Here is a 119385-nt window from a genome sequence, read left to right as displayed (position 1 = left end):
TCTTGGGCAGCTTCAGCCTAACGAGGGGAAGAAGACGTTAGCAAAGAATGACCAGACTAGGAAGGGATGGGACTTTATCCTATAATTGACACAATGAGAAGATAATAGAGCCCGGGTTGACTCTGATTATGCTTGCATTTTACATAGGTTGTATGCTCCCATGGTGGCTTCCCTGATGGCTCAGTAATAAGGAATCCACCTGCAATGCAGGAGACTGCCTGCAATGCAGGAAACCTGGGTTGGGAAGGAAATGGAAACCCACTCCAGTATTCTTGCCCAGAAAATCTCATGGACAGAGGAACCTGGTAGGCTACAGTTCATAGGGTCACAAGCGTTGAACATGACTTAGTAACTAAACCACAACCACCATGCTCAAATGGCATGAAGGATTGTTTAGAGAGAGGAAAATCTGAAGGTAGAAAGACTCTTGCTTCATTGTTAGGGAGAGGACCCAAGCTGAATTAGACAAGTGGCAGTGGGAATGGAAAGAGGGGATAGGTGGCAAAGATATTCATGAAATGAAGTGGATTTATTAAATGATAAGGGGTTGAGGGCGAGAAGGGGATGTAAAATGACTGAGTTCTCACCCTCTCCCCTTCAACCCTTATCCAATACTTAAAACAAGACTTTTTTTAATATTATTTTATTTTTTTCTTTTATCATTTGGCTGCACTGGGTCTTAGTTGCTGGTGCGCAGGCTTCTCACTGTGGTGGCAGAGTGCAGGCTCTAGGGCAGGCAGGCTCAGTAGCTGCTGCTTGCAGGTTTTCTAGAGCACAGGGACTTCAGTAGCTGTGGCCTGTGAGATTCGCCACCCCACGGCATGTGGAATCTTCTCGGCCAGGGATCAAACCTGTGTCCCCTGCATTGGCAGGTGGATTCTTAACCACTGGACTACCAGAGAAGTCCTACTTTAGCACAGTTCTTAAGTATCTCTTTGTATGTACCCACTTCTTCCTATCTTCTCCACCTTAATCCCAACTCAGTTGTCCAAGCCATCAGTGAATCTGGTTACCCTTCACTTGCATTTTTTACACCCTGAATGATCTTTTAAGAATGTAATTCTAATCATGCCTCTCTCTTGTTTAAAACCATTAATGACTTCAACTTCAACTTCCTCCTCAATAAAGACCAAAATCCTTAACAAGGCTCTCCTAACCTGGCCCTGGCTTGCCCTTAGAGCTGCACTTCATGACCCTCTGGTATTTCCAGCTCCTCTTTCCCACCCCCACAGCCTCTTCCCCTGGCTAAATTTTCCTAATCCTTTGCAGCAGCTGAGATGTTTTCTGCCTTGCTCAAGGTCTCCGAGGCTTAAAGCCATGCCTTTCCCTATAAGCTTCCCTAGCATGACTTCCCCCCACAGATCAGCTCATCTTTTTCATCTTCCTGGTTCTTCTAGTCACCAGCTATATGGACTTGTAGAAGTCATCTGTGCCTTTGCTCACTTGTCTAGGAAAGGAAATCATAATAATACCTATTTCATAGATAAGTGAGCCGTCCATGTAAAACACTTCGCACAGTTCCTGGCACACAGTGAGTGCCCAGCAAATATTCCTGATTTTACCTACAAGACCATAAACTTCCAGAGAACAGAGATGGTACTCTCATTTACTGCTATAATCTCTTGCTTTTGCAGCTCCAATGTGAGGGAGCTGAGGTGCATTCAATAGGACAGTGGAAGCATTCCACCCCATCACCCAAACTCTGTGTCCCAAATGATGGATGAGAGTTGGTGATACTGACCCCCCCCCCCCCCATTCCTCCCTTCACCCAAAGCACCACCACACGCTTCCCATTCCACTCAACCCCCTTCCCTGCTACACCAGCCCTTGAGAATGTGTGTGGGGGGTAGGGGGGATTTTTAAACCCCTTTCTTATCAAACTGTAGTTCTCTGGGTAGGGAGGCATCCTGGAGCTGTGATGGGAAAAGCATGAGAACTGATGCCAGGAAGCGCGGATTCGATTCCCGGCCCTGCCACCTATTAGAGGCAAGATGTTGGCCTGGTTATTTAATCTCTCGCGTTGGGAGAGCCCCACGCACCGGGTGGTTCGGAGGAACCAGCGAGGTAATGGTTGTAAGAGGGCCTCTGCCTGCTGGACCGCGCCGTCGAAGGGTGCATTAGCTCCGTTACGCCCGCCCTCGCCGCTGCGCGAGGCAGAGCCCTCGTCTTACCCGCTCCCGCGGCCGCCGCGGCGCGCCGGAGCCGCTAATGGGATTTATGCTAATGGGAGGACGCGGATGGCCGGTCGAGCGCGCTGCCCCGCCGCCCCCCGCGCCACACCTCGCGTCAGGCGGGCCGCCTGCCCAGAAGTCGCGACCGGGGAACCGGCACCGTCGGTCGCTGGGCAGTAGGGGGGTGGGGGGATGGGAAGGCCTGGCTGGGCTGGAGGAGACGCGGCCCCGGCGGCGGGCCGTCTGGTTGCCGCCCGGTGTTTGTCTTCATCCTCTCTCCCCATTTCGGCTTTTATCTCCCAGTTCCTTCTCATTTGCTCTCCATCTCTACAGGTCTTACTCCCTACCTCCATTCGAGAATTACTGTTCCCTTTGTCAATTACACCAGCACGTGTGGAGCACTTCTGCGTTCCAGGCAGTGCGCTCGGCACGCGGGTGAGGTGGGGTGGGGTACACGCCGCGCAGAGTAGGGAGATGCGGAGTGTGTCCCCAGGGGTTCCGGGCGGGGGAGCAAGCCCTCTTCTGGCTGGGAATCAGGGAGGAAGAGGCATTTGAGTTGAACTGGAGGAATGGATAGGATCCCAACGGGGAGGGGAATGGGAAGTGAAGTAGTCAGAAGTGTTCAGAGAAGATGGAGAAATTAATCCAGCGTGGCGGAAGTGCAAGAATCTTGATAGGGGATGGTAAAGGCTGGAGGGAATTTTGGTATCACAGAATAAGAGACCTTGAATACGAAGCCGTATAAGGTAAGTTTAATTCTCCAGGTACTAGTGAGCCATTGAAGGTTTGTTTGTTTGTTTGTTTGTTTGTTTTTTAAGCAAATGGCAGGCGAGAACTTCTTCCTGTTCTCTAAGAGAGGCACCAAAGCTTATTGGTAAAATGCATGGGCTCAGGAGTTATACTGGCCCTGGTTTAAGGTCTACTTCTGTCACCTATGTGTTGTGTGATGAGCAGCTTGACTTGTCTGTGCCTCCATTTCCATATGTATTAAATGGGGGTGATAGTTATAGTCTAAAGGGCTGTTGGGAGGATTAAATGAGAGAGTGTTTGCAAAACTCTTAGCACAGTGCCTGGTATATAGTAAGGGCTCCACTTAAGTATTAGTTCTTATTTCTTTGTGTCTCCCTGTCTTCTTTTGTTTTTACTTTTTTCTGATGACCTCCCTCTCACTGAAAACAAAACACATCTTCCCAAACCCATGTTTTTCCTTCCCCATGCCTAGGAATCACCCTCTCACAAGGAATAATGTGTTGAATTAAATCAGGCTCTAACACAACCAAGTCCCCTTTTAGAAACACATCTGTGCCTCTCCCAGGTGTCCAGGTTCCTTAGACCCTTGCCTAGGGGAAGAGATGCAGTTATTGAGGTCCTGAACTTCTTTCTGCTAAATTCCAGCCTCCTTAAAAGCCAAGACCACAGTGCTTCCACGTGCCTGACCAGCAGTAGGTTCCTCCTCTAGACCTAGGGGTTCAAAATATGTGTCCAAGACCTAGAATCATGAAGAGTGAGACTAGGGAATTTTCTAAAAACTTCCCAAGTGATTCTGATATGCAAACAAGTTTGAGACCCACTGGAAAATCCCATGGAAGGAGGAGCCTGGTAGGCTACAGACCATAGGGTCACAAAGAGTCGAATAGGACTGAGCGACTTCACTTTCACTTTTACCTTTTACCTTGTACGGCCCCCCCATCCCCCCTCCCACCAACACTAGTACACTCCTCTTCTCACTGTGACCCATCAAGCACTACCGCTGCCCATACTTCACTCAGAGGATGCTCAGCTACTCTGAGTTCAAGGTGGCTGGAACTGTAGGGAGACAGGCTGAGAAAAGGAAGAGGAAAGTAGCTGGTTCTGAAAAATGACCAGAGATTTATGTAAATTGTAACAGGTAGCACCACTACTAATTCTTAACCCTGGAAGTTAAGTCAAGAGCCAGTTCTTGGAGTCAGGCCTGGAATCAGATCTGGGCTCTCTCTGTCTCTGTTCAACTTCTGCTATCTGTTGATTTGAGGTTTAAAAAGGAGATCATGGATTCAAAGTTCTCTTCCCCAGCTGTTGCTATTTATCCAGAACTTTCACCCACATTTCTTTAGATTCTCTCAACAGTCATATGGGACAAGCTAAGTATTATTCCCCCAGGGAGGGGAAGGTTCAACTGCTAGTTCCCTCCCATTTTACAGATGACAAAGGTGAGTCTCAGAGAAGTTAAATGACTTGTCTGAAGTCTGCGCAGTTTGGGTAAATAGGGCAAGTGCTGGAAGCAAAGCAGACTGTCATCTCTACTTATTCTCTGTCTGTTCCTTTGCCCTCACCTTCCCCTGGGTCCCTTTTGCAACCCCTCTAGGCTTGTTTTACCTGCTCTGAATTCAAGGAAGATGGGATGCACTCTCCACACTTCTTGGAGATGGTCTTGCTCTCCTGCCCATCACCCAACCCTCTGCCTGCAGCTTCCTGCCTAGTTAGGTCCCTATAGGACTGAAACTGGCAGTCCCTGGGGCAAATATCTACCCTGAATTCAAATTCTGGTGCAAACGCTTCGTGAGCCGTGTAAATTTAAACAGATCTCCTCTGCTCTCCAGGCCTGTCTCCGCATCAGTCACATAAGGAGTGGTTTGAGTCCATGGTTCCCAAATTTAGAGGCCTCGGAGTAATCACAGGAGATTTAGCCCCTGGCGCCATAAAGACTATGAGTAACCCATCTGTGTGTAACTGATTGACTATGTGTAACTGTATGATTGCTGGGGGATGAATAAAATGCAAATGAGTTTTAATGATGAGATCCAGAACTCAGTCATTATGGTGCTTTCTCAATCAACGGATATCAAAAATACAACTGCTGGAATTCCCTGTCAGTCCAATGTTTAGGACTCAGCACTTTCACTGCCAGGGAACTGGGTTCAGCCCCCATTGGCAATTAAAATCTCACAAGCCGTGCAGCGTGACCCCTCCCAAAAAGCAAAACAAAACAACACTAATAACATGCAGGGTCTTGGAAGTTTTTTGGCATGAAAAAGTTTGGAAATCCTTTGGAGGCCCTTTGAAGGGCCATCCTGCAAGGCTACGAAAGGGAAGGGATTTTAGGCCACTAGGGGGCACTGCACCCTGGTGCGATGTGGAAACGAGTGAGAGAGCTGTTCCAAACTGGGAGAGGATACCATCCAGGTTCCAGTCCTGGGTCTAGAAACAATAACGAAGACATGTTACACATAAGGCTCTGTAAGGGAGACGTACCTCCAGATCTGAGGGAGGTAAGAGACCCAGAGGGGACCCAGCATAGTGCATACACCTGAGTCAGTCCCTTCTGGTTAGACCTGGAGCTCCAGTTCCTGGCCTGGCTCATAGGAAAGTTCTCACATTCCACTTCAGCTATCTTCAGACAAGGAAGGGAGGAGGGAAGAAAAGGTACCAGCAAGGCACAGATGGCCGTCCCGAGGGAGTGGTCTTGGCATGAACCTCCGGAGTGCAGGGAACAGATGGAGATCTGGGGAGGCAGGGAATCCTTTCTGAAGGAGTTGGGGGGGCAGTCCGAGAGGAGCAGAAGGTCAGTTCAGGCAGAGATTCTGTCTGAAAAAGGAGTAATTATGAGAAGACCTTTGCTAAGATCTGGGCTGCCTCACAGCAGAGGCCGGCACCCTCCTCTACTTTCAGCCCTTCACCCACCCCACCCCAACCCTGCTGATCCCCAGGCAGAGCTCTGACCCAGCTCAGGTCTCCAATCAGAAGTTTCTCCCTGGCAAGGGCCAGAGAACTTTGAAGAGAGAAGTGGATTTCCACACAATATAGCCCCAAGGCTGAGGCCCTGTCACACTCATAGACTGTCAGGATCCAGAAAACTTTCCAGCTTAACCTGAAGGTGCACTCAGACAGACAGATGTGTACCATGACGTGACAGAGGAGCTCTGCCCTGCCCTGGGACAGACAGACAGACACACACAGACACACAAGCTCAGGCTTGATTTAAGCCGAGCAAATGAAAGACCCAGGGCCAGAGCATTGCCTCACTCCCCCAGCTTCTCCCTGCCAAGCTCCACTCACCAGCTGTTCCCTTCTCACGGCCCCCAAAGGCTCAGAGCAGCAGATTCCTTCCCATAGTCCCTCTGCCCTACCCTCCCCCTCCCCCTCTGCCTGGGCTCCAGACACCAGCCCTGACCCCCAGGTTGAGTGTCTCTCAAGAGCCACTCCTCCTGCCCTCCCACACCCCCAGGCCTCCCACGAAGCCTTTTTGAGGTTGCCAAGCATGGTTGGAGGGCATCACCGATTCAATGGACATGAACTTGGGCAAACCCCAGGAGATTATGAAGGACAGGGAGGTGTGCTGCAGTCCTTGGGGTTGCAAAGTGACAGACACGACTTGGCAACTGAACAACAACAATAGAACCTGAGTGCTCATCTAAGCAGGGAAGACCAGAAAGAGAGGCAGCCAGGTGAGCATGGGGGTTTCACACTGGCGAGGCTTCTTGGGCAGCGGAGTGGACAGAGGATGGACAGGGTGGGCCAGTCACTCTGGAGGGCGTGGGCAAACCCTGCCTTGCCCCATCTCGTCAGGACCATCCCCCAAGCTTACAATTTTGGCTCCAACACACACACAAACACACACGCCCAGGCTTGTCTGCTCTGCAGAAGTCTGTTTCCCTGGGGCTCCAGGCCCAGGTTCTTCATTGCCCACCAAGCCTTTCCCATCTGCTTTCACAGGGGACCCTCCATCATGGGTCCCCCACAGAGATCTCCAAATTTTCTAGCCTTTTTCGGCCTTCCAGAGACAAGGCATATCAAATCTGCAATCACTGCAACTGTTCCCTTACAGTCCAGCCCCAGCGCCTCCCATCTCAGTGCCTCCCTTCTGCCTCATGAAGGCTTCAAGGCTGGGAGGGAGGTCAGAATGGAGCCCATCCTGGCAAAATGAGAAAAGATTAGAGCAATACATTTGCTGTCAGTGGCAATAAGGCTGCCTGAACAGGGAAGGAGGAATATTTGATTTCAGGCTCTCCGGGGGTCTTGATGGAGAAACACTGGCAGACTGCAGCCCCAGGCCTGATGGAGTGGGGAAGGCTGGTCCCAGCCCCAGCCAACGAGGGCCCTGGGTGCCCCAGCCCTCCCATCTCAGTATTGACCCCATCCTCCACAGTCACCTGCTGAGTTCCAGCTCCCTCCTCTCTCCCCAACCATCATTTCTCCTTTTCCACTGCCAAACTTGCTTCTCCACAGCAGTTTTTCTACTGGTGCAGGGTGATGGAGTAGAAAGAACACTGCTCTGGGGGCTGGAGAGGAGGCCTGGGTTCTAACTCCCCTACTGCGTCCATCCAAACCGAAAGACTTCCTGCGAGTTGCTAAGCATCCCTGAGCCTGGGAGCAGGGTGGGGCTGGAGGACAACATGACCTTTGGCATCCTGAGGTCACTCAGCCATTCACTGCTTCAGGGGTGTTGGGCAACATCACTTAACCTCTTGGTGCATGTGTGCTAAGTCACTTCAGTCTGACTCTTTATGATCCCATGGATCGTAGCCCACCAGGCTCCTCTGTCCATGGGGATTTTCCAGGCAAGAATATTGGAGTGGATTGCCATGCCCTCCTCCAGAACATCTTCCCAACCCAGGGATTGACCTGCATCTCTTATGTCTCTTGCATTGGCAAGTGGGTTCTTTACCACTAGCGCCACCTAGGAAGCCCCTCACCTCTATGAGCTCCCATTTATTCATCTATAAAGTGAAAGTGAAGCAAATAACAAAACCTAGCTATGTCCTCAGAGAAGGCAATGGCACCCCACTCCAGTACTCTTGCCTGGAAAATCCCATGGATGGAGGAGCCTGGTGGGCTGCTGTCTATGGGGTCACATAGAGTCAGACACGACTGAAGTGACTTAGCAGCAGCAGTAGCAGCAGCTATGTCCTGGGCTTGCCTGGTGGCTCAGATGGTAAAGAATCCATCTATAATGCGGGAGACCTAGGTTCAATCCCTGGGTTGGGAAGACCCCCTGGAGGAGGGCATGGCAACCCACTCCAGTATTCTTGCCTGGAGAATCCCATGGACAGAGGAGCCTGGTGAGCTATGGTCCATGGGGTCACAAAGAGCTGGACATGACTGAGCGAATAAGCACAGCACAGCTATGTCCCAGGGCATTGGTGATATGAAACCTGTAAACAGTTGTGATGGTTGCATAATCTTGTTTACATGGAATTCGGGGTATGTTTCATGGCTGAAGAATGGACCTGAGCTTCATCCAGAAGCTCTAGATGTTTCCTTTCTGCCCTAGAATTCTGGCTCTGGACGCTGCCCTCCCCAGTGAGTAGAGCATGTAGTCTCTCTGGCAAGTGACAGTGACAGTGAAAGTCCCTCACTCATGTCCTACTCTTTTCGACCCCACAGTCTGTAGCCGGTCAGGCTCCTCTGTCCATGGAATTCTCCAGGCCAGAATACTGGAGTGGGTGGCTGTTCCCTTCTCCAGGGGATCTTCCCAACCCAGGGATCAAATCCAGGTCTCCCGCACTGCAGGCGGATTCTTTACTGTCTGAGCCTCCAGGGAAGCCCTCTGGCAAGGTGGATCAGGGGATTTCTTGGTCAGACAGGCCTGAGCTGAGGAGTTGACTGTCCTGGACCAGTCCTGAAAGACACTCAGGAGGGGGGAGATTTTATTTTATTTTAATTTTTTGGCTATGCCGTGCAGTATGCGGGATCTTAGTTTTCCAACTAGGGATCAAACCTGTGCCCCTGCAGTGGAGGCTCGGAGTCTTAACCACTGGACTACCAGGGAAGTCCCAGGAGGGAGAGATTTTAGGAGCAGTTGGTCAATTGTATCTACTCCCTAAATCCTCCTATCCTTGAGTCCACTTGCGAACAGTGCCCACTGAAGTTGTGCAGTGTGGCAGGTCTGCCTGGACAGGACTGACACAGCTGCTGTCCAATCTCCAGGTGATGGACATGGTGCATGGCAGGGAGACTAGGAGATGGACTCAAAATTTTATTTTTAGGCTGCCTGGAATCACATGCAGTGTTTTTCGTATGACATCTGGTCTACACAACAGCCTGAGAGGCAGGCATAATTGCAGAGAATAACTTGCCTGTTGTTATCCACTGGAAGGAACTGTGACTCAGGTATCACTCCACACTGCCTCCTGCTGGAGCAGAAGGCTGGAGGCTTCAGCCTCAGGCCTGCCTCCCCCTGGCTGAAGGTTGTTGGTTGTGTTGTGCTCAGTCGCAAGCCTATGGACTAACCCTAACCCTAACCCTAACCCCTAACCCTAACCCTAATTAGGTTAATAATCAGGCTACTCTGTCCATGGAATTCTCCAGGCAAGTATACTGGAGCAGGTTGTCATTTCCTCTTCCAGAGGATCTTTCCTACCCAGGGATCAAACCTGCATCTCTTACATCTCCTGCATTGACAGACAGATTCTTTACCACTGCACCACCTTGGAAGCCTGGAAACAGGGCACATTTTTAAGAGTATGGCTCTTCTAAACCAACTTAGCACAGAATGCTTTGGAAAGTATAGAGGCCTGCACAAATGCATTAGAAATCCATGTGCTTCTTTTCTGGTTGCAACCTCGTTCCCCCCACTCTTCCTTCTCTGCATGGTCTTCCCCTCTGACCAGATCTCCTCACTTCATTTTCCACCTGACACATCAAGCTGATTCCTGTCTCCTTCCCCTCTGCCTATCCAGATCTCACTAACCTTTGAAGCTTCACTTAAGGGCCTCCTGCTCTATGAAGGCTTTCCTACCACCCAAAGTGGCAATAAGCATAGACTTCCTCGACTTACTTGTCTCTTTTTATGAATGTGTCCTGATTCCCCAAGAGAGACTCCAACAGATCCTCCGAAGACACAGACTATGTCTCCTACTTCTTTGTAATCTTGGGGCTTGCCTAGAGTCTGGTACATAGTGGGTGTTAGAAAGACTGTTGTAGCTGAAGGTGATGATTGTGGTGAGAGTTCTTATGACAGAATTCACATTTGAGTTGAAAGTAGAAGTGGGAGAATTTCCCAGGAAGTCCACTGGTTAAGACTCTGTGCTTCCGCTTCAGGGAGCATGTGTTCGATCCCTGGTCAGGGAACTTAAGATACTGCATGCCATGCAGTGTGGCCAAAAATTTTAAAAATTAATTAATAAAAAAAAATAGAGGTGGGGATGATGGTGACAGGGGTTAAGACTGTGATGGCAGTCATCATGGTGAGTTTGAGAGCATGGTGGCGTTGGGTGGTGATATTGATGACATGAGTTTAATGATGATGGTAGTAATGATGGTTAATGATGGTGACAGTGGCTGTATTAATTATCACTGCATAACAGATTACTCACAAAACTTAACAACTCAAACAACACACAGTTATTATCTCATAGTTTCTGTGGGTCAGGAATCTGAGCATGGTTTAGCTCAGTGCCTCTGGCTCTAAGTCTCTCACTAGAACACAATCAAGGTGTCAGTATGGGTTGCGGTCTCATCTATGGTCTCCACCGGAGGAGAATCTACTTCCGAGCTCACTCAGAGGATTGTTGGCAGGGCCGTTCCTCTTGGGCTCTTGGATCTCACTGGGTGTTGGCCTGGCTGGGTGGTCCCTTGCCACGTGGGCCTCTCCAGAGGGTTGATGGCCTTCCTCAGTGCAAGAAGGAAGCCACATCTTTTTGTAGCCTCATGTTGAAATAACATCCCATCACCCCTGCCGAGTCCTGTCCACTAGAAGTGAGTCATTAAATACAGCCCACACTTGAGGGGTTAGGATTACACAAAGGCATGAACACCAGGATGGAGGGGTCACTGGGAGTCACCTTAGGGGCTGCCTGCTATGATGGCCATGACGTGGATGATGACAGTGGCGGACGAGTGGCTGTTCTGATGATGGAGAATGTGAATGGATTGGGGATGGTAGGGTATCTGAGAGCAAAATCAATGTCCAGTCCATATTAGAGTTGAAAAGAGGTTCCTCCAAACTACATCTGGGGCTTCCCAGGTGGTGCTAGTGTTTAGAACCCGCCTGCCAATGCAGGAGACATGAGAGACTCAGGTTCAATCCCTGGGTCAGAAAGATCCCCTGGAGGAGGGTATGGCAACCCACTCCAATATTCCTGCCTGGAGAATCCCATGGACAGAGGGGCCTGGTGGGCTACGGTCCATAGGGTTGCACAGAGTTGGACACGACTGAAGCAACTCAGGACGCATGCAAACTAGAGCTGAGCAGAGGAGTCCACTTGACTAGAGCCAGTTATACAAGACTGCTCTCCTCCACCACACTGCAGTCCATTCTCGGTCCAAGTCCAGGTCCATCCCCCTAGAGTCCTCCTTCCCCATTACTTTCTTTGCCAATTTCCCCACCCTAGGCTGATGCTCTTCTTTAGGCAATTAATGAACTAAGTAATCGCCAAATGGAGAGCAATTACCATCAGCAATCGAAGGGAGGAGGGAAAAGAGAGTGGTCAGAGGTCCAAAGGAGGCAGAGAGATTCTGCCAGTTTGGGGGCAGTTTGTGGTTCTTTAAAGCTGGGTAAAGCGCCCACCCCATCCTGTACAGAGTCCTCATGTCCTCAGTCTCCAGCTCCTCTTCCCTCTAGGACACAGCCCACCACCTCCACTACTACCGACCTCCCTTCTCGTGATCCCTCACATAGGCTTTCGCCCGCAGCTTCATTGAGCCCAGGGCAGCCCAGCTCCATGCCTCTATCACTTGCCTCTAATCTTCTCTCCCTACTTCTGACTACCTATTTCTTTCTTTTCTTTCTTTCTTTTAACCATGCTGTGCAGCGTGCAGGATTTTAGTTCCATGACTAGGGATCAAACCCGTGCCCCCTGCAGTGGAAGTACAGAGTCTCAACCACTGGATTGTCAGGGAATTCCTTTACCTGCTATTTCTTAAAATCCCCCCAACACCACTCCTGCTTCAAAAGGAGCTTACCTTTTCTGATGCTTCATACCTTCAACGACCACCACCAAGCCTCCTAATCCAATGCCATGGTTTTCAGGTCTGGCAAGCTCAATAAAGCCTACTTCTCTCTGCAAAAGTCTTCTTAGGCAGCCAGATGATATTGGGTGTCAAGGGGCCAAGTTCTCTTGCAGTACATTCGCCAGGTTGAATGACAGGGATAAAATATATTAGCTTGAGAGGCAGGAGGCCAGGGCTCTAATCTCAGCTTTGTCACTCATTAATTATGCCACTTATATTCTCTGGCTTCAGTGTCCTCATCTGTTAGATGGTGAGAGTTGAAGGTGGGGAGTAGATTAGGTGATCTCTAAAGACCCTGCCGGGGATTTCGCTGGTGGTCCGATGACTAAGACTTCCAACACCCAAGGCAGGGGGCCTGGGTTCAACCTCTTGTCAGGAAACTAGATCCCACATCCCAGGGTTTGATCCCTTGTCAGGGAACTAGATCTACATGCCACAGCTGAAAATTCAGTGTGCTACAACTGAAAGATCCCACATGCCACAACTAAGACCTGGTATAGCCAAATAAACAATAAAATGTTTTAAAAAGAAATATATAATTTTTTAAGCTGTCTTTAAAATTTTTTTTTTTTTAAATAAAATAAAGACCTTGCTGGGGGACTTCCCTGGTGGTCCAGTGGTTAAGACTCCATGCTTCCACTGCAGGGGGCGTGGGTTCCATCCGTGGTTGAGGACTTAAGATCCCACATACTGCACAGTGCAGCCAAAAAGTAAAATTAAAAAAAAAAGATCTTGCTGATTCTAAACTTTGATTCTGAGTCCCATGAGGAGGGCGGAGGGTGTGGGTGGAGGGTGCCAGCTATGCTGGAACGCCGAGGGCCACATGGCTAAGAGAACAGTTTCTGTTTGCAAAGGCTCATCAAACTTGGTCACCATGGGGAGACTTCAACCAGTGCATTGTTGCCCAGGGCCACTCCAGCCTTCCTTTTCTGCATCTTCCCAGGCCCCCCAACCCCAGGTGCATGCCCTCAGCATCACCAGCTTCCCCTGTGGACCCTCTGCAGTATGTCCAGGGAGTCATCATCTCCCAGCCCTGTCTCCATCACTCACTTCTTTTCCTTCCTTTCCCCCTCTTAGACACACCCATACTGTCCCCACCTTGCTCAGACCAGACCTTTACCTATTCTCTTCTGAGTGTGCTAAGTCACTTCAGTCATGTCCAACTCTTTGCCACCCCATGGACGGTAGCCCACCAGGCTCCTCTGTCCATGGGATTCTGCAGGCAACAATACTGGAGTGGGTTGCCAGTCCCTTCTCCAGAGGATCTTCCTGACCCAGGGATCAAACCCACACCTCCTGTGGCTCCTGCATTACAGGTGGATTCTTTACCACTGAACCACCGGGCTTCCCCAAAACACCCCTACCTGTTCTACCTCCCACCCCCTTAGTCTATGTGACCTCTCTCTCTCCTGGGTCTTCTCTTTGACAGCCTCAGTTCCCTTTGTCTTTCAGCCTCGTTTCCTGCCTTCGCTCCTCCTGTTCACCACTTAAACCTCTGTGAATTCCCCAAGGCTTTGTCCTTGGCCATCTTAAAATGACAACACAATAACAAAAGCAAAAACAACCACGATTTAATGGTGCTTATTCTGTACAAAAGAGCCTTCACATGTATTTTCATTTGATTCTTTGAGGTAAGCCATTCTCTCCTGTTTAATAGAAGTCAGTTCTGCCTTCATAGAGTCTCTGAAAACTGTCTTTTCTTTTTTATTTTCTTTGCCACTGCCCTAATTCAAGCCCTTAATGCCTCTTCTTAGACCCTTGCTTCAGCGCCTAGCTGACAATAGCGTGGGTCTTAGCAACTGCTGAGAAGGAAAAGAAGGTAGTTCCAGTTAACCAATTGACCAGGGGCTTTAGATTTAACTGAATCAGACCGGGCCCCACTCAGAACACAGTGGGCTGTACGGTAAAGATAAGGCCGTCAGAACCAGAATCATTCTAGGGAAGAGATTAGGGTCACACACGAAAATTCAGGATCTATGATTGGTCCAAGTGTCAAGAGGAGAGCTCCTGATGAAACAGGCCAAGGGCTGCATAATGAAGTCTCGGAGAATCTCCCTGGAAGCGCCACCTCACCAGGATCTTTGTGCCGGCCCCAAATCATCTCCAGTCAACCCAGTCTGCAGCCTTAGCCTGCTGAAAGCAGGTCAACTTTGACTCTATAGTGTAAGTCAGGAAAATCCTACCCCCGGAGGGGAAAAGAGTAAGAATAAAGAAAATAATCTTAGAAATAGTAAACAAAGAAATTTAAATGCAGGATTTTTTTTTTGTAATGGACTTTTGGGGGGCAATCATTGTAATACCATTTGTTTTGTCTGCTTTAAAAGATGTTTAAAGCTTTTAGGAGAACCTGATTTATCAAGAGTTTAATTGATTTCATTTGCAATCAAAGTTTAAATATTTGGGGGACTGTAATTTGCTAAATTCATAAGTTTTGGACATAGTGGTTGTATAAGTAGTATGAGAATATTTAGAGGGATGTTAATAATTGAATAAAGATTAATAAATCAGACATCAAAGTAGAAAAAATAATCAGTATTCCTCTCCATGCCCCAAAGTGCCCGAGACATTAAAGAACTTATCAGCCTAAACTTTCCATCAGTGATTTCTGCTGTCTTCAATTAATTTCCGTCTATAACTAACACCTCTGTGACCCCATTTCCTCATCTATAAAATGGGATGATATCATTACCTACTAAAAGGATAGTTGTGAGGATTTAATGAGAGAATTCCTTCCACTGCACTTAGAACAACACCCAATATACAAACACTCAGTAATGCTGGCTGTCTTTATCTTCCCCCAGTACCACTTTGATCATGTCACCTCCTGCTCAAAGGCCTTTTTTAAAAAGTAATTTTATTTGTTTACTTTTGGCTGTGCTGGGTCTTCATGCTGCATGGGCTTTTCTCTAGTTGCATTGAGTGGTGGATACTCTTTGTTGCAGTGCTCAGGCTTCGCACTGAAGTGGCTTCTCTTGTTGCAGAGCAAGGTTCTAAGGTGCATGGGCTTCAGTAGTTGTAGTGTTTGGGCTCAGTAGTTGTGGTTGCCAGACTCTAGAGCACAGACTCAGTAGTTATGGCACGTGGGCTTAGTTGCTCCACATCACAGGGAATCTTCCCAGATCAGGGATCAAACCTGTATCTCCTGCATTGGCAGGCCGATTTCTTTACCACTGAGCCACAGGGAAGCCCTCAAAACCCCTTAATTGCTCCCTAATCACCCCAGACAAATGCAAGCTCCTCCACATGATGTCAGGACCCTCTCTGTCCTTACCTCTCTCTGCTTCCCAGCCTTGGCCCTCACTATTCCCCCTCACCCACCAGACAAAGTTATTATCTCTTTGCTTCACTCTGGTCCCTATATCATCATTTCTCCCATACTCTTCCTCTTCCTGAAACACCATGCCTCCCTCCCTGCCATTAGGGCCAATTCCAACTCCTACCCATCCTTTAAAACCTGTCTCAAATGCTGCCTCCCATAAGATACCTTCCTGATTACCATCAACTCTCTCCCTCCATGGAGCACTTCATTAGTAGCTCTTTCCTGGCAAATAGCACAGTCAATCTCCTGCATTAGAGCCAAGACTCACTTCTAATTGATCTCAGGGAACACACATCTACCCTGCCCCGGGCCTGGTATGTAATAGGTGCTCAACTAAGAGGCAGTGGCTTCCTCTAGCTCTGGGTATTTGTGTCAGCTAAGCAGAAGCAGCAGGGGCCAGCAGGCTCCCCAGGCCAGTGTCCCTCTGCTCACTGGCCTCCCTGGACCATGAGGGCACATGGAAAAATGGCAGGCACACGGGGAGCTGTATCTGCTTAGCTCATCAGTGATTCCCCAGAGTTCAGCCCCTCAACAGCTTTTTAGACTTCTCTGTGCCAGGCCCTGTGGGCCTGGCAAGACCACTGCCACTTTCTGAAGAGGTATGCCCTTGTGCCTCCAGCTCCCGTGTGTGCACATACACGTGCCCTCGTGTGCACCCCACTCGGCCTGAGTCCCTCTCGCAACAGAGCGAGTGTTGTCTGCAAGCCCAGGCTGAGGGCCGGCTTTCCCCCAGTTTCCAAACAACTCCCCTGTCTGCGCCCGCGCCCACCGTCTGCTTGCCCCATGCCTCCTCCTCCTTCTGTTGGGGCTGACGCTGATGATGAAATTTGGCTTGCAACACCCTCTTCCTCCCTTTCCTGCAGGCCTGGGAGAGGATTAAGCCGCTGGAGTCTGAAATCGGAAAGATCCCAGCTTCTGCTCCCCAGCACCTCCCCACGCCCCCTCCCCTCCCCGCCCATGCAAAACCAGAAAATTAATCTCCCCTTCTGCCTGTGATATGGCGGGCTGCATTACAAGCTGGGCGTCGAGATAAAGCGAGGAGCCGCGGGACGGCGGCCCAGCACTGGGGCCCCGGGTGGGGCCGGCCTGGGAGATAAGGGCCTCCCAGCCCCATGAATTATTCACCCGCACGGCCTCCTCCGGCTCAGAGGCCGCCCGGGGCGCTGAGATTCCACCTTCCAGAGAGGCCTGGTGAAGGTGGGAGGAGGGTCCACGGGGAAGGTGTGGGCTGTAGAGGGGTCCCCAGTGGGAGCCAGAGGGGAGGACTGTCTTCAGCTGGGGAACAGCTCAGAGACACAAGCTCCTTGCAGGACCAACTGATGCAGAGGAAGGAAAGTGTCCCCAGCCTAGGGGACCCCAGATCCAGCCATGACCCCCAGGCTACACTGTTGAGCAGCTACAAGGGCCAGGCTTGGCCCAGGTGCTGGTATTCTAGAGCTGGAGATGAAGACCACCCCACCCCCAAGGTGCCCAGGATCCCATACACCTACTGATGTGGGCGGAGCACAGGCCACCCTCCCCTCCTCCGGAGGTCAAAATAGCCACTGCCCACTCTGGGGGAGCACCCTGCCTTGGGAAGGGGTTGTCAGGGGAGGACAGAGGACAGACCTACAGAACAATCAGACGGAGCTCACAAAACAGAGACTAGGGCAGCTGGAGCAGGAGGGAACTGGAAGTCAGGCTGCCAGCATGCTAAGTTGCTCAGTCGTGTCTGACTCTTAGCAACCCTGTGGACTGTAGCCCATCAGGATCCTCTGTCCACAGGATTCTCCAGGTCATTTCCTCCTCCAGGGGATCTTTCCTGCTGGATTGATGCCAGATTGAACCTGCATTTCTCATGTCTCCTGCATTGGCAGGCCGATTCTTTACCACTAGCACCACCTGTGAAGCCAAGGAGGCCAGGGTTGGGTAAGGGATTAACCAGGGAAGTTTTTTGGAAAAAGAAAAGCTCCAGGTCCTCTACGGCTCTTTTGTTTCTCCTTTATTCACTCCTCTCAAAGACCCAGAATTTTAAAGCAGTGAGGGACCTTAGTGGTCTCTTCCCTATTTCCAAGTCTCCATTGCTCCATCTCTAGTTACCCTCTCTCTCTGTCTGTCTCTCTCCTCTAGCTCCCTCCCCACATCTGCCCTTTCAATCTGCCTTGGCCCCAGTTTCTCCTCCTCTCTCTTGCTCTCTGTCTTTCTCTGTCTCCCAATTTATGTTTTCTCTTTAATCATCCCTTCCTTCTGAAGCTGTGACCCACCCCCGCCAAATGACAGGATGACACACAATCTGGGACTTGTGATGGGCCATCTGCCAGGCCCCCAGGGAGGAAAAGAGGGGAAAGAGGGGTCCAGTGTGATCCTGGAAGTGCAGATGAACTGCCAAGACCCCAGGGGAGGCAGAAGGGGCAGTATGGGGAGCCTCCCAAAGGTGTCTGGGTACAGGAAAGAGACTGAGTTACCTAGAGTGCCAGAAGAGAGAGGAGCTGGGAGCAGGTGAGAAGCAGAGGAGACTCCTTCCAGGCTGCAGTGCTGGGGACCCCACCCGGGAGGCAACCTTGAGCCCACTGATTCCTGTAGCAGATATGGTGCCCAGTGAACAAGGCTCTGTGTTCTGAGACCCACATTCATGTTGGAGGTGGAGGGGTGATGTGTGGAGAAGGGGAGGAGCAGGGAGTGAAAAGGGACCAGAATGAGAGGTGGCCATGGAAAGGAGAAAAGGGTGAGCTCTGCAAAGATGGAGAAAGCAGTGATTTGGGTGGGAAACAGAGGAAAAGCTAAGTGGGGCAAGGGAGAGATTAGAGAGAGAAAAGAGGAAGGAGAAAAGACAGGATAGGATTGGGGGGGGTGGTGGTGAGCAGGGAGGAGTGAAGGGCAAGGGTAGCAGAGAAATGAGAGAGGAGGTAAGAGGAGCATTTGGACCAGAAAAGAGAATGAAGGGGGAGAAGATGAAGGTCAAGGGACAAAGTGGAGTCTGGAGGGGTGGAGGAGAGGTGTGTTGATGGGGCTGGTCTGCCTCAGGTCCACATCCCCTTCCCACTGTCTGCTAATTAACTCCTTAATTGTCTCCACATTTGCTGAGCTGGCAGATGAAGTGGTTGCAGACAGATTGGGGCGCGTGTGATTTCACGCACTGGGGAGCGGAGAAGAGCTGCCGGGAGTCCCAGGAGGCCTTGCCCTCCCCCTTCTCCCCCATGTCTCCCTCTTCTCCCCCCTGTCTCCGAGAGCTGGAGGGTGCTTCTGCACCTAAAGCAGATGGGGCCATCTGCAAGGGAAGTGTCCGTGGGGAATTTGCCCCATCAACCTCTCAGGGATGAAAATAATACTTGCCGCTGTTGATGGAACACCTACTGTTTACCAGGCAGACATTTTTTTCATCCCTGTGGGCATTAGCCAGATTTTATGGTTTGTGGAGAAAAGGAGGCTCAGATGAGTTAAGGAACTTGTCCATGATCACACAGCACTGGTGTGACAGAGGTGGGATTTGAATTCAGGTCAGTATGATGCCAAAGCCCTGGGTGGGTCCTAGCCAGATGCCTTGTGCAGGGGAGAGAGGGATACCTACAGGCCTATTTCTCTCAGCCCCAGGAGAAAAAGGGTATTGAGGTCGAGGGACTGAAGGTGCCAGAAAGGAGGAAAGTATGGACAGGAAACCGGGAGAAAGCTAAAGGAGCTAGGATCTGTCAAGGTCTGAATAAGAGGTAGGTGGGCCCAGAGAAACAAAGAAGAAATGTGACACTAATCACAGTCCTCAGAGCCCTCAAATGTCATCTCTCCAAAGCCGGCTTCCCTTTTCTCTCATTCCTGTACCACAAGCCCTTGTCAGTAGGACTTGCCCTTCTGCCTCTTGATGCTGGTCCATCCTTCAATTTCACTCTTGGTTTTTGCTAGACTGGAGTCAGTCATCAGCCTGTTCATCTCTCCTTTGACACTGAGAGAATTTGGCCCATAACTCCAGGGCCAGTCCTGGGGCTGGACACAAGAAAAGTCACAGTGGAAGTTTGCCAAAATGTACAAGGATCCATTTCACCTCAGATGAAGAGGAAACAATAGCATAAGGGACTCAGGCTGTACATAAGAAAGAACTTCTAAAGCCGGGGTCTGATATACAGGAATAAGTAACCGAAGCTTTGATCCAGACCTGTGGATTCTGAAGATCTAGATTTCTCAAGACTGACTGCTATATATCACAGATCTTGAGAAGTTGGGAAATCTAGACCCCACCTCCAGAGCTTCTGATTTAATAGGTCTAAAGTGGGGCCACAGCAGCAGAATTTGAAAAAGCTACCCAGGTGACACAAATGTGCAGCCTGGGCTGAGAACCACTGTCAGATTCTGCCCTGATGTGGCTGCACTGGTGGTTTTATTACTGGATTCAAACAATAATGCTAATAATAAGTTATTACTTATAGAGAATTTACTGAGTACAAGCTAATGTGCTGAGCTGTTTCTATGCATTAGTTCATGTAATTCTCAGAATCTCCTGTGAAATAAACATTATCCCCATCTTACAGATGAGGAAACTGAGCTCAGAAAGGTCAAGGACCTGCTCATGCTAATGAATGGCAGAGCCAGGTCTGGGATGTGAGATTGCCCGATTCACACTCTTACCTTCCCCCAGACTCCTCCTGAGGCTGCTCCTCGGCCTCAATCAGTCCTTGCCTGCCTCCACCTCACCTCATCACCTTCCTTCCACCCCCGCTGCTCCCTCAGTAACATCCCAGGTGACTGAAGCAATTTGCAGCCATTTGAAGAAGCTCCGTGTGTCACTCAGCCTGCAAGGGTGGGGAGCTAGGGGAATTACAGATGCTTCAAAATGGTCCATCCCTCCTCCTGAAGTCATTTGGAATTCAGGAATCAGACTCTGCCCAAGATTTCCTCAGATCCCTGCTTGGGGCCCTCCCAGGCTGAAATCCCACTCCCAAATGCCCCCTTTCGTTGATTCTAAGTATCTGGGAGGGTGCTGCCACCCAGCGGCTGCCCGGGCACATGGCGGCTCTCTGGAACAGACTGGTGCTGCTGGACAGCTCCCCAATTCAAGAGGAGAATCTAAGATCCTCCGTTCCTCTTGACCAAGAATCTAGTAATTGGATCCCAGTCTCCCTCCTCCGCAGCCCTAAGTCTACACTCCCTCTTGGGATCTCCAGCTCCCTTCCCTGTCTTTTGTGCCCCCAGCCCCCAACCCCTCACAACTTCTCATCCAACTTCTTCCCTGTTTTTCCATGTGCCCCCGGCCCACAACCCCTCACAACTTCTCGTCCAACTTTTTTTCTCCGTGCCAGCCCCTTATCATTATAGGTTCTCATTCTGACTTAAAGCCCTGGGAACACACCCCTCACCTCCCTCTCCCAGAGCTGCACCAGCCCACAAGTGGAATGAAGGAGGGGCTAGAGATAGAATTCTTGTCCCCCACACCCCCCTCCCCATCATCTGACACCATCAGACCTCAACAGCCTTCGTGCTAAGAGCCCCTAATGAGAATCAGCAAATTAACAACTTCCCTTTGATTGCTCCTACTCTGTTAATTGGATAGGGAGGGCCCCCCAAGGCCTCTTAGAGAGGAGAAGGGAGGAAGAGAAGGAGAGAGATGAGAGCTACAGGAGAAGACACACACCCCCACCAGACCTGGTCTCTGTGGCTCAGAATTTAGCTCCAAACCTGAGTACAGCTTCCCCTTTCATCCCTTCCTCTCCTGTCCACCTCCCCCCAACCCCACAACCTCCCACCTCTCCCCCTTCCCTTCTCTTTCCCTGTTTCTTGACTTTTGTCCAAATTTCCTTGACCTCTGACTATTTCTCCTTCCTTCTCTGCTCCTTCTTTAGAGGTTTGGCAAGGAGACGCTGCGAACCTGCCGCCGCCCCACACCCCCAAGGCAAGGCCAGTGTTTCCAGGATGGGGTTTTGGTGGCCAAGGCTCTGCGTTTGTTTACATATGTACATGTGTGTACGTGTCACCTGTAGGTGGGGAGCCAGGATAAGAGCAGGTGAATACTTGCAAGCTCATGAGTTCCTGCCCTGTGGGCCAGGCCTCTGGGGTGTGTGGGTGTCTGTGGGGGGTGCATGTAGCTGTGAGTGGCGTAATGTGACTCTGGTCTGTATATGTGTCTATGTCTCCACACGGGCAAGTGCTTGAATCAGTCAAGTGTGACTCGGAGCTTGCGTGTGTGTGTGTGTGTGTGTGTGTGTGTGTACGCGCGCGCGCGCGCACGCGCTTGTGTGCCACCAGAGGAAGCAGCAGCAAGAGGCAGGAGCATCGATCCGAAGGAGACAGCGCGGGGAGGGGGACGCTGGGGGCAGACACCTTCCCTCCCGTGCGCGCGCGCGCGCACTCACTCACACACACACACACACACACACACACACACCACAGTCAGACACAAGCCACAGGGCCTCGCAAGCAGGGAGACGGCTCCGGGACCCGAGGGAGGCAGCGCCGCCGAGCGCGGCCAGGAGGAGGGGGCGAGGCAACGGGGGGAACCCTGGATCCCGCTCCCCGGTCCGGGGTCCCCGCGCACACACCGGCCCAGAGACACCCTCGCAGACACTCGTAGGCGCGCACGCGCACCCTCTCCCCTCCCCCGCCGCCTCCCCTCCCGCCGCCTCCCGGCCGGACGATGGATCCCTGCAGATCCCGGGGCTGAGAGCACCGCGCACCGCGCCGAGCCCAGGCGGACCGAGCCGAGGCGAGCGAGGGAGCGCGCGCGGCGGGCGGGCAGACGGAGCCGAGCCGAGCCGGGCCGGGCGGGCCGCTCCCTGCAGGGCTCTGCGCGGCGTGCCGCGGCGGCCGCCGGCTCCCGCTCCGGGCCATGAGCCCCTCCGCGGCTCGGCGCTGAGCCCGCGTCCGGCCCCGCGCCCCAGGACCCGCCGCCGGCTGCCGGGTTCCCGAAGCCCCCTCAGGTGGGTCTCCGATTCCCCCGCCTTTGGCTGCGGGACTCCCCAGCGCCCGGAAGCCGGGACTTTCCTCCCCTGTCGCTTTCCCCAGCTTCTGGGGCGCCTCAGTGGCTGGGGAGGGGGGCGGGGGCCGAGCAGGGCATCTGGCTGCGTCGAGAAGCTAGACTGGAGTGGGGGGGGGGGGTGCGTCCGGGGCGGGGACAGCTCGCTGTCATAGGGAACCGCGCCCCCCCATTTCTGTGCAGCCACCTCGGGCTGCCCTCTACCCCCCACCCCCCACCCCAAACATGCACACATACAGCCTGCGCCGTTCTGAGAACTGGAGACGCCTGCAGGTGTGGACACAGGCTGGGCCCCTCTCTGCCTCCCTGGGGGTTTCTGACCCAGGTTTAGCTCGTGGGGTCGGGATCGGGGGTGAAAACCCAGTCCTGGGGACACCCTTGACCAGGAACCCCTGAGGCCGGGTTCAGCCCATTTGGGGGAGTTTCCATCTCCAGGATGGGGTGGACATTCCTGTCCCAGAGTGACCCCGCATCTGGAGGGAACTCCTGTGCCTGCCTGTGAGAATATGGGGACTTCCCTCTCGTCTTCGGATGACCACATCTGGGGTCTCCCCTGGCCCAGGAGCCTTCCCTGGGAGGGCATTCTTTTGGCCTAAACTGACCCCCACGTCCCTGCATTGGCAGGAACCTTCTTCTGGTAGGGTATCCACGGGGCAGCCACCTTTGGGCTTGCCCACCAGAGAAGTCTTCTGCCCCCAGAGGCAGTGACCTCTGGAGGTGGGGACTCCGGATGGACCCAGTTGGAGGGACGCCATGTGTACTCTCAACCCAGGGCAGTGACTGACTCCCCACCCCTCTGCCCCCAGATCCCCTCGGCCAGGATGGAACTGAAGGCTGAGGAGGAGGAGGTGGGTGGCCTCCAGCCGGTGAGCATCCAGGCCTTCGCCAGCAGCTCCACCCTGCACGGCCTGGCCCACATCTTCTCCTACGAGCGGCTGTCTCTGAAGCGGGCGCTCTGGGCCCTCTGCTTCCTGGGCTCCCTGGCTGTGCTGCTGTGTGTGTGCACCGAGCGTGTGCAGTACTACTTCCACTACCACCACGTCACCAAGCTCGACGAGGTGGCTGCCTCCCAGCTCACCTTCCCTGCCGTCACGCTGTGCAACCTCAACGAGTTCCGCTTTAGCCAAGTCTCCAAGAATGACCTGTACCATGCCGGGGAGCTGCTGGCCCTGCTCAACAACAGGTGGGGGGCTCCCACCCATCCCCACTCCCAGACACCCCATCGGGGTGCTTCCTCCCTAGCCCACCATACAGCCTAGACAACCCTGCCCTCCAGCCACCCAAACCTGCCACTCACAGCAAAGGAATTGGGGTACTGCCAAGCACCCAGTTAAGGGCACCCAATCTCTGATCCCAGTGTGGTTCAAAACAGCTCCGCCCTTATCCAGCCTGAGCTGTGTGACATGGTCATACCCTCTGGAGTGACCTCTGCCCACCCTTTTGCTACTACGTCTCAATTTTCTCCTCTCTTGGGAGATCTGGGCATACTGTCTTTAAAGGGTAGAAACCACGGTATGGAAGCCATAGTTCCTGCCTTGAGCTCTCTGCCCACCCACCTTTACCCCTGTGCTCAGATGCCCGACCCCTGGGCAGCCAGTGCAGATCCTCTGTCTTCTCAGACCCCAGGGGGCAGATCCTCTAGACACGCCCAGCTCTTCTTTTGGGCCTCTGCCCAGGGCTGGATGCTGCCCTCCCCCCAGAGTTGGCCATGGGACACTGGAGGCAGAATGGAGGCAGGAACTGAAGATCCTGCCAATCCATGCACTGCTCACCCCTGGGCTCCAGGTATGAGATACCAGACACGCAGATGGCAGATGAGAAGCAGCTGGAGATACTGCAGGACAAGGCCAACTTTCGCAGCTTCAAGCCCAAGCCCTTCAACATGCGCGAGTTCTATGACCGCGCAGGGCACGACATCCGAGACATGCTGCTTTCCTGCCACTTCCGGGGGGAGGTCTGCAGCGCCGAGGACTTCAAGGTGGTGAGTGAGTCCCCTGGCTGGCGGGGGCGTGAGCCAGCCGGACCCCTGAGGAGGAGGAGACTAGGAGACAGGGGGCCTCTGGGGTGGGTGTTGTATGTTCCTAGGGTTCACTTCTGGCAGAAGGGGGACTTTGTTTAGTTCAGGGGGGGCATTTGCTGTTAGCGAGGGCCTCAGCCTTGTGTCTGTGATGGCAGGAAAGAGAGCCTACAGTGCATAGGTGTGTGTGTATGCGTGCACACACACACACACGCACACATACAGCTTAGCAGAGCCCCACCCCATTAAGCTTACCTTCTGGGTCACAGGTGTCAGAGCTGGGGGTGGCGGTGGGTAAGCTGCAGCCTTGTTACTCAAAATGAGGTCCAAGGACCACCACCTGGGAGCTTGAACAAAAGGTAGGATTTTGCCACTCCATTTCTCAGACCTACTGAGCCAGAATCTGCAGTTTAACAAAATCCTCAGGTGGTTTGAGTTAAAGTCTGAGCTGCAGCATGAAACATGGGAAGTAAGGGAAGCTTTCTCTTAAAAAATTGGACTGATAATTCTCTCTGTGCCACCCCTGCCCCTGGCCACTACACACACACATACACACACACAGTGTCTGGTTGGGTTCCCCCCTTGCCAGCCCATAGTCAGGGTCTGAGGAAGGAGAGATGATTTGGGGCTCATAGCATGGCTGAACTGGAGATTCCCTTTGCTTCTTGAAGTAGTGATGCCCCACAAATACTCATACCCCCCACCCACTGCCACAGATGGGGCTGCCTCAAAGCCATCACCCCTATAGAGAGGGGTAGGGGAACTGACTGGCATCTCATGTGCCAGATGATTGTGAGTAAGTCATACAGGTTGCTGGAGGGTTAAAATCAGGCAGAGTGTGGAAAGTGACCAGAGGAACTGGAGCCTTGTGTGAATAAGAGTACCAAATGTGAGGATGAAGCCTGGAACTCTTCCGAACACTCTCTAGGCTCTCCTTCAATCCCCTGGATGAATAGCCATATTTATCTCTATTGAACGAGTGCATAAGCTGAGACAGAGAGGTGGAATGAGTCACCCAGCTCACGGAGCTGGTTAGTGAGACTCAGGATTAGAACCTGTGTCTCATTCAGTCCTAATGCAGTGTGCTCTTTGCATTAACATTGCTGACCCTGGAATCACCATGTTCACTTCCAATTCTTGCCATTGCTCTTGAAAGCCCAGTCTCCTTAGGACTCTTTTTCTCTCTATGTGTATGTGTGTTAGCCACTCAGTCGTGTCCGACTCTTTGCGACCCCATGGACTGTAGCCCCGCCAGGCTCCTCTGTCTATGGGATTTCCCAGGCAAGAATTCTGGGGTGGGTTGCCAGGCCCTTCTCCAGTTTCCTCTCAATACCTGCCCCTAGTTCTCCACTCTCAGATCCTCCCCTTTTCTCCCTGCCCATTTTCTCCCATACTTGCTTGCTTCCTTCCTAGCGTTAGGGGAGCATGAACTGCATTTGTATAGAAAGGTTAGAACCATGGTCATGCTTGTTTTTTCCTCTGAAGTTATACAAGACTTCCCTCTTGTAAGCCTTGCCCTGAGACCAGTTTCATGGGCCTTTGTCAATCCTGCTGGACAAAGTTTACATGACCACAGTCCTTGCTGAGCCAAGCTCATAGGGAGCTTAGTGTGATGCAAGAACCATTTCCTTCCCACTTTTTCTTCCTCAAAGCAGGTGAGTGCTAGATTCCCCAGAGCCCAAGACCAAAGGGCTCCCAGACTCGCCAACTATATTTACAAGGGTAGTGGAACCGTAGATGAAGGTGGAAATGAAAGCCAGAGCCCTCCTCCTCTGCAGCATATCCAACACAAGCAAAAAGGACCATCAAGAAAGACAGAGGGATGACCCTGGGGATGGGATGGGGAGGGAGGTGGGAGGGGGTTTCTGGATGGGGAACACATGTGCACCCGTGGCTGATTCATGTCGATGTATGGCAGAAACCACTAAAATATTGTAGAGTAATTAGCCTCCAATTAAAATATATTAATTAACAAAAAAAGAAAAAGGGAACTTCTCTAGTGGTCCAGTGGTTAGGACTCCACACTTCCACTGGTGGGGGGTGCAGGTTCGGTCCCTGGTTGGGGAACTAAGATACCACATGCCACACAGCCAAAAAAAAAGAGAAAACCCATCAGATCGAATGGTTCGTAGTGTTTGGATAAGGACAGGGATTCGTTGGCTCAACCTGGGAAGGTGCTAAGGAAAAAGTGGGGTTACAGTTAGGTCATAGAAAGTATACAGTTGAGGCTTCATTTGTCCTTTATGTCCAGGAAGATTCCAAGTGGTGATGCTAAGATATATTTCTTTCATGGAAATTGAGATACTGAAATGTGATTGGTCCATGTTGTCTGAGGGGACAGCCCTACACAATCAGATGAAGATATGATTGGTCCACAGAGTTCCAGAGCAATGAAAGTTCTTCCTCTTGCTGGGGAGAGATACCTGGCTAGAATCCCACAGCCCCAACTCTGGCACTTCTTGGTCCTGGGTTGTCAGGGAAGATAGGTTTTTGCTGTGTCTAAGCCCACGTGAAAGACCTGACCCTGAATCTAGCTGTATCCAAACTTCTTAGACCTTCCTTCTACCCTCTCAGGTTGACCTCACTACAGTCCCTTTCTACTCTGCCCAAAGGGATGTCCCTACATGTGGGAGTCTGGTTGTGAGTCCATGTTTGACATCTCCTAGTGGAGAAGGGTGCTGGCATTCTCCTCCAGCTCTCTGGCCCAAAGGGGCACAAACACTCATGCCTGATACCCCACCTTCTTCCTTCTTAATTAACATCTGCCTCTCCGTCCTTGCTGGTCTCTGCTAGGCCAAGAGGCATGTATCCAGCCCCTGGACAGATGAAGCACTGACAGAAGACATCTGTCTGTCAGATCAGAGCTTAGGGAGACCATCCTGGCATCTTTTGCTGCCTTGAGAATAGAAGTTCTTAACCAGGCATCCAAGGCCAGCTCAACATGTTTGCAAAATAGAGCATGTGTGGACACATCTGAACTCTTTCGCAAGTTCCAAGGGCAACCTTCATCCAACAACAAGACCCTTGATTCTGGAGGTTGGTGCAGGGGGCATAGGAAGGGCATCCTCTGCTCCACCAGCTCCCCCGGTGGGGTCTGCCGTCACAAGCGTTTTCCCCAGATCTGCTTCTGAATCCTGCTCAACCTCAGGGGATGACCTGGTGATCGAAGAAGTGGCTTGGCCAGGTCTATCCCCCAGTGGTGGCAGAGTCAGCTCAGGAGAGTGAGGGGAACCTGGGCTAAATCTGGGAAAGGCTGGTTTGGAAACCTTTGGGGACTGAAAAGTCAGAGGCCCATGGGGAAGAGCTCCCCAGAGCAGCCCGGTTGGGTTGACCTCAATAGCTTTCTCCTGAGCTACCAAAGACCGACCCACAAACCCCGTCTTCCCTGGCCTCCTCTTCTCCTTCTTGATGGGGTGTTGGTTGCCAGGGCAACAGGGTCTGAGACTCCGCTCACCAACCCCACTCTGAGGCCAGCCAGGCCAAGGCAGGGCAGGGGTTCCATGGAGGGGCCGGGGGCGCAGCTGTCTGCTGGGGTCTGGGTGGGGGCCGGGGGAGCGAGCACAGTCGCAGCTGGTGCCAGCCTCCAGCTGCACCTTATCTGTCCCTGGCAGTGGGAGCGCCGATGTGGCTGGAATGCTGAACAGTTCCAAGGGGAGGGGGCTGGCAGATGGTGGCCTAGCGTGCCCTATGCCACCCCCCTTCTCCAGCTGAGACCCAGAGCCTTCGCCTGGGGGAGAGAGAAGTGGGAATTCATCTCTGAACCCTGCAAGAGATGGAAGGGGAGGGCAGAAAATGGAAATCCTGGGGTGGGTGTGCAGGGGGGATAGTTTTCTGTCAGGAGGGGTGGAATTGGAGACAAGGGATGGGGGACAAGAATCCCTGGGGGACCCTGGAGTGGCGGCAGAAGCCTCTCAGAGGAGAGGTAGAGTGAGGAGGTGGACAAATAAATCCCCCCAAGGCTCTGGACCGGGACAGGGAGCTTCTGGAGCACCTAGGGGAGGTGAGATGCTGATATGACAGGGGCGGTCCTGGGACCCAGCGCGTGGTGGCAGAGGCCATCTTAAAGCGAGCAAAGCCAGGCATGGTCGGTCCCAGGGAGAGCCAGGACTAGCAATGAGAGCTTCCTTATCTCCAGGGCTGGCTCTGCCAATTCACTGACACCCCTCAATCCACACAACCCCACAGCAGCTCAGACCTTGGGTCCCTGGGGAGGGCCTGACCTCACTCCCTGGGTCGGTTCCCTCCCGCTGGGCAGGGAGTGGAGGGGCTGCTGGTGGGGGGCTGCTCAGACTGCTACTCTCAGGGAGAGAAAGGAGGTCATTGGGCTACGGTGTCCAGAAGCCTGGTGGTCTTTGTTGGGGGAAGCGGGGGCAGATGGGGGAGCATGCAGGGATTGTGGAGGGACAGGAGGAGCTGATGGGTGGGGGTTAGCTTTGGGGAAGGGGCACCCCTCCCTCGGGCGTTCTTGGGTGCCTCCTTCAGCCTTACCCTTCCCATCTCTCCCTCCCGCTCTCAGAAGTGTCTGAGGTTGGAGGGGAGGTGACTGAATAGAGCCTATTGCAAAAATCCAGAGGACCCTGCATTGGGGTCTCTCTCATCACACACACACACACACACACACACACACACACATAACCCTTGGGTGACTCAGTTTCCTCTCTCACCTCCTCCCTCTCCTCCTCCCCCATCCCTTGCTGTTTCTGACTCCGCCCCTCTCCCAGACTGCTGTCAGCTAAGAGGTTACTCTAAGTTAATTGATCTCTGGCTGTTGGCTAAAGTAATAGGGAGTTGATGTAAGTAAGTGCCTCTGGGGGCAGAGCCGGACATGGAGGGGTGTGGAGGAGCCGCTTCCAAGCCTTGGGCTTTCTTCTGCCCCAGCCAGCGGAGAGCTATCTCCAAGGCAGGGCCACCTTGGCACCTGATGTGCGTCAAGTAAGCAAAGGTGAGGCCTGCTGAGAGGTGCGCATGTCTCTGCTGGCAAACTCTGGAGGTGGCTCGGAGCATTCTCCAGCTTCGCGGAAGGCAATCTGAATTCCTGGGGATGGTGAGGGAGACTGGATGTTAGGCACAAAGGCTGGAGTTGGGAGAGTCAAGCTTTGCTGAATTCCTTCCTGTGACCCTCTGAGCTCCTTAGAGGTGCCAGGCCCCATGCTGGGCACAAGGGGGCAGTGGTGAGCAGGCAGCCGGTGTCCCTGCCCTCAGGGAGCTTAGAGCCGCGCGCTGTAACCCCAGGAGGCACAGAGGGCAGGGAGGTGCTAAGGGAAGCCTAAGGGTTTCAGAGCAGAGAATCACGTGCCAGGCATGAGAGGCCCCTCATCGTCTGGGTGGGGTCCTTCCAATCTCCCCAGCCCAGCTCAGCTGTTCCGAAACTCCAGTTCTACGGAAAGTATGATGTCTCCCCACCCCAGCCTCCTCCCGCTGATGACCAGTCTAGTTCTCTCCCTCAAGGGTCCTTGTCTTTGGTCAGGCTCCGGAGGCAGGAGCTGTCCCTCACTGTCCATCTGAAGTGGCTCCAGGGGTCTGTGCCCTCCGGCTGAGAACCTTAGGGTCAGAGCTCTGGCGAGGGGTTCTGGGAGGCAGAGCAGGGAAGAAGACAGCTCGAAGAAGGGTGCTTGGTTTGGGTGGAGGGTGCAGCTGGGCACTGGCGCTCCTGGGATCTCTTTTGGGCATAGTTTCATCTGGCTTTGTTTCTCAATTTCCTGTGAGCCAAGGGGGCTTTGAATGGATTTTTAAATTTGCCAGGAGGCAGCTTCTCCTTCAGCTTCTGGGACTCGCTGGCTAGCCCCTGCTGGCCCACGGGTCGAATGGGCATGCAGTACGTTTCCCAGATATATGCATCAGACATCTTTGTGGAAAATTTTGAAATGAACATGAAACTGCAGTGTAGTTTCAGTCACCTTGAGGGGAGGTTCCCTTAAGAAACTCCTAAGGACAGAGACACTCACCCCAGGCTCTCCAACGCCACTCCTGAAGGAGAGGGAGGGCAAGCTGTGTCTTTTCTGAGCTCCTGTGAATTCTTGGAAAAATAACCCTTTCCCGCTCCTCTCATCTGTCCCCTCCATGTGGCTGACAGTCCTCGAAGCCTGGGAGGTTGGGCTGTACGCCTGAGTATCGAGTGTCTCTGGTATGTCGGCTCTTTTGTGCCTGGTTGGGAACATCCCTGGGGAGAGAAAATGCTGCAGTGGCCTTGACCCTGGACAGCAGCCAGCTCAGGCTTCCTCACCACACACCACACATGTGCCCTAGGTGTACGAGAACCCATGTGCACCTCTCTATGTATGTCTGAGAGTGCGAGTGTGTGGATGTGGATTAGGGTGTGATATGGACAGGGATGGATGTGCATGGGGACACATGCAGCTCACCTCACGTGGCCACAGGAGAGAGCGCGTGTGCCCGTGAACCTCGGCCCCATGCAGAGCACATACCAGCAAAATTAATCCTCTCTTTCATTCGCACTTTGCAGTTTACAATTTCTGTTTAAATCCTGTGATCCTTATAATTCTGGGAGGCAGGAAGATGTTAATATCTTCATTTGAAAGATGAAGAAACTGAGGTCCAGAAATGTTACATGACCTGCCTGAGGCCACAGAGCCAGTAAATGCCAGAGCGTAAGCTTGACTTCAGATCTTCTATGCCTGATTCTTCGTGGGTGACCACAGGAGTGGGGATGTGTGTAGTGGAAGAGGGTGCCCAGCTCCCCATCTGTAAAGAGACAGTGGGGTGAGACAGGAAGGGGGAAGAAAAGGATGTAAAAGGGAAGATCCCCAGCCTCAGGGTGACTGCACCGTCTTGTGACTCCTGCTTCTTCGCTGCACCATTTGGCCAAGTCCCAACCTTAGAGGGGGCTTCCCAGGGCCCTAGTGGTAAAGAATCTGCCTGCCAATGCAGGACACATGGGTTTGATCCCTGGGTCAGGAAGATCCCCTGGAGGAGGGCATGGCAACCCACTCCAGTATTCTTGCCTGGAGAATCCCATGGACAGAGGAGCCTGACAGGCTACAATCCATGGAGTTGCAGAGTCTGACACGACTGAAGCAACTTAGCATAGCATACACAGCACAGCCTTAGATGGACCCACTATTGGCTTCCTCAGCCACTCTCTACCAGAGGAAGTCACATGACAGGCAGGCTCAGAATCACATTGTGTTCATGATCAACATCCTTATATGGGCCTGCAGTGCTGCCCTGGCAACCCCACTGTGTTTTCCTGGTCAACTTGCTCTCCCTGTGATTACTGTAAATTTCTCCATGCTTCTCAAAGCACCACACTTCCTAGCCCTGCTCTCACCCTCAGTAGATGACCTCACCTCCTGCTTCCCAGGGAAGATAGAAGCCTCAGACAAGATCTCTCTGCTTCTCTGGGTTCCTGCCCCAGGAGCGGAACATCCATCTTATCTAAGCTGAAATCTCAACCTAATCTTACCATCTGATCTCCTTTGACTTTTGTGGGAATTTTTCCTTAAAGATTCTGCCTCTCCCTCCTTTATAGTCAGTCTCTCCCTCTCCAGTGGAACCTCCCCGTTGATAGTGAAACATACTTGAGGTTCTTCTGTCTTAAATGTATAGCTATAATGACAGCTAATATTTATTGAGCACTTACTATGTACCAGGCTTTAGGTTAAAATAAAAACAAAACAAAAGAAAAAAATCTCTCAACTCTACTCCCCACCCCCCAGCTCCCACAGTGTCTCTCTGCTTTCTTTCACAGACAATATCCTTACAATTGATGAATAGATCCCACTATCTCCATTTTCTCATCTCGATCTTTCTCTCTGATCCACTCAGGCTGCTTTCTTCCCCTGTCCTCAGCACTCCACCAAAATGGTTCTCGCTGAGGCCACTAGTGACCTCCATGTGTCCAAAATGCACAACCATTTTTTAATCTTTGATGTCTCAAGAATCATTCAAAATGGTTTACCACCACCTTTATTTTTTTTTTTAAAGCAGGTTTGCTTTATTTACTTACTGTTACTATTTTTGGCTGTCTTGGGTCTTCATTGCGGCATATAGACTCTTCATGGAGGTCTGCTGACTTCCTCTAGTTGCAATGCATGGGGGTTTCTGTCTAGTTGCGGCATGCAGGCTTAGTATTTCCCCAAAAGTGAAAGTGAAAGTCACTCAGTTGGGGCTGACTCTTTGTGAGTATAGTCCATGGAATTCTCCAGGCCAGAATACTGGAGTGGGTAGCCTTTCCCTTCTCCAGGGGATCTTCCCAACCCAGGAATTGAACCAGGGTCTCCTGTATTGCAGCTAGATTCTTTATCAACTGAGCTATCAGGGAAGCCCAGTATTTCCCCGACCAGGGATCAAACCCTCATCCCCTGCATTGGAAGGCAGATTCTTAACAACGAACCATCAGGGGAGTCCCCCACAACCTCTCTTTCACATGACTCTATTGCCTGATAACTGTATTCTCTTGTATTCTCTTTGTCTCAGTACTCCTGCGTCTTTGCCAGTTCATTCTCTTCCACTTGGCCATTAAATGTTGGCACTACCCAAGTCTCAATCTGAAGCTTTCCTCTTCTTCTAAATCATGATTTAATGGTACAGCTTGATGAATTTTTCATTCGTATATTTTTACACTGGTGTATTTATGTAATATTTTATATATTACATCAGTGTGTACTTATATTGATATAAAATTGTAAAACATGTCTAGAGTCCCAGAAAGTTCCTTCAGACCCTTTCCTAGTCAATCCTACCCCACAAGAGTTAACCACTGTTCTGGCTCCTGTCAGTAGAGGTAAGGTTCACCAGTTCTTTTTTTTTTTTAATTAGAGGATAATTACTTTACAATACTGTGATGGTTTCCCCAGTTCTTGAACTTCCTAGACCATGTAACCTTAATGCAATACATACATGTTTGTGTTGTTCTTTTTTTGCTCATGACTATGTCTGGAAGATTCAGTCTCTGAATTAATATATAGTTCTTTTTCAATGCTGTGTAGTACCTCATTATGTAAATAGCATAAAATTTATCCATTCTACTCTTGCTAGACATGTGGGTTGTTACTAGTTTTTGGCTATTATACATAAGTTTACTGTAAACATGTGTTCATGTCTTTAGGTTGCCATATGCACCCATTCCTCTTGGGTATGTGACTAGGAGGGCTTCCCTGGAGGCTCAGTCAGTAAAGAATCTGCTTGCAGTACAGGAGACTCAGGTTCAATCCCTGGGTTGAGAAGTTTCCCTGGAAAGGGACATGGCAACGCACTCCGGTCTTCTTGCCTGGAGAATCCCATGGACTGAGAAGCCCAGCGGGCTACACAGCCCATAGGGTTGCAAAGACACGACTGGAGTGACTGAGCATGCATGCACAGTGACTAGGAGCTGTGGTTAAATCAGAAGTTAAGATTCTGTTTAGCTTGAATGGATACTACCAAATCAGGCCATTTTTCTGTCTTGTCTAAAAAACTTTATATTCTATTCCTGAGCGGTCTCATCTTCACTCGTGACTTCAATTACCATGTACACACTGACAACTGCCAAATGTATGTCTCAGCCCAGCTCTCTCCTCTTAGCATCAGCTCCAGTGGCCAATTTTTCACTTAACATCTCCACTTGGATCTCCCCAAGGCTCCAAGAACCCAGCATATGCAAAGCCAAATTCATCATCTTAGCTCCCAAACTTGTCCTGTACTTGTGTTGCTGATCTAGTGAGCCATTCACCCACTTATGCAAACTAGAAACCATCCCGGGCACTCCGTCTCCCTCTCCTCCCTAACCAGGTCTCCTAGAGTTGCCTCCTGAACATCTCCACTGCATCCCCGTGTTCGAGGCCACCCATGGCTCCATGGCTCACCTAGACTGCTCCAGTGATTTCCTAACAGAACTTATAGAACCCCTCAGGCTCTTCCAGAGTGGTCTCTTTAAAACACTGCTCTGATTGCTTGAAATCCTTCCATGGGGAAATGGGACCAGAATCCTTACCCTGCCTTCAAGGCCCTGAGGAGTCTGGTCCTGTCTGCTCTCTGGCTACATCCTCCTCCTCTCAGCTCTCTCCTCTCGGGACTTTGCAGTGACTCTGTGCTCTGGAATTTCACCCCCACCCCCACCAACACATACATAGCAGACCTTTACCTAATTACTCCTCCTTATTCTGTAAGTATTCACCTGGCTGTGTTGGGTCTTAGTTGCAGCATTTGGGACCTTTCATGTGGCGCATGGATTCTCTAGTTGTGGCATGCAGACTCAGTAGTTGAGGTGTGTAGGTATAGTTGCTCTGTGGCATGTGAGATCTTAGTTCCCCAACCAGGGATCAAGCCCCTGTCTCCTGCATTACAAGGTGGATTCTTAACCACTGGACCACTAGGGAAGTCGTCCTCCTTAATCTTTTGATTTCAGTCCAAACATCACTTTCACAGAGAAACCTTCCTCAATTTCTAGTCTGGGTCAGATTCCCCTGTCATTCACTTCCATGGAACCATATTATTTTTTTCATAGCACCTATCATAGTTTTCAATTAAGTATTTATTTTTGCAATAAAAAAAAAAAACTGTCTCCCCCACTAGATGATAAGCTCCATAAGGGCTCAGTCCTTTATCTTTTTCCCATAGTGCTCAGCACATGAACACTCAGGAAAGAGTTGATGAGTAAATGCAAAAATGGAGAAGGAAGGGATTTAGTGAGGAATGACCTACTTATAGTGTCAAGCCCACTGCTTGCTCTCCATGAGACTTGAATGGGTCATTGTGCCTCAGTTTCCCCATTTATCAAATGGGGAGAAATTACTCAAACTTGCTTATTTTGCTGTGTTTTATATATGAATCCCCTGAGGCATCAACTGAAAAGCAGGAAATATTTCCATAGATGTGAGGGCTGGGTGGAGTTCAGAAAGAGATGTCGAGAAAGTCAGAGAGCCCTGGGTGGCCACACTTGGCTTGAAAGAGGTCCTGGGAAGGCAGTCATGTGGGGAGGAGTTGCGTCTTTGGACGGAGGGTGCGGAATTGAGTGTTGTTCCCAGAGTGTGTGCTGCTTGGGCACTTCTCCTGGGGTCCCCTGCGTATGCTGGCGGGGGAGTCTGTGTGTTCGGCTTAATCCTTTCCTCATCTCCCTGTTACTGTGACAAATGTGGATTATGTACCTACTGGAACAAGATGAGGAGGAGAGAATGCTAGAGGATGGAGGAGGGAGGAAGAGCAGTTGGGGTGTGTGTGTGTGTGTGTGTGTGTGTGTGTGTGTGTGTGTGTGTGTTCCTTGTCCACAAGAGGGCTGAGTGCAGGTGTGGGTGTGGGTCTTTGTGTTTGAGTAAGGGAAGAAGTGTCCAGCCACAGCAGATGTGCTGCTATCAGAAGCTGCTCCGTGTGGTGTGCGTTTGCCCTGCTCTCTGGGGAGGCCCAGCGCAGGGAACTTCCCTGCCTCAGTTTCTTCCCTCTGGAAGTCCAATCTACTTCCTCTTCCAGGGAGGCTGCAGGAGGGGAACGATGCCCTCTAGTGGGCCTGGGGCGCAAGGGCACCTGCAGCTTCCCCAGCCCAAGCCTCAATTTAGGCTGGCCCACCCCCACCCCGTCTGGAACTCACCTCTGAAAAAAAACGGCATCCTGGGCATGCACAAAAGACTCAAAGAGCTGAGGTCTGGTAAGCGGGAAGAAAACGCACATGGGACAGGAAACAGAAAAAGAACCCATAAATTCATACGGGAGAAGCCTGAGGACAACAGCTAAATGCGGGAGGTCTCGCCTCATCTCTACAGTGACTTAGCTCTGCTTGGCCGGGGTGTTCCTGGTCTTTTCCTTCCTGTTTCTCCACGTGGCCCCTGGGTCCTGCTCTTTCATTCTCACGGCCCCTTTCCTTAAGGAGCTACTGATAACTGTGCCTGCCCAAAGGGACTTGAACATCCCTGGGTCCTTCAGTCTGTTCTGAGTAGGTACTCACTATGCCCTGGAATCAGGGGAAGCTTCTCGGAGGAGGTAGCATGTGAGTAGGGTCTTGAAAACTGAGTAGAAAGTTTCCAGAGAGTCCAGGGGAGGCATGATACTGTGGATGAGCCTAGTGTGTCTGTGGAATGAAAGAGGACATGGTGGCTGGACGCTGGTTGCTGGTTTGGGTAGGGTGGGGAGGTGAGGCTGGAGGATAAATTGCCAAGGCCTTGTAGGTTTTGGGGTGTGGGGTAGGGGTTCAGGGGTGGGGGGTTGAATTTTACCAAGAGGCCCTGGGGAGTGAGAGAAGGTCTTGAAGCAGAAGAATGGTCAGAATTACATCGCGTGGACTAAAGGTGGGGAGAAACGGCAGGGAGGTGGGGTAGTGAGGGAGACCAGCTGGGAGGCATTTGTTTAGGGGAAAGAGGAGGTGGCCAGTCTGAGGGCAGTGGCTTAAGGAGAGGGACCAGATCTCCAAGGCTGCTCTTCTGGGGCCTCTGTGTCCCTGGCAGCAAAGCTGAGGCCACAGGTCCCACATTGGTCAGTTCTGCTGGAAGCTGGCACCCTGCCTCCCATCCTTGACACACTAGGGTCTCTACAGACAGCTGGAGGAGGACAGATGTCTGGGAGCAGGGAGGGGCAAGGAGGCAAAGGAGGGGAAGGGGCCTGGGGCTGTGGGATGGTTACGGACTAGAAAGGCCCAAGTAGACTTGCCTGACCCCCACTGTCCCTCCTCTGGCCCTGCGGAGGAAGGGTTAATTCGTTTCCCCTCCCTCCCCCCCTCCTCTCCTCAGGTCACCTTCTAGGCCCTGGAGACTTGGCTGGTGGCTCAAGTTCCTCAACCAGTGGCCCTGAGTAATCAGAGCACATTGAGGGGCCAGGGGCCTGGGAGTGGGGACTGATGAGCTGAGAGCAAGAGGAGCATCAGAGATGCAGGGGCTGGGGGTACCTGCGAGGCTGAGGATTTGCGGGTACCCCAGGTTGGTTCCCAGCACTCTCTACCTGACCCAAGACCCTGTGTCAGTGTCACAGAAGGGAAGTCCTGCAACAGCTCTCCTGGACTGTTGGGGGTGGGCAAGCTGGGAGGGGGAGTGGTGATCTGCCAGGAAGCTTTTCAGCTTCGAGAGACAGGGTCCCTCCCCCCAGTGCCGGGAAATAGTCATAAATGAGTCTGTGGTCAGTGAGAGACCTCTACTAATGGAACCTGGGCTGCCCCCCAAGCCACAGAAGGGAGCGCAGCTCAATGTGTGTGTGTGGGGGGGGATGCTGACTGAAGCAGAGCAGAGGTCAGGGGAGGGAGGGGAGGATCCATGGTGTCAAGGATGGCTAGAAGGGACTGGAGGTGGAGGGAGTGATTAGGGGTTCAGGGAGTAACCGATGGTAAACTGTGGTCAGCTCAGTGATGAGAAGGGAGCTGAGAGTCAGGGGAAAAATTAGAGGGGAGCTGGGGTGTACAAGTGTATGGGGAGAAGTGGGGGATAAATTAGTTAATTGGGGAGATTATAAATCAGGGGGAGTTAGAGAAGAATTAGAGCTTAATTAGAGGTACTGACTGAGTATGGGGGCTCATATAACTCAGAGGAAAGGCCAGATCAGGCCTTTGGTGAGGCTGAGGGTGAGAAGGCTGAGGGATGTCTGGAGGGTGAGAGGGTGCCTGAGGGGATGTGTGTGTCTTGGGGGAGGGGCAGAGACTGTTGCTGGCTGAAGTCAGGGCAGCGAGAGCAGAGGACTCCAGTAGGTTTCATCTCACCTGGAGAGGTAGGTACCAGGAGCCCCAGGACTTCTCCAGGGTTTCCACTCTGTCCTTGACCGTCAGTCCTGCTGGAGCTGGCGACAGGAAAGGGGCTCCAGCCCTGCTCCCCTCCGTCAGCCTCCCTTTCCCGCTTCCATCAATTATTCATGGGCTCAGACACCCGCCCTCTCTGGCAGGGCAGGCTGGTCCTTCTCTCCACGCCCCGCCCCACCTCAGCCACGCTGCCACGGAGGCCCTGGCGAGAGGGGGTCGGTCAGCTGGGCGGCAGAGACCGGGTCAGAGGACCGGAGGACCCTGCCTAGGGCCACAGCCCTGTCCCTACTCTCTCACCAACGTCCCTGGGCCAGGAAGCCCCCGGAGAAGATGCCTATCCAGATTTTCTGCTCCGTGTCGTTCTCCTCTGGAGAGGAGGCTCCCGGGCCCTTGGGAGATGTATGGGGTCCCTGTCAGCGCCAACAGCGGGACAGCTCAGACTCAGAAGAGGAGGAAGAAGAGAGGGAAAAGGAGGCAGAGAGGAAGGAGGCCAGAGCGGGGGACTCACCGATGGACCTGGTGGCCTTTGCCAACCGCTGTACCCTCCACGGCGCCAACCACATCTTCGTGGAGGGGGGTCCTGGGCCGCGGCAGGCCCTGTGGGCAGTGGCCTTTGTCCTGGCACTGGGCGCCTTCCTGTGCCAGGTGGGGGATCGAGTTGCCTATTACCTCAGCTACCCACATGTGACTCTGCTAGACGAAGTGGCCACCACGGAGCTGGCCTTCCCGGCGGTCACCCTCTGCAACACCAATGCAGTGAGGCTGTCCCAGCTCAGCTACCCCGACCTGCTGTACCTGGCCCCCATGCTGGGGCTGGACGAAAGCGACGACCCGGGGGTGCCGCTCGCACCCCCAGGGCCCGAGGCCTTCTCGGGGGAGCCCTTTAACCTGCACCGCTTCTACAATCGCTCCTGTCACCGGCTGGAAGACATGCTGCTCTACTGCTCCTACTGCGGGGGGCCCTGTGGCCCTCACAACTTCTCGGTGGTGAGTGGAGCCCACAGTGTCGGCCACGTTCACGCTGACTGTGAGCATGGCGACCATGCTGGTGACCGTCCTGCCCCTCCTCCCGGGCCACCCACCTTCTGTGAGATGGCTCAGAGAGGCCTCACCCGGGAGCCCCAGGGTCTGCAGCTGGGCTCTATTTCCAGGGCTGTGCCAGGACTGCCCTCCCTGTTAGAATCCTGAATACACAGTTAACTAGTTGCTGCCCCAAAGCCTCCAGCATGTGCAGCCCTTTCCCAAACCTCCCTGTGGTCCAGCCGGGATCACAGGACCTGACTCTCACTGAGGTCAGCCTTCGATCTGGTGGCTGGTGCCTATGTTTGGCCTTAACGATTTTGACTGCCACCCCCGGACTGGAGCTGGGACCAGTGCCAGCTGGTCTCTGGAGGTGCAGGAGAAGGGTGTGGAAGGGAGGCAGAGGGGTGGGGGTACCCCCTCCACCCAAGCACCCCCCGTCAGCAGCATCCTCACGTGGTCTTCCTGTGCTCCTCCTACCACATGTGCATGTGTGTGTGTGCGCATGCCTGTATGTGTGTGCGTGTGTGTGTGTACGTGTGTCTGAGGGAGAATAACAGGTCTCCTCCAAATCCTCCCCCTTTCCCCTTCCAGTTCAAAGTGGCCAGGGACCCGATTCCCAGGGGAAGCCTAGGAGTGTCTAGGGCCTTCCCTGGTGAGGGGCCAAGTGACACCGCATCCTCTTCCCCAGCTCAGCTTCCAGTTTCATCTGGCCTGACAGGTGCCCTCCTGTCCCCTACAAGTGCCAGATGCCAGGCCTCTCCTCCCCATACACCCATCTCTCAGCCCCCCACCTCTTCCCTAGTGCGGGGGCCGGTGGGTGCCATCGTGTCGGTGCATCGTGGACTGAATAGACAGACAGGGACCTGGAGGTTTCGGGCTCTGGACCTCAGACAGGCAGGGAGTTAGAGGAACGTGAGCCAAGGAAGGGGTCAACCCGGTTTCTGGGTGGGATCTGAGGGTAGAGGAGACACTTCTCATACAGAACCACCAGGTGGCAGCAGAGTCCACTGGTCCTCACCACAGCCCTGGAAGCCAGCGCTAGGGCTGCAGCTCCCAGCCCATCTCAGCCACCAGGAGTCCCTCACATCCCCGAGTGGAGGGTCGGCAGGGGTGCACGTCCAGCCTGGACTCTGTGGCTCAATGCCACAAAGCCTGGTAGCAGGGCTGGGGGATTAGGAGTTCCCTCCCTCATCTCTGGACCTCACCCGCAAAATGGGGGAGGGCTCTTGTTTTTTGTTTTTTTTTTTCCCAGAGGGGACAGGAGGAGGCTGTTCTAGGAAGGGGGCAAAGACTCTACTGCCTAGCAACCCGCACCCCCTCCCCACCCCAGTCCAGCCTGACACTGTGTCTCTCTTTCTCTGGGCTGTGCCTGCACTCACCTTGTGACTTGCTTTGTGGACTCTGTCACCATCTCACAGGAGTAAAAGCACGCTCGCCTCACATGTGGGAACTTGGGGGCATTCTGGGAGGCTGTGGGGAAAGGGCCATAAAGAACTGGTTTGATTTTCTCTCTGTGGCTGTGTAATCAGAGCTGCAGTAGGGGCTGCTCTGTGGCATGGAGTGGTGGCGGGGGGGGGGGGGGGGGGGGGGGGGTCCTGCCCCCAGGCCCAAGATCTCTTCTGCAGCCCTCACCATTCTGCACCAGCGTTAGCGAATATGCCAGGTCCTGGATAATTCTGGTGATAATGGGACACTGATGGACATGAGGGGCTAATGGCAGAGGAAAGGAATACGCTTAGTGTCTCCAGCAGAGCAGGGCTTCAAATGCCCGGGGTGAAATCTAGGAGAAGAGAAGATATGTCTCAGAAGGCCCTGGGCCTGGGGAGAAAGTCCCAGGAGGGACCAGAGGTGTGGCAGGGATGGGGTCAAATGATGGAGCTATACATGCAGGGGCCCTGCAGGAAAAGGGTCACCCCTTGGATGGTTTAGTTGAAAAGACTAACAAAGGGACTGTTTACAGAGCTGCAGGAGAGTAAAGAAAAACAATGAGGGGGCCTGAGGCACCAGAAATAGTGGGAAATTATCAGAGTCAAGCTAAAGGAACACAAAGAGGCAACAGTGCTAGGCAGGGAGCCGCCCCCCCCCCCCCCCCCCCCGCAGGATTTGTGGTCTGGAAGGGTCTAAGCCACCTTCAGAACCCTCACAGATAAATGGCCTGGTCTTCCCCTCCTGTCCTGGTAGACTACAGTCCATGGGGTGGCAAAGAGTCAGACACGACTGAGCATGCGTCACGCAGCAGCTCCCTCCTCCCATCCTCTGATTCCTCACTGATACCTCTCATCGGTGGAACCCAACCTGAAGCCAGTCTGCATGCATAGGTTCACAGGCAGTGCACCCTGTGGGGATCAGCCTTGCAGGGCACACAGCCAGCCAGAGAAGGATGGAGGGGGTGGGAAGGAGGACAGATGGGGAATAGGCTGCTCAGGAGGGGTCATTCCTGAAAGGCTGAGACTCCACTAGCTGGAGGGTCTGGAGACAGTCCCTGGTGGGCAGAGGGTATTGGCAGGACTCTCAGGCTCTCCACTCTGCCCCCGCCAGGTCTTCACACGGTATGGAAAGTGTTACACGTTCAACTCTGGCCGAGATGGGCGCCCGCGGCTGAAGACCATGAAGGGTGGGACGGGCAACGGGCTGGAGATCATGCTGGACATTCAGCAGGACGAGTACCTGCCCGTGTGGGGGGAAACCGGTATGTCGCCTCTCTCGGGGGAGCCCCCTCCCTGTGGCTCCAGGCCTCAGCCTCTGGCAGGGGCTCTGAGGCAGGGCGTGGGCTCTCTTCCCTTCCTCCCAGCATCTCCAGCTCCCACTCTACCTGACGGCCACACTCACATTTCCCTGGCTCCCCTTTCCTGGCTCAGTTACTCTCCAAGGTAACCAGCCATCACTTTCCACCCGTGGCCGCCACTCACTCTATAAATAACTCTGTCTCTTCTTGGGCTGCCTGCCGTCTGTCTGGTCTCAGGGGCCTTGGGACAGAGAGATATGGGGGAGAAGGGAGAAAAGGAGGGCGAGCAATGGAGAGACTCTGAGACAGTGAGAAATAATCTGAAACAATGAGATACATAACGGAAGCCAAGTAAGAGAAGAAGTGTGTAGGATGCAGGGGTCACCAGGGCAGAATGGGGCTGGTGAATCCAGAAGGAGACTGGGGAAGGGCCAGGGCTCCTTGGACTGACTATCTTCCCCTAGTCTCATCATGGTCATCTCAAGAGAGGGAGGAGGCCCCCAGCTCTGCAGAAGGTTAGGGAGGAAGAAGAAGCCCTCCCAACACACACCCCTCTCATTCCCATAGATGAGACGTCCTTCGAAGCCGGCATCAAAGTGCAGATTCACAGTCAGGATGAACCTCCCTTCATCGACCAGCTGGGCTTTGGCGTAGCCCCAGGGTTCCAGACCTTTGTGGCCTGCCAAGAGCAGCGGGTGAGAGGGCCACAGGAAGCTAATCCCAAGGGTGGGGCCTGGGGGCTCAAGATAGAGGTGGAGTGGTGGGCAATCAACAATGGGAAGGACAGGTGAGTTAGAGCCTGGGTAGCCATCTGACTAGTCAGGAGCATGAATGGTCTAATGAATGGGATGCTCCATAAACTCTGAGACCCTCAGAGGCTGCAGAGGGAGAGGGGGCAGGACTCCTGAGTTCTGCATCGTGTCAGAGGAGTCCATCAAGGTGACTCGGGGAGAAGTCCCCACACCCCCCAGCTCCCCGGCTCTCCCAGCAGCTCATCTACCTGCCCCCGCCCTGGGGCACCTGCAAAGCTGTTACCATGGACTTGGATTTCTTCGACTCCTACAGCATTACGGCCTGCCGCATCGACTGTGAGACACGCTACCTGGTGGAGAACTGTAACTGCCGCATGGTGCACATGCCAGGTCAGGCCCCAGACTTCCAAACTCAGTCCCAGGCCCCCCAGCCCACAGCACCCTGCACCAGCTCCCCGTGCACGTCAGCCTCCTGCCAACATGCAAACAAGACCAACTGGCTTCTCCTCACCCCAGTTCCAGCACCAGTCTATCCCATATGGTTCTTGCCTCTCTGACCTCAGTTCCTGACTGGACCCATAGGGGTTGGTGAGAAGGGTCCAGGAGAGATGGACTATAGGGTGGGTCACCTCCAGTACAGACTGCTGCTGCTGCTGCTAAGTCACTTCAGTCGTGTCCGACTCTGTGTGACTCCATAGACAGCAGCCTACCAGGCTCCTCCGTCCATGGGATTTTCCAGGCAAGAGTACTGGAATGGGTTGCCATTGCCTTCTCCGCCAGTACAGACTAGGCACCGACTATTCCTATCCTCCCACCCTCTTCCAGCTTCCAGCATTTAGGCCTCTGCTACCACCAGTCACAAGACCCCTTTCATCTCCATCCTGTACTGCTGTCTTTTCTCCTCTCCAGGGGATGCCCCATACTGCACTCCAGAGCAGTACAAGGAGTGTGCAGATCCTGCTCTGGGTGAGTGCCCCTGGCCCAAGGAAGTCAGGGGAGGGAAGGAGGTGCTGCCGGCTGTCTGCATAGGGGTTTCAGAGCAAGCTCTCAGAAGCTTCTAATAACTCCTGGATCAGGCTTCGCGTGCACCGTCCTGTGTCTGACTCTGGCAAGGCTGGGCATAGCATCTCTAGAGGCCTTGTGAAAAATGAACAGGAGTCACCTGGGAGGGGTGGCCCTCACCTGCTCTCATCAGCACCTCAGCTGATTGACCCCGGAGGGCCCTGAGAGAAGGAGATATGGGGATTAAGAAATATCCACGGGGAGCCGTTGGGCACAGGGCTGTAATGAAGGACAAGTCAGAAAAAGAGAAGGGGGCTCAGGCTTCCTTTGGGCAGAGCCAGACTGTGGGTGTTGGGAAGGTGCTAGCAGAAGGGCACCACTCAACTGGCACCTCTCACCTGGCTGGCACAGACTTCCTGGTGGAGAAGGACCAGGAGTACTGTGTGTGTGAAATGCCCTGCAACCTGACCCGCTATGGCAAGGAGCTGTCCATGGTCAAGATCCCCAGCAAAGCATCAGCCAAATACTTGGCCAAGAAGTTCAACAAGTCTGAGCAGTACATAGGGTAAGGGTTCTGGCTGTGAGGGGTAAGGGACGGGCCCTGCTGGGGTCGGCAGGCAGGAGGAAAGTGAGAACAGAGGGAAGGCCACCAAAGAGTCTCAGATGGGCATGGAGGGAAGATCAAGTCAGAACACGTTAAGGGGGCACCCCTTTCTCATTCCTCCACTTTCTTCATCCTCATGGCTGTAACTGGGATCGCCTCACAATTGCCCGTGTGTGGAGCGACTTTTCAATTACCCCATCATATTTAATCCTCACAACACCTCTAAAAGGCAGGCAGGTAGCCACATCAGCATCTAGTTTTATAGATACGGAGACTGAGATTCGGTGAGGATAGCTTGCTGAGGTCACCCAGCTAGTAGGGGACAGAAATGCAACTTGAACCGAGGTCTCCTCTCCCACCCCCTCTGCAGGGAGAACATCCTGGTGCTGGACATTTTCTTTGAAGTCCTCAACTATGAGACCATCGAGCAGAAGAAGGCCTATGAGATTGCAGGGCTCCTGGGTGAGCTGCTGGTAGCATCTGTCCCCTTCCCATGACACGGGCATGGTGTGACACCCTACCACCCGAAGCGGGCTGCTCGCCTCTGGCCCACAAGGCCTCCTCCCCGGCCCCAGGGCCCTTCTCCTGTCCCAGTGAACTCCGCCACTCCCACTGTGTCCTGACTCCCCTGACCTCCCTGTGGGCCCCGCTGCAGGTGACATTGGAGGCCAAATGGGTCTGTTCATCGGGGCCAGCATCCTCACGGTGCTGGAACTCTTTGACTACGCCTATGAGGTGAGTGGGGGTGAGGTGCTGGGGCGGGGCCATGGGAGGGGTGGGGTTCCAGACTGCCCACCCACCCGCCGCCCCACTTCCGTCCCAGGTCATAAAACACAAGCTGTGCAGAAGAGGGAAGTGCCAGAAGGAGGCCAAACGGAGCAGCGCGGACAAGGGCGTGGCCCTCAGCCTGGATGACGTCAAAAGACACGTGAGGGAGCGAGAGAGACGCGCCCTCCAGCCCCATCCCTTCCCCGACCACCCCAGGCCCACCCCCCTTGCCACCTCTTCTCCTTTGCCTCCCCCACGCCCCGGGGGCACCTGTGGCCCTTCCGATAACCGGTCCCTGTCCTGTGCCCTTCCCCAGAACCCGTGCGAGAGCCTCCGGGGCCATCCTGCCGGGATGACGTATGCGGCCAACATCCTACCTCACCATCCGGCCCGAGGCACTTTTGAGGACTTTACCTGCTGAGCCCCGAAGGCCACTGTACCAAAGGCCTAGATGGGGAGGGCTAGGAGAGCAAAGGGGCCCCCAGCTGCCCCCCACATCTGCCCTGGGGACTCACTCCCCTCTCCCAATGCATCCCCCCACTCCTGGGCGGTCCTTTCCTCTTGAATGTGGTGAGGAAGGAGTCTCGAACCACAGAGTCCTCTCCCCGCCTCCATCCCTTTCCTTTTCTTTTCTTTTTTTTTTTTTAACAAAACTAATCTAAAACAGAAACTAAAAAGAGAGATTGGGGCAAGTGACCTCAGGCTGCCCCTCTCTGCTCCATGCTGCCTCCCACAGCTCCCAGCCTGAATTCTGTCTGTCCAGCTGTCTGTCATCTGAGTGTCCACCTACATTTTGCTGCCACCAGTCACCAAAGCCCCCTTCCAGTGGGGGGCGGAGGGGATCCTCGGGGTCTGGAGTTTGGCCCCAAACCAGAGAATGTACCTTGAAGGGGAGGGCTACTTGGGGGGGGGGCTTCCCCAGCCTTAAGAGACCCTCTGAGCCCAGTGACCCCCCCCAACCCCAAGTCTCCAGGCAGGAACCCAAGTCATGTCTGTTCTCTCCCCACCACCTGGTAACCTGTGAAGTCTCTTGGAAGGTGGGGGTGGAGGATCCCCTGAAGAAGTGGAGCTGGGACACGATGTGGCCCTGGTGCTGTAGGCCACATCCTGATACCTGCAAGTTCATCCCCCACCCCAGAGCTGCTGGAGAGAAATCCCAAGAGGCAGCCCTCCTCTGCCATCCCATAAGAGATCCAGCTGGTTGGTTTCCAGCTCAGGGAGCCGGGCACTGGTGCCTAACCTCACTGGTCCCTCTCCCCCAGGCCCCTGCAGAGGGCCACATCCATAAATTTTCTTATGGAATTCTCCCAAGTCCTCTTCTGAAACATTTGCTTCTCTCAACAACTTCATCTGCATTTTCTATTTCTATACGATACAGACTCTATATTGCTATATCTCTGTATATACTTTCCCCCGACTGTCTCTATTTCATCCCCTTGTGTCTCTAAGAACAACCCTCTCCACCCCTTCTACAAGTTCCCCTTCTGTGTTTCCACCCCTTCCCTGGTCTCTGAATGCCTTCGCCTGTATAAAGAGTTGGACTCTCCCCTGGTGTCTGTACTGTGTACACACATCCCTCTAAGAAGCACAAGGAGACGACACGCGCATTGTAACCTTCGCACTGTCTCGGTGGCGACATAAAGGAAGCTGTGAATTACAAGCTCTGCCTCTTTCTGGCCTCACCCTGTCCCCCCAGCCTGGGTTTCCTTCGCCTTCCCTGCAGCCTTAAATTTCCCTCCCCTGCTCTACCCACCCCACTGTCCTTTGCCTGGCTGACTGCGGCCTCTCCAGGGAAGGGGTTGCTACAGTGAGAGCCCCCACCCATGGGATGGAGATCTGCTCTGCGCACTAAGGCAAGGGTGGCAGAGATTGAGGGAGCTGTGAGCTGATGACTGTGCAGCGGAAGCAGCAGGGTGTGGACCCGCAGAGGCTGAGGTCTTCAGTCAGTGGTCTTTGCCTCCTTCTGGATGCCCAGGCCTCTTTGCTCACCTAATACCCAAGCCCACCCCTTATAGCTTCTGGTGAGGTACCGTTTGATAGTGGGACGAAAGAGACAGGCCTAGAGGGGACGTTGAAAGCTCTGCTATTCTGTTCCTCCTTTCCTCCCTTAATGAGAAACCAGCGAGGTAGAGGACCTGCCATGCCCCTTCCACCAGGCACTCCTCCCAGGTCAGAGCCCTGCTCGTTCCCAGGCCTTCTCTGCCCAGCTGCCTCTCGGCCTCCAACCCCAGAACAAGACCTGTGGCAGGTCATCTGTGCATTGGCCTGTAGCTGGAGAGGCCATAGGATCTTTGGCAACTCTTGGTTCCCAGGAGTTCCTTAGAGATCAGACCTCTCCAGAGGGAAGCAGGAGCAAGGCCAAAGGGTGTGCAGTGGATGGGAACAGCAGGCAGGGCTATAGGTGACGCATGCCTCTGGTCTAATAAACTGGGTTTTAACCATCTCTTCAGTGTCGTTCATCTCTTATCTGATTAGTATTTAGGCCTTCCCACTAAGTGCCTAGAGCTGAGCTTGGCTTGGGGCCACACAATCAGGGGAGGAGTAAGGAGGCGGAAGCAGGGGTACTCTGGTCCTCCTGGGATGGGACAGGCTAACCATCATCAAACCAGGAATGGTTTGAACCACTGGGCAGGGAAAGAAGAAGAGGTCAAAGGCAACAAAGATCCCCAAAAGAAGTCCTAGCAGAAAGGATTCTTTGGCTAGGAGGAAGGGCCACACTTCGTGATAAACCTAAAATCTGGTAGCAGTTTAGGTTAAAGGTCAGGGGGAAAGTTGGGTTGAAGTTTCTGTAGTTATTGAGGCGCTTTATGGAATGAGCCCCGGACTATGAACCGGAAGATCTGGATTCTAGGTTTCGACTTTACTGCTAACTTGGTTGACTTCACCAAGTTATTTATTGAGTTCACCTCGCCTGTTTATAGTGGAATAAACAGTGCGTTCTCTTCAGTGTGCTGGGCTTAGAGCCGGAAGAGAAGGAAAGGAAAAACAAGAGCTTTGGAAAGTTAAACGCACTGCGCCAAGATGAAGCATTTACTCCATCACCCTCGCATAGGGATGGTGCAGTGGTCCCCCTTTCCAGGTCCTTGTCTCCCTCCGTCGGCCTGGGGGCGCCCTTTCGCATGGCCTCTCTATCCCAGAGCTCTTCTCGATGGTTTTCCCTCCTGGACCGTGAAGGCTGGAGGGAGTGGTCACAAGCCTTTTCCGCTAGTCTCCCCCCTCTAGCCCACAGTCTCGCTGCCCTGAGCCTCCCGTGCCGGCGGGCCGGCCGGGCGGACAGGAGAGCGCGCGGGGGGCGCGCGGGGGGGCGGGGGGAGTTCCGGTTCCGGTTCTTTGTGCAGCTGCAGCAGCGGCTCCGGGAAAGATGGCGGCCCGGGCGGGTTTCCAGTCCGTGGCTCCGAGCGGCGGCGCCGGAGCCTCAGGAGGGGCGGGCGCGGCGACTGCCCTGGGCCCGGGCGGGACACCGGGGCCTCCGGTGCGAATGGGCCCGGCGCCGGGTCAAGGGCTATACCGCTCCCCGATGCCTGGAGCGGCCTATCCGGTGAGTGGGGCAGGAGGAGGGGCGCGCGGGCCGGGGGCGGGGCCGAGCGGGGGCCTGGGAGTGACAGGGGTGGGGGGAGGAGGAGGAGGGACGTGCCTGGGAGGGATTCGGAGTTGGGGTCGGGGGAGACGGTGCGGGGAAGGGAAGGGAGGCTGTTAGCATCCCCACCCGCTCCTAGAGGCATTGTTTTCTTGGGGAGTCAGGATGTAAAACCGGGGTGGACGAAGTGAGGCCAAACGTGGGCCTGGGAGACCTTGAGTGCAAATGGCCTAGGCAGCTCCAGTGCCCAGAGGAACACAGGTGTAGCTGGCAAATTGAGGTCGGCTTCTGAGGAGATAGTGCCTGACAGTACTCTCTGAGTAAATGTGGGACTCGAAGAGATGTCCAGTGTGCCAGATACAAAATAGGGGAGAATTTGAGTTTAGTCTGGCTGTCTTTGCTTTGGGGCTATATTCTCCTGTGGAGTCAGGGCTGGAGCAGAGGAAGTTCCAATTACTTGGATGTCAGAGAGGTAGAGGGCTCTCCTCCCGCCCCACCATTGTGCTCCACCCCACCCCCCTGCCTTGTTTCATTCAAAGAACTCAGGCCTCCCCCACTTTCCCTTTCTTGGTGGGATTTGCAGGGGAAGCCATGACATCTCTAGGTCCTCTCCCCTCTATAGAGACCAGGTATGCTACCAGGCAGCCGAATGACACCTCAGGGACCTTCCATGGGACCCCCTGGCTATGGGGGGAACCCTTCAGTCCGACCTGGCCTGGCCCAGTCAGGGATGGACCAGTCCCGCAAGAGACCTGCGCCTCAGCAGATCCAGCAGGTCCAGCAGCAGGCGGTCCAAAATCGGAACCACAAGTAAGATGATCCCAGGATGGAGGGAGGGAGGGAGGAGGCCTGTGAGGACGCAGGTGCTGAGAGTACCTGAGCAGAGAAGTGGCAGTGCTGTGTCAGCAGACGCTGCTCATTCTTGAAATAATTGCTTCGTGTTTGTTAGGGGCGGGGGTGTCTTTGATTTGAGACAAGCTTTGCAGTTCCTTCACTTTACTATAAATGGAGGTGCTGACAGCCTGTCTTCATGTTCTGACTAGTTCCATCCCAACCTGATAACAGTATTTATTCCAAACAGTGCAAAAAAAAAGAAGATGGCTGACAAAATTCTACCTCAAAGGGTAAGTCCAGGCTATAGGCCTTCTTGAGGATGTGGTGAGTTTGAGAGTAGAGATGGTCAGCCTTAGATCCCAATGATATCTTTCTGTTCCTAAGATTCGTGAACTGGTACCAGAATCCCAGGCCTATATGGATCTCTTGGCTTTTGAAAGGAAACTGGACCAGACTATCATGAGGAAACGGCTAGATATCCAGGAGGCCTTGAAACGTCCCATCAAGGTAACACAGGAGAGTACTAGGCAGAGAGCCAAAGGAGAGGACTCAGGAAGCTTCAGCAGGCTCAGGATGAGAAAGCAAAGGCATAGCACAGCTTTCCTTGGCATTTAAATTACATCTCTTCCGCCTACGAACTGAGAACTACATTAGAAGCGAACTACATTAGAAGCGTAAGAACAGAACAGCAAAGGGGGAGGGGCTTTTGATATTTCTTGCACCAGAAATATACCCTCTTGGTGTTTTTGCTATAACTGCTCTGCCACCTTGGGAACCTGGCATCTTGCATGACTGTCTACCTGGCATCCTGGTGAATGCATTTGCACTCAGGCCAGTGGCTTGTGCTCCTCTTCTCATTGGACTCTCCATCCAACCACCCCAGGGACTGCGTAGACAGTAAGCCAGTCTGTTAGGAGTCATTGGGTTTGGGGAGACCCTTGTCTTCAACAGCAAACCACTAAAGCTCCACTGTCAATCCTGTTTCTGCCTTCCTCAGCAAAAACGGAAGCTGCGAATTTTCATTTCTAACACTTTCAATCCGGCTAAGTCAGATGCTGAGGATGGGGAAGGGACGGTGGCCTCCTGGGAACTTCGGGTAGAAGGACGGCTCCTGGAGGATGTGAGTTCAAGGTCCACTGTGGTTGGCCTCTAGGGTGGGAGCTTCTGGGAACAAGCAGTATTGTCTGGTTGGCAGGAAGCCTGACTGGTGCTTACGGCTCCTGTTGGGAACAGCGGGGAGAGGGTCACTGTGTTCCCCGCACTAACAGACAATGGATCTTTGTGTCTGGCTCCCACAGCTTGGCCCTCCCTGTGGTATCACGTCGAGAACCTTTTTGTCCTGGGATTTGATTTGTTGTTTACCTCTCTCCTGATGCTGCTAGCCATTGGACTTGGCAGTATCAGCAGATTTTTCAGTTATTTATTTTCTTTTAAACCAAGTGAATTTGCACTTAACATTTGGTCCATGCTTTCTTCCCTGAGTCCTTGAGGTCCTTGATTTCTGCTGTGGCCTCTCCGTCTTCCCAGCTCCTATTGGAAACAGCTCGCAGTTTATGTGGGATTGATTTCTCTGGCAGGCTCTTTGTTGCTTCATGGGGAACATCAGCTGCCATGTGATAGCCCCCAAACTTCCCACTCCAGAAGCTCCTTGGAGAAGCTCACCTGCCATTCCCTTATATTCTCTGGCTCTCTATTTTTAGCTGTTCACAGGCAAGCCAGTATGAAAGCATTTTTCAGGAGAACCAGGGGTCAATGTCAGAGCCTCCGTTTTCTCTATATAGGTCCAGTCCATCTGCCAGTGGTGTCATGTCATCCAAATAAAGCTGTTTTTGTTCTGGCTGCTTATTACCTGTGATTCATTTCCCATCTAGAGTCAGAATTTTTTCTGTTCAGACTCGCTTTATTATGTGTAAAGGTTTGGCTTAACTTGCATCATTTCCCTTGGGAAAAAGAGGTGGGCAAGGCAATGACTCTATACACGTTATAGGCTGCTGCTTCAGGGTCCTGTTGCTACCTCAACTTATTTAATAGACACCTACCTTGCCATCTCCTAAGATACACTCAGAAGACATTTTTGAGTTTTTTTCCTATTGCTTTTGTGGGTTCCTTGTTTACGGGACTTTGTTTTGGGGAATTCTGGCTTTTTCTAACACGACGTCTCATCTGTCTTTTCTAGTCAGCTTTGTCCAAATATGATGCCACCAAACAAAAGAGGAAGTTTTCTTCTTTTTTTAAATCCTTGGTGATCGAACTGGACAAAGACCTGTATGGACCAGACAACCATCTGGTAGAAGTGAGTAGTTCTGTCCTCTAGACTTTGACTTTATCAGTAGAGGATGATGGACTTGGGAGCTAAACTTAAATGTCTAGGGAGAGAGGGTCGGGTACCTCCAGTGCAGTTTGCACATTGGCCTCCAGGTGGCACTAGCTGTGTGGTTTTGGTGCTGTTTGGATCCAAGAATTCTTAAAGTCTGATTTGTCCCACCTTTTAAATTTAATTATCTTGATTGCTGCCCCCACTCTCAAGAGAAAGTCTAATGGAGGCTTTTTATACATGCCAGGAATGGTGAGATGTAGCTATCCACACGCCGTTCATCTTTTTTCCTGGTAACAAGTGCTGTGTTTAAGGGGGTTCATTAATAGGATTTAGTCCTTACCAAGGCCACTTTTACAGATCTGCTCCTTGCTTTTGGTTCCTGCTTTGTTTAGATTCACATTCCAAATGATCACAAATTCTTTATTATAATGCCTGATTACATAGTGTTCTAAAGACCATGTTAGCAACAGTGTTCTTTGTGATACAGTCAAAACCAGAATGAGGTAGTCCAGCACTCCAAGTGAAATTAACCTGCTCCTTTCTTTGCCAGTGTAGCCGCAGCCCCTTAACCTCAACCACTAAGAAACATGGGAAGGTCTTTACCATCTAATAAGGGAAGTAAGTCATAGAATCAATAGAAATTTGTAAATATATTTAACTTTATAGCAGTAGAGCATAGTGCCTAAGAATGTGGACTGTGGAATCCAACACACCAGAGCTCAGATAACAGCTCCATCACTTATTGGCTGTTGACCTTGGGCAGCTTGCTTCATTCTTTTAAGCATTAGTTTTCTCATCTGTAAAATAGGTTTAATCATGCCTTTCTAATATGAATGTTGTGGGGATTCAATGTGATAATTCAAGTACATGTCCTAGAATACTCTGGCACAAAGTAAGTACTCAATAGATGACAGCTATGTTATTTTACTGTACATGTGTATATTATCCATTTTGTGGATAAAATCACTGAAAATACAGGCTAATTTAAATGTGACCCTGAGCAATCAGAATTAAAATGTCCGTCTACTTATAGACAGGAATCCCAAAGTCATATGCAGTTTTTTAAAATGTCTCATGCTGTTGCTCTTCTCCAGTAGCCTCATTAATCAAAGTTGAAAATTCAGTCATTACAGAAGCTCTTCCCTCCCACCCCAGCTCTTCCTCTGGGAGAGCACCCCCTGACATCTTCCTCTCTGTAGTGGCACAGGACCGCCACTACCCAGGAGACGGATGGCTTCCAGGTGAAGCGGCCGGGAGATGTGAATGTACGATGTACTGTCCTGCTGATGCTGGATTACCAGGTACGCTGTGCTGCCGTGCGGAAGCCCAGCCTTCAGCCCCACCCATCAGCAGTCTGACATGTAAAGGCAGTTTAAGTCTAGTTGCAGGTAATTTGCCATCAGACTGTTAGCTCCCTAAATATCTTTAAGGGGTAGGGTCTTAGTCATTTCTGAGCTCCCCTTAGTGTTTTTCTGCTCCAGAGAAAGCACAACATGAATGCCTGTTGAATGGCATGAATGTATGGCCACACCAAGTGCCCCATAATAGCACATAGACTCAGCTCACTGGCTTCATCCCTATATCCTCGTTCTCTCCAGCCTCCTCAGTTTAAATTAGACCCTCGTCTGGCTCGGCTTCTGGGCATTCACACCCAGACCCGTCCGGTGATCATTCAAGCACTGTGGCAATATATTAAGACACACAAGCTCCAGGACCCACATGAGCGGGAGTTTGTCATTTGTGACAAGTACCTCCAGCAGGTAAGAAAAGTTTCCATTCTTTTCTCAAGTCCATTGCAGCACTAGTTGTACCCTTAGCTGCTTCTCCTCTTTTCCCATAGATCTTTGAGTCTCAACGTATGAAGTTTTCAGAGATTCCCCAACGGCTCCATGCCTTGCTTATGCCCCCTGAACCCATTATCATTAATCATGTCATCAGGTAAGTATGTGTATGCGAGGCAGTGGTGTGCTGGAGCTGGCTTGTACCACCTGCACAAGTCAGTTCTCAGAATTTTTAGAAAATTTATAAGCAGGTTGTTAAACACAGTCATTATTTAGGATTATATAAACTTGCAATTACATACATTATATAAAAAATAAGTGTAAATATACTCAAAAAGTCATCATTTCTGAGTTACTATATTGGTTTACTGGTGTTTGGGCTTCCCTGGTGGTTCAGATGGTAAAGAATCTGCCTGCAATGCAGGAGACCCAGGTTCAATCCCTGAGTCAGGAAAATCACCTGGAGAAGAGAATAGCAATCCACTCCAGTATTCTTGCCTGGAGAATTCCATGGACAGAGGAGCGGGGCCGGTTACAGTCCATGGAGTCTCAAAGAGTTAGACACGACTGAGCAGCTGACACATACTGGGGTTTGTGTTTTTGAAGTTACTTCTGTCTATTGTGTCTGTGTGGTGGAAATGCTATCTAATGATGTGTTACTGCACATCCCTTCCCAATTCCTTGATCAGTGATATAATGTTGGCATCTTGAAATCAACCATGTTGAGAATATTTAAAACACAGAAATTAGCAAATGCTCCAAATCAGGGCTTTTTCTTATTGTTGTTCTTTTTCTCTTTTGGAGAATCAGTTGTTAGAATTTACTAGCTCATCACTGATGAACTCCTGTCTTTTCTCTGGGTGGTAGGACATTCCAGTCTGAGACTCCAACTCCATTACCTCTATCTGCTTTTCTGTTCAGAAGATGGATGAACAAGGCATGTCTAGGCAGATACCGAGTGAAAGAAGGCACTTTCTCCTCAAAGCACCATGTCTTGTGGCTCTACGTAGTCTTTGCCCTCTTTCCCTTATTCCATATTAACTCCAGTAAAGCTTTCCTTTCACTAGACCCTGAACCATCATCACTCAGCCGATAGTAATTCCTACAACCTATACACTGGGTCAGTAGAAGCTAGTTTGTCCTATATTCATGTGATTAAATTTAGGCCACATTTTATTGTGTGTGGTGTATATTTATTTGAATGTATTTTCAGAGTCAATTTAAGTTTAATAAGTGAAAAGATACTGTAGCAGTGGTTTCTTTGTGGGGAGGGAGAAGCTTTTCATTGGATATCTTTTGTACTATTTGACTTTTTACCATTATTACTGAGACTTATATGTAATATATTACACCCATTTAAAATCTGATGATTTTGGCAAATGTGCACATCCTATAGCTACCACCACAGGAAGAGTACAGAGCATTTCTGTCACACCAACAAGGTCTCTGGTACCCTTTTGCAGTCAACCCCTTGACCTTCAGTCTAAGACTTGTGTGATTAGGTCTTAGGGAACAAGCCCTTTACCAGGCCCCCTTGATTTCCTCCTCAGTGTTGACCCGAATGATCAGAAAAAGACAGCTTGTTATGACATTGATGTGGAAGTGGATGATACCTTGAAGACCCAGATGAATTCTTTTCTGCTGTCTACTGCCAGCCAGCAGGAGATTGCTACTCTAGACAACAAGGTAGGGACCGTGGCCTGGATAGTTGGGTGTCACTAGCCCTCTATCACAGCTTCTGGCTTCTTTGATTTTTGATATTCATTCAAAACATATTGACACCCAGTATATGCTAGGCACTCTGTTTGGTGCTGGTTGGAGCCAGACACACATAAGTTTTGGTTCTTAACTATACCTCTTAATAGTTTTGAGCCTCAGTTTCTGGTCTGTGAAATAGAGACCATAATGCCTATTTTTCTAAAGTTGTTAGGAGGATTAAATGAGACAATGTCTGTGAAGACATAGTCCAGGCAAGTAAAGCCAGAAAGGCTCTGGGAACACAAAGGAAAACAGGAAGGCTTTCTTGGAAGAGGTGATGCCCCAACCTAATCTTGAAGGACATGGGAGTCAACGTGGGAGTTGAACTATAAAGAAAGCTGAGCACAGAAGAATGGATGCTTTTGAACTGTAGCATTGGTGAAGACTCTTGAGAGTCACTTGGACTGCAAGGAGATCAAACCAGTCAATCCTAAAGGAAATCAGTCCTGAATATTCATTGGAAGGACTGATGCTGAAGCTGAAACTCCCAATACTTTGGCCACTGATACAAAGAACTGACTCATTGGAAAAGACCCTGATGCAGGGGAAGATTGAAGGCAGGAGAAGGGGATGACAGAGGATGAGATGGTTGGATGGCATCACCGACTCAATGGACACGAATTTGAGCAAGCTTCTGGAGTTGCTGATGGACAGGAAGGCCTGGTGTGCTGTAGCCCATGGGGTCGCAGAGTCAGACATGACTTAGCAACTGAAATGAACTGATGGGAGTCAACAAAAGGGGAGAAAGGATGATGGTACTTAAGGGCGTGGGGGCAGAGGAAATTCCAGAAAGAGGGAGCAGGGTATATGAAGGCCCAAAGATGAGCAGAGAACCTGGCATGTTGAAGAAGCTCTTCACTGTGTTAGATAAAGCTTGGGGTGCCGGGGAGAAGAAACTGGAGAGGGAAGCAGGAACCTAGTCCTGAAGCCACTTTGAGGCAGGGTAAACTGGTTTAAACTTTGTCCTGAGAATGGGAAGGCCTGGTGCTGTTTGTATTTAGAACGCTCACTGGCAGGACGGTTGGAGGTAAACTGTAAGAGGGGCAGATCTGGGGGAAGGAAGCCCAGGTGGGGGATGGTGCAGTAATGCACATGGCATATGTTAAAGGCCTAACCTTACGATACTGATCGTGAGGACAGACGTGAGTAGGTAGGTTTGGAAGGTGTTGAGGTGGAATTGTAGGGATCTGGACACTAGATGCAGATGGTGGGGTGAGGTGTGAGGGAGAAGAGGTATTATGAAGACCTCCAGGTTTTCAGCTGGAGTGTGCAGTTGTAGTCATTCACATTGGGAGCAGGAGAAGCAAGTCTTGGGAGAAGGTAGTGATTTTGTTTTGGGGAGTTTAAGGTGCCTTGAGGTGTCAAGCAGATGCATTGGTAGGAGTTTAGAAAATGGACTGTGATCTGCATCCTGGGGACTCGTTACCCTGTCAGTGGTGCTGGAAAACATACAAGTAGATGAAATTTCCAGGAAGAGCATGGAGCATCAGCCAACAAAACCCATGGACCACAGCTACAGAGACAGCCCTGTGTACCACTCCTTTTCTACCTGAGAGTTTCCAGACCCATTTGTGCTGTGGATTAAAAATTTCCCATGTAGCCTCATCCACAGTGGACATGATGCAGACTGTGAGGAAAACTTCACTCACGGGCGGTGGACAGAGACAGCGCCAAGCGCCAGAGCAGGTGGGGCCCTGGGCAGCAGGGCCATTTGGGGGCTGCATTCTGTTCCTTGGTTGGGACTGGCACAAGGAGAAGTCATACACTGCCTGCCACTTAACTTTGCATTTCCCCAACATGGAAATGTCATGAGCTTCCTTTCCTTCTTCCTTTCAGATCCACGAGACAATAGAAACTATCAATCAGCTGAAGACCCAGCGGGAGTTCATGCTGAGCTTTGCCAGAGACCCTCAGGGTTTCATCAATGACTGGCTTCAGTCCCAGTGCCGGGACCTCAAGGTAGAGAACCTGGGACAGGTGCAAAGAGACTTGGGTCCATGAGGCATGTGTTTGCTCTATGTCTGTAGCATGTGGTGGAGAGCCAGGGAGAAGTAAGGGGCCAGACTTTCTTTAGCATGTTCTAGTAGGGAAATGGAGATGGAACCGTCAAGTGTTCATCTAGTATTTACTGTGTGATGTCACTGTGCACCATGTTGTAGGGGATACAGAGTGGAAAACTCCATCTCTGCTTTCAAAGTAGCATATATTCTGTTTGAGAAACCAGGCTAATGGAATTTTAAAAGTAGTAAATCATGTACGACATTATCAGAATTTCACCAGGACCAATAAGATAAAACAAAGGAGAAGGGAGATTGGTGAGGCTAGGATAGCTTGGAAAGGCTTTCTGGAGAATTTGAAATTTGAGAGAGAGGGGGGTGCTCTCTGAGAGGTGCTCCCAGAGAGAGGAGCATCGCAAGCTCAGGCAGGAAGGTAGGAATGAGCAGAGTATGTGAGACGTGCGCTCAGTTCTCGCCTGTCCTGTGGTGACTGCAGTCAGCCTGACCAGAGGAGGAGGGGATGGAGGTGCCAGGAAGGATCCCTGAACAAGGCAGGGACTTGTCCACAGTGTGGGTGACTTCGAGTGTTGTTTTAGTGGTTTGCTAGGGCTGCCGTGTAAAGTACCACAGCCCCAGTGGCTTAAACAAGGGAAATGGATGGTCTCACAGTTCTGGAGGCTAGAGCCTGAAGTCACGGTCTCAGCAGGGTTTTGTTCCTTCCGAGGGTGGGGAGGGAGAGTCTGTTCCAGGCCTCTCTCCTGGCTTTTAGTCGCCTCAGGTATTCCTTGGTTTGCAGATGGTGTTTGCCGTGTGTGTTCACGTTGTCTTTCCTCTGTACCTGTCTTGTCTCTGTGTCTGAGTTTCCCCTTTTTATAAAGATACCCATCATTGGATTAGGCCCACCCTAACGACCTTATCCTAACTTGATCATCTGCAGAGACCCTATTTCCAAAGAAGGTCACATTCACAGGTACTGGGGGATTAGGATTTCAGTATCTTTTAGGGAACAGTGTTCAGTCCACAACAGATGACAAGGAAGGAAACAACCCTGTTCTCTCTCTCCTGCTTTCCATTCTCTCTCAGACCATGACTGATGTGGTGGGTAACCCAGAGGAGGAACGCCGAGCAGAGTTCTACTTCCAGCCTTGGGCCCAGGAGGCTGTGTGTCGATATTTCTACTCCAAGGTAGGCACCTAGGGTGCAGAGGAGAAACTGACAAAAAGGCAAGGGGTCTGCACCCTGGTGGGGGTCAGTAGTATCAAGAACAACTTCTGGTTTGTCTCATCCTCCACTCCCTCCACTATTTTCTCTTTAGGTGCAACAGAGACGACAAGAATTAGAGCAAGCCCTGGGAATCCGAAATACATAGGGCTTCTCCCACAGCCCTGATGGTGGCTGCACCGATTTCTTTATTTGGGCCCTGTGCTGCCTGCCTCAGAGCACCTGCCTTGGTCTTGCTTGGGGCTTTCCAGGGGATGCTGTCGGTTCTAGGACAACACCAGAATGAAGAGGGTCTCGTGTGACACCGGCTAGCCTCTTCTCCCACCCCACCCCTTCCTATCCCCAGCTTCCCTTTGCCCCACAAAGTTCCCGTGTGCCTCTCCCCTCCCCTGGTCTGCGTAGGACCTCTAGATAGTATTAGAGAGAGAACCTGTAGTGGTAATCAGTGCATTGAATGGATTGGGCCTAAGGCCAAGTGGTCTTCAAGGGGACCAGCTACACTGATCCTGCCCTTCAGAGACCCGGGAGTTGGGAGCGGTAGCCCCTTCTCCATGACTCAGGCCTGGGGGCACTCTATAAGCTAGTTGATCTTGGCTCTCCTGATAACAGAATCCAGTTTCCTTCCTTCCCTCCACAGGTTTGGAGCAAACTCTCCCTTCACTTGTTGCCCTCTAGCACTAAAGGAACCCTGGCTCTCAGGCTCTACTGAGCCCCAGGTCAGTCCGCAGCCCTCCCGATGGGCCTGCTGTCTCAGTGCTTCTCCCCTCCCTCACAGGGGGTCCACATCAGTATTAGAGTTTGTTCTCGTAGTATTGCTCCCTCCCAGCACACTCCTTGTAGCTGCTGTTGAGGATTCCCTCCTGTTTGTCCTGACCGAGGGCACTCGGGTAGGGGAATCTTGCCTTTCCGTCAGAGCCCCAGGGACCTCACCTAGGGTGCCGTCATTGCCAGTGGAGGCTGTTCCTTTCTGCTGTAGCGTGGAGGTGTGATTCATTCATTCACTCCACCCTGCCTCCCCCATCCCTTCATGGAGAAACAGGCCTGCGATCAAACGGGTAAAAGCCCTGGGCCGTCCCTGTCTTCCTGTACCTTGTCTGCCCAGTTGACACCCGCTGGTGACTGCTGGGGCACTGAGGAGTGAACGCGCCTGGGGCTGCAGAGAGCGCTGACTTGAGTTTGTGACTCTTCCCTCTCCCTGCCTCACAGGATTGTGACTCCCCAGCCCCCGCCCTCAAAGCTTCAGACCCCTCAGGTAGCAGCAGGACCTTGTTGTGCGATCTTGGCCCCTTGGAACTGAGATGGTTTTGCATCTTTCCAGGAGAGCCTCAAATTCTTCCAGGTTGTATCACCCCCGAGTTAGCATATCCCAGGCTCGCAGACTCAACACAGCAGGGTGGGAGACAGCTGGGCACAGAGGGGGAATTCCGTTCGGCATGGGCTGTAAACCTGCAGAACTGACAAAGCCCCTGCTTCCCCACCCCCTCCTCAGGCTCCTGCGAGCACACCCCCCAGCCCTGTATCCCTGCCTGTTCCATGCTGGGGACAGCAGGGTTCTCTCCCCATCTTCTCCTTCCAGTCATTAATCACCCCCCTCCCTGAAAGGTTCTCCCAACAGTGACACTGGACAACCTCTGTCCCTGGGGCTGGAACCATGAGAAGGAAGCTCAGCACTCCTAGTGTCCCTGTTGAAGATAACAGTTTTTATTAACTGAATTATTATGTTTTTTTCATGGACCAAAATTTTTTTTGTACTGCCCCCTTATCAATGTCACCCAGTTTTAATAAAAGAATCTTCTGAAGAATGGGTCCTCCTCTGTACTGATGGAGAGCTCTTCCCTGAGTGTTCTCCAATGCCGTTAGCCATGCTCATGGTATGTGTTCATTTGACAAGTGTTTATTGAACACCTGCTGTGTGCCATCTGTGGTTCTAGGCACTGGGGATATGGTGAAAAACAAGGTTTCTATCCTATGGGTCTCAAAGTTTTACCTTAGAGCTTGTTCTGTCAGCCCCAGTGGTCCAAGCAGGGCAGATGCTGGCTGAGATCAGCAGGCTTCATCACTGCATCTGAGTCCTGTCCTCAGTTCCTGTTAAGGAAGGTTCTGACAAGACAGTGGTACTGCCATCCTTTCCCTTGCCCTTCTGCACTCCCCAGGGCACCCACTGGCTCAAATGCACTGTCCTTGGGCACCTGTGATCCCTTACACTCGATGAACCTGAGCCTCTAGAGTTCTCAGGGCTCCCATCTGCACACGGGCCAGGGCTGGAGATATTTGTCTTCTCTGTGCCTGTCACTCTTTAAGGTTCCACTTTCTCAACCATGAGTAAGATTTTAGTTCTTAAGACTGGCGTGGATGTGCTCTGCCATCATCCTTGTACTGTAGATAGCCCACCCTTCACTGGCAGAGTTAACACACTCAGGATTGGTTCCCAGTGGCAGAAGCAGGAAATTCTGCCTTTGTTGCCGTCATAATAGGCTTGATTCCCACTGGGTGGCTCTTTCCTTTCCTCCTCTGTGCCATTATCTAGCTTGGTTCTACCCAAGAAAGGGATTTAGGACACCGGACGAAGGCAACCACATTTCAAAACTGTAACTAAAAAGTTAACCTTTGCCTCCGTGGATGTGAATACTCAAGTATTGCCTATGTGCAATCAAATCCAACAAGGATACAACCACAGTTCCCAGTCTGGAATGTGGGGGTTTATCAGACGTGCATAGGGAAAGCAGAGAGAATGTGTGGGTGATAACTTGGAGTGGAAAAAATTGATGTCAAGGACATTGAAATGGCATCTGTTTTCACCCAGGCTAATTACATGTGTAATGAATGGCTGATGAACCATTATTAATTTCAAGCAAATAATCTACAGTTTGCTCTTGGGAAGAGAACTCTTGTGTAACAGATAAGTTCCTGTGACAAGCCAATTCTGAATCTCTGCACACTTCATTCCTATATAAATTAACAAAATTCTTTGTCTTCATACTACTAAAAATGACGGTAGGGACAAAATGAGAGATGGAAGCATTTAGGCAAAAACAGGAGGTTATTTTATACATAAACATCCATTCTTTGGGGTTCTCATCCTATGTGCCAGGGACAGAAGCATTCTTTCTCTTCATCACCCATAATCGGAGCTCCCAGCTGGCAGCCTGGCACTGGTGCCTTTTCCTCAATGCCAGTGCAATAACAGTAATCTGCAGGAAGCTGGCTCTGTAGTAGGCTTGCTTTTGTTCCTAAGAGAAACAATCAGCTACTGATTTCATTTATGTCCCTGTAAGGGAACTCCCTGGCCATGGGAGCAAAGTATGGTGGGCTTTTCCAGGGCAGTCCCTAGAACTTAGAAAACCATTTCTCCCCAGTCTTGATCTCAGGGGCACTGACCCTGATTCAGTGGTTACACAGACTCCCCTCTGGCCCAGTGCTTACCACAGTTTGCAGCCAGCAAGAGCCCAGGGGGACGAAAACACCCACTCAGCAGTTGGCCAAGCCAGGAGGTCAGCACGTGAGCACACAGTGGTGTCTGCCTTCCAGGCCAAGGTGCACAGACAGCTGGAGCGTTAGGGGCCTTTGCCCCGCTCTCCACATCAGCCTAGAGACCGAAGCTCCCTGCTTAAACATTGCTGTGGGCAATGTAGAGCCTTGAGCTACTCAATGTGTCTTCCATTCTCCCTCCTCCCAAAAGCACACACCCCACTGAGTCTCAGTTACAGCATCTGAGACCACAAGGCTCCACAGAGGTCACAGCTGCCCCACGTCCTGCTTCCCTTTCTGGCTTCTGCAAACTAGCCACTAACCTGAAGGAGCCCCTGGCGTGTTAGTAGCTAGGAAACCCAAGAGAGAAGTGAAGGAAGCTCAGTGCCTCTCAAGGATAGTGAACACAGGCTGCCTGCCTTCTGTCCTCAAGCCCAGAGTCTGCAAAAGACTTGTGGACCACTTTGCGTCCAACTTTAACGCTTCCTACCCTCCTTTCTGGAAGGCATTCAGGTGAGGAGAGGCCCACTGGTGGGTTCTGTTTCTCAAGCTAGTGGGGTCTTATCCTCTGGCTGCCCCCAAAGCAGCCCCTCCCCTCCCCTTCTATGGGGTCCTACCGTATATAAAAGGGCTCACACCCACCCACCTCACTCACACACAGCCCTGCAGTGGAGCTAGAGTGGGACCTATGACACGTGACCCATCACTGCCAGAGGTTAAACCTGCAGCACAGTTTTGGGGGTCCTGGGAGATCACTTGGGGCAATTCCTACATTGGAAAAGCAAGTATGCCTGTATCTGCTGCTGGGACTGATTACAGTCTATTCCACGGCTAGGGGACAGAAGGGAGTGCAGGGGACTGGTCACTTGTTCCTTATCTGGGCTTGCTCTTGGCAGACCTCAAGATGAGCCCATTGCAGGGAGGGAGGGGGGTGAGGACCTGGGCTGGAGCCAAGGGAAGAAGCTTGCCAGCACTGTCAGCTGGCAAACCTAAGAGGAAAAGTGGGCCTGGTCTGTGCCCCATTCCTGTTCCCCACCTGTCTCTCTCCCCTCTTCCCCCCTTTCCCTGGCCCTGCCAGACTGTCTCCCTTGGTGCCTGCCTCCCCTCCCCTGGAGGGTGGGGCTTGGCTGCACCCACGTGTGTTGGAGTTATATGCTCCCAGCCGGCAGGGGAGCTGGGGAGAGTGGCACCCAGCTGGCGGCTCAGGCAGAGAAGCGGCACCATGACCGGCAAGAAAGTCTGCATTGTAGGCTCTGGCAACTGGTAAGCAGCTCTGTCAAGGAGTGTTGGGGGGCAAGGGGGGCTCCCTCAAGTCTGCAGAAGTCAGGGACGGAGGCTTGGTGAGCAGGAAGTGCTCCGGCTCCCGCTGCTGTCTCTTGCCTACCCCACAGGACAGAGGGCGCCCCGACCCCTCCTGGCCCTTGCCTCTTGGCAGTTCCCCACAGGAAGGGAGCCTCCAGAGTGCTCCCTGCCTGAAAAGCTGTGTGGGCGGAGGTGGGGAGCAGTGTTGGGAGATCAGAAAGCTGGCCCCCTTCTCCAGCAGCAGTGTCAGGGAGACTGAGTCTCCTTTCTATTGCCTGCTCATTAGAGACACAGTGTCATAGGAGAGGGGGTGACAAGGGAGGTGGCAAGTAAATAGTCCAGTGGATACTGTGATATCCCGAGGTGGAGCACTGTCCCCTCCCCTGCCACTGTTCCTCCCTCACTCCTCTACTTTCTGCGCTCCCCCCTCCCGCCAGGGGCTCAGCCATCGCCAAGATTGTGGGTGGCAATGCAGCCCAGCTGGCACACTTTGACCCACGGGTGACCATGTGGGTGTTTGAGGAAGACATCGGGGGCAGAAAGCTGACAGAGATCATCAACACAGAGCACGAGAATGTCAAATACCTGCCAGGGCACAAGCTGCCCCCCAATGTGGTGAGTCCCAACACCCCGGGGATAGGGAGAGGGAAGTGGAGAGGGCCATTTCATGCGCCACTGGACCTGAGAAGCATCTCAGGAGGGCTCCTCCAGGCACAGGGTATCCTCGTGCACAGCTCCCAGGGCACTTCCTGGGATTGAGGACAACCTGAATGCATACCCCTGCATCTCCACTTTGCCCCATGGGCTCCCAGGAGGAAAGGGAGGGGGAGAAGATGAGGAAGTTGGTCTCCATGACAACCAAAGGCAGGTTCTCTGGTTCCCAGACTTGGGGTTCAGGTAGTGCCTGCCTCAGGCTCTAATCCTGTTACTCATTCACTGAGTGATTAGCAGACATGGAGACTGCTCTTTGGACTTAAGGTCTTTGGTCAAATCCATGTGGCTTACTCCCCACCTAGAAAGGGCGAGCAGGGAAGAGAGCAGGAAGACTGGGGCTCTCCATTCCCAGCTGGGGGCCCTAAGGAGCAGGGTGATGAAATCTAACTTGTCCTCTTCCTCCTGCCAAGCCCAGACTTCACTGTCCCACAGCCAAGGGCTAGGAGAGGGCTGGGAGGAGGTTTCCAGGAGTTCTCAAGAGTCCAGGACAGCTGAAGCATAGAAGAAATGATGGCGAGGGGGAGAGAATAGAGTGTCTTGCTCCTCCAGGTTCAGCCCTTCCAGATTCAACCCCAAAACTACCCTTCCTTCTTCCCCACCAGCCTCACTCTAGCTCCTAGATCTCCAGAATGGGGCTCCACAGGGGCTAGAAGAAGTCTGTCAGGCCCATGAGCACTGGTCACCCCCACAGGTGGCTGTCCCTGATGTGGTCCAGGCTGCAGCGGATGCCGACATCCTGATCTTTGTGGTGCCCCATCAGTTCATCGGCAAGATCTGTGATCAGCTCAAGGGCCACCTGAAGGCCAACACCATTGGCGTGTCTCTCATTAAGGTGCCAGAGACACCGTCCTGTGAAAGGGGGTACAGCCACCTGCTGCGGGGCTCAGGGTTGGTGAAGTGAGACACACAGAAAACCGCACAAGCAGGCCAGGAATTTTCTGAAGAGAGGAGAACAGTTGGCTTTGGGGAGGCTTGAGAAACAGATGCCAGGGGCCATTGGGAAGAGGAAGTTGGTTGGGGAGTAGATAAGGTGTCAGTTTGGAGGCAGATGTCTTAGGGAATTTAGATGTATGAGGGATGCTTAGGGGATATGAGAAGCAGGCTGGTTTGAGGAGCTGAGAAGGGCAGCTGGTTTGGAGCAGTGGCTGGGATGGAAGCTGGTTTGGAGTACTCAGGGGTGGGGTGTTCAGGGGTGTGGAGGCATACATTACCTTGGAGAAGTAGGTTGTGGGAGAATTTTCGGATGGTTTCATTTTCACAGGCTATCCGCTCTCCTCACAGCAAGCTCTGGCTGCACTGGACTAGGGGAGGACCTCTGGGGAGGGACACTTGACGAACACTGAATTCGGAAGGGGCAGGATTTCTGGGTGGGAAGCCTCAGCTGGGGTAAAAGGCCCCTGTCCTGAGCTCCATCCTGTGCCCAGGGGGTAGACGAGGGCCCCAAGGGGCTGAAGCTCATCTCTGAAGTGATTGGGGAGCACCTTGGCATCCCCATGAGCGTGCTGATGGGAGCCAACATTGCCAACGAGGTGGCTGAGGAGAAGTTCTGTGAGACAACCATCGGTGAGACCCCACCCACCCACATACATGGTGCAACTCCAGTTACACCCGCTCCCCGTGCTCTATTCCCCGCCCACCTGGCCCTCTTTTCCCCATAAGGCAGGGGAAGGAAGAAGACCCCGGCATTAGAGATGAGGGGGGTTGGATGCCCCTACAGAAACAGTTGGAGGTCCTGATTCGGGCAGGTGTGGGAAGAAGAGTCAAGAGCCCCTTCTTAAAGCCTTACCCCCTCCCCAATTTAGGTAGCAAGAACCTGGCCCACGGACAGCTCCTGAAAGAGTTGATGCAGACACCCAATTTCCGCGTCAAGGTGGTGCAGGAGGTGGACACAGTAGAGATCTGTGGGGCCTTAAAGGTGAGAGGGGCACGAGGCAGTGTGGGGTGGGGAGCAGGTCCTGAAAGAAGGCCTAGCTTAGCTGTACAATGTTGCTGGGACTCCAGGTGCTCACCCCCATCCTCCCTGAGTACAGTACACATGGGAAGCACTGCAGAAGCAAAGCCAGGATCACTCAGGCCTGCAGTCGTTTACCTTCAGACTCTGGGCTCCCTTCTTCCTTTCCTCTGTAGCCCCTTGTGGGACACCCTATCCCTGGCTCAAAGGGCTGGTCTGGCGGGGAAGAGGCTGCTGTACCCTGGTGGAGCACCCAGGGTAACGGGAGATGAGATGTCCAGGACACCCAGACAGACTGATGACCAGAACTCTGGCTCCTGGACAGAGCTATGGATGGCTGTCAGGGACATAAAACAGCCATGGATGGGTGGGCCAGGTAGACTAGTTTTCAGGGAAAGTCCTCAAGGATGGAGTATAGCACAGGGCTGGGGAGCCAGGAAGCACAAGTCCAGGCTAAAAGAAGGGAGTGCTGCCAAAGAAGGGAGTGCAGCCAGTGGGGAAACCAAGAGTGGAAGGAGTTGAGGAGCCCACACATCTTCCTTCATTATGAAGGAAGTGGGCATGTCATGGCTGGTGGAAGAAGCACGAGGCAGGTGCTGAGGGTCCCAAGTGGGGCCTGCGGGAGGGATCCTTTCTCACCCATGACTCCACTCTTCAAAGAATATAGTGGCTGTGGGGGCTGGCTTCTGTGATGGCCTGGGCTTTGGCGACAACACCAAGGCGGCTGTGATCCGACTGGGACTCATGGAGATGATCGCCTTCGCCAAGCTCTTCTGCAGCGGCTCCGTGTCCTCTGCCACCTTCTTGGAGAGTTGCGGTGTTGCTGACCTCATCACTACCTGCTATGGAGGGCGGAACCGAAAGGTGGCTGAGGCCTTCGTCCGCACAGGAAAGGTGGGCCCTGGGGAGAATGGAGCAGGGAGGTTGGGCCCTGTAGGTGTTAAGGCAGAGGAACCTGGCTTGTGGCATCTCTTGAGTACAAACATTAAGATTGTTATGAACATTCCCATTTCTTTCCTCTTAAGACCCACCTCCTGCCAGAGCCCCCATCTCTCCATCTCACACTGACAACTCCCCTCTCCCATTTCCATCTGCCTGTCCTATTTTCTTCACAGTCCATTGAGCAGTTGGAGAAAGAGATGCTGAATGGACAGAAGCTGCAGGGGCCCCAGACAGCCCGGGAGCTGCACAGTATCCTCCAGCACAAAGGCATGGTGGATAAGTAAGCGTCTGCCCCAGCCCCACTTGTGAGGGAACAGCAGCCAGAAGTGCTCTCCCCATTTATAATCTTCCTGAACCCTCCTCACTGCCCACCTTGAAGTGGGTAGAGAGGGAAAGGTTGTCTTATGTTTACAGATAGAGCCAAGAGCCTGGAGAGGGTCTGGTGGGCCCACTGTCCCCAGCTAGTGCATTGTCTTTGAATTCTTTCCAGTCTAGTGCTCTTTATACCACATTGCTAGGATGCATCACATGGCCTCCCGCTGTCCTCTGCTGTGTGGGTGGACAGGAATAAGCTTCTGTGACTGTCCGGCCTCTCTGTCCGTCACCTTCGGTCTAAGCCACTTCTTTGAGGCCACCCCTTCTGTCCCCGAATACTGTCCTGGGCGGTGAGGTGTGAAGACAAGGACAGTCTTCTTTTCAGGGAGCACAAAGACAGTGATTAGAGAAGAGCTATGTTGATTTGAGAAAGAATCATAGAGCAAGAGAGTTTGAAGCAAGCTCAGAAGATCAGCTCACAATTGGTCAGGTAAAGCTTCCTGGTAAAAGGAGCAGCCTGGGAAGAAGGAAACTGGCATTTACTGAGCACCTTCACATAACTCATAATCATTTCTTCACTACTTTGTTATACTGACTCCCTTTTACAGCTGATGATAGTGAGGCTCAGAGAGGTTAAGTGGCTTGCCCAGTTGGAACAGAAAGTTGATGCTAGGAAATCATGCAGGCAAGTTCAATATGATAGGGAGAAGGGCAATAAGAACCTGACCCTAAAACCCAGGGCTAGGAAATTCAAATTCTTAGCAGTTGGAAATTGAGAACCAGGGTCTGTTTGAGCTTGAAGGCGGGAGAGCAGGGAGTAGAGGGTTACGGGCTGGAGGACTGGGGGCTTGTCTGGAGGCCAAGCTGGCTCTGTCCTTTCCCATTCTAGGTTCCCTCTGTTCACAGCTGTGTACAAGATATGCTACGAGAAACTGCCAGTGGGGGAGTTCATCCACTGCCTGCAGAATCATCCAGAACATGTGTGAGCAGGCCTGAGGCCCAGGCCAGGCAGCCTCTTTATCCCAATGGAGACAGGCAGAAGCTTGGGTTGCCTGGCCCCCAGGATCTCCTGGACTCCCCACAGAGCAGCATCTTCTCAGCTTTTCACTGAGTGACAGGAGGCTGAGGGCCCAGGTTCCTGCCTGGAGATCCTGAAGCAGCCCACCACTTCTCGGCCATCACATCTCACCAGAAATGGAGTTGCCTAGTCCCTCTCCAAACGGGGAGCTTTCTCCCTGTCCTGTGAGAGGGGCAGAATCAGCCCCAGAGTGGCCGGCTTTGGGCCTGTCGGGGGAGGAGGGGAGGGAAAGGGAGGAAAGGCAAGGGCTTCGTGCTGCCTCACAGACCAGAATTCTTGTCCCCATGCCTCAGCTACAAGAGGGGTGAGGCAAGGGCTGCAGGGAGGGGTCTGGGCTTTTGAGCTGATGTGGGCCCCAGGGACCCCTTTGCTCTGACCTCTGCCAGGCCCCACAGGGCATCAATGGATCTCTCAGTGTTTGTTCACAAAATACAAAGATCTCAAACAACCGCCTTCTAGCTTCTCCTAGCAACATCTGCGTCCTCAGAAACCTCTGGTCATCTCCCCTTTCCCCCTCCCCCAGGCTGCCCTGGCACCAGAGTTGCTGCCACGCTGGCATCTCTGGCCATGGGGCTTGTCATTCTCCCTCGGGACTTCCCAGTTCCTAGTTCTTTGCCAGCTCCTCCCCACCATGCGTGACCTTTCCAAGCCTCTCTCAGCCTCCCTGCCAGTACCCTCTTTGGGGAGCAGGAACTTAATCTGCTGACAGAGCTACACCTTTTCATAGCAAACTCAGATCACCCTGCTCTCTGTGACCTTTGTAACTGCTCTGCCTCCCTCCTTGGGAGCTCTAGTGAGGGGAGGTGTTAGTTGGGTCCCTCCTGCTGCTGTCTCCCCAAGACATCTTGGATCCTTACCTCCTCCTAAATCCTATACCCAATTCTCAGCTACCCCTAGAGCAGCCAGGGCAGCTAACCAGCACCTGTACCCGGAGGCCAAGGAGCCAGAGAGTGGGTAAGGGAGGACCCCATCTTGGTCCTGACACTCCAAGCTCAGCTCTCCTTTGTCACCTGAAGGCCTTCTCCTGCAGTATTGACTTCTCCAGTACCTCAGGAGCTGGGAAACTCATGGAGGAGGAAAAACAGTCAAACCACAGTACCCCCTGGGGTGAGAGGAGGAGGGAGAGGTCTGTGCTTTGCTGTGGCCTTGCTCCAGGCTGGAATGGCAGCAGGGGAATGTCCCAGGTCAGCAGCTTGAGCCCCTGGCTATAAATAGAGCCCGAGGGCTCCTGTCACCACAGCAGAGGGTTTCAGCTTCCTGTGTGGCCGGGCCTGGCACACTGTGGCTCTGGCCAGCATGAAGTTAATCTCCCCTTACTTCTGGACGAACCAGGCGGGTGCTTGAGAAGAGGAGTCAGCCTCACCAATGAAGGGCAGAGCTTCCTGGGTCAGGCAGTGAGGCTGGGCCCAGGTCGGGCTCTGACTGGATCCAGAAACTGCCTCTCCAGGAGGTCAAAGTCAGGACAAAATGACAGCTCCTTCCCTAGGCTGCAGCTGCGACCCTCTTGGAGAGTCAGAAACCTTTGCATATTTTTGTTCACTCCACCATTAACTGAAATCTGAGGCTTCTGAATCAGGCCTCCTTGCCTATCAAAAAAATTTTTTGCCTATCCAAAAACCGATTTGCTTTTTCCAGAAACAAGTTGGACAAGGACGCTTAACTGAACGTGGCGGTGCATGTGCAGTGGTGCATCACTACATGCGTATGTTTTCACTCATGCCACAGGAAAAAAGAAAAAAGAAATCTTTCCTCGATTGTCCCGGCCACTCCCGGCCCCTTGCTGGGGTGCCCACGCAGTCCCGCTTTCCCCAAGTGGCATCCCCCCAATCCTTTCCGGGCGCTTCTTTGGGGCTATATCACGCCGCCTGCAAGCGGGGAGGTCACACATGGGACAGAAACATTACGGAAATGCGACCCTTGCGCCCACTCCGTGCCCATGGCCACACCTGCCGCAGTCCTGGGCGGCCCAGGCCTCGTCGGATTCCTACCTGAGCTGGGCTTAAGGGCCGGCGGCGGGGAAGAGGGGAGCTCCAATCTGTAGGGGGCGCACAGTCCCCTCCAGAGGGCTGACTCCGAGAGAACCTACCTAGCTACCGGAGACGTCACTGCGCCACAGGCTGAGCATTGGCTGGTTTCCTTAGAGTCGGAGAGAAAGATCGCCTTTTCTCTGGTGACTGAGTATCCTAAAAGTTCTGGTTCCAGAACTTGGGTCGCCAAAGACCCTGTCTTAGAGAAGAATGACTACAACCCCCAGAAATCAACGGGCCTCTCCGAGAGGAAGACTAGTCTGAGGATGCGTAGTAAAGGCGCCTGACGCGGAAGTCGGAAGTTCAAAGGCGGCAGCCAATCAGAGCTGCGATCGGCGCGGGCTCCCGCCTTCGTGTGCGTGGGTTTTTCTGCGTCCGACGCGCCCGGCTCTACCCTCGTCGGGAGCCAAATTTTAGAGGGTAAGCGGGGCGAGGGGGAGGGAGAAAGGTAGGTGTTCGGCACCAATAGCGCCTCAGCATTCAGTGTTGTTCCTGGGCCACTATCCTTACTCGTCTGGTCCCTGGTGCCGCTTCCGGCTACGCTCGGAGGTCGCGCAGGCTGGAGGCCTTGGTCGGACGGGAGGGAGCGGCAGCATCCAGGTACGCCCTGTATCAGGCCGGAGCCCAGGCCGCTGGTGTGCTGAGGCGCGCTCGCTGGGGCCGGCCTTTGCTTACCGCAGCCTCGCATGCCCAGTCTTCGGTGTCCTTGAGGTTTCCCGCGTATCGTGCGTTGCTTCTAGCCCGGCATCCTCCTCGCGGCCGTAGGTTTCTGTCAGGCCTTGACGCCACCGCGCGTTTTGTCCTCCACGCTCTGACTCTAATAATTCTGACCCTTTTTCATCTTGTAGTCCGCTGTGCCCTGACATGCAGCCTTCCGGGGCACCCGTTCCTGTTTATCGATTAATTGGCTCCACTCCTTTGTTGCTTTCAATTACTGGGATGGTCTCCCCCTCCCTCTTCACTGACGTAAATCCTCCCAATCCTTCTAATGACTGTTGCCGCCCGTCTCCACCTTTCTGTTAACTTTTCTTCAGCCCTCACTTTGTGTCTGAAGTCTCAAAATGCCTCTTCTGGTCACCGCTGTCTTCTACTTTGTCTAACAGAATTTGAGATGCACAGCTTATCCCCATCAAACCATAAACTCCTTTGGGACAGAAGCCACCTTCTCTGCAGCCTTCATACGTAGCCCGAGTGAAAGGTAGATAAGTGAGTAAATCTAAGCTGACGTGGATGGACACATTTGTGGAAGTGAGTTTTCCAGAGGGGAGAGATCTGAGCTTTGAGGTTCTCCCAAGTTCAGGGGGGCAGAAAAAGAAAAAAGAGCCACAATTTGAAAAGGTTTTTTTAGATTACACCCCTGTGTCATTTTTCATTATGGTTCTTCTTGTTTTTTCTCTGAAGCCATTCTAACCCTGTAACAGACCCTTGAGCTTTATTGAGAAAGCTGATGCCCCATAGATGAGAAGGTTCTCCTGCTAACCTCAAAAATTTTCATTTTCAGGGTTAATCCTTCTACTTGGACTTCTAATTTCCTCTTTCTCTGGGCCATCCTAGACCTTATTCCATCCCACCCACCTCACTCACCAGTTTCTTCTTTTCTTCTCTGGGAGTTGGTGATGGACAGGGAAGGCTGGTGTACTGCAGTCTGTGGGGTTGCAAAGCTTAGGATCCGACTGAATTGAACTTCTCTGAAAACACTTAAATCTCCTTATCAGTAAGCAAAACAAAACTAGAATTTACTTCACCTTGTGTTACCTTCACAAGCTGCTACTCTGTCATTACCATTCCCTTAACCAGCAAATCACAGTATCGGTTCTTATCTTTGGGGTGAAAGGGGGTTATGATCCTTCTAATCATCTGTTTCTCTCTATCCTAAAAAATGCATAGACATGTTGGGGTTCACAGGCCTTTTCCATTCTGGCCCAGTATACCCGAAAGATAAAGCATACGGCTGTTAGTGGCAGTGACTTGATAAGAGCAGTGATTTTCAACCATCGTCGTGGTCAAATGAAAGAGCATTCCACATGTTTCTGGAATTTCCTGTTTTCCTTCCCTAATTGTTTTCTTTCTTCAAACTGGTGTTCCCTAGACTTCACTCTCTTTGGTTTTATCCTCTTAATTTGGTGTCACTTGATATTTCCTTATGTATCTGTAGCCTAGCCTCTTTCCCAGGATTTGTTCCATATTTGCATATCCATGTGCCTGACAGACATCATCACGTGAATTTTGCATTAAGCATCTTAACTTGATGTCCAATTCATCATCTTGGCTGACGCTTCCTGCCACCAGCACCATACCCATATACACATATAGACACACCTGTTTCTTCTCTTATCTATTAACAGTGTCCCACTCCATAAAGTTTCTTCAGTTGTTAACTTGCAGATACATCAATTTTGCCCTAGCCCATCCAATTAATAAGCCTTGTTCTACTTCCAGAATAATCTCTGCATTGTGTTCTCCTTTTCTACTGCCCTGCTTTAGCACAGGGTCTGAAAAGTTTTTAATTTGAAAATAGAAATCTCAGGTTAGATCAGACAGGAGAAGAGATTCTAGAAAATTTTCATCAATAGATCTTCTATCACTCTTCTAGGCAAGATCTACCATCCGGTTTCCAGCCTTCTTCCTCCAGCTCTGAGAAAAGGTGGTCCTATAAGTGGTTAGCGTCTGGCCAGGGTAATGGGGAATAGGATGAGAAAGAATAAGTCAGGCGGAGTTTGAAGGCTGCCAAGTCTCTTTGCTGGGAGCTTATTACCTTAGTGTCCTGCTGTGTGTGTGTGTGTTTCTCTCACAGCTTAGAGGCCTTTCAAACTTCAAATAACCTGAAAACAGCCCTTTCTTATCTTGCCCCTGTGCCATTTGGTTTTCTTCCTCTGATCTTATTTAATGTTACTTTCAATAGCCACTTGGAATTATGATTCAAGGAAGCTGTGCCTCAGCTCAGTATTGGGATCCACTCTCAAGGACTGGCCTCAAAGACAGTGTTCAACTCATGGGACTGATTTTGAAAAGTAATTAGACATCTTCCCCTACTCGAGATCCCCTCAACCAGCTAATTCTGAACTTCTCTCCTTTCAAATTCTTTACTTTTAAGAAACCTATTCTCGCTAACTGCAGTCAGATTTTTAATTCTCTCAGCAGAGTCCCAGATTGAGGAATATTTTGTTCAAGATGAGAGATTCTCATTTTAAACTTTCTCTTGTTCCCTAGCTCAGAATATCCAGGGAACACTTAAATTAGAAGTAATTTATCTCAAGCAAATGTGAGTTAACAATTTGCTGGGGCCTCAGTAAGTTTATTTTTAGTCCTTGGGATAGGTCCTTGGTTTTATGTTTGAAACTTAGAATTAATGCTGTAGAAGGTTATGTCTAATTGAAACAATGTAAACATACTACTGGCACTGTTTCAAGTATACTGTGGTTTAAACAGATGCTTGAAGACCAACCTGAGAACCTGAGCCATAAATAAGATGATTTTATGGGAAAACAAATTGCATATTGCCCAAAAGGCTCCTATTTGATCCTCCTTGAGAGAATAATATACTGCTAACATTTAATCTCTGGCTATTTCCATTAATTCCTTACTGGCCAGAAAAACTGATGTGTGCCTAAAGTAATGCACCAGTTAAGAACATTTCTAGGTGGTCTATACCAGTCACTTCATTTCATAAACATGGAGGGTCAGGTGTTAGCTGTGGTGTCATTCACATGCACCTGGTTTGAGCTGTGTTTCTGTACCTTCTATGCAGACTTTATTTACCCTTTTGAATCTTAAGAGTTCCCGACAACATACTGAGTATGTGCTGTGCTTAGTCGCTCAGTCATATCCGACTCTTTGTGACCCCATGGACTGTAACCTGTCAGGCTCCTCTGTCCATAGGGATTCTGCAGGTAAGGATACTGGAGTGGATTGTCATGCCCTCCTCCACGGGATCTTCCCAACCCAGGTCTCGAACCCAGGTCTCCCGCATTGCAGGCAGATTCTTGGCCAGCTGAGCCACCAGGGAAGCCCAAGAAAACTAGAGTGAGTAGCCTATCCCTTCTCCAGGGGATCTTCCCAACCCAGGAATTGAACTGGGGTCTCCTGCATTGCAGGTAGATTCTTTACCAGCTGAGCTACCAAACTCTGCATGTGAGTAGGAGCTATTCAGAATAGAGTGCAGACAGATAAGCAGGGGAGGGGGCTGGGCAGATGAGGCCTTATCCTTGGGTCTAAATCCAGTCTGTCTTTATAGGGGACAACATGCCAACTGCCAAGCAACTAGCTGACATTGGCTACAAGACCTTCTCCACCTCCATGATGCTCCTCACTGTGTACGGGGGCTACCTCTGCAGTGTCCGAGCCTACCACTATTTCCAGCGGCGCAGCTCCCAGCGCCAGGCTGCAGAAGAACAGAAGACCTCAGGAGCCCTATAAAACTGGGGGCTTTTTTCCTTGAGCAGAGAGGCCTGAGGCATGCTGTGGAAAGACTGCATCTGCAATCATTTCTGAGTCAAGAGGACCAGGGCCTTAACTGGCTTTCAAACTCTGGAAAATGCCCATGTTTTCTCTGGTACAGCCAGTTTGGAGAGGCTATCGAATCAAAACAGGAATGGGAGGGTGAGGCACACCTATAGACATAAAATACTTTGCCATATCTGTGTCTTGGTGCTTTTGTTTACTTGAATAGGGTGTAGACCACAGAGGTGGGGCCTTGACTGCCCGTTTTCTAGTCACAGACTAGAGTTCCATATCTTGGGCTCTGCCTATTAAGTAGTTCTTGGAGTAGTAATCTCCTCTCATAACCTCAATGAAAAGACTGCCCCAGCACCTGTATAAATCCCCTGAGAAGACTTTGTAAAGACAAAGCTCTTTTTTGGTCAGGGGCCGTTTCTGGACCACTTATTATGTCCAAGTGATGGGGTTCTCTGGTCAGCATGGCCACACGTGTCAAAGGAGGCAGAGGCTCTTGTTTAGTAGCTGTATCAAAATTGCATGAAGTAGAAGAGGGATAGTTCTTAAAATGTGAAGGGCTTTGGGCAGCCTGTAGTAATGCAGTCTATCTCCTTAGGGACAGTGGGTATAAGCATCAGGGTTGATTTCTCTTGTTGCAAAGAGGATATGAAAGAACAGCATTTGAGGTAAAACCCAGCTATGAAGAGAGACCATTTCATTTTGAGCTTTGAGGCTGGCTTGTTCACATCATTCTCGGTAATTGCCCAAATAACTTCTGTGGACACCTGTCCTCTGTTTTGCTCTCATGTACACACTGCTCTGACCTTTGTCTCCCTATTCCTAAACCTTTCACCTTAAAGCCCTGTTCCAGGATGTAAAAACTCAGCTTTCCTATATCTTTAGCCCCCTTCCTCTCATCCTCTCTTGACATGCTAATGCAGGACTCCACCGCCTTCTCACTTGCCTGTGCAGTAGGATCACAGTTCTCTCAGCTCCCCAGTGCCATTTCCAAACAGTCCTTTCTGTGGAGCTTTCTTATATTCTCATTTTCACTGTTTTAAAACTTGAAGACTTCAACTCTTTGGATTCCTCCTCTTTTCTTCCCATCTGTTCCTTTTTGGCCAGATTGGCTTCCCTGTTCAGCCTGTGCCCAGCCAGTCCTCTTAATAGCGCCCCCGCCTCCAGCCTTACCCTCAGCCCCAGACCTTGTCCCATTAGTTACCTAATTCACCCTCTTCCTCCTCCTCAGTAGATAAGCTTGCTTAAGTGGTAGTTCCTAATTTAAAAGACTGGTTTGATTGAGAGAATTCATATTAATACTCTGGTACATGACAGTAAGTGTCAGCTATTCACACCTGCTGCTGACCTCCACACCTGCATTTTCCAGGTTGACCTTTTGAGCTTCAGATACAACCAGTTGCTTGCCATATCCACTCAAATCTATAGTCCTCTTACATGACATGTCCACAACTAAGCATTCCTTCGTATCTCCAGGACCTACTCGTGTTTTTTCCCCCTTGTTTTCACTGTCATCTATGTCAGGAATATAGGGGTCTTATTACATTATCCCCTGTGTCCTACTGCCAACCAAGTAATTGTCTTACTAATTTTCATCCGTTTGGTCAGTTCTACCCTTGTCATTTCTTGCTTACACTTTTGCAGAAGACTTTTAGTTCACAGTTCCAATCTTGACCTCATCAGATCTGCTGCATTGTTATCTGATAATTAGATCTATATTGGCAACAAAGGGAGATCATGGCATTCTCCTGCTTCAGATCCCCTATGAAGCTCAACCACAGACATCTGGTTAAGAATCACTGACCTAGGGACTTCCCTGGTGGTCCAGTGGCTAAGACTCCATGCTCCCAATGCAGGGGGCCCAGGTTCAATCCCTGGTCAGGGAACTAGATCCCTTATGCTGCAACTAAAGATCCCACATACTGCAACGGAGATTGAAGATCTTGCATGCCACAACTGAGACCCAGCGCAGCCAAGTGAGTTGAAGCCCTCACCTATATGGTCAAGTCCAAACTCCTTAGTATGGTGCATCCTCAAGACCTTCAGATTTGACCCACCTTTACGTTCCTACCTCACCCTTTGTGTTCTAGCAACATCAACCCCCCCTGTGTGGTTGCATGTTGTTTCTTGTCTCCATGCTTGTTCATGCTTTCTCTTTAAATGGAACCTCCTCTCCATCTTACTGTATCCTTTTTACAAAAAGGTTTCTCTGACCCTTCACCCCCCCCATGCTGGGCCAAATATATATAGAAGACACCACTTTTTCTCTGAAAAAAAAAAAAAATCTTTAAAAGTACGGATAGCTAAGACAATTTTGAAAAGAAACAAAGAAGATGGGTTGGGGCTACCAGATACCAAGACACTATAGAAAGCTAATAGTAATTAAGTGTTGTGATATTAGTATAGGAGCAGACAAATAGACCAATGGCATAGAAAAATAAACTCATGTGTGTGTGTATATATATATATGAGAAATTGAATACGAGAGAATATATCACAAACCCATGGGGAAACCCATAGTCTGTTATGGATACAAATGTTGTAAAAGTATAAAAAATGGATTGCGAGTACAATAGTCATTATATTGGGGATGAGGTCTTGTGGAACAGTAGAGGCTGAAGGAGGCCTTATATGGGAACTGTTTCCTCTATTCACAAAACTTTGAACACCAGATAATGTTTTTCCCACACCAATCAATGTTCCAACTCACCAGACACTATGTCCTTAGTTCAATTCTGCCACTAAGTTACCTGGAGTTAACACAGACACCACAGGTTAAGGGCCTCAATCCCAGAAAACTACCCCCAACTTGAGATATCATTCATAAGTAGTGGGTCTCCAGATTACCCACTTTTGCCTGACAGCTATAGATCCATTCCCATGACTCCTGCTCAGGCTTGACAGTTTGCTATGATGGCTTATATAACTGGACTCAGAGAAACTATTATTACCAGTTTATTATAGAAGATAGCACTCAGGAGCAGCCAAATGGAAGAGATGCCTAGGGCACAGCACCCTATCAGCACCTCAGTGTGTTCAATCCAGGAGCTCTCTGAACCCCACTGTTAAAGAGTTTTAATGGAGGTTCCATTATATAAGGATGTCCCTCCCAGGAGATCAAAAGAGTAGGGCTGAAAGTTCCAGCCTTCTAATCTGTCTTGTCTGTTTCCTCTGGCAATCAGCTTCCATCCTGAAATGATCCAGGGGCTCACCACGAGTAATCTCATTAGCAAATAAAGACACATCACTCTGCAGATTCCCAAAGGTCTTAGAGGCTCTGTGCCAAGAACCTGGGACTAAGACTAAATATATATTATATCACATCACAGGTCTCTTAATTTTTTCTTTTACAAATAAGATTTGAAGTAAGACAAAATGTTAGCGGTATTAATTCTGGGAATTGGAAATATGAGAGCATGTAACATTATGCTTTTTTATTCCAGTTTCTCAAAAAGTTGAGAGAAAAATACTTCTGATAGCTTCCTATTATTTACTACAGAGGTTCTCAGCAGAAGTGGCACCCGCCTGCCCCCCCCCCAAACACACACACACACACACACACACACACACACACACACGACAAAGGTGAAAGTGTTTTGACTGTCGCAATGATTGGAAAGCATCTCTGGCATTTGGTAGGTGGAGGCCAAGGATACTATACTTCTTACAGTGCCTGGGATAGTCTTGCACAAGAAACTGTCCCAAGTCCTACACAGCTATCATATGTCCCCATAAATATTTAAGTGAAAAAACAATTTATAATTAGCTGAGCATATAACCTCACACAAAGTATTTTTGGTACAGTTTTTGGTATACTCTGAATTCTCTAGGTATGCAACTACTGTATAAATGAAGGGGAGATTGTACAGTATTTGTTTTATTTAGAACTTTTGTTCACCATTTAAAAAAAGCATTTCACTGATGGCAGAGCCTGTTCCCAGCATTTGGCTCTCTGACAAAACACAGTAGTATGTCTCCATTTGTAGCCCTTGTATTCATGGTGAATGTACAAAAGTGCAATCATCTGAGTGCTAGTATAACTATGCCCAATATTTATGTATGGAAATAATTTTATTATAAATTCTTTTTAAAAAGTATCCTTTATATTACTGTAGGATATTATTCTGATTTTTAAAAATTTCATGTGCAGTAAGTTAAATGTTAATTGCATTTAAGGATAGTAAAGTGAGTGTTACAAATATTTGTTATACAAAGTAGATGGTTTAGAAATAATCCATTTATACTTGGTTGATATTTGCTATGGTACTGCAATAGTGGTTCAATTCATTTCAACTTGGCTAGGCTGGGGTGCCTAGTTGTTTTGTCAAACATCAATCTGGATGTTGCCGTGAAGGTATTTTTTAGATGTAATGAACATATCAGCTGACTTGGAGTAAAGCACATTGTCCTCCATAATCTGGATGGGCCTCACTCAATCAGCTGAGGCCCTAAGAGCAAGGACAGAGTTCCTAAAGAAGGAATTCTGCATCAAGTATGTAAGATATAAACCTTACTTGAGTTTCCAGCCTGTGGATCTTACCTCACCCAATCAGCTGAGGCCCTAGGAGCAAGGACAGTTTTTAAAGAAGGAATTCTGCATCAAGTCTGTAGGATATAAACCCTACTTGAGTTTCCAGCCTGTGGATCTTAGAATGTAACATCAACTCTCACCTACATTTTCAGCCTGCTGGCCTTCTCTACAGATTTCAGACTTACCAGTCCCTACAACTGTATTAGCCAGTTCCTTGAAATAAATCTTACTCTCACTGTTATTCTCTCTCTAATGTATTAGTTTTGTTTCTCTGGAGAATTCTAACAGAGTAGCAATATATAGTATTTCAATATATATCTGTCCAGTCTTATTTCCTGCCTAGGTTCAGTCCTCTCCTACCTCATTTTCACTTGGAGTACCTACTGTCTTTTCAAATACAGCTTGTCAAAACCTAAATTCAAGCAGTTGTTTGATATTTACTGAGCATGAACTGTATGTATTTAATGAAAAAGAATTAAAAAAATAGACTTATGTGCTGTCAAATTAAGATGAAGGAATATAATTAAGTTCATTGGTTATTACACTAAGTATCAATGGACTGAATTCTCTCATTTATAGACAAAATCTAATAGATTTGGGCTAAAAAAAGTCCAAAATATATATATTTTCCAGTACACATACTAGTACAGAGAAGTTGAAAATAGATGGGTAAGACGTATCAGACAAATGCAAACCAAGGTAAAGCAACAGTGGTAATATTAAGAAAAGTTAAAAAACACTAAATGGAATAAATAGATCATTTGGTAGTATAAAAAGATAAATTATAATAAAGAAGGGTAGTTATCATAAATTTGAAACTAAGAAACTAAAGGAAAAATTCTTAGGAATACAGGGAGAACAGGATAAAAATACAATTATAGTGAGAGTCTGTATTATACTTTGTTCAGAACTGAACAGCACTAGAGGAATAAAAACAAGAAATGAATAATACAAACAACACACCTGACACACAAGTAGGTGTATACATGATAAATACTAAATAGATGATTTTCTGTATCTATAGAATACTTATAAACAGTGATTATTTAACTACTCAAAAATTTTTAAAACAAATTTAAAAGTAGGAATTTTACAGATCGTATTCTCTGATCACATCCAATAAAATTATAAATAAATGATGACCTCAACTACTTGGAAATGAAATGTTCCTGGGAAACCTTCAAATCAAAGAGAAAAAACAAAACTGAAGATTTTTACCTTCTTTAAAAGCAATAAAACAATATTTCATACAAAACTGTAGGATACAGCCCAAGGTCATGTCAGGAAACATGCCCTTAAATGCCTTTGCAAGGGAAAAAAAAAAGGTAATGGGCTTTAAAAATAGAGATGAAAACCACTGGCTACTAGGTCAAGGTCAAATTCCCTATCATGATATTTAAGACCTCTTTTGGAAAAAAAAAAAAAAACTCTTTTGCACTCCCAAGCAACCAACCCTTTCACAGCACTTTTAATATTTAAATAATACAAGGAAATCTTTTGTTAATGGCAATACAAGTTTGTATACTCTTTTCCTGTCAAAAATTTAAAGTGTCTATATCCTCTTACCTAGTTATTTCTGTGCTAGGGCTCTAGCCACACAACTGTACGATATATTCATTCAAAAGTATTATCTGCAGTATTATGTTAATAGTAAAGAAACTTAAATAAGCTCAGGAATTAGTTAACAAATAATGGTATACTCATAAAATGGAATGTTATCAGTCAAAACCAGCACACTATGTATGGTATGATCTCTCATTTTTGTTTTAAAAGAAACACACTTGTATACATTTGGTTATCTGATAAGTGGTCCCAGAAGACTATATACCAAACTGTTAATAATGATATGGGTGAATGGAGAGGTCAGGTACTTAATTAGTTGCATTTTTTACAATGAGCATATCTGATTTCTATAACAAAAATATTTTTTGAGTTATAAACATATGAAAGCTGAGGGAACTTAGAAATAACACTTATATACTTATTTCCTCAGTTTTAACTGATTTGAACATATTGCCACACTTGCTTCAACAGGTTTTTTGTTTAAGGGAAAAAAAAGTGTTCATTTGTATCATATCTACTAGTTTTTAAGTTTCTTAAGGTCAGGACTCAAAACATGAATATATCCTCAATGTAAAATATTTTCAAATATAGACAAATAATTGTCCCTCTGCCCCCTACCCCACAACACCCCTTCCTATTTCCCTACTCAGAAATGACCTGTGTTAACAGTTTGATATATTCTTATTACCATTTTCAATGTGTTTACATGTACATAAAGAAATATATGTTGAATTATCTTTTCTCTGGTCTCTTCAACTATTCAGAGGCCAAAGCCTCAGGAAAGAAGGACAATGGGCAGAGCTTGGGACCCCATAGCTCTCCCCACTCTGTGTTAGTCAGGATCAGCTTTGGGAGCAGAGCTACAGCTTGTCCTGGGAACCCGACTGTAGGGAGAGAACAGCCAGACTACTAGGAGCCACAAGGAATACATCCATACCTGTGTGAGCCACAATTCCTTATAATAAATTATTACTAGCAAAGAAAGTCATGTTATTGCTAGAAAGTTTCATATTGTTTCCTAAACATCTTTCATAGAAGCCAGTTGAGTGAAGGCGGATTCCAAATCTACTCTTATAGGTTTAGGGCTTGTGGCTAAACTCTTCCTGATGAGGCCTGCCCTACAAGAGACCTTACTGAGCTAAAAGGAAAAACAGAATTGTATGCTGATGGCTGAGGTGAAGGTGGTACAGATAACCTTACTGTGTACAGACCTATGCCAATTCACAGGTCCCCTTTTAAAAAAGCCATTTCCTTAAAAAAGCCTTTTAAGGTCAGGTCCTAAGTCCTGGGATAGGACTTAGGATAGGACTTACGTGTGTAGTATTATACACACATACACACAGCCTCTCTACGACTTGTTTTAGAAAACTTCTTGTTGCTTAAAACTTTGGGCCTCCCATGATCTACCAGCTAAAATTTAACTCTAGCCTGATAGTCAGGGTTCTTCACAATCTGGCCCCAAGCCACCTTCTTATTCTCACCTCTTGCTACTTTGGTCCAAGTCCAACAGATCAGAGTTCCCTGAAAATGCCACATACTTGTTTTTACATTGGAAAAGCCATTTTAAATTATGAATTATTCCAAACTTATTGAAGACCACCAAAAATAAAATTTCATATGAAATCCATATTCTTCCTCCATAAAGATAAGCAGTATCCATTCTTATATATTTCTGAATGTTTATTACAGAAATACCCTAAATATATTTTTGGGTTAAACAAGTAGTGTTACTTTGCATCAGATGGGACATATATATGGGACATATATATCCCCCCCCCGCCCAGCTTGCCTTTTTCACTCAACATTATGCTTCTGATATTTATCCTTTGCAAAGATTAATTTTATGTGTTGAGTTGGCCACAGAAGACCCAGCCAGTTAGTTAGAGTATTCCTGGTGCATCTGAGAGGGTGCTTCTGGATGACATTGAGTCTGTAGACTGAATAAAGCAATTGCCCTCCCCAATATGGTTGGGTCTTATCCAATCCATTGACAGCCTAAATAGAAAAGGTAAAGTAAGCTCATAAAAGGCTTCCCTGGTGGCTCAGTGGTCAAGAATCTGCCTGCCAGTGCAGGAGACACAGGCTTGATCCCCAGTCTGGGAAGATCCGCTGCAGAAGGAAATGGCAATTCGCTCCAGTATTCTTGCCTCGAGAATCCCATGGACAGGAGAGCTTGGTAGGCTACAGTCCATGGGGTCACAAAGAGTCAGACACAACTTACCAACTGAACAACAGCTCATACAACTCAACATAAAAAACCAACCTGATGGACAGAAGACCTGAATAGACATTTTTCCAAAGAAGATACACTGATGCCCAAAAGGCTCAACACTGCTAATCATCAGGGAAATGCAAATCAAAACTACAATGAGATATCACCTCACACTTATCAGAATGGCTACTGTCAAAAGACCACAAATAAATGTTGTCCAGGATGTGGAGAAAAGGAAACCCCAGTACACTGTTGGTGGGAATGTAAACTGGTGCAGCTATTATGGAAAACAGTACTGGAGGTTCCTCAGTAAACTAAAAATGGAACTACCATATCATCCAGTGATTCCACTCTTCAGTATAAACCTGAGGAAAATGAAAACACTAATTTGAAAAGATAATATGCACCCCAATGCTCATAGCAGCATTATTTATAATAGGCAAGATATGGGAGCAATCAATGTGTCCATCAACAGATGAATAGATAAAGAAGACATATTATACACACAAACACACACACACAAAATGGATTACTCAGCCAAAGAGAAGAGTGAAAATTTGCCATTTGCAACAGCACAGATGGACTTAAGAGGGTATTATGCTTAGTGAAATAAGACAAATACTCTATGTTATCACTTATATGTGGAATCTTTTAAAAAATATATATGTCAAACTATTATAAATCAATAATACTTTAATCTTTTTAATTAAAAAATATTTATTTGACTGACCAGGTCTTAGTTACAGTATGTGGGATCTTCAATCTTTAGTTGTGACATGTGGGATCTAGTTCCCTGACCAGGGATCAAACCCAGGTCCCCTGCATTAAGAGTGCAGTCTTGGCCACTGGATCACCAGGGAGGTTCCTTTAACTTTTTTAAAAGGTAGAGTAAGAGGGCAGCCTTTCTACTTGACTGTCTTTGAGCTGGAACATTTGTCATCCCCCGCCTATGGACTTGGACTGCAGCTTTCACTACTGGCTTTCCTAGTTTTCAGGCTTTTGGACTCAAATTGGAACTATACCATCAACTATAGCCTTCTTGGATCTCTAGCTTGCTGACTATTGGTCCTGAGATTTCTCAGACTCCAAAACCACATGAAACAATTCCCTATAACATTTTTGAAAATTCATACATAAATATATATATATATGTCCTACTGGTTTGGACTACACATCCATATTAACAGGAAAACTTAGCTCTTCATTTTAGTTGTTGTATAATATTCCAATTACATGAGCAGATTAATTTATTCCATTTCCCTAGTGGAAAGATCACTGATCTTTTCCCACTTTTTCCCCACTTGTAAACAGCAATGCAATTAGTTTCCTTGTTCTAGTTTCTACAAAAGATACTTAGCTTTACTAGTTACTAAGTTGCTTTTCCAAAAGTTATGTCAATGTTACTCACACTGGCAACATTTCCTCATTCTGTTGGTGTAAAGTGGATTCTATTTATTTTACATATCATTGATTTCTAGTAAGGTTGATCACCTTTTTATTGATTATCCATTGGCATATTCACTCTCTAGGAATTACCTATTCATATCCTTTGTTCCCTCCCCTCTCTCCTTTTCTTCCTATTGGGTTGTCCTTGTCATTTCTTTAATTATATACATTCTGGATACTTGTATTTTGTTAAGTTATATGTGCTGCAGGCTTGAGATAATCTTTTGGAACTTTTCTATTTGGTGGGGGGTGTTGGTGGTAGTGTATTAGTAAGAACCCCAACATTGTCTGCATCATGTATAGGTCTTCCCAAAACAGGCCCAGAGATAATTAATCTGAGATCAATTTTCCTGCAAGTTCATACCTGGGGATGGGGTTGGGGGTTGTGATGTTTCCCAGACCACATAGGAAGTATGCATTTAGGTTCTCAAATTCATATGAAGTATGGGCCCAGAATTTGAGGATATTCGCAAGAGCATCCTGACCTCACAAGCCCAAGCATTCAAACATCTTTGCTTTCTCCTTTTGCCAACTGCATGGATTTTTCATAGTTCCCTCCTTTTGCTGTTGCTTTAACTCGAGGTCTCAGTTCAGCTTCCTGCATGGGGCCACAGCCTTGTCTCTTGTCAGCATTAAAACCCCAGTCTTTATTCCTTCAGTAACTGCATCAAAGGTTTTGCCTTCTGCTCTAGTTTTCAACTGCTTTGCATCTCGTGTCCCTTTCTTAGAAGCTCAGCTGTGCATTAAAGGGAAGAAAAACAAAAACCACCTCAAGTTTATCCACCATTTCTAGATGTTTGTCTCAAGTTATTTCATATCAGCCAGAACTGATATCTTTCATATACTCCCATCTCTCCTAAACATAATCTTCCTATTCCTGTTTTCCTGGCAAAGCTCTACTCATCTTTAATGGTCCAGCTCCACTTTCAAGTTTTCTCTCACCTTGCCAAGAACAATTTAGAACAGTTGCTATCACATTGTATCATTCCCTGCCCCCTCCCCCCTTTCCTTACTGGTTTCTGAGCTCTTTGAAAGTAGAAACCAGATCTTGTTCATCTTTGTGACTCTAGCTTCTCTGCCACAATGCCTATCATCAAGTAGGCACTTGATAAATATTTCATTGAAGTGAAAGTATCTTCCTGCAGGCATATTGGGTCTAAAGTCTGAAGAACTTCCTTTAAAATAAGCATACTACCACCCACTAACTACACTCATGATTATTTTTAGGATTGTGAAAGCTCATGATATACAACAGGCATCTAAGATGTTTGTGTTTTTTGAACAACTTCTGAGACTGTTTTTTCACTGTGGCAGACTGAATTTTTCAAAGGTGAATGCAATCATTCTCCAAGCTCTTTTTAAAACAATTTTTGTCTGCACTGGGTATTCATTTTTGGCACATGGGCTTGCTCTAGTTATGGTGTGCAAGCGGCTTCTCCTGTTGTGGAACATGAGCTCAGAGGAAGTGGGCTCTTTACTTGTGGCACATGGGCTTAGCTGACCTGCAGCATGTGGGCTGTTAGGTCCCCAACCGGGGATTGAACCCGCATTCCCTGCATTAGAAGATGGATTTTTAACCACTGGACCACCAGGGAAGTCCTTCCCCATGCTCTTCTGCAGTGACCTCACCAATCCTTCATCAAGAGGCAGAATTTACCTCAGCACTCCCTGGTATCTAGGTGGTCCCTGTGACTACTTCAATCAATAGGATACAGTGGAAGTAATGTGTGCCAGTTCCAGTCAACATTCTTTTTGGGGGGGGGGGGCCACACTGCAAGGCTTGTGGGATCTTAATTCCCCAACCAGGGATTGAACCTGGGCCACCACAGTGAAAGCACCAAGTCCTAACCATTGGACCGCCAGGGAATTCCCTGAATCAATACTAACTGGCCTAATGACTTCTGCTTCCCGCATTACGCAATGCAACCATTTGAGCAAAGCCCAAGGCATGGAAAGATATGTTTAGGTATATTAGTTGACAGCCCCAGCAGTTCCTAGGGAATGGCCAGCATTAACTTCTAGCCAGACTAGTAAATCATCTTTGACATCCAGCTCAGTTGAGTCTCTAAACTACTACATTCCCAGCTGCCATCTTACTGTAACCACATGAGGTACTTCCAACTGGGATCATTCAACCAACCAAACTGTAAGAAATAAGCTGTTGTTTTACACCATTATATTTTTAGGTGGACACAGTGAAAATCGCTCTGTTGTGTCCAACTCTTTGCGACCCCATGGACTATACAGTCCATGGAATTCTCCAGGCCAAAATACTGGAGTGGGTAGCCTTTTCCTTCTCCAGGGGATCTTCCCAACCCAGGGATCAAACTCAGGTTTCGCTCATTGCAGGTGGATTCTTTACCAGCTGAGCCACAAGGGAAGCCCAAGAATACTGGAGTGAGTAGCCTATCCCTTCTCCAGTGGATCTTCTGGACCCAGGAATTGAACCAGGGTCTCCTGCATTGCAGGAGGATTGTTTACCAACTGAGCTCTCAGGGAAGCCCTGGTATGGCTTCCCAATTTATAGCAGCTTCCCACTTAGGGTCAAGGTACAATCCGAACACTCATTTATAGAATGTGGATAATAATCCCTATTTGTACAAAGTGTTCTGAAGTTCGCTGAAGTTGTGAAATCATCTTCAAAGCAGTTAAGCCCTATACAAACATGTTACCTTTTCAGTAAATAATAAAGTTAAAACTTCATGTGGGATCTAGTTCCCTGACTAGGGATAGAACCCACACCTCCTATAGTGGAAATGTGGACTTTAATGGCTGGACCTCCAGGGGTCTCTCAAATTCTTTTATATTCAAAAAAGGAGAGGTAATGCCTTGCTTCTCTTATAAATATTCCTAGTTCTCAGGTAGGGATGATGTGTTTGCATCTAACCTGCTCTCAGGCATGAAACCTTCTAAGGCCATCTATAAATCTGGCCTCACAACAGTCTTGCCGTCCCAGTTAACATGATTATCTCCCAGTTCTGGATTCAAACCCTCTAGGATTCTCATTTCCCTCCAATTCCAACTATATGCTCAGAAAAAGCCCTGTTCCTATAACCGACTCTAATCTCGATTCAGTCATCCAAAGTTAACTCTAATCAGTCTATGCCTCTGACTAGAAGTTTCTTCAACAACTATTCTTCCTTATGTGAAGTCTTGAGAAGTGTTATAGTATGGTGATTAAGAATAGAGACTCTGAGATTGATTCTTTACTAGGTGTTTGAGTTTAGTGAAGTTAACCTGTTTTGCTGTATTTTAGTCCTCTATAAAGTGCTTGATACAGTACCTGGTACGTAATAAAGAGCTATGTGTTAGCTATTATTATTTTAATTATACCACGTGTCAGATTAACTGGGCCAACTAATTCAATCGTATTTACAAAGCAATTGTTCAAAAGGCATACATATCTTGTCTGACTTTCCAAAGCATTTTCATGTTTCACAATTACTATTCAACAAAATGGTAAGTTTAGGAACTAAATGTAAGACTTTAGTCTTTTAGTCTTCCTGACTAGTTCTGACTGAATAACTACGTAAAATTTTTTAGAACTTAATTTGCCCTTGAGCTATATACAGTAAGTCTTTTTTAAAATCCAGTCACTCGGTAAGATAAATTTAGTAGGGTCAATATCCCAGTAATGTCAATGAACATCAAATGAGTGTCTGATTCTTAGAACAATAACCTACAATAACCTATTTCTTTCCATTTTTATCTGTCTCCTTAACATTGTTAAGGAAGCACTCCATATGTCTTAATGTACACAAGAGCATCTGGAAATATTTTGATAATCTGAATATTCACTAAATGGAAAATATTCTAAGAGATGAATACTACTGTTGGTAATTTTGCCTTAAACCTCAACTGTAGAAAAATCTAGACTAGGAAAATTGATTCTCCATGGGCTAAAAGAGAAACCAGAATTAAAAGAGAAAACATTGGTTTAGACTCACTTATTGCCATCTTAGGATGTTAACTGGCAGTCTCTGTAGTCAATAAAATGGGAAATACAGAAAATACTCAGGTGTCTTAGCTCTTCAACCAGTCTTTGCTGCTTAGGCAATATACATGCTTTTATTTGCTCAGTATTTTTTCTTATGAACACTACACATGTTTATTTTTTCTTAAAATATAAAGCCTTAAAATGCAGGTACTCTCTCTCTAGCATATGCCCAGAAAGGAAAAACTTGGTGTCCAATGGCCTCTAGAATCAGATCTGAAAAAGTTATTAATCAGACTGTGGATTCAGGGAACTGGGGATAGAGTCACTAAAGAGGTTGAGACAGCAGATGAGGGTTGAAGCACTTTTAATCACAGAAGAGTAAACAATAGTATAAACCGTTAACAGCTCACCCAGTGGCTGTTGTCCTCCAGCCCTCAGCTCACCTGCTCCCCCCACCCCACTTCCTGCGTACCATTTGAATAAAGAGCAGGGTATCAGCAGTTGTCTTGTCCCTGTCACTACCAGGTGGCAGGAAGGGGATCTAGCTATGGGCTGCAGCAATCCTGGCCACCCATTTCATGGCTGTCTGTTTGCATACAGCTTCATGCGAAATATTCCAGCTCCAAACAAGAAACAGTGCAGAAACGTGGAGCTAAACTCAGCTGCTCCATTCAGATGGTCAGGGCTCAAGAGCCATGGGCAACCAAGGAGGGGACACTCTGGAAACAGCATAATTCAAGATGCAGCCAAATCTGGGACTGAGGTGGGTTCAGAGGAGACCAGGCAAGGCCTAACGGCCCTAGTCCAGAAATGGCCCCAACCTAGGCAACGAGACTCATGCATATGCACAAATGCACATGCACAGGCGTGCACATACACACACACGCACGCGCACACACAGAGCAAATAACATTACTGAAAACCTGGAGGCTATTAAATACGAAATGGCAGAGTTTTTTTTTTTTAAGTGAAAATATTTGCTTCTTTGATTCTCCTCAGTGCCCTGCACACCCCCTAGTCCCAGGAATGTAGATGTGGGGAGGACCAAGAGAAGTAGGTGGCCAGTGGCCCTACAAGTCCGTCTATGCTGAAGTCCCCATACCAACCGCCTTACTCTTCAGCCCAGTAGCTGCCTCCCATGTGACCATTCACCCGATTGGCACCATTGCTGGAGCTGCGGCCACAGGGGCCTTTTGTGCTGGTGGTTATATCTTCTTCCTCTGAGCTGCTCTCCACATCACTGCGATCATCTTTAGACACCTGGGAGGGATGGGGCCAAAGGTAGGAAAGGTAAGGACAGAACTTTTCTAGAATCATAAGACATAGCCCACAGAGCCCATGGTTGGGCACTGTTTCCAATCTGGCCTACTTTCTGGTGGCACCTGACTCAAAATACCATCGGGACCATAGAGACTTATGAATACCTGCCTGCTTTCTGGGTTTCTCTCATCATCTCTAATTCTGTTCTCAATGAAGTAAGTAGCTGTCTTGGTAGAAGAGTTTACCTTTCAGGACCAGCCTAAAAGAGCTAAAAACATTCACATACCCTTTCTCTTCTACCTCAAAAAGAGAAAAGGCCAACACAACAATACAGGGCTGTTGTCATCACTTCCACTGCAGTTTTGGTTATCTAGAGTCGGAGAAGGCAATGGTACCTCACTCCAATACTCTTGCCTGGAAAATCCCATGGATGGAGGAGCCTGGTAGGCTGCGGTCCATGGAGTCCCTAAGAGTCGGACATGACTCAGCGACTTCACTTTCACTTTTCACTTTCACACATTGGAGAAGGAAATGGCAACCCACTCCAGTGTTCTTGCCTAGAGAATCCCAGGGACGGGGGAGCCTGGTGGGCTGCCGTCTATGGGATCACACAGAGTCGGACACGACTGAAGAGACTTAACAGCAGCAGCAGCAGCAGAGTTTTACTATATCCCCAAAGTTGATCCACAATTGGGTCTTTTCAGCTGTTCTACTCTTCCTGGGCTCAAATGTTAACATCCTATGATGCTTATTTCTTCAATTCTTTCCCTTTTCTTGTAACAGGATTACCTCTCTAGTATCCTGAAGATACACAACATGGTGAAAAGAAAAGCAGACTGGCAGTCAGCGAGACAAGAATCCCAGTCCCAATCATGCTGTTCTCTATGAATCTTCACCTTTCAAACTCAGCTTTTTATTCTGTATTTTCAAGTGAAGGATTTGGATTAATGCAGTGTTTTCCGATCTAAACTATCCTGCATACCAAGCAAAGTATTTCAAATTTTCTAGCATGGACCATAAAAGTAAAAAGGAGAGACACCCAGTGTCTGTCAGGCTTTTGCCCTCCAGAACTGAAGGTTAATAAACGAGTGTTTTTTTTTTTTTTAAGTAAATAAGAGAAGGAGGTGATAAGGAAACAATACTACAATTGCTGTTACCAGAGGGTGGGGTACTTGCTTTGGTTAGCTCTAAGATTCTATGGTTTATTATAGCTATTGACCTCTGAACCCAGATCACGAGTTGATTATCTGATCTTCAGGAAATTTCCACCAGAGGGCAGTGTGTTAGATTTGAGTGAAAGGGAAGCTCAAAAAGGACAGATGGGGGCGGGAAGGGAAAAACAGAAATGGAAAAAAAAAAACAGAGCAGACTCTACTCTTGCCTCAATTTAGGAAAAAGAATCTGGCAACTTGAGCTCCATTCAACAATGCCCCACAAGGTCAGGAGAGAAGGCATGCTCCATACAATGCAGGGAAACAGAAAGGAAAGCAGGAAGGAAGAGAAACACATTCAGATAGACATGCTTCACTGAACACTAGAAGCACAGATACACTTACATGCAAGAGATGAAACTGTCCAGCTCCCACCAGGCATAGAAAAAAGGAAGGAGGTGAGAAAAGAGTGGAGAGTACAGAGTCTGGGTCTAATCCTTCCTGGATAGGTCACCTGGTCAGGGAAGAAAAGCAGGGGAAAAGAGAGATGTCCAGTAGCTACACCAAGATGCACAGGCACACTAAGCAAGTTCTGAAACCAATTAAAGCCATAAGGAACAGTGTCACAAGAGACCATACATTCCTGGGAACATCCCATCCCTTGTCCTAGAGTCTGTATCCTCCACCAGAGCCCCTCCCCTTGGGATTGTATACTACTGAAGGCTGAATCCCTCAGGCTAATCACAGTTTGACTAACTGCTTCAGAATTTGCAAAATTCAGTTATGAGTTTTATCACAGAATAATGCCTTTCTTTGTGCTTTTGGGCTCCTGACGTAAAGTGGGTATTTGAAGCCCTAAAAACCCATCTCACTTAAGACCCTGCCTCATGCAACAGTAAGGGAGGCTGGTACTTAATTCCTTACATAAACTGTATCTTGAACACCACAGTGTGGCCATCTTGGGGTGGCTTGTGAATTACCATACCACTCCTAGGCAATCTAACATCTTGGCTTCTATACAGTTTACATCTTGCAGCTCTGCATATGATTTCCTTTGAAAAAAGGCTTCCATGCTAAAAATAAAAATATGAAATCCATGATGTAGGTAGGTAAGGGGTAGGTAATGGTTGAAATGGTCTCCAAAACCTAATCCTGTTTATTATTTAACAAAAGTCATTCCTGTGGGACAGGAAGAAGGCAGATCCTGCCTCTGACATCTAAGTCATGTGTTAGATTGCTAAACACTCATACTTAGAGAAAAGATGAAAACCTTAGAGCCCTAGGCTTTTTGCTTGGTAATACCCGAAAGAAAGAAGCCATCTTTCACCCTTACCTTTCCTCGGATCAAGGCTTTGAAAGCAATTCGTGCAATTAGGTAAGACCAGATGACATGCAGAACCTGAAGGACCAGGAGAAGGCTGTTGAAAAGCCACCAGGAAGGATAGGGCCCAATCATCTCCCAACTCTCAAAGAGGGTTGTGTTCAGGATCCTATAAGAGGAAGGTCAATGGTCAGATTCTAGAGTCAAAGCCAGACACATAGGGATGAAGTTGAATTTCCTGGAAAGCAGAACCTTGTGTTTTTACCCCATACCTTCTATCAGTTGAAGTTCCAGGGATATTCATGCACAGTGAGAAGACAGTAAAGAAAGGGGCCCCTGGAGTTTTCTATCTTTAGGAATAATGGAAGATATAGCATTCTTAGCAACTGACAGAATAAATCAGATTACTAATCACTTCAAATAAGTCACATTACTAATCCAAATATGCAGAGTATCACAAATTTGGGACAACAATTTTAACAATAACCCTAGGAATAATTCAGATCCTCACGCACATGTAGGACAGCTGATGGCCAATTCCCTCAGACTAAGGAAAATCTCCAACCCAGAGAGTCAATCAATGACTTGTCATATAAAGTCATGAGTATAGAATTGAGAGTGGTTTGGGAGTGGCAGTGGTCAGGGTGGGAGACAGTATAGAGCAGGAAAATAAGCAAAAGCCCGAGACGTCTGTAATCGGTGCAAAAGAAGGCAAAGGAGTTACTTAGGCATAAGATGAGGACTAATCCTCAGAGATACATCAGGAGAGCCATAGCTAAGTGAGTTGTATGCTCTCGGTCTACATCATATACTGCATTAGAAATACTGTACAAGGGAAATGAGGTCCTTCAAGAATCCATAAAAGGTCAGGTAAGTCAAGCAAAAAGCAGAACAATATGTAAGGTTAAGGAACCTTGGTGTCTGTTCCCTAAACTGGTGACCAGTTTATTGTTACATATTTACCACAGCTCCACAGCCCTAACACTTACCAGAATGGATAGATTCCTAGGCGAGTCACCACAAAAACAGCACTGAAGATCACAAAAAGGGTGTCACAGAGACGCTGGTACTTTGCATAATTGGCTAGCTTGGCTGCCTAGAGAAAGAAAGATAAGAATTGAATTGGGGAGAAAGTCAGTTCTCAAATAGGAAGAAAAGTAAAGAGGACTAGTGAGGAAAGAGTCGTTGAGGGGTCTTACCTCCAGCAAGAAGTCTGAGACATCATGTAGACACAAGACCAGCGTTCCCACTCGAACCATGTTGTTGATGTAAGAGAAGGTAATAAGCCCAATGGTGGCCAGGTGATGCACAAACATGATCAGAAAGTCCTAGGAAGGAATGCAAATAGAAGAGGCAGGTAAAGGCAAGGCCACAGAGCTGCTACACAACTCAGTGCCCTGCACTGTTCTCAGAGAATCTCATCCCACCCCTTAAGTTTCATCTTGTTTAAATTCTCCCCTAGGGAGCTGCCTAACATTTCACCCAAAACTCTCTACATCAGTGACTGACCCATAATCTACACTCAATCTATAGCTCAAAACACAGAAAAGAGCAATTTTCTTTGGTAGCTGCTGAACATGTAGACTTCAGATGCTTAGATGATACATAGAGATAATTTCCCAGGTGGTAGTCAGGCATATAAGCCTTAGATATCTCAGATTCCTTGAGCATCTGAGACTCTTCTGCATTGATGAAGGCAATTTCAACAAAAGGGACCTAAGAGAAAGGGGAGGTTTGTGGAGGGGAGAAGCTATTCCAAAACATTTCAGAGAAATGCTAAACAAGCACTTCCTGCTCTCAGATTTAAAGCTCTAACTTCCTCTTGGGTTCAAATAACAAGGTTAGACCCTGAGAAATCTCTAAATACCTGAGTTATTACACACATCTAATAAATACTTCTCAGCCCAGTGAGGGATAGAGTGTGGGAGGAGGCAGGTAAATTGCATCAGAGAAGCAAGGATATAAAGCCTATGCTCTCCATATGGATGGATACAATCATATGTTCTAGCTCTTGAGTTGGGATGAGTTCACAAGTACACATTCTAGAACGTTTTAAAACCTACATACATATTATAAGCCTTTTTCTATGTGTCATGTATTAAAATGAAATTTTAATAAGGAGACCTATGTCTCCATAGGAGGGTGTGTAACCGTCCTGAATAACCAAAGGAGGGTGAGAGGCATTTAAATTATATATCACGCTTCTAGGTTATACAACAACTAATAACCCAGATTAATGTCTGGGTTCTACAATCAGGTAACTCTGATTTATTTTCCTTACCAAAGATAACTATGAGTTAGTGACAGATTAGGGTTAGAGCTGCTGGAATTGCATTATGTCAGGTGGATGCCAATAAAAGATGAAGATTCTGCCCTTTCTGTATACTTACAAAAAACTTAAGTCATTTCCAACTTTGCCATTCTGTAGGCAAGTCAACTCACTTCTCTGAATCTGTTTCCTAAATAACAGCAAGAAAAGGGTAAACTAAAATATGTAAAACCCCTCCCAACTGACATTCTTTTAAGTAAGTGGGGTCACCAAGAAGACAGAACAGAGAGGGAACAAGGGTCACTAATGGCAAAAGTTCTTCTGGAATCGAAGCTTTTCCTGGATCAGGCCTTGTTATCCCTAAGTTTTGACTAGTTTCTTGAGCTTCTATGTGTAAGAACCTTGGAGAAAAACAAAGAAAAGGGTAGTCTTCTTAGATGGTTAACTGTTTTCATCCTGGGCTGCCTTGAATGACTCAAATATACTTCACTAGTCAGGTCTCACTTCTGAGAACACTACAAACAGCTAAAAGTCCCATTGAACCTACTTTCAGCCTCTTTTGTGGTCCTAATCAGGACAGAGAATCCATCACAATGATAATAATGGTAGCTGCTGGAAAGGAGGGTGTCATAAATCAGGGTGTTAAGGGAGCCAATGTCCTTACCTTTCTTTTAATGTCTGTAAACTGAGAAAACATGAGAGACCAATAGAAAGCCAATTCCATGATATAATAGTAATAAAGCCCACTTGTGAGAGGCTGGAAGAGAAAAAGTAGTAGTGAGGATACCAGTTAGTCAAAGACTCATTCCATGTCCCCAACTTTCTCTGTGCCAGCGAACTCATACCCCCGATTATTAAATATTCTTCCTCTCCATCATCTTCCAAGATGTGCAATAGTTAACAGACTTTGCATTGGTGTTGACGCTTAAAACTCTTCCCTTCCACATATACATCTTTGTGTGCTAAATCACTTCAGTCATGTCCAACTCTTTGCAACCCTATGCACTATAGCCTGCCAGGCTCCTCTATCCTCCAGGCAAGGATACTGGAGTGAGTTGCTATGCCCTCCCTCCAGGGGATCGTCCCGACCCAGGGATAGAACCCACGTCTCTTATATCTCCTGCATTAGCAGGTGGGTTCTTTACCACTAGTGCCACCTGGGAAGCCCATAAGCATCTTTGGCTCATCTTTTAGAGATCAGATAGGCTTCCCTGGTAGCTCAGCTGGTAAAGAATCTGCCTGCAATGCAGGAGACCCCAGTTTGATTCCTGGGTTGGGAAGATCTGCTGGAGAAGGGATAGGCTACTCCAGTCTTCTTCGGGCTGGTAAAGAATCCACCTGCAATGTGGGAGACCTGGGTTTAATCCCTGGGTTGGGAAGATTCCCTGGAGAAGGGAACGACTACCCACTTCAGTATTCTGGCCTGGAGAATTCCATGGACTGTATAGTCCATGGGGTTGTAAAGAGTCAGACATGACTGAGTGACTTTCACTTTCAGGGTTAACAAAGACATGACTGAGCAACTAAGCACGTGCGCACATGCGCACGCGCACACACACACACACCACAATCAAATCAGTGTTTCTAGAATTCTGGGCAATTTTCAGGGGATTAAATACACTGAGGCCTTTCCTTCTTCCACCCTGTTAGCAACCCCTTGACATTTTTCTACTTTAGACTACAACCAAGATGCTCTTATGGGATTCAAAAGGGACACCTGAACCAGAAAGCACCTCATTAAGTGCCAGGAAGCTGCTTCTCTTTCCAGCCCAATTAGGGTGAATATCTGGAATAAACAGATCCCTGGACTTCACTGCTGTTGGGGACCCCAAAAATACATACTGTGAACATATGACTCAAAGAGACTCAGTCCCTAATCCCTTAAGAATCTCAAGGGAATGTGCCATCTGCCCTGGGACTGGCGATGCACTCTCCCCAACCCCATCCCCCCCCCCCCACACACACATAAGGCCCCTGTCTTGAAGGGCTCAGATCTTACCTGATAAGGGTAACTGTGCCAGCACTGTCGGGTGTCCCAGAACCAAGGTGACTAAGAGAAAATAAATAATCCAAGTCAATTTTCAGAATTCCCCCCTGGCCCATCTACACCTTTCTCTCTATACTTTGGGCAAAGAGATGGGAAAGAAAATAGAATCCCTCTAGACAGAATTTAGGGATCCTTAAAGGATAAATAAACAATTATACTTTTTTCCTAGAAGAAGAAAGTGCTATTACGAAGAGAGAAACCAGACACAAGAGCAAAGAGAGTGCTAGGATAGCTTTTGGAAACATCATGACCTGGAATATATAGGAAATTGGGAGGCAGGAAGACAATGATTTCATTTAGTAGGAGATCTCTCTGTGCCAAAGATTCAAAAGTCAAAAGTAATCATCTCCAATGGAGTTTCAATTATGTCCTCTGAAAGTGTTATCCATTTCATCTAAATTGTTGAATTTATTACTATTAAACTGTTCATAATGTGGCCTTACTATTCTTTCAATGTCTACAGGACCTATAGTGATAGCCTCTTTTTCTCCCAGATACTGATAATTTGTTTTCTTGTTTTTTTCTAAAGGTTTATCAATTTTAATTAAAACTTTCAAAGAACCAACCTTTGGCTTTAGTAATTTTCTCCATTATTTTCTAATGCCTATTTCATCAATTTTTGCTTTTCTTCTTTTTTTTCTTTCTTTCCTTTAACTTACTTTGGGTTTACTTTGCTCTTCTTTTTCTGGATCTTAAAATGAAAACTTAAATCATTGATTTTAAAGTTTTCTTCTTTTCTAATATAAACAATTAAAGTTATAAATTTCCTCAAAAGTATGCTTTAGCTGCATACCACAAACTTTGGTATGTTGTATTTTCAGCATCATTCAATTAAAAGTATTTTCTAATTCCCTTGTGATTTCTTATTTGATCTTTGGGTTATTCAGGAGAGTTGTTTAACTTATGAATATTTTCTAGATGTCTTATTATTATTGATTTGATTCCTGTTTTAATTCCATTATGGTCTGAGAACATATTTTATAAGATTTCAAAATTTTAAAATTTGCTGAGACTAATTTTATGGCCTAGCATATGGTCTATCTTAGTTGCTATCTTTTACATAGACTTGAAAATAATATATATCCTTCAAAAAAAAAATAAATAAAAATAATAAATAATATATATCCTTCAGCTGCTGGTGTGGTGTCCTATAAATGTCAATTAAGCCAAACTGGTTGGACTGTTATTTAAACCTTCTACATCCTCAGTGATTTTTTTTTTTTTTTGTCTAATGATTTCAATTAAGAGCATTAAAATCTCCAAATAGGATTGTGTAATTGTCTATTCCCTTCCTTCAGTTCTGCTTCCTTATGTTTCACATATTTTGAAACTTAAATTATGCATTTAGAGGAAAATACTGTGGTACAGTAGGGGAAAAAAAAAAGACTCATGATCAAAAAGCCTGAAATTCTTCTTTGACTCTGATAATCAATTGCAAAGCAGGAATAATAGCTACTTCAATGAGTTACTGACTTCATTTCTGTAACTGTCTCCTCCTTGCAAGAATAGGACTTTTGTCAAATGCCTTGTAAACCATCATGTACTATGTTGATTTAATTAATACTATTATTATTAGCATTACTTAAGGAGAAACAGAGTCATGAGGTTACTGATGTCAGGCCCCAGACAGAAGACAATCTATTTAGCTTATAAACCTGGGCTCTAGGCATCACAAAGAAAAAACAAAAGAGAGTAGAGGACAAAGCTCTAAAGGTATTTAACTCTTATCTCTAAGGATGCACGAATGATTAGAACCCAACAGAGAACCAGAGAAAGTTCAGACTCACCGACCAGAGAAATCTAATTCCGTAGCAGAATATACATAAATAAAAAGTGAATCTCCACCTAGATGGGTGAAGAGTAGAAGTTAGACAAACATTTACTCAAAAGAAAGTCTTTGAGCTAAAGAATTCAAGATAGCACATTTGGGGATAACACAGTTATCATAAGAAACTGATGATATAATGTTACCCAAAAAGCCAAAGACATAAAAATCTTCCAGCCTCTGTTTAAAAATAAGATTTCTACAAGTATATACTGGTTTCAGTGAACTTTTCTTCTATATCAGACTCCCTGATGATAGTGCCTATGTTTGGGTTTTTTGGTTTTTTTTTTTTTTTGCATGACAATGAGAAATAGTGCTTGGTGTCCAGAGGATAATCAGTAAAAACCCAGTGAAATGAACTACAGCATGTCCAGAAAAGGGATGCTTCCTATTAAAATGTCAATCTATAGCAAGCTGGAACTATCTCTACCAGGGTATACAAGGGTGTGCATATCTATCTACGTAAGCGAAAGTAGAGGAATTCCTAATTTCTTTGGGAAAGGTGAACAAAATGCAACTACAGCTAGCTTAGGGGCAAGCATGTCTAAGAAACTAAGGGTGACCAGGCTTTCAGTCTCTTCTTTCCAGCCTATAACAGAGTTAGCCCTTTGCATCCATTGACTGTTATCCTAACAGGAGAAGTGATTTCCAAAAACAAAACCTTAGTTCAGTCATACCCCACCCTTCTCCTCTCTCCCCACCTCCTTCCGTACACCTACATGCTTTCACAAAATTTAGTGAGCGTTGGGGGCTTGTCCTGATTCCTCCGATGGCGAAACCAGCATTGGATTTTTCGGACATCCCAGTCTAGTTGCTTTGACAGGCCCTCCAGCCTTTTCTCATCAGGATACTGTAGGCGTATGACCAGAGTCAGAACATTGCTTTTTCTTCAAACCTCTCTCATTAAAGCCCTTTGACAAGCTGAGTGGCAGAGGGGTAGTAACTACAGTGACTTAAGTAATGTTTTTTTTTCCAAGTTTCATCCCCAAAGTCATTTTTATGTAAGAAGTACTATTTTACACATCAAGGACCTTCACCTATACACATACCTATTTGGTTTTCTCCCTCCGGCCCAAATGAGTAAAAAAAAAAAATTAAAAACTCAACCTGGGAGGGAGGTTTAGAGGGAAGGGACATATGTATACCTATGACTGATTCATGTTGATATTCAGCAGAAACCAACACAATTCTGTAAGGTATTTATCCTTCAATTAAAAAAACCTCAAAATCCAACCTGAAAAGGCTATCAGTAACATCTCTATCTTGATTATGCAACTAGGTAATGACAAGAGCTGAAGCAGGGAAAAACAAAATCAAAATATGATGTGTCTTGGGGAGGGGAGTAGGGGTGGTGGTGACTGCTAGGCCTAAATCTCCAATGTATGTAATCCTGACTTATTTAAGGTATCCTAGCCCAAAGGTATTTCCTTGAGTGGATAAAGTTCTCCTAATAGCTCTACGGACTATCCAAACATGAAAGATCATCCCATCCTATCCTTAGCCTTGGAAATACTTACTCTCTATCCTCCCATGCCCTATGGGATGAACCCTAACAAAAATCTTCCTTTTTTTTTTGGCCCACTTACCTTGGTAATAGACATGAACACCTTTTCAAGGATAGCATTAGGTTGTGCCTGATAAGGACCACTGTCCTGGATGCCAACATGGAGTGCACAGGGTTTGGCAATAAACCTGTAATGGAGAAAACCCAAAAGCCAATTCTAAAAATTGTTTGCTAGGCATTAAGCAAAAATCCTGATTAGGGGACTGATAAAAAGAAAAGGGGGAAACACTTGGCAGGGAGCCAGAACTTTTTGATTTAATCCTGAATTCTGCCACTGATTCACTTGAGAAGTGACCTGTTTAAGAAATATTGGAACATAAGCTCTCTTTCCATTTTTCCCTGGTTCCCCTTATCACATTTTGAGCTTTAGAGTAAGAAAGACCTAGATCAAATCATTAGTCTACCATTTACCACCTGTATGAACCTGGGCAACTTATTTAGTCTTGCTAAAACTCAGTTTTTTTTTCATTTGTAAGATAAAAAATAATATCAACATTCTTGCTACTGAACATAAGGCCAACAGATAAATAGCATTACTGACTTTTCCTAGAAGCTTTTTAGAAGTGCAGAATCTCAAACCCCATCTCAGACCAGCAAAATTAGAATCTGTACTAACAAGATTCCCAGGGGATTCATTCATATTCCCATTAGAAGCGGGTCTACTTTACTTGAATCTTGTAGGTACAATGATATAATGTATATGAAGACCCTGACGCAAGAAAGTGCTTAATAAATGATAGTTCTCCTTATATCAAACCATCAAGATCTTAACTGGAGGGAAAAGTAGAACTGAGACTGAGCTCTTCCTAAACAAATATCCTTGGTCATGGTCACCTTCCTGCCTAATCAAAAGACTATGGAAGTAATTAGAACTTTGAAGCTCTGAAGAAAAAAAACCCCAGAAACTACAAAGAGTGGTAAGAAAGAAATTACCTATTAGTACTCAGTTCTAGTCCCAGATCTACCAATAATAAGACACATAAACTTGGTCAAGTCACTTAATAATTGAGTTTTGGTTTTGCCATCTAAAGGAGATGATGTGTAAGATTTTCTAAGATTCTATGATGATATCATTGATTATAATTAATTTATAACTTTTAGATTTGAAAATTGAGGAATTATTCCTTGGCTCTTTAAGAAAGATCTCCCTCTTTTCCATAACCAAATATTTCTATGAGCCTCAGTTCTAAGAAAAGCTTTATGTAATCACTTTCAGAATAAGTCAAAATCAGTTCTAACTCTCTTAGCATCTTAGGGAGTTGTATGATGAAATAATAACTGGGAGGTGTAAGATGGAGTGCTCTTGACCTATTTTATTTATCTGCATTCAAATCCAGAATTTATCTCTAAGGGAGGGACTGAAAATAAGAAGCTCTGTTTATTATCTTTCTCTGTGAAAACTTCTTTTACCTTTATCACCAAAGTTCCCAAGACATGGGGAAACACTGATTCAGAGCACAAAGTAATCCACATCTGTAACCCATTCTTCTCTTTTACACAAGTAGTATAAAACTTTCATTCAAATACCAATGCTAATAGAAACATTAGTTTATATTTCCTGGTATATAATTCTGTGTACAAACATTTTAAACTCCTACCCATTTTAAACTCCTTGAGAAGACAGAGAATACTGCTTTTGTATTTACCAAGGTTCTGTGCTCAATAATTGCATGCTGAGTGATAGGTGTAGCTTGCTGTTGGATCCAACCCTTGCTGTTGGAGCTCAGTTTGGACCCAGCACTGATCAGTATCCAGAAGGGTAATTAATTAAGGCAGCAATACTTGAGACTTCCCTGGCAGTTCAGTGCTTAGAACTTCATGTTTCCACTGCAAGAAGTGGACTTCCTTGGGTGGGTTCAATCCCTGGTTGGGGAACTAAAATCCCACAAGCTGCATGGTGTGGCCAAAAAAAAAAAAAAAGGTAGCCATTCTTTGTTGTTGAGTTGGTGCCATATCACATCTGAGATAAAAGCACTGAATCATCTCTCATTTATGTTAACTGAATGAAGAAGTAGACCTGAGAACAAAAAAGTCTTTCCAATTCTTATTCTTATTCCCTGAAGCAGGCCTCTTCCTTAATCCAGTCAGATTAAAGGCCCTGGGGCTAGGCAGATTTTACCAGCTAATAGACTTCATGACAGTTACCTACAGAATGAGGATGAAAATATCTGCTCCACAGGGTTATTTTAAAGATGAAATGACATAGTTACAGTAGAGCTCAGTCATATCTGACTCTTTGCGGCCTCATGGAGTGCAGCACACCAGGCTTCCCTGTCCATCACCAATAGCGGAGCTTGCTCAAACTCCTGTCCATCGAATCGAGGATGCTATCTAACCATTTCATCCTCTGTCGTCCCTTTCTCCTGCCTCCAATCTTTCCCAGCATCAGGGTCTTTTACAATGAGTCTTCCCATTAGGTGGCCAAAGTACTGGAGCTTCAGCATTAGTCTTTCCAATGAATATTCAGGACTGTTGTCCTTTAGGATTGATCTTGCAGTCCAAGGGACTCTCAAGAGTCTTTTCCAACACCACAGTTCAAAAGCATCAATTTTCAGTGTTTAGTTTTATGGTCCAACTCTCACATCCATACATGACTACTGGAAAAACCATAGCTTTGACCATACGGACCATCAGGAATTGACATGATGTATGTCTACCCAGTAACTGAAACTTTGTAAACATTCATTAAAAAGCAGCTATTATTATTTTTACTAGAAACAGTTTTGTCTGGGTACTCCCTGATGGTACCTTGAACAAAGTGAGAAGAGCAGGAAATCCTCTTTCACACAACAGGGACAGGTTTCTACCCTGACCACTTGGGTGAAGCCAAGATAACTGCTTTATTATCTAGACCTTGAAGCAGACTTAATATCCTAGAGCTGTCATAAGCTCACATCCTGTCCTCATTAGTTCAGAGTTCAATGAAAGACACAGTTCAATGAAAGGCATCAAGTCAGTGACAGCTGGACAGACCTTAAGAAAATCTGCTTATTTGACGAAATATTTATTGGGCACTGATATTGTACCAAAGCATGAAGCACAAAACCCACAATAAGGAATTATGATTGAAAAAGAACTTTTCCTGTGTTAAAAAAATTCAAAACAGGGGAATTCCCTGGCAGCCCAGTGGTCAGAACTCTACACTTTCACTGCAGAGGGCACAGGTTTGACCTCTGGCTGGGGAACTAAGATCCCACATGCTGTGTGGCACAGCCAAAAACAAGCAAACAAAAAAACGTTTCAAACCCGAAATCTGAACAAAACAAATACTAGTCATGCATTCATTCCGTATCACTTACCTGGCATTTAGAATAACAGAAAATAGGTATCTAGGTTGGTCTAATTCCAAAGAGCCTAGAATTATCATTCATCATTTCTGCTAGATCAGCACTTCTCAAAGTGTGCCTGGAGACTTGTGACATTTTTCAGGAGCTCTGCTCTGCAAGGTCAAAATTATTCTCATAATAATTCTATAGTTTCATAACAGTTCATTTCTCTCTCACTCTCTTGTAAGTGTACACTGAAAATTTCCACAGCTTACATGACACACAGCCAAGAGACTGAAGGCAGAACTGATGAGAATACAGCTGCTAGATGACAAAAAGACTCAAAAATGTAAAATAATACTATTTTCACATTTTTTTTTGTTTTGGGAAAGTGCTAAATTTTCATAAAGCATTAGTTAACATTACCAATACAATATATTGTTATTTATAAGCAAATGAGTAAATACTTTAAAAAACTGTTTAATTTCTAAAACGGTACATATTGATAGTTATTATCCATATAAATAAAAACTCTCTAGGGTTCTTGATCATTTTTAATAGTGTAAAGGAGTCCTGATATCCTAGTTGAAAACTACTGTCCTGGATAACATAGAGAACTCAACTTATCTTGTGATTTTCTGTTCAGTCTAGGATCAATCTGTTGCCCAAGTTTTAAATAATTTAAAGACCAGACTGCCCTTTGCCTGAAGATCTGAGTAAGTAGGCATTTAGTGGTCTACGGTGGCAAACTACTCCTTTCTACCTGCCACACCAGGAACATGAGTCTAGTGATCCAAACCCTGATTGTAATGTATCTATCGTGCTCCATAGAGATCATTTCATTCTGCCCCTTTCTTGCCCTCCAGATACATGGTAGCAGCTGACCTAAGCCTGGGTTAATTTAAGATTAAATTACTCACCACTTTGCTCTTACATACTAAAGACAAGAGCTGGACCAACAATTCTTTGTGACCCACTGCAACATCACTGACGAATATGAACTATATACAAATATATTTGAAAGTCTAGATTGAGTTTCTCAACTAATGTATCATGGCAGATAACACAGATGGGCCATACTTTTTTCTTTTTTAAGGCTCATTTACTTTTAAAAATATTTATTTATTTATTTATAGCTGTGCTGGGTCTTTGTTGCTGCTTGGGCTTTTCTCTAGTTGTGGTGAGTGGGGGCTACTCTTTGTTGTAGTGATCAGGCTTCTCATTGCGGTGGCTCCTCTTGTTGCAGAGCACGGATTCTAGAGTGCATGGGCTTCAGCAGTTGCAGCGAGTGGGCTCAAGAGTTGTTTCTGGGCTCTAGACCACAGGCTCAATACTTGTGCTGCATGGGCTCAGCTGCTCCTTGGCATGTGGGGTCCTCCCAGATCAGAGATCCAACCTGTGTCTCCTGCACTGGCAGGCAGATTCTTTACCAATGATTCACCAGGGAAGCCCCGAGATGGGCTATGCTTATGTCGAGATGTTGCTTAGCTCTCAGGGTGGTCCATGGGGTGGACGGTAGCTAGAAACCCTGTCTGTAGCCTTTGGTCTCACGTACCCATTGTGCATGCACATATTATTTTCTACGTGTGCAGCAACATGATTGAGTTGGGAAGCACTGGCTTAGATCAATTCTGGAAAAATACAAAAATGTAAAAACTGATATATAAAAAAGAAAAATAACCATCAAAGAAACAGAAATAGACAACAAGATGAAGACGGGAAAAATACAATAAAAAGAGAAAGGTCTTATACAGACTGATGAAGATGGTATATCATTAAATGAAGAGTACTGAGTAACTAAATATTTTGAACCTGAATGCTCTACCCATTCATCTTCCCCCCTCACCGCCCGCCCACACACACACACACACACACACACACACACACACACGGAGAGATGAAAGCTGAGATATTTAAAGGTAAATGTGGAGTTCCATAGAAAACAAATTCAGAAAGTCCTTTCCCTTTACAACTGAATTCTTTTTCCTTCCTTCCATCTTTCCTTCCTCTCTTTCTGGCCACGCCACTTGGTTTGTGGGATCAAGGACTGAACCTAAACTCTTGGCAGTGAAAGTGCAGAGTTCTAACCGCTGGACTGCCAGGGAATTGCCTACAATTGAATTCTTAATAAACCAATCACATAAAAAATTTGAGCAGCTTCTGTAGAGTTGAAAGGGAAGGAGAAAGTAAAAAAGATACTGAGGCAGAGGGAACAGCATGTGCTAAAGAAGAGATAAGAAAGGGCTTAGAGAACTATGCAATGTACAAATTGGGAGTGGGGGTGGTGACAGTGATAGGAGAAAAAACTACACAAGTAGTTAGGGGCCAGATCACAGGTGCCTTGCATGTTATGTTAAGCTTGAATTTCATCCCACAGTTGATGGAGAGTCGCTGAAAAGATTTTAGGCTATTGTAAAAAATTCATGCTAGATGTCATAAAGCACTGAACTAAGGCTACAGAAATGGAAAGGCAAGGCTGGATTCAACCTAAGGTATGGCAAGAAAGTGAAACTGATAGAACTTGGTGACTGGGTAGATATAAGAACCAAAAGAAAAAGAACCAATAAAAAAATCAAGGGCGCCTTCTATGTTTCCAGATTGGAAAACTAAGTTGATTATGGTGCCTCAACCAAGTAGAGAATAAGATAAGAAAAGCAAATTTAGGAGTGAAAGATGAGTTGTCTGTATACTGATTTTGAAGTACTTGTGGAACATTGAAATTCAACAGTCTAGTAAGGCAAATAAACCTGGAAAAGGGGCTTAAGATAACATATACACAAAGATATGAGAAAGAAGAGAGAGAACGAGAATATAGGTAGTAGCTAAAATTATGAGGGTGGATTGACTGCATAAGAAAGGAATATAAACTAAAGAGAATGAAGGTAAGAATACTAGGAAACACAACATAAAATGTGAATTTAGTGGGTGGGAAGGTCCGAGGTGGAGTCGTATCAAATGAGGCAGAGATCAAGTAAGACAAGGACTTCAGTATCCACTGGATTTGGCAATTTAGAGACCAGTGATAACCTTCACTAAATAAATTCCAGTGAAATGGAGACTCTAAAGGACAGTAGTGAGTTAGAGCAGTAAAAATATAGAGAGGAGAAAAAAAGAAGTGGAAATAGCTAGGGCTCTCCCTTAAGAAGCTTGACTAAGAAGAGAAAGGAGCATCTTCACCTAGTGCATCAGAACCACTTTATCTAAAACTAATATCCCTGTGCTTTAGATCTATTCTCTTCCCGATCAGAAATTTCATTCTATTTAGTCCTTCTTTTTTCCTATTATTTTCAGCTTTGTGCTTTCAGCTTGTTTCTCCTCGGACCTTGAATATGCTCAAGTTTTCCCATCCTAACACAGCTCTTCCTGTCCCTCACACCCTTTGGCTCTCACCATCTCACAACGAAAGTTCTTGAAAAAGTTCTCTCCTCATGACTTCTCTTCTAACTCCTACTCATTCCTGAACCCTCTTGTGTCTCTCATCTGGCTTCGGTCCATATTCTCCACTGAAGCTGCTCTTGCCAAAGTCGTTAATGATCTTACTGTGAAATCAAATGGATACTTTTCAGGCCCCTATCTTACCTGACAACTCAGTGCCCTTTGACATTTTGAGCATGCTTTCCCCCTTGAAATGCTCTTTTCTCTTAGCTTCCTTTCTGTCACACTTTCCCCAGTAGAACTAGATTTTTTAGTATGCACTGCTAGTCTGGACAATGTGCTATGTACTTTGGACAAGTTACTTACTTTTCTGGTTGTTTCAGTTTTTTCATCTGTAAATGAGGAATAACTACAGTATCTACCTACTTCATAAAGTTACTATGAAGATTTAATGTTCAGTACTTAGAATGGTGGCTGCGACAAAGTGAGTACTTAGTAAATGCTAACTACTGATATTTTCAGGGGCTTCCCAAGTGGCTAGGTGATAAAGAATCCACCTGCCAATGCAGGCAAGTCGCCTCACCTTGCTGGCTCCTCACCACCTCCATCTGGGCGGCTGCCCCTCTTCCCAGGAGGTGATGCCCGCATGTGCACACTGATATGATCAAATACTGTATGGCTATCATACCTCTTATCTTCTTTTGGGTTTCTTCTTCCTTTCTGTTATTGTTTTTCAGTCGCTAAAGGTAGCTCGTGCTCAGCTGTGTCCAACTCTTTGTGACTGACTCATAGACTGTAGCCCGCTAGGCTGCTCTGTCCATGGGACATTTTTCCAGGCAAGAATACTGGAGTGTTCCTCTTCCAGAGGATCTTCCCAACCCAGGGACCGAACTTACATCTCCTGCTTGGCACATGAATTCTTTACCGCTGAGCCGTAAGGGAAGCCCTTAGTTGCTAAGTCCTATCCAATTCTTCTACAGCCCCATGGACTGTAGCTGGCCAGGCTCCTCTGTCTACAGAACTTCCCAAGCAAGAATACTGGAGTGGGTTGCCACTTCCTTCTCCAGGCAATCTTTCTGACCCAGGGACTGAAGCTGTGTCTCCTGCTTGGCAGACAGATATTTTATCACACTGAGCCACCTAGGAAGCCTGCCTTTTCCAAAAACAGTTTCCTCAGGGTTCTATGCAGATTCTTACTTTATTCTATACACTCATCCTGGGTGATCTAAGTCAACTATGGCAGAGAGTCTGAATGGTCCACAGACCCCAGAGCACCCCTGAGACACACTCTGGGGGCCCATAAATCAAAACTGTTTTCATAATACTATTAAGACATTCTTTGCCTTTGTTATGGTGTTGACATTTGCAATGATCATGCGAAAAGAGCAATGGTGGATACACTTAGAGAACCTGAGCACAAATCAAAGCAGTGGCACCCAACTGTAGGAGTAGTTACTATATTCTTTCTTGCTATAGCCCATTGGTTAACAACAACGACGCCAGTTTCACTAAAGCATGCCCTTGATGAAGCAATACAAATGATTAATTTTATTAAATGCCTACTCTTGGGACTTCCCTGGTGGTTCGGTGGCTAAGACTCTATGTTCCCAATGCATGGGGCCCAGGTTCAATCCCTGGTCAGGGAACTAGATCCCACATGCCCCATGGGATTTTTTGCATGCCACAAGGAAGATCAAAGACTGCACATACCACAACTAAAACTCAGAGCAGCCAAATAAATAAACAAATATTTTTTAAAAGCCAATCCTTGGGTACATTTTTAAAAAAGTAGTCTGCAGTAAGACGGGAAGTACACAGAAATCACTTTTACAGAATGCCAAGGGATACGGCTGTCTCAGCGAAAGGCACTCGTTTGACTGAGCTGTATGTTCGACTAAATCATTTTTTTCGAAGAACACCATTTTTACCCACAAGAATGATTGACAGAAAAACTAAGGTTATTCAGGACCTGCGTACTTAAGATACATTTTCTTAAAAATTAATGAAAAAGGCTGTTACTTTAAAAAAACAAACATTCTTTCCATTGATAAAATTCAAGCTTTTGTGACAATTTGAATTTTAGAGAACTCATATCTGCCTTTGAGCTCAACAACATCCCAATACATACTTCAAGGCTTTTCTAATGAGACTGTTAGAATGAGCTAAACTATATGATTTTTTTAAGTATCATATTAGGAAATGTACATTTAAAAGATCTGTATAACTTAGGGAACCAGTATTTTTTCAAGTGACCAGTACATGACATCCATTCAAAGTATATAACAGACTGGTGGATTTTAACCTGAATGAAAAGCTCATTGATATGGTTTCAGATTCCACAATGCAACCAACCTTTCTTGTGTTTTGGCATAATAACAAAGATAAAATACCTTCCCTTTCCAATAACATATCTGTGTAAAGTCAGCTTTTACTTATATACTTCAACCAAACCAGCATATTACAAGGGATTGAATGTAGAAGCCAGAGAGGAAAATCCAGCTATCTTCTAAGCTAGACATCAAAGAGATCTGCAAAAATATAAAATCAATGTTCTTCTCATTATTTTTTGTCTGGAAAATTCTCTTTCAAAAATGTTATTTATGTTAATGTAATAGGCTTATTTTTGTTATTTTTAGTGAAATAATAAGTATATCTCTTAAATTTCTCAATTTTGATTTCAAATATGAAAATATTGATAGGTATATGTAACCCACATTTACAAAACATTTTTGGGATCCTCAAAAGTTTTTAAGAGCAAAAAAAGTAATGCTGAGAAGATTTACAAATTTCTAAATTATACTATTTACTCATTTACATGCAGTTGACTCCCAGCCATATATTATTTTGTATATTCCCTAAACATATGCATCCATATCAGTGTATTTTTCTGAGTAAATTCTTAAGAGGACAGGATTTGCTATGTACAAGCAAATGTGTTCTACACATTTGTTGTACATATATGTGCTTGCTGTGTACAAAATACTGCACTTCTCAGGGACACCTAAACCACCAAATCCAAAATTTCTTGCATGGTCCATGCACAAGTAATCTTTGCAGGTTTTTTAAGGACTATTTTTTTTTTTTAATTGGCCAATTTGCTCTTAAAACAAAGCAGAAACAAACTACAAAAAAGAAAACCTTTATGACATATACTATCCTAAGCCACCACAAGGCATACACTGGATTATACCAGACTATTCTTCACTTCCATTCCCATCAGTTAGCTTCACTTAGATCTATAAGAATTAAGATGATTAACAACTGTGCAATTGGATGAATCTACTTGGTACTGTCATGAGAAAGAAGGGATCAACATTCCATTTACACCTTAACCTTATTATGAAGGAAATAAGTCTCGAGATTAAGAATTACTTATATATTAAAATGTATCACTGACACAAACCAATTTAAGACTAAGTTGTAGTTTTATTATAGAGTAGCTAATAAGTATTTTTATAGAGCAGCAGTTCTCAAAATATTGCTGGACAACAGCTGTGTGTGATTGAGTGTGCTCTTGCTCAGTTGTGTCCGACTCTGCAACCCCCATGGACTGTAGCCCAAAAGGCTACTCTGTCCATGGGATTCTCCAGGCAAGAATACTGGAGTGGGCTGTCATTTCCTTCTCCAGGGGATCTGCCCGACCCAGGGATCAAACCCACATCTCCCGCACTGGCAGGTGGATTCTTTACCACTGTGCCATCTGAAGAACAGCTGCAGTTCCCTAAGACTCTCACTCTTTCATAACTCTTCCTTTTCCAACTATGTACATTTTTTTTTTCATTAAACATATTTACCTTTTTACATTTTTATTTCATTAAACATATTTACCTTTTTTAAGTGGATGAGTAATTATACTACTTAACACATTTGCTTAAACCAGAAACACAAATGCATGCCAAATAAGAGACAGATTAAACAGTTAACAAAAAGCTCTCTCTTAAGAAGTTTTTACCATCCTTCATAATTCAAGAAACAAGTGCTTGTTAGTGGGACATTAAGCCTATATTTCAGTTAATAATGTTAAAAAAAAAACAAGTCTACCTCTTCCAAACTCCCATGACTTAACCCTGTGCACACACTCATTACTCTATTTTATTTATTTATTTTTTCCATTACTCTATTTTAACCACTGTTTTTCTTGTTTTCTTCCTGCAGGTAGGCACCATGACTTACTTTTTTCACTCTTGGCACACAGTTTGATATCTAGTATACACTAAGTTCTCAATACATAATCGTTGAAGAATGAACAGGTGAACAAATGGGTAAAAATTTAATTCTCAACTAAAAAGATAAAGTGTTTCAAGGAAATGTGCCACCTGTCCTCCTGAGTCATAAGATAACCTACCAGCTCCATGTGAGAGGTCACTGGTTTCTGGAGAGTCAGTAGAAATTGAAATTAACTAATTTCATTCTATAACTGGAGACTTTCCCCAAGAAGTATTAAAAACAACTACAACAATATGATTTAGTTTGAGACCCTCTGTGCCTATAATTGAGACTTGTTACAAATGCTGACACTAACTCAGAGCTACAGACTATAAGTAATACCCTTTTTAAGAAACTCCATAGTTTTGAGAAGAATATAATAGTGTCATTATTCTTATTGCCTTATCAAGGCTGTGTAGCACTTCATGTACTTGACAAACTTGTTTGTTTACAGATTATTAACTACTCCAACTGAGGTGATGTATACGTGAAAAAAAAACAACTCTAAAGCAATGCTTGGCTAGCATGCACGGTTAACCAACAATGACTCAAAACAGACTATACCTAGTTATTTAACTCATTCAGAAAAAGATTTACATTAAAAAAAAAATCCCATTATTACTATGAATTTTTTTTTTTTTAGAATGCCCCATTGTTTAAGCCTGGCCCAATAAACTCAGGACAAATCACCTTCTGATGCTAGAAAACTGAATCAAATGTCAATCTATATTAAAATTCTCTTCTCAGTTATTAATACTTGTTTGAATCACTATCATCAACACTAGTCAACAGAAATAATGTGAGCCATATACATAAATAATTTAAAATCTTTTAACAGCCACTTTTAAAAAAGTAAAAAAGAAACGGGTGAAATTAATTTTGAAAATATACTTTGTTTAACTCAATATATCCAAAATATGATCATGTCAATATGCAATCAGTGTTAAAAACTGAGATATTTTACATTCTTTTTTTTTCCTGTACTAAATCTTCAAAATTTGGTGTGTATTTTACAATTAGATCACATCTTAATGCTGACCAGTTGCATCTGAAAGCCCCCAAAGCTAGTAGCTATTGTACTAGCTGGTGGCTACTATACTGGAAACCACAGCACTAGATAATTCACAGAGAATTCTTCATATCTAGGAAAACTGCCTTTGTATCTAGGAAAATTGGTTTCAGATTTTTTTTGGTTAGTTAAAAGTGACTATGGTTAACTCCTTTTGCAGTAACATCCCAATTAACTTTCCCAAAGATAAAGTACGAGTAGATTTAAGTACAAGAGCCCAAAACTCAGTGAATTCTTTAGAAGGCAGCTTTATCAGCCTAAAACTATTTCTGATGAGGAAGTCAAAATACGTGTATCTCCCTTTCCCACTCTAGAAGAAAGGTACAGACTTCCCTTGATGCCTCCTCTTCATTAATTTCTTCTTTACCCATCTAGGAGACCCTAGTTTTCTGACTCACAAAGTGGCTAAAGCAAAAGTATCTGACATGTTTCTTTTCTGAGACACATATATTGTCCCAGGAACCTGACCTTAGTCGTGACAGTATTCAGGGTTGTCTGCAGAACTTCAACACCCACTGCACAGAAAGGGCTGGGGAAAGTCTTCCAAGAGAGAAAGGCTTCTGATTATCTGGAGCTTAGTGAGAGGCGGATTCTCAGATAAGGGCAGAGTTACATGGTTGGCCTTCTCAATCTCACTCTGCTGGATCTGCAAACCTGATTCAACTCTGTGATATACCTTTAGGGATGCAGTGGAAAGGGAAGTCTCCCTTACAACCTAGCCAGCAGCTGTATCCATTCTTCCCAAAGTACCTCTCCAGTCTGGAGGACCAACTAATTCTGGATCGCAATGTTGGAACATGACATGGACCTAGGAGGAGGGCAGCTGGTCTGTCAGAAAGAGGAGAAGTCCTTCCTCCACTCAAAGGAAGTGGGGAAGAATGGGGGAAAGAAAAAGAAAAAAAAGGCAGCATGCAGCAGAGGTAGCCAGACTTACAAGAGGAAGATGAAATGAGTGGTTAAGAAATGTGTACACACACGTGCATGCGCGCACACATACACACGAGTCACTGCTTTTGTTTCTAGTTACAAGATAGGCCAATACGTGAGTCTGTTTAGTGCCCTATGCCAGAGAATGGTATCAAGAAAGCTCCTTAGATATGCCAGTGAGGCTGCCTTGGAGGTAATGACAGTAAAGGGGATTGGAATAATGAATGAGCAGCAAGGAGAGGTATAATCTATCTCCTGTATAATTTACAAAACAATTTTCTCCTGGCAACATAAAGCCAATACAATATTCAAAATAAATGAGCCTATGTAGCTCTAATGGTATCAATATTAAGTCTCAAGCTCATATTTGATGCCAAGGAATAAGTGCTCAGGGACTATGTAGACATTAAATTTCAAACAATTTTACCTTTAAGGTCCAATTTAAGACACGCCAGACCTAGCTTGGACTATTCATTCTCTCAAGTCTCAGTCATTAATATCATAACAAGTTTTAAACAACAGGTGGAAGAGTTTCTCATCTCTCTTTTGACAGGATAAAAGGGTGGCATGAGTGTGTGCATGGGTAGTGGGGAGAAAAAAGAAACTGGAGAAAGGTGCATAACATGCAAACACAGTATGGTGAAATTTAACTAAGGAAATCATCTATTGCATGCTGAAGATCTAGATTCTGTTTACTCCTCTGGGTATTTGAGTAGGCAAGGGTGGATCCTTCTCAAACATTCAATCAGTATTTACTGACCACATCTAAGGTATTTTGCAAGGTGCAAGCCACCACAATGCAACCACTCAGCAGAGGCCCACAAAGGAGAGCCTCCATTCTTGGGTAGGACATAATCTACCATCTGCAGTTCTTTAGTGAAATAGCTAGATACATTTATTTATGGTCAGGTGCCTTTCAAATCATCCCTATCAGATGAGGTTGCAGCTCTCCAGGGAAAATGGGAACTTAAAAAAATAAATGCTCTGTGTGGCTGATGAGAAGAAAAAGTAAGAATAAACTGTAAACTCTATTTATTCTTTAGGATATTCTTAAAACACAGAGATAATTTATCAAAGGGCATAGTGTAAGACATTAAAATATGCAGGACAATTTGAAGCAACAAATGCAAAGTTCAAGTCAAACACATTATATTAAGTAACCAAGAATAAGATGAACATGGATCTGTTCTCCAAATCCTAGAATACTAGGAACAGCAGTATTAAATCTTAATTCTTGAAGGGAAGTTTAAGGAATGGGAGAAGTGGCCATATCGTACAGTGGAAAGAGAACGGGGCTGAGGAAAACAATCTGTATCTTGGTTCTACCTCCTCCTTCAGGTGAGTATGCAACATGTGAAAAGCTGAAAATGTTTCTAAGCCTTAAGTTTACTGTTTATGTAAAAGGAAGCTGGAGTTCTAGCTCTTACAGCCTATGGTTATCATATGAATCATTTTTAGAAACTAAGTAGTTAGGACTTGGGAGAGGGAAATGGCAACCCACTCCACTGTTCTTGCCTGGAGAATCCCAGGGACAGGGGAGCCTGGTGGGCTGCGGTCTATGGGGTCGCACAGAGTCGGACATGACTGAAGCGACTTAGCAGCAGCAGCAGCAGTTAGGACTTGGGAAAGAAGAAAACATAGGAAAGAGACTAACTGAACCAATATTTCAGCTGTAAATTCTACTGCTGACTAAAGTGGTTTGATCTTAAAGAGAAACAAAATAGCAAGACTGCGGCTAGGGTTAAACTTTCCTAAGATCAAATATGAGATGAACAAGGTACCTATTCTTACTGTCCAAGAAATATCATACTAGAATGCTTTCACATCAGTATTCCCACCCATCCCTTCTCCCCTGACGCTGGAGCACCATAGAAACATTCGGATAGAATTCCCGCAGGTAAAAAGGATCCTTTCCAGTGGCTGTGCCAGGGGATATGTAAGTCTTCACAGTCACCTGGGGGAACTCTTTGGAAATCTGAAAATATATGCAAGTTTATATAAAATAAGTGTTTATAAGCAACAAGTTATCTCCTCTTACCACTAACCTGGGGAAAACTTCCATATTGTTAAACATTTATATGAAAAGCAGAGAATCTTTTGCCTAGGATGATGAACTTTTTTTTTCTTTCCTGAACTGTGTATCTCCTTTTCAGTCATTATCCTTTCTCTTTTTTTTAGTTCTCATACACAGGTGCTAAGGTACCTGGACCTAGTTTACTCCCAAGAGGGACAAGCGGTTTGTGCCTCCACCTCAGGAACACTTAATATTATGACTATACTTAAAGAACTGCAATGCTAAGTTCCCGAGGACCCACAAAAGGCATTTGGTTCTTTTGGTTTCATTTGCTTCATTTAAAAGCATCTTTATTTTTACACTTGAACCTTTGGTAGAGCACTCTGATGAAAATACATAAACACTGTGAATAAATGGATGAATGGTGGGCAACACATAACACATTTTTGTGTCAGAAATAGTGGGCAAAGAAGTAATCCAAAACAGATTACTATTAATTTTTCAGACAGTAACAGAGTAGTCTATCTGCAATATATGCCCATCCTCGAAAGGGCATTTTTGCTCTAGATACTGGCCAAAAGAAGGCAAGATGTCAAAGTTCCACCCTCATTACCCGAGACCTATGCATAAAGAAGTCATCCTTCCAGAGGGGTGAGTAGACTTGGTCAAAATCACCCATTGCTACAAGTTCACACTGTAAAATCACCACCACATCAAGTTCTCAGTGAGTATCTTTATCTTAGCAGACAGGAGCCACTCACTCAAAGAAAAGTGAAAACACTTTTGTCAAGAACACATGGTCGCTGAGAAGCTGGCTCAACACAACAGTCTTATAAGCCCTAAGGCTGTCATCTTTTCAGTTTTATCACTCCTCCTTCCATTTCAGGTCTCCAAGGCTCGTTCTGCAACTCATTTGACATCTTTTCGTGCTCTGGAAGCCTCAGGCTCCACCACACCCTGCCAGATTTCTACTCTTACGAGCTCTGGCACAACTTTACTGAAATACACACACACACACACACGTCCATGAGTTGACGAACCAAGGCTTAGGGCCTAACTAATCCTGTGCCTCTCAACTCCCAGAAACTAAAGTGCCTCACAAATCTTAGCTTCCCATGAACCTGCTCCTTTCAGCTTGGCTCTTGACGGCCCCAACTAGTTCTGGTTCTCTTAGCCCTTTCTTGTTTCCCGCCTCGGGTTCTCGGTCGCAGCCCACATTCAACCTGTTTCCTGGTCTGCAGAATACTTGAAGGTTGGGGAGAGGCCTATGAGACACCCCCCCAATGACCTCCGGGGTCTAAATCTGAATGGGTCCAGCGTCCCCTGAGACTCGCATCCTTTTAATGTCTAAGCCCCAAGTCTTTACCTAGGCTCCACGACCACCGCGGCCACCCTCCAAGCATCTCCCGCGCGGCCCGGACTCTCCCAGGCCCCTGCTTCCGGGCTTTCCCTGCAATTCGTCTTCCGGTCCCGGACCTCGGTCTTTCGCCCTGGACTGCTTCACCAGCCCGCGCCCCCGGCCCTTTGCACCGCTCGCCCGCGGGCTCTCACCGCTCGAAGAGCAGCCTCACGGAGAACACTCCCGCCGCCAGCGGGAACACCGAGAGGATGTGCCGGGCCCGCGGGTAGCCGTAATCGTCGCCCTGCCCCTCGAAGTCGGCCCAGCTCACGTTCTGGGGCAGCCAGAAGCGCTCGCTCCACAGCCAGCCCCACAACAGGCCCAGAGCTCCCGCCGCCGCTGTCGCCATCTTACGCCCGCCCCGCGGCCCCCGCCGCCAAAGCTTCAGCTGCCGCCACAGCCAACGGAACCCGCGGGGAGGCGGCCCCGGGGCGGGGCCGGACCGGCGGCCACCCCCTTCCGGCCCCTTCTCATCCCCGGCACGTCTCAGCCCGCCTCCTCTGCAGGGCCGGGTCTCTTCACCGCCCATCCCACCTCCCCGCCCACCTTCCTCTCTGCGGCTTCCCCCGCCATCTCTTCTCGGGACTCCGCCCTCTGGTCCCAACCACGCCCCTCCCTCTCCCGCCCCGCCTCCACCCAGCCCTGGCCCCACCCCCGAGGCGCTCAACTCTGGTCTTTTTTTTGCTACCGGTTTAGACCGAACTTTTCCTCCTCCCTCACTCGCCCGTCCTGCTGCGGCTACACCCCTTATTTCAGGCATGGCTCCTTTATGGGGACATTTTTCTGTCCAGCCAGCTTAAAACGATATCTGCTCCTTGGAAGGCCATGTCTCTCTCTTCCTCCCGCTCCCAGCCCCATTTCTCACTAGGGTTTATCTCCATCTCAGCTGGTCCCGCCTATCAGCAGCGTTCTTGCTTTCTCTCCCTTTTCTCTCCACACACTCTCTCCTTTCTTGCCTCTCCTCGATCTCAACCCACTTTCACTGTATATCGCTTAAAGTGGGCTTTCAAAAAAATCCTTTTATTCTCATGGGAAAAGGAAATAGAGGGTATCCAAAGTAAAATATAAAGGAAAAAGAAAGATGTTGATGGCCAACGTTTAATAAAGTTTACTATATGCCAGGAACTGCACTAAACATTTTACACACAGTATTTAACTTCCTCATTCTATGAAGTGGGTGTTTTATTTACTATTTTATGAATAAGTAAACTGAGGTCCAAACTTGCCCGAGGTTATATAAACAAGTGGTAGAGGTGAGCTTCTGAACTGGAAAGCCTTTAGACTCCAAAACCCTGAGGCTTTATCCTATAAACGTGGTTAATTCTAGATTTCCACATTGAACATTGACCTCTTTTGTGGATCTACATAAACAGTGAGGGGAGCCATAAACAAGAAACCTTCAAAACACTGAACTCTAAATTGTTCCTCAACTGCTGGAGAACCTGAACCCTGGGTGCCACCCATTCAAACCTAGCTACAAGGTTAATTACCACAGGCTACCTAGAATGATCTGAAAAAAGATTAAAGAACTAATCTTGTTTAAAGACAGAGTATCTTTATTCCAGTAGGCATGCTTGCAGCAGCAGATAGAGTTTCAAAGGGAGAAGAAGAGAAATAAAAGGAGCCACCTTAAGGAACAGACTAAAAGATGTGCTTTAATTCCAGTGGTTCTCAAGCCTCAGTGTGCTACAGCTCAGACATTAGCTTGTTCCATCTCCTACATCCAGTCCCATCACTTCATGGCAAATAGATGGGGAAACAATGGAAACAGTGAGAGACTTTATATTTTGGGGCTGCAAAATCACCGCAAATGGTGACTGCAGCCATGAAATTAAAAGACACCTGCTCCTTGGAAGAAAAGCTATGACCAACCTAGATAGCATATTAAAAAGCAGAGATATTACTTGCCAACAAGGGTCCGTCTAGTCAAAGCTGTGGTTTTTCCAGTAGTCATGTATGGCTGTGAGAGTTGAACTATAGAGAAAGCTGAGCACCAGAGAATCGATGGATTTGTACTGTGGTGTTGGAGAAGACTCGTGAGAGTCCCTTGGACTGCAAGGAGATCCAACCTGTCAATCCTAAAGGAAATCAGCCTGAATATTCATTGGAAAGACTGATGCTGAAACTGAAACTCCAATACTTTCGTCACCTGATGTGAACAACTGACTCATTTGAAAAGACCCTGATTCTGGGAAAGATTGAAGGCAGAAGGAGAAGGGGACAACAGAGGATGAGATGGTTGGATGGCATCACTGACATGATGGACATAAGTTTGAATAAGCTCCAGGAGTTGGTGATGGACAGGGAAGCCTGGCTTGCTGCAGTCCATGGATTCGCAGAGTCAGACACGACTGAGCAACTGAACTGATCTCCTACATAGGGAATTTGCTAAGTTTGCTAAAAGTTTCCTGGGCTCCATCCAAAGTTTTGATTCAAGAAGTTCAGGATAGGCCCAGGAATGGGTATTTCTGACAAACTCAGAGATCATACCACTGCTGCTGGTCTAAAACCATGCCTGAAGCCATTTTCATCCAAACTCAAATAGTTTTGATGGTAACTACCTTATAATCAAGACTAATTTCAAAAGAAGTAAACGCTTCTTGATCCCATGGGAATTCAAATCAGAGCCCCAGGAAACAAAGAACACGCTAACTTGGCCTACAGGAGCTTATACACCATGATCTTGGTCTCAAGACTTATTCCCAGAAAAACACTTTTGTGACATTCCTCAACCTCTTGGTTGTAAGAAAACATATTGCTGATGAAATATGTGAGAGTAAACTTAGTACAGGTTTCACTTAGGCCAGGAGTAATTTGACCTGCAAGCCAGCAGAACTAAGTTGGCCCTTGTAGCAGTCATGAACAGAGTCTCCTTAATCATTTCAGGTTCCAAAGCAGGCCTTTTCTTGCTTCACCGACAGAAAAATTCATGTCATTCCACTGTCAACCTTGACATAGTCCAAGAAGTTGCCTTCATTCAGAGAGCTGAGAGAATAAATGCTTTTTGTTTGGCTGTAGGTGCTTTTGTTTTCTAAGAATATTTAGTATTATCTGGTCATTCTCTTGATATAAGAATATCCTTTTATTGTATTGATTATGGAACTAATTCTTATCTCTACTCTCTATACTTATATCTACTCTCTATACTTATATCTATCTTAGTCCTTGAAAGGCATGGAAAAGTTCTTCCCAGGATAATCGCAGTCCTCACATACCTGATATATGGTGACTTACTCAACTCAGTGGTAAAGAATTTGCCTGCAATGCAGGAGACACAGGAGATGCGGATTCAGTTCCTGGATAGCAAAGATCCACTGGAGGAGGAAATGGCAACCCATTCTAGTATTCTTGCTTAGAAAACTCCATGGATAGAGCAGCC

The 119385-nt window shown here is 47.6% G+C and overlaps 5 protein-coding genes, 1 long non-coding RNA gene and 1 other non-coding gene across 18 annotated transcripts; 5 read left to right on the top strand and 2 right to left on the bottom strand.

The window, feature by feature from the left end:
* Positions 1–21605: 21605 nt before the first annotated feature.
* On the top strand, positions 21606–47333 carry ASIC1 (acid sensing ion channel subunit 1). Of its 3 annotated transcripts, none has more exons than XM_070454456.1 (12): positions 21606–22298; positions 23161–23537; positions 24140–24335; positions 41578–41728; positions 42332–42459; positions 42753–42906; positions 43426–43482; positions 43930–44083; positions 44493–44584; positions 44778–44857; positions 44946–45050; positions 45207–47333. In XM_070454456.1, the coding sequence occupies exons 2-12, from the start codon at positions 23176–23178 to the stop codon at positions 45309–45311; spliced, it is 1584 nt and encodes a 527-aa protein (XP_070310557.1). In that variant the 5' UTR covers positions 21606–22298; positions 23161–23175; the 3' UTR covers positions 45312–47333. The 3 variants fall into 3 exon arrangements, with proteins under 3 accessions (XP_070310557.1, XP_070310558.1, XP_020763855.1); XM_070454457.1 differs by having other exon boundaries at positions 21607–22298; positions 42756–42906; XM_020908196.2 differs by lacking the exons at positions 21606–22298; positions 23161–23537; positions 24140–24335 and adding an exon at positions 38317–39003 and having other exon boundaries at positions 42756–42906.
* A 719-nt stretch (positions 47334–48052) lies between these two features.
* On the top strand, positions 48053–61107 carry SMARCD1 (SWI/SNF related BAF chromatin remodeling complex subunit D1). 3 transcript variants are annotated; one of them, XM_020908172.2, is made up of 13 exons: positions 48061–48428; positions 49090–49277; positions 49549–49591; positions 49686–49808; positions 50299–50421; positions 51478–51594; positions 52818–52919; positions 53217–53378; positions 53459–53556; positions 54950–55085; positions 56994–57116; positions 58238–58339; positions 58470–61107. In XM_020908172.2, exons 1-13 carry the CDS (start codon positions 48252–48254, stop codon positions 58521–58523), a joined length of 1548 nt encoding a protein of 515 aa, XP_020763831.1. In that variant the 5' UTR covers positions 48061–48251; the 3' UTR covers positions 58524–61107. The 3 variants fall into 3 exon arrangements, with proteins under 3 accessions (XP_070310551.1, XP_020763831.1, XP_070310552.1); XM_070454451.1 differs by having other exon boundaries at positions 48344–48428; positions 49533–49591; XM_070454450.1 differs by lacking the exons at positions 54950–55085; positions 56994–57116; positions 58238–58339; positions 58470–61107 and adding an exon at positions 54267–54573 and having other exon boundaries at positions 48053–48428.
* A 289-nt stretch (positions 61108–61396) lies between these two features.
* LOC139030838 (uncharacterized) lies at positions 61397–70438 on the bottom strand. Its single transcript, XR_011483252.1, has 2 exons — positions 70232–70438; positions 61397–66711 (listed from the first exon to the last, which is right to left on the bottom strand). It is a non-coding gene; the product is annotated as an uncharacterized lncRNA (long non-coding RNA).
* Positions 63023–68594, top strand: GPD1 (glycerol-3-phosphate dehydrogenase 1). Its single transcript, XM_020908173.2, has 8 exons — positions 63023–63106; positions 63583–63760; positions 64551–64691; positions 65284–65422; positions 65662–65774; positions 66471–66704; positions 66926–67032; positions 67957–68594. The coding sequence occupies exons 1-8, from the start codon at positions 63066–63068 to the stop codon at positions 68051–68053; spliced, it is 1050 nt and encodes a 349-aa protein (XP_020763832.2). The 5' UTR covers positions 63023–63065; the 3' UTR covers positions 68054–68594.
* A 57-nt stretch (positions 70439–70495) lies between the features above and the next one.
* On the top strand, positions 70496–74808 carry COX14 (cytochrome c oxidase assembly factor COX14). Of its 7 annotated transcripts, none has more exons than XM_020908183.2 (3): positions 70680–70772; positions 71276–71370; positions 74407–74808. In XM_020908183.2, the coding sequence occupies exon 3, from the start codon at positions 74415–74417 to the stop codon at positions 74586–74588; it is 174 nt and encodes a 57-aa protein (XP_020763842.1). In that variant the 5' UTR covers positions 70680–70772; positions 71276–71370; positions 74407–74414; the 3' UTR covers positions 74589–74808. The 7 variants fall into 7 exon arrangements, with proteins under 7 accessions (XP_020763838.1, XP_020763839.1, XP_020763842.1 ...); XM_070454453.1 differs by having other exon boundaries at positions 71276–71378; XM_070454454.1 differs by having other exon boundaries at positions 71276–71420.
* A 1629-nt stretch (positions 74809–76437) lies between these two features.
* TRNAW-CCA (transfer RNA tryptophan (anticodon CCA)) lies at positions 76438–76510 on the top strand. Its single transcript has one exon. It is a non-coding gene; the product is annotated as a tRNA-Trp (tRNA).
* Positions 76511–88660: 12150 nt separating this feature from the next.
* On the bottom strand, positions 88661–116523 carry CERS5 (ceramide synthase 5). Of its 2 annotated transcripts, XM_020908176.2 has the most exons (11): positions 116159–116523; positions 99773–99878; positions 98906–99036; positions 98149–98206; positions 96314–96364; positions 94979–95071; positions 93245–93373; positions 93035–93141; positions 92058–92214; positions 91130–91238; positions 89480–89573 (listed from the first exon to the last, which is right to left on the bottom strand). In XM_020908176.2, exons 1-11 carry the CDS (start codon positions 116353–116355, stop codon positions 89566–89568), a joined length of 1146 nt encoding a protein of 381 aa, XP_020763835.1. In that variant the 5' UTR covers positions 116356–116523; the 3' UTR covers positions 89480–89565. The 2 variants fall into 2 exon arrangements, with proteins under 2 accessions (XP_020763834.2, XP_020763835.1); XM_020908175.2 differs by lacking the exon at positions 91130–91238 and having other exon boundaries at positions 88661–89573; positions 116159–116521.
* Between the last annotated feature and the right edge of the window lie 2862 nt (positions 116524–119385).

This window comes from Odocoileus virginianus, chromosome 24 (assembly GCF_023699985.2).
Source record: "Odocoileus virginianus isolate 20LAN1187 ecotype Illinois chromosome 24, Ovbor_1.2, whole genome shotgun sequence".
NCBI classification, from domain to species: Eukaryota; Metazoa; Chordata; class Mammalia; order Artiodactyla; family Cervidae; genus Odocoileus; species Odocoileus virginianus.
The sequence above is the reverse complement of the archived record's forward strand: the minus strand, read 5'-3'. Positions and strand labels throughout refer to the sequence as shown.

What these genes read in the sequence shown, in the direction of transcription:
- SMARCD1 (XM_020908172.2), top strand. Translation starts at nt 48,252, where the DNA reads ATGGCGGCCCGGGCGGGTTTCCAGTCCGTGGCTCCGAGCGGCGGCGCC. An exon ending in ATCATTAATCATGTCATCAG is followed by an intron (nt 53,557 to 54,949) that starts GTAAGTATGTGT and finishes TTTCCTCCTCAG; the next exon opens with TGTTGACCCGAATGATCAGA. An exon ending in TTGCTACTCTAGACAACAAG is followed by an intron (nt 55,086 to 56,993) that starts GTAGGGACCGTG and finishes TCTTCCTTTCAG; the next exon opens with ATCCACGAGACAATAGAAAC.
- COX14 (XM_070454452.1), top strand. Translation starts at nt 73,087, where the DNA reads ATGATTCAAGGAAGCTGTGCCTCAGCTCAGTATTGGGATCCACTCTCA. An exon ending in CATGGGACTGATTTTGAAAA is followed by an intron (nt 73,184 to 74,406) that starts GTAATTAGACAT and finishes CTGTCTTTATAG; the next exon opens with GGGACAACATGCCAACTGCC.
- CERS5 (XM_020908175.2), bottom strand. Translation starts at nt 116,355, where the DNA reads ATGGCGACAGCGGCGGCGGGAGCTCTGGGCCTGTTGTGGGGCTGGCTG. An exon ending in GTGAGGCTGCTCTTCGAGCG is followed by an intron (nt 99,879 to 116,158) that starts GTGAGAGCCCGC and finishes TCTCCATTACAG; the next exon opens with GTTTATTGCCAAACCCTGTG. An exon ending in TCTCAGACTTCTTGCTGGAG is followed by an intron (nt 93,142 to 93,244) that starts GTAAGACCCCTC and finishes TTCTTTCTCTAG; the next exon opens with GCAGCCAAGCTAGCCAATTA.
- ASIC1 (XM_020908196.2), top strand. Translation starts at nt 38,347, where the DNA reads ATGCCTATCCAGATTTTCTGCTCCGTGTCGTTCTCCTCTGGAGAGGAG. An exon ending in TGGCCTGCCAAGAGCAGCGG is followed by an intron (nt 42,460 to 42,755) that starts GTGAGAGGGCCA and finishes CTCTCCCAGCAG; the next exon opens with CTCATCTACCTGCCCCCGCC. An exon ending in GTGTGCAGATCCTGCTCTGG is followed by an intron (nt 43,483 to 43,929) that starts GTGAGTGCCCCT and finishes TGGCTGGCACAG; the next exon opens with ACTTCCTGGTGGAGAAGGAC.
- GPD1 (XM_020908173.2), top strand. Translation starts at nt 63,066, where the DNA reads ATGACCGGCAAGAAAGTCTGCATTGTAGGCTCTGGCAACTG. An exon ending in GTTCTGTGAGACAACCATCG is followed by an intron (nt 65,423 to 65,661) that starts GTGAGACCCCAC and finishes TCCCCAATTTAG; the next exon opens with GTAGCAAGAACCTGGCCCAC. An exon ending in AGATCTGTGGGGCCTTAAAG is followed by an intron (nt 65,775 to 66,470) that starts GTGAGAGGGGCA and finishes CACTCTTCAAAG; the next exon opens with AATATAGTGGCTGTGGGGGC.